The sequence below is a fragment of the Hyla sarda genome, chromosome 6 (genome assembly GCF_029499605.1).
Source record: "Hyla sarda isolate aHylSar1 chromosome 6, aHylSar1.hap1, whole genome shotgun sequence".
In the NCBI taxonomy this organism is placed as follows: Eukaryota; Metazoa; Chordata; class Amphibia; order Anura; family Hylidae; genus Hyla; species Hyla sarda.
In genome coordinates this window covers 256093858-256217703 of record NC_079194.1, presented here as the reverse complement: position 1 = coordinate 256217703, position 123846 = coordinate 256093858, and the positions used below count along the sequence as shown (strand labels likewise).

General features: G+C 43.6%; 2 protein-coding genes across 6 annotated transcripts; one reads left to right on the top strand and one right to left on the bottom strand.

Annotated features, from left to right (window-relative positions):
- Positions 1 to 21460: 21460 nt before the first annotated feature.
- On the bottom strand, positions 21461 to 111683 carry LOC130276956 (pre-mRNA-processing factor 39-like). Of its 5 annotated transcripts, none has more exons than XM_056527034.1 (14): positions 111247 to 111683; positions 68573 to 68775; positions 67414 to 67539; positions 57794 to 57912; positions 51732 to 51899; positions 51437 to 51587; positions 43930 to 44034; positions 38612 to 38776; positions 37168 to 37294; positions 36794 to 37059; positions 33770 to 33945; positions 28868 to 28942; positions 22010 to 22463; positions 21461 to 21918 (listed from the first exon to the last, which is right to left on the bottom strand). In XM_056527034.1, the coding sequence occupies exons 2-14, from the start codon at positions 68768 to 68770 to the stop codon at positions 21856 to 21858; spliced, it is 2193 nt and encodes a 730-aa protein (XP_056383009.1). In that variant the 5' UTR covers positions 68771 to 68775; positions 111247 to 111683; the 3' UTR covers positions 21461 to 21855. The 5 variants fall into 5 exon arrangements, with proteins under 5 accessions (XP_056383009.1, XP_056383005.1, XP_056383008.1 ...); XM_056527030.1 differs by lacking the exon at positions 111247 to 111683 and adding an exon at positions 73941 to 74077; XM_056527033.1 differs by lacking the exon at positions 111247 to 111683 and adding an exon at positions 73875 to 73964.
- Positions 73994 to 99834, top strand: LOC130276955 (uncharacterized). Its single transcript, XM_056527029.1, has 2 exons — positions 73994 to 74079; positions 95805 to 99834. The coding sequence occupies exon 2, from the start codon at positions 95815 to 95817 to the stop codon at positions 99502 to 99504; it is 3690 nt and encodes a 1229-aa protein (XP_056383004.1). The 5' UTR covers positions 73994 to 74079; positions 95805 to 95814; the 3' UTR covers positions 99505 to 99834.
- Positions 111684 to 123846: the final 12163 nt, after the last annotated feature.

Here is a 123846-nt window from a genome sequence, read left to right as displayed (position 1 = left end):
GGCGCGTCCTCTTCAGGATCCCCTGCATCGTTGGCGCTCTCCATCGACGTCATCACGTCGCTGTGCACGCCGTCCCGTCATCCAATAGGAGCGGCGTGCGTAGTGACGTGATGGCGGCGATGGAGAGCGAGGATGCCGGGGAAGCAGAGGCCTTGCCGGAGCATCGGGGACACCCCGGGGACGCGGCAACAGCGATGGAGGGAGACATCCAGGGCAGCGGTGACGGTCCGGAGCGGCGGGGACAGGTGAGTACAACTTCCTCTACCAGTGGTCTTCAACCTGCGGACCTCCAGATGTTGCAAAACTACAACTCTCAGCATGCCCGGACAGCCGTTGGCTGTCCGGGCATGCTGGGTGTTGTAGTTTTGCAACATCTGGAGGTCCGCAGGTTGTAGACCACTGTCCTATACTTTACATTGCACGGATCCCTCAACATGCGATAGGTTTCAACAAACGATGGTCCCTTTGGAATAGATTACCATCGTATGTTGAGGGACCACTGTATTTGGTATTGCCGCATGCATAAAAGCCTGAACTATTAAAACATATGGTTAATTATCCTGTACGGTGAGCGGCATAAACGTAAAAAAAAAATTTAAAGTTCAAAATTGCTGCTTTGTCGTCACATTTTATTCCCCAAACTTTTTTTTATAAATTTATAAAAGTAAAACCTAGGCAAAAGTGGTACTGATAAAAACTACAGATCATGACGCAAAAAATTAGCCCTCATACAACCCCCCCCCCCCCCCAAATTTACGGAAAAAAGAGAAAGTTATAGTTCAAACATGCAAATTTTGTTACAATGGTTTAAGTTTCTTTAAGCGGTACAATTATAGAAAAGCATATAACATGGGTATCATTTTAATCGTATTGACCCACAGAATAAAGAAAACGTGTCATTTTTACCGTAAAGTGTACAGCGTGAAAACAAAGACCTTCCTTTTCAATTTTCCCACATAAATGATATTTGTTTAGTTGCGCCGTACATTTTATGGTAAAATAAGTGATGTCCTTACAAAGTACAATTGGTGACGCAAAAAACAAGTCCTCATATGGGTCTGTGGATGGAAATATAAATATGAATTCGAGTAGAATACAGACATAGCGCACATCTACAATCTTGTAAAATGATCTGATTGCTTCTCAGCACAATATCAAAAACTAACAGGTTGTTAGTATACATTTTTTATCAAAAAGTACAAGCCCACTCGCCACGTCAAGGCCACCTATTCAGAGTGGGTCCCTAACGTCCCTAGCATAAAATGGCGTAGCACCGGGCGGCGACCACCACCGCCGCGACACAGGTGCCCACGGGAGGGGGGAAAGCGACCCACTGGCAGAGCGGCCCCAATGCCTCTCAAACCAGTCTATAGGCCGCACCCACCCGCAGACACAGCGCCACGGCAGCAACAGATGCCGCCCCGCACCACACCAGTGTGAACAAGGTGTAATGGCTCACTTACCTTGCTCTCCCAGTCAGACTGGGAGGCAGCTAGGAGTGAAATGGCCCTAGTGTGGCTAATTACCACCTATATAGGTTTGGGCTGAGGGGGTGGGGAAGAGTGCAGCACATGTTCAAAGAAAAAAAAAAAAAAAATGGGGGAAGATAGAAATCACAATATGAATTCGAGTAGAATACAGACATAGCGCACATCTACAATCTTGTAAAATGATCTGATTGCTTCTCAGCACAATATCAAAAACTAACAGGTTGTTAGTATGCATTTTTGATCAAAAAGTACAAGCCCACTCGCCACGTCAAGGCCACCTATTTAGAGTGGGTCCCTAACGTCCCTAGCATAAAATGGCGCAGCACAGGGCGGCGACCACCACCGCCGCGACACCAATGCCCACAGGGGGGAACGACCCACCGGCAGAGCGGCCCCAATGCCACTCAAACCAGTCTATGGGCTTTAATGCCCAAGGACGTTAGAGAACGTCCTGTTGTATTTCCGGTCTCTGCCGCGCGCCGGGCAGAGATCCGAACGGCATGTCTGCTGAAATCTTTCAGCAGGCAAGCCGTGCAAATGCATAGGGGGGGTCCCGGGACCCCCGCATGTCGGCGATCGCCGGAGATCGCTTGCGAAATCACGCAAGCGATCTTCAGCGATTCAGGTCATTCGGGTCACTTGTGACCCGATGACCTGGAAATAAATGGTGATCGGCGGTGTACAATTCACCGCCAATCACCTACCGTTGCTGGTGAGCGGTGACAATACTGTCACCGCCCCAGCAATACTGCTATTGGCTGGCGATCGTCCAACCAATAGCAGAGCGGCAGAGGAGGGGTTAACGGCTCCTTCCCGCTGCTGGACCCGCTGTTTTGGTTCAATCAGCGGGTGCAGCAGCAGGAAGAGGACCGTTGATCCCCCCTCAGAGCTCCGGAGCCCCGTCAGGAGCCTTAGAATAGGGTGAGATCATTTTAGGGACAGGTAGGGGTATAAATAGTTAAATAAAAGTAACAAAAAAAAGTCAAAAAAAAAAGTTCCCCCCTAATAGGTCCCCCAGGGTCCTATTAGGGTCTGATCCCTGACCCCGGGTCCTATTAGGGGTTCAGGGAGCTGCGTGTGCCACCCCTTTTTTTTTTTGGCCGCAGCTTTTTTTTATAAAAAAAAAATCCCCCCCTGACCCCCTAATAGGTCCCCCAGGGTCCTATTAGGGTCTGATCCGTTACCCAGGGTCCTATTAGGGGTTCAGGGAGCTGCGTTTGCCACCCCTTTTTTTGGGGGGGACGCAGCTTTTTTTTTTCTTTCTATTACTGTTCTACACTTTGTACACCAAGCACTACATACTTCCCCTCCCCCCCACCCGTAAAAAAAGGAGATGGCACGCCGGGCATTTTCGGCAGTGGAGGCTTACGCTTCTTTAGCCTCCGACTCCGAATCTGCCAGTGAGGACGATGAAGATCCAACATTTTTGTGTTCTTCATCGCCCTCCTCATCATCTAGTAGTGATGATGAGTCCCCTGTACGGCGGCGGAGACGCTGCCAGGCGAGGCAATGCACCCCCCATGAGAGTGACCCAGTGGCCGACACTAGTACGGGTGGCAATGCCGCTCGTAATAAGAGTCCGGCCCCCCAGACAAGTGCACCGGAGCCCCCTTCCGATGACCCTGTCTGGAGCCCCCCAGAGGATTATCAGCCACGGATTCCTGAGTTTGTTGGCGACTCAGGAATCTGGATTGACACTGCTGGGTTCACTGATCTGGACTTTTTAAAGTTTTTTTTCAGTGACAGCCTGGTCAATCTAATGGTGGAGCAAACGAACTTGTACGCCCAGCAGTTCATTGCCCACCACCCCAATTCGTTTTTGGCCAGGCCCAATGATTGGCGCACCATTGATGCAGCGGAAATGAGGACATTTTGGGGCCTCACTCTGCATATGGGCCTGGTCAAAAAACCAAGTGCTCGTGCCCTGACCCATGATAACCTGTTGTTGGTGAAGTATAAGGATAAGAGGGATGTCCTTATACTCACCACTATTCATGGGAATGGCAGCACCCCTGTCCCTGTGCGAGGTACCGCGGGACCGGTCCTCAAGCCGAATCGTATTCTGGACTACAATCGGTATATGGGGGGAGTTGATCTCTCAGATCAAGTCCTCAAGCCATATAACGCCATGCGGAAAACACGGGCATGGTACAAAAAAGTTGCGGTCTACATGGTACAGGTTGCCATGTACAACGCTTTTGTAATATCCCAAGGTTCCTGATCTTTGCTGACCGGGAAAGAGCAGGCCGGACTTCCCAAGGGTCTGGAGTTGTAGGCGCCAGGATCGTCCCAGGCCAACACTTTCCAGGTGAGGTTCCCCCCCCCCCACCCCCCAGTGGAAAGAAGGGACGATCCCAGAAAAAATGCAGAGTGTGTTACAGGAAGGGGAGACGGAGGGACACCACCATTCAGTGTAACACTTGCCCAGATAATCCGGGCCTCTGCATAGGCTGCTTCAGGGAGTATCACACTTCCATGGAGCCCTAAATTTTCCCTTTTCAGTTTAATTTTCCATAATTTGACCAATGTACCAAGTCCAGAGTACATTCCAAAATTTTACCCCCATAAATCACTAAATTGCCCAAAAAAACCTGAAAAAAAAAAAACCCTGATATTCTACTTTAACATAGTGGTCAAATTTTATGGTAACTTGCATCCTTTCTTGGTGAAAAATCCCCAAATTTGACGAAAAAATTGAAAATTTAGCATTTTTCTAACTTTGAAGCTCTCTGCTTGTAAGGAAAATGGTTATTCAAAATACATTTTTTTTATTCACATAAACAATATGTCTACTTTATGCTTGCATCATAAAATTGGCGTGTTTTTACTTTTGGAAGACACCAGAGGGCTTCAAAGTTCAGCAGCAATTTTCCAAATTTTCACAAAATTTTCAAACTCAATATTTTTCAGGGACCAGTTCAGGTTTGAAGTGGATTTGAAGGGTCTTCATATAAGAAATACCCCATAAATGACCCCATTATAAAAACTACACCCCCAAAGTATTCAAAATGACATTCAGTAAGTGTGTTAACCCTTTAGGTGTTTCACAGGAATAGCAGCAAAGTGAAGGAGAAAATTCAAAATCTTCATTTTTTACACTCGCATGTTCTTGTAGACCCAATTTTTTATGTTTGCAAGGGGTAAAAGGAGAAAATTTTTACTTGTGTTTGTAGCCCAATTTCTCTCGAGTAAGCACATACCTCATATGTCTATGTAAAGTGTTCGGCGGGCGCAGTAGAGGGCTCAGAAGCGACAAGGGGATTTTAGAGAGTACGTTTTTCTGAAATGGTTTTTGGGGGGCATGTTGCATTTAGGAAGCCCCTATGGTGCCAGAACAGCTAAAACCGCCCACATGCCATACCATTTTGGAAACTAGACCCCTTGAGGAACGTAACAAGGAATTAAGTGAGCCTTAATACCCCACAGGGGTTTCACAACTTTTGCAAATGTAAAAAAAAAAAATATTTATCTAAAATGCTTGGTTTCCCAAAAATTTTACATTTTTACAAAGGGTTAAAGCAGAAAATACCCCCCAAAATTTGAAGCCCAATTTCTCCCGATTCAGAAAACACCCCATATGGGGGTGAAAAGTGCTCTGCTGGCGCACTACAGGTCCCAGAAGAGAAGGAGTCACATTTGGCTTTTTTGAAGCAAATTTTGCTCTGGGGGCATGCCGCATTTAGGAAACCCCTATGGTGCCAGGACAGCAAAAAAAAAAACACATGGCATACCATTTTGGAAATTTGACCCATTGGGGAACGTAACAAGGGGTAATGTGAACCTTAATACTCCACAGGGGTTTCACGACTTTGGCATATGCAAAAAAAAAAAAAAGAATAAATTTTACCTAAAATGCTTGGTTTCTCAAAAATTTTACATTTTTACAAAGGGTTAAAGCAGAAAATCCCCCCCCAAAATTTGAAGCCCAATTTCTCCCGATTCAGAAAACACCCCATATGGGGGTGAAAAGTGCTCTGCTGGCGCACTACAGGTCTTAGAAGAGAAGGAGTTACAAATTTTGCTCTGGGGGCATGCCGCATTTAGGAAGCCCCTATGGTGCCAGGACAGTAAAAAAAAAAACACATGGCATACATTTTGGAAACTAGACCCCTTGTGGAACGTAACAGTGTTACAGTGAGTACTGACACCTCACAGGTTTTTTGAACAGTGGGCCGTAAAAGTGAAACATTTGATTTTTTGCACTATATTGATAGTGTTACCCCAAATGTTTCATTTTCACATTGGGTAATAGGGCAAAAGGACCCCACAATTTGTAGAACAATTTTGTCTGAGAAAAAAAAATTCCCCATATGTGGATGTAAATTGCTCTGTGGACGCACTGCACTGCAATGCTCAGAATAGAAGGAGTGAAAATTTTGTTGTAATTGAAGTCGGGGGTCATGTGCATTTATAAAGCCCCCATTGTGCAATAACAGCCAAAAAAAACACATGTGACACCATTTTAGAAACTACACCCCTCAATGAACGTAACAAGGGGTACAGTGGGAAATAACACCTCACAGGTTTTTTGAAAAGTGGGCCATAAATTGAAAAATGTGATTTTTTTTACAGTAAAATGCTGGGGTTACCCAATTATTAACATTTTCACAAGGAGTAATATGAGAAATTGGGTTACAAATTTTTGAGGGCTTTTCCCCCTGACTATAAAAATACATCCACATATGGGGTAACGTGCTGGACGGGCGCACAACAAGGCTCAGAAGTCATAGAGGTCACTTTGTAAAAATGAAACACCCACATGTGACACCATTACAGAAAGTACCCACCCTGAGGAATGGGTATAGGGGTAAAGAGGACATATTGAACTCACAGGTGTTTCCTAAATTTATTTTCCAGGAATGGATGAAGGGTAGCTTTTGAAAATTGCAATTTTCAACCTATACTCTGCTTCATTTTTCTGGGAACAACTAACATGTGACTCCAAATTGTCGCCTGGAAATACGACAGAGCTCAGCGAGAACTCTTCGCATTTGAGGCAGATGTTTGTTACGGACCTAACAGTTACATACATTCAGAGGAACATACAAGAAAGGAACACCCACATGTGAGAATACTACAAACAGTACACCCCCTAGGGAAGGTGTATAGGGTGAAGTGGAGATTTGGAACAGACGGGTGTTCCCTTCATTTATTTTCCAGGAATGGATGAAGAGTACTATGGGGGGGAAGAAAATTGCAATTTTAGAACTGATATGCCAATTATTTTCCCAGAATGATGACCCAGAGTACAGCCAAAAGTAAAAATGATGCCCGCCCCAAACCCTATACTCTGAATCATCATTCTGGGAAGGGGATGTGTGGGGCCGTCCCTATTCTGTTACCTCAAATGCGCAACCCGCTCAGGTGGGGAGAGAGAGCGTTGCGCATTTGAGGTAACTGCAAACCTCCAATGCTGTTGACTCTGTGTCCCATGACCCATTTTTGGGGGACAAAGATATTATGAGGGGCATTGGGAAAGAGGTTTTGGGTTTGATTTTTTGGGGGTAGGGTATTTTGGTATAAAATTTGGAAGATAATGTACCCTGGACTGGTACATTGGAGCCGAATTCTGGGGAATGAAATTTAGGGCAAAGGATGGAAAATGTAGTACTCCATGGAAGTGTGATACTCCCTGAAGCAGCCTATGCAGAGGCCCGGATGATCGGGGCAAGTGTAACACTGAATGGTGGTGTCCCTCCGTCTCCCCTTCCTGTGACACACTCTGCATCTTTTCTGGGTTCGTCCCGACCTTCCAGTGTTGGGGATCACACCTGGAAAGTGTTGGCCGGGGACGATCCGGGGACCTAAAGTTCCAGAGGTGCTCTGACCCGCTCTTTGGCGGTCACCAAAGATGAGGGCCTTTAGAACTACCTCTTGGAACTCCAGGTATGTCCCTGTGTTGCCAGCGTTCTGGTACAGTATGAAAGAGTTGTACATGGCAACCTGTACCATGTAGACCGCAACCTTTTTATACCATACGCGTGTTTTCCGCATGGCGTTATATGGCTTGAGGACTTGATCAGAAAGATCAACTCCCCCCATATACCGATTGTAGTCCAGAATACAATCGGGCTTGAGGACCGGTTCCGCGGTACCTCGCACAGGGACAGGGGTGCTGCCATTCCCATGAATTGTGGTGAGCATAAGGACATTCCTCTTGTCCTTATACCGGACCAACAACAGGTTCTCATGGGAAAAGGCACGGGACTCACCCCGGGGGATAGGAGCATGTAGGGAATGATGGGGCGGAAGGCCTCTTTTATTCTTCCGGACTGTCCCACAAGGGACCGTGGATCTGGCGGCGAGGGATGAAAAGAGAGGGATACTAGTATAAAAATTATCCACGTAAAGGTGGTAACCTTTATCTAGCAATGGGTGCAAAAGGCCCCAAACGATTTTCCCGCTAACACCCAGAGTGGGGAGACATTCTGGGGGTTCAAAACGGGAATCTCGTCCCTCATACACTATAAACTTGCAAGTGTACCCGGAGGTACTCTCGCAAAGTTTATACATCTTCACGCCATACCGCGCTCGCTTGGTCGGGATGTATTGCCGGAAGCTGAGTCTCCCCTTGAAGCTGATGAGCGACTCATCAATAGAGACCTCCCGCCCCGGGACATAGGCCTCCCAAAATCTGGCCCCGAAGTGATTGATGACCGGCCTGATTTTATACAGGCGGTCATACGCGGGATCAGTTCAGGGGGACATGCCGCATTATCAGCATAATGCAAACATCTCCGAATGGCCTCGAACCGGGAACGTGTCATGGCCATACTGTAGAGGGGTGTCTGGTAAAAGACGTCCCCACTCCAATATTGCCTGACACTGGGTTTTTTAACTATACCCATATGCAGCGCGAGGCCCCAAAAGGTCCTCATTTCGGCTGCATCGACTGGAGTCCAGCCGCCGGGTCTAGCTAAAAGTGAGCCCGGGTTAGCGGCGACGAACTGTTGGGCGTACAGATTCGTCTGTGTAACCATCAAATTAACAAAGTCGTCACTGAAAAAATGACCGATAAAGTCCTTTTCAGTGAACCCGGTGATGTTAATTTTGATTCCTGAGTCGCCAACAAACTCAGGAATCACGGGCTCGTGGTCCGCTGGCTCAGCCCAGTCAAGTTCTCCGGTACGAGGTACCAGTGACCTTGGCAGGGGGGCTTCACTAGTATGAGCGCCAGGGGGACTCATACTAGCATGGGGCACAGGGTCAAGGACAGAGGAGGTTTGCGGCACCGCATGGCGGCGAGTTCGCCGCCTTGGTGGCTCATCATCTGAACTAGATGATGAGGAGGACGATGAAATAAGGAAGGTGGGGTCTTCATCGTCCTCTGAGATGCTTTCAGAGTCTGAGGCAATTAGGTCATATGCCTCCTCCGCCGAAAACACTCTGCGGGCCATTTCCCTACTCTAATGGGGATACGGGTATGTGTGTGTGTGTGTGTGGGGGGAAACTTTATTGGTGTGTGTGCTGCGTGTGGTGTGGTGCGATACTACCTCCCTAACCCGCCCTAGCCTAACCTAACTAAACTAACCCGCCCTAACAGAAAAAAATAAAATAAAAAGGGGACTTTTAAAAAAAAGGGGGACTTCTAGCGCAAAAAAAAACCCTGCGCCAAAAAAATAAGCGTTTATCTAATCAGTGGTGTGCGCACTGATTAGCGCTTGTGGCGGCAGGGGGCGCAGAAGGGGGTCCGGCCACTCAGCCCAGGACAGTGGCTGGTGGCTTGTTCACAGACCCCCACACAAAAAACCCGAAAAATAAAATAAAAAAACGCTCTACCCCGAAAAAAATGCACCCGCCTGAACAAAAAAAAAAAAACGCTGATCAGTGATAAATCACTGACAGCGGTAGGACAGGCTGCACACACAGGTACGGTCCGTCCACACAGTAAACGCCTGCTACTGGTGGCACGGACCGCCTAAGAGGGTCCGCACACACGCTTAGTGAAAAAAAAAAAAAAAAAAAAAAAAAAAAGATCTGCGGCAAAAAAAAGGCTGGCGTCAGACCGCAGCGACCCGGCAGTGCCGGGGTCACGCAGCTAAAGGTGCTACGGACCCACGGTCCGTCCTGCACACCAGATCTCTGTGAAATGGCGGGCAGAACGGAGCAACATGCTCCTAGCCCACCAGATCCCCTCCCATTACATTGGCCACCCAATCACAACTGTACTGAGGGGGGTGGCCACAATGCCAGCCCCCAGTACAGCATGGATGGTGATTGGTGGTGTATACTACACCACCAGTCACCATCTATATCCGGGTCACAGGGTCACACGTGACCCTGATGACCCGGAACCGCTGAAGAACACCGGTTAGTAGTTACCGGCGTCCTGCAGCGATCGCCGGTATAGGAGGTCCTCCGGACCTCCTCCGGCACACTGCCGGGATGTCTGCTGATAGAAATCAGCAGACATCCGGCTCCGATCCCCGCCCGGTGGGGAACGGAATCGCAGCGCATCGCTCGTCTGAATTGACGAGCGATGCGCTGCGATTGCCGACATGGGGGGGGTCATCATGACCCCCCTGGGCGATATGCCCCGATGCCTGCTGATCGATTTCAGCAGGCATCGGGCGCCGGCTCCGCTCCAAATGGTTGCGGGGGGCCGGTAAAGCACATGACGTTCTCATACGTCATGTGTCCTTAAGGACTCGGACATGGAGACGTATCAGAACGTCATGTGTCCTTAAGGGGTTAAGGTTCACTTTACCCCTTGTTACGTTCCCCAAGGGGTCTAGTTTCCAAAATATAATGCCATGTGTTTTTTTTTTTTTTTTTGCTGTCCTGGCACCCTAGGGGCTTCCTAAAGGTGACATGCCCCCCAAAAACCATTTCAGAAAAATGTTCTCTCCAAAATCCCCTTGTCGCTCCTTCCCTTCTGAGCCCTCTACTGCGCCCGCCGAACACTTTACATAGACATATGAGGTATGTGCTTACTCGAGAGAAATTGGGCTACAAATACCAGTAAAAATGTTCTCCTTTTACCCCTTGCAAAAATTCAAAAATTGGGTCTGCAAGAAAATGCGAGTGTAAAAAATGAAGATTTTAAATTTTTTCTTTCACTTTACTGCTATTCCTGTGAAACACCTAAAGGGTTAAAACACTTACTGAATGTCATTTTGAATACTTTGGGGGGGGGGGGTGTAGTTTTTATAATGGGGTCATTTGTGGGGTATTTCTAATATGAAGACCCTTCAAATCCACTTCAAAACTGAACTGGTCACTGAAAAAAAGTGAGTTTGAAAATTTTGTGAAAACTTTGAAAATTGCTGCTGAACTTTGAAGCCCTCTGGTGTCTTCCAAAAGTAAAAACTCATCAATTTTATGATGCAAACATAAAGTAGACATATTGTATATGTGATCCCAAATTTTTTTTATTTTGAATATCCATTTTACTTACAAGCAGAGAGCTTCAAAGTTAGAAAAATGCCAAATTTTCATTTTTTTCATCAAATTTGGGGATTTTTCACCATGAAAGGATGCAAGTTACCGTAAAATTTTACCACTAATTAAAGTAGAATATGTCACGAAAAAACAATCTTGGAATCAGAATGATAACTAAAAGCATCCCAGAGTTATTAATGTTTAAATTGACAGTGGTCAGAATTGCAAAAAATTGCTGTGGTCCTAAGGTGTAAAATGGCCCGGTCCTTAAGGGGTTAAGGGGTACTTCAGTGGAAAACATTGAAACTTTTTTTTTTTTTATCAACTGGTGCCAGGAAGTTAAACAAGTTTGTAAATTACTTCTATTAAAAAATCTTAATCCTTCCAGTTCTTATTAGCTGCTGTATGCTCCAGAGGATGTTAAAGAGGCACTGTCATTGTTTAAAACTTTTCATATATTGCAGGACTCCTAATATGACATTTCACAATATACACCTGTTAAAAAAAAAAATTACATTTTCACCTGAAATTCAAGCTCAAAATAGCCACCACTAGGGGTCGCCTGTCTTTTAGCCAGACAGACTAGTCTAGATTTTACAGCATACTGGATACCGGCCGTAAAGCATACTGGTATCCAGTATGGAACATGTATTCATAAAAATACTAAGAAAATTAAGGAGATCGGATCCAGCTCAATGCAGGTAAAATCAGGTTTAATCCATAGGACAAGGAAGGAACAAGTAACGCGTTTCAAGCGCTGTAAGCACTCTTAGTCATACCTTGTATGATCTTGTATGACTAAGAGCGCTTACAGCGCTTGAAACGCGTTACTTGTTCCTTCCTTGTCCTATGGATTAAACCTGATTTTACCTGCATTGAGCTGGATCCAATCTCCTTCATTTTCTTGCTATTGGCAGGTGCCGTCCAGCACCTGGATCCGTGCTCTACTGTCCGGGGCGGGGTGAGCTGGCCCTCACCTTGTTTGCTTTCTCATAAAAATACTGTACTTTTATCAAAAAAATCCTTGCACTAATTTTATAAAGATCTATTCTTATATTTATGCATTTTATCCTGTTATGAATTCACCATAATGTCTTCTGATTACTGCAGGCAAGCTCCAAGCATCTTCCTCTGACACATGACACAGCATAAAACCAGAGAGGAAAGGGTTACAGAGTAGAGAGTACTGATTGGCTGAATGCACAGGCTTGCTCCTGTGAGGGAGACAGACTGACACGCCCCCTCCAGCCGACACAATGAAAAAGTAACTCACCGGCAGATAAATGCTTATATCTCTGGATATATAGGTGCACATGATCAGGATTGGTTCCTGAGTAACATATCACTTTTTTTGCACTATGACAGGTAAGCTTTAAGTTGTTCTTTTCAGTCTGACCACAGTGCTCTCTGCTGACAACTCTGTCCATGTCAGAAACTGTCCAGAGCAGGATCAGATCCCCATAGCAAACCTCTCCTGCTCTGGACAGTTCCCGATATGGACAGAGGTATCAGAGAGCACTGTGGTCAGACAGAAAAGAACAACTCCACTTCCTGTAGTAGTATACAGCAGCTGATAAATACTGGATAATTAAGATTTTTAAATAGAAGTAATTTACAAATCTGTACATTTTTCTGGCACCAGTTGATTTAAAAAAAAATAAAAAATTCCACCGGAGTACCCCTTTAACATACCTAGCTCTTCTCTCCTCACACATCTGCTCAGTAGGCCTTTATACACATTAGATGGTAACCTAGTCCTGCTTGTTTTGTTGTCAGCAATATTGCCCAACTGCTCAATACACATATCCAAGCCTGCTCTTTTAATGGAGGAGAAAGGTAAGCCACTGCCAGACTCCTTTGGCTTATCTCTCAGAGAACAAAAGTATTAAGCAACTGAAATACCCAATGGCAGATGCTGAGCGAGAGTCAGGAGGCCACCATACACATTAGATGACTGGCCATTGTGCTATAATAGACAGAATCATTTGACATGTATCTAGTGTAACAATTTGTTTACCTGATGGGCACATTTCAGTTGAAGCTGAAATGGTAAACTAAAAATGATATTTGTGGCTCCACTGTCTGTGAAAGAACTATAGTTCTAATAGAAAGCATTAATACAAAGAGAGTACAAAGAAAAATTCAAAGAAATAAGCCCTTTATCTAGACCAAATTTTCTTAGAAATTTCTGTTGTACCATTTACACTAGATACTGGCCATTACCCTGGAAAGTAACACCCCTCTCAAAGACCATTTTAAATAAAATTTTGGACAGTTGTCAGTTTTTGAAAATGGTATAAGATTACCCCTAGATATAAAATCTAATTCATATAGTGTAATCAGAAATTTTGCTGACTTCAGCATGTTTTTGTGTGATTCATTCCTGCAAGGAAGTTGTGTAGTTCTTTCATTTTCAGTGTGCTATTGTCTCCAGCTCCTCCCTCTCTCCAATGCTACGCTTGGCTGAATCTTGTCTCTGAGCTCAAGCCCTGCCCCCTTAATGATGTCACCAACTCTGACCAGCCCTTCAGCCTACATCACATCTTCCATCATATACAGTCATGGCCGTAAATGTTGGCACCTCTGAAATGAAGAATTTCTCCCAGAAAAGGATTGCAGTAACACGTTTTGCTATACACGTTTATTCCCTTTGTGTGTATTGGTACTAAACCAAAAAAGGGAGAAAAAAAGCAAATTGGACATAATGTCACACCAAAAATGGTCTGGGCAAAATTATTGGCACCCTTTCAAAATTGTGGATAATATTGTTTCACGCATGTGATGTTCCTTTAAACTCACCTGGGGCAAAGTAACAGGTGTGGACAATATAAAAATCCCACCTGAAAGCAGATAAAAAGGAAAGAAGTTCACTTAGTCTTTGCATTGTGTGTCTGTGTGTGCGCAACACTAAGCATGGACAACAGAAAGAGGAGAAGAGAACTGTCTGAGGACTTGAGAACCAAAATTGGAAAAATATCAACAATCTCAAGGTTACAAGTCCATCTAGATCTAGATTTGCCTTTTGTCCACAGTGCGCAACATTATCAAGAAGTTTGCAACCCATGGCACTGTAGCTAATCTCCCTGGGCGTGGACAGAAGAGAAAAATTGATGAAAGGTGTCAACACAGGATAAGGAGATTTTTTTTTATACTTACTGTAAAATCCATTGGGGGACACAGACCTTTGGTATATGCTGCTGTCTCTAGGAGGCTTGACACTATGGTAACCAATAAGTCGGCTCCTCCCAGCAGGATATACCCGCCTCCAGGCCACTGAGCAATTCCCAGAGCAATAGGAGGAGAACGACAGGTCAAAGGAAAAAAAACACGCCGTCCAAGAACCAGAAGAAAAATTAACTGAACACTCCCTCAGACAGATAACCGAATAGGAACCCCAGAAAAGGGCGGGAGCTGTCCCCCCCAATGGATCCTTCGAGAAAGAGATTTTACGGTAAGTATAAAAAAATCTCCTTTTCTCTATCGGCTCCATTGGAGGACACAGACCTTGGGACGTACCAAAGCCGTCCCTTGGGTGGGCAGAGAAAAAAAGTCAGGCAGTTGGCTGTACCACCGCCGCCTGCAACACTATACGGCCCAGACTAGCATCAGCCGATGCGAAAGTATGAACCTGGTAGAATCTCGAAAAAGTGTGCAAAGACGACCAGGTGGCCGATTTACAGATCTGCAAGGCCAAGGCCTTGTTTCAGAGAGCCCAGGATGCTCTCACAGAGCGGGTGGAATGAGCCAAAACCCTGAAGGGTGGCATCTTCCCCTTGCAGCGGTAAGCTTTTGAAATAGCACATCGGATCCACCGAGAAATGGTGGCCTTGGAAGCAGGCTGTCCCTTCCGACGACCTTCCGTAAGGACGAAAAAAGAATCGCACTGATGAAAGGAAGAGGTGACAGAAAGATAAGTCCGAACAGCCCGTACCACATCCAATTTGTGGAGCAGGCGCTCCCTGGGATGAGAAGGAGCAGGACAAAAGGATGGAAGAACAATGTCCTCGTTGAGATGAAAAGCCGAAACGACCTTAGGTAAGAAGGACAGATCTGGCCGGAAAACAAACTTGTCCTGATGAACTATCAGGAAAGGAGAACGGCAGGAGAGAACTGCCAGTTCAGATACCCTCCTAATGGAAGTAATAGCTATAAGAAAAGCCACCTTCCAGGATAGGAGGCGAAGGGAAACCTCCCTAAGAGGCTCAAAAGGTGCTTCCTGGAGAGCGCCTAGAATTAAGTTCAAGTCTCAAGGGGGAGAAGGGGACCGGTAAGTGGGGAAAGCGTGTGCCACGCCCTGAAGGAAGGTCCGGACATGTGAATTGGAAGCCAGAGGACATTGAAAGAGAATGGAAAGGGCTGAAACCTGACCCTTAAGGGAGCCGAGAGCCAGCCCTTGTTCCAACCCTGACTGCAAAAAGGAGAGGAGACGGGGAAGGTGGAGAAAGGGTCTGAGTTTCGCACCAACGAAAGTAAGCCCGCCAGGTACGGTGATACATTTTAGCAGAGGAGGGCTTGCGAGCCCTGAGCATGGTGCGAATTACCTGGGAAGAGAAGCCGCTGGCCCTTAGAACCGTGGTCTCAACAGCCACGCCGTCAAATGCAGTGACTGTAAATTGTGGTGGCAAAGGGGACCCTGTGACAGTAGGTCTGGAAGTGGAAGACGGAACGGAACGTCGTCCAGAAGCCAGACCACGTCGGCGTACCATGCCCTTCGAGGCCAGTCTGGAGTCACCAGAATGGCGGGGACTCCTTCCGCCTTGAGCTTCTTCAGAAGGAGGGAACAGGTAGGGCAGGACAAAGCCCGACCACTGAATTACTAGGGCATCCTAGTCCCTGGACTTTGACACAAACATCAGAATTTTCCGGTTGTGTCGAGACGCGAAGAGATCCACGTCTGGGGTCCCCCAGAGGTCGCAGATCTGTGCGAACACCTCCGGAAGAAGGGACCACTCTCCGGGGTCCGCTGAGGACCGACTGAGGAAATCCGCTTCCCAGTTGAGCACTCCCGGAATGTGAATCGCCGAAATGGCTGGAACTACTTGTTCCGCCCAGAGGAGGATCTTTGTCACCTCGGACATGGCTGCTGAGCTGCGAGTGCCACCCTGCCGATTGATGTACGCCACAGCCGTGGCGTTGTCTAACTGGACACGGACAGGGTGGCCCTGAAGCAGGGACTCCCAATGCTTCAGACAAAGAAAAAAATCGCCCTCAGTTCCAGGATGTTTATGGAAAGAAGGGCTTCTTGGGGAGGCCAGAGGCCTTGAACCGTCTGATCCCTGAAAACACCCCCCCCCCCCAGCCCGACAGACTGGCATCTGTCGTGACCACCTGCCAGTGGAGGAGAAGGAACGAATGCCCCTGAAGAAGAAGGGGGAGCGGAGCCACCAGCGCAGAGACCGACGGGTCCGGAGAGGGAGAATAATCTTGCGATTGAGAGAGAGAGAGAGAGGAGACCTGTCCCACCGGGCAAGAATCGCCAGCTGAAGAGGACGGTAATGAAACTGGGCAAAGGGTACGGCCTCCATGGCTGCCACCATCCGACCCAGGACTTCCATGCAAGTACGGATGGTGACCAGGGACGGTATCCGGAGGGCCAGACGTTTGTCCGGCAGGAGGTGAATCGGAGCCGAGGCCGAGTCGAACTGAAGCCCCAAGAACACCAGAGACTGGGTGGGGGAGAGAACTGACTTGTCTCGGTTGACCATCCACCCGAAGCGACATAAGGTCTGAAGAGTGAGGCTCACATTCTCCAGAGCCTGGGCTCTTGTGGAGGCCTTGATGAGGAGGTCGTCCAAGTAGGGTATCACTGATACCCCTCTTGACCGTAACAGAGCTATCACAGGCGCCAGAATCTTGGTAAAGACTCGTGGTGCTGTGGCCAGACCAAAGGAGAGAGCCACAAATTGATAATGACCTTCCGGAACCGCAAAGCAGAGGTACCGCTGGTGTCCGGGAAAAATTGGAACGTGGAGGTAGGCATCCTTGATGTCAACCTAGGAAAGAAACTCCCCTTGATCCATAGACGCCACGACCGAACGGAGAGATTCCATTCGGAAATGGCGGATAAGATGATGTTGGTGTAGACGTTTGAGATCCAGGATTGGCCGCACAGAACCGTTTTTCTTGGGAACCACAAAAAGATTGGAATAGAAACCCCGAAAGCGTTCCCTTGAAGGAACCGGGACAATGACACACTGGATGAGAAGGGACTGAAGAGCCTCCTGAAATTCCCTCGCAAGGAGATCGGGGAGCACGGGACTGAAAAAAACGATCCTTCGGCTTCGGAAGGGAAGCAAATTCTATCCGGTATCCGTTGGACACCACGTCCCTGACCCAGGAGTCCTGAATGTGCGTGGTCCAAACGTCTGGAAAGAGCGAGAGGCGACCTCCCACCCGAGAAAAAGCTGCGGGTGGGGGCGTCCCCTCATGCAGAAGTGGGTTTGCGGTTGCCCGATTTGGCCGCAAAACGGTCGGAACGGTTGGTGTCTGACTTCCAAGAGGGAAGCGCCTTGAAAAAGGGGACCTTCTTGTCACGTGGAGGCGCCTGGCTGGACCCTTTAGAGGGGCCAGACGTCCGAAAGGAAGAAGACTTTCTGCGGAAAGAAGTGCTAGATTTGTTTTGAGGTAATAAAGAGCTCGTGCCACCTGTCGCCTCAGAGATAATCTCATCCAGGCGCTTGCCGTAAAGTCGGGACCGGTAAAAGGAATCTTGGTGAGATGCAGCATCCGCGCTCCATGTTTTAAGCCAAATGGAACGACGGAGGGCCACTAGATTACCGGTGGCAAAGGCAGCGCAGCAAGTCGAGTGCAAGGAAGCAAAACACAGAAAGTCTCCAGCTTTGGAACATTGGAGGGCCAGAGCAGACAGTTCTTCCGGGGGAGACCCCGAAAGAATGCCCTGACAGAGTTGGGAATGTCAAACCGAAAGGGCTTTAGACACCCAGGTGGAGGCGAAGGCAGGAAGCAGGGAGGAACCCACTGCTTCAAAGGCATACTTCGCTAAAGACTCAACCTTTTTGTCTGCTAGATCCTTGAAGGCAGCTGCATCCGCCAGGGGCAAAGTAGTAGCTTTAGAAAGGCGGGAAATCGGAGGATCCACCGACGGAGAGGAAGTCAATTTGGAGACAAGGTCCTTGGCGAAAGGATATCTCGCTTGAACTTTCTTCAGTCCCTGAAACTTCTTCTCAGGGTGCTTCCAGGCAGATTCAAGAATGGCATCAAATTCAGCGTGAGAGGGGCTGGAGGGGCGGCCGAACCCACCGGGTCTGAAGGAGCACCTGGGTTAGAAATAGCAGGGGGTCTGGGGGAGCAGTGGAGCAGGCAGAACAAGTGGGTTCAGCAGAACCTGGCATTTTTGCAGAACAGTTTTTACAAGCGTAATGGGTAACTAATATTCCCGATATCTGCTTTGAGGGAGGAACAGTTCTGGGCACGGACATAGCAAAAATTAACAGTCTCACCCAAGTCTGTGTCCCAAGGCAGCTGCTGTGAGGAGAACTCTGCATCGTGGCTGTGAGGAGAGAGAAGAGACGCCAGCCAATAGGAGAAAGAGGCCGGGTCAGAGGCAAGGGCGCTGTGATTGGCCCCTGCACGGCCCCAAACGCGCGCACATCGCCGATTTGCGGCTCATTTCGCGCTGCTGAAGCGCTTATGCGGCCTGATGGGCGGAGCCAACGTCCGCCGGGCCGCCGAAGAATACAGCGGGACTTAGTAATGGCGCCCGCTCCGAACCCCGAGCGCACATGCTGCCTGTAGTGAGCTCCTATGTGCCCGGGAAACGGAGCGGGCAAGGTGCCATCGGCAGCTGCCGAAAGTGAAAGTAGAAGACGCAGCCTGCGGTGCGTACAAATAACACACATTGCCCAATAAAGTGCCCCTTACTGTGAACACTGCCCCTTAGCACAACTGCTCTTCCAATAATAAAAAACAATCCCCCTGCAGGGAAGAATAAAGTATCCCACGGCCAGCCCCTGCTTCAGTAAGGATAGGTCCAAAAACAGGGGTCTCCAGCTGTTGCAAGACCTAGAGAGAGAAAAATACTCACCTATGCTGAAGAACTTCCCTAAAGAAGTCTTCAGAATGTAGTCTTCAGTCAGCATTGTCACCTGCAGCAAGCCAAGCTCATAGCGAGGCGAACAGGGAGGTAGGGGGACCCAGACCCATGAGGTACAACCCCAAGCGCTGACCGTTGGCGAGAGGGGGTTAACAGTACATCCAAGATGCATGCCACCTCTCGCAATGGGGAAACAGTGAACCGCAGTTCCTGAGTCCCCACCTGAAAACAGAAAGAAAAAGGAATAACACACATTCCCTAAACCTAAAAAATATGAGACCTGGTCTGGAGAACACCAGACCAGTGTCCACCTCCTTAAGACACTAAGCAAAAACTGAATTGCTCAGTGACCTGGAGGCGGATATATCCTGCTGGGAGGAGCCGATTTTTTGGTTACCATAGTGTCAAGCCTCCTAGAGACAGCAGCAAATACCCAAGGTCTGTGTCCCCCAATGGAGCCGATAGAGAAAGTCCGGATGGTGGATAAGCAGCCCTAAACAAGTTCCAAAGATGTTCAAGCTTTCCTACAGGCTCAGGGAGCATCAGTGTCAGTGCGAACTATCCGTTGAAATTTAAATTAAATTAAACGCTATGGCAGGAGACCCAGGACGACCCCCACTGCTGACACAATGCCAAAATGAACTTGAGTAAGGCTGGGTTCACACTACGTTTTTCCCCATACGGGAGCGCATACGGCAGGGGGGAGCTAAAACCTCGCGCTCCCGTATGTCATTCATTTCAATGAGCCGGCCGGAGTGAAACGTTCGGTCCGGTCGGCTCATTTTTGCGCCGTATGCGCTTTTACAACCGGACCTCAAACCGTGGTTGACCACAGTTTTAGGTCCGGTTGTAAAAGCGCATACGGCGCAAAAATGAGCCGACCGGACCGAACGTTTCACTCCGGACGGCTCATTGAAATGAATGACATACGGAAGCGCATACGAAGGCATACAGGAGAGCGAGGTTTTAGCTCCCCCCTGCCGTATGCGCTCCCGTATGGGAGAAAACGTAGTGTGAACCCACCCTAAGCCAAAATCCTTCTGGGAAAACGTCTTGTGGACAGATGAGAACAAGATAGAGCTTTTTTGTAGAGCAAATCTACTGTTTACCGAAAAAGGAATGAGACCTACAAAGAAAATAACACAGTACCTACAGTGAAATATGGTGGAGGTTCAATGATGTTTTGCTGGCACTGGGAGCCTGGAATGTGTGCAAGGCATCATGAAATCTCAGGATTACCAATGGATTTTTGGGTCGCACTGTACAGCCCAGTGTCAGAAAGATGGGTTTGCATCCGAGATCTTGGGTCTTCCAGCAGGACAATGACCCCAAACATACGTCAAAAAGCCCCCAGAAATGGATAGCAACAAAGCGCTGGAGAGTTCTGAAGTGGCCAGCAATGAGTCCAGATCTAAATCCCATTGAACACCTGTGGAGAGATCTTAAAATTGCTGTTGGCAAAAGGCGTTCTTCCAATAAGAGAGACCTGAAGCAGTTTGCACAGGAAGAGTGGTCCAACATTCCAGCAGAGAGGTGTAAGAAGCTTATTGATGGTTATAGGAAGAGAATGATTTCAGTTATTTTTTCCAAAGGGTGTGCAACCAAATATTGAGTTATGGCTGCCAATAATTTTGTCCAGCCCATTTTTACAGTTTGGTGTGACAGCGGGCGCTCCTCTACTTCCTGATAACCCTTGCGAGGACAATGCTTGTAGTGGGGGGTTATCAGGAAGCAGATAAGCGCCCGTGGATCACATATGACTAGTTCCCTGATGTGGGGATATCGCTGCGGCTGAAAATTTATTCATTCCCTGATGTGGGGACTGCCATGAGGGGAATCATGATAGCGTTGCGGCTGACATGTTACAAATTTTCCCGCCATGGGGATCGTGCGCCTGTGGGGGGAATTATGATAGCAGATTCCCCCCCCCGCGGGCGCACGGTCCCAATGGCGGGGAAGGGGTTACATGTCAGCCACAGCGCTGATACAGGATATTGAAGCCGGGCGCAGGGCAGGTTGACAGCGGGAGGAGACATCCACCTCCCTCAACATTTCAATGAATATTCATTACCGGGATGTGAAAAAGGGGGAAACCATTGCAGAAGGAAAAAAAAACAACAACGCCTGCAGCACTGACATCTTGTCCACAACAGTAAACAAACATGGCCGCAGGTGTGGACAACAGTCAAAAGCAACCAGAAAAACTACTGAACTTCCTTCACAGAAAAGAGGTCAGTAAAAAACATATATGCTGTGGACAGATGTATAACGTGATTTACAAAAGTGCTAAACTAACTACAAGCACGCTAGATAACCATAAAACTGTGGTACCGGAGTACCCCTTTAAGCCTGAACCTAAACAGATTCAAGCAGGGGAAAGAATAATAATCTGTTTACATTTTTTGCATATAAACCTGTATGGATAGTAGGAATAAAAGTATCTAAACAAGCGGTTTTACCCCCTACCCATTCACACATTCATCAACTTTATTTTAGGAAACCACCTCTAACTTTTACTATTACTCATTCAGACTTTGTTACTTCTGTGTTTAACTTTATTTGCAGAAATACAAAAAAAACAAAAAAGAACAACTATATAAATGCAAATATATGTGACATTTCATTCTTATATTACACATAGAGCTAAACTCTAAAGGAAATCAAACAGAAACCAATACATTACGGCTGTGGCTTGGTTGGCATGTCTCTTTGGGATCCATTCCTGCTGTTCCCTAGAAAAAAGTTTATCAACCACGCTGTATAAACCAGCCTTATCATGAGCTGGGGGTGGACGTCCATGATAATTATTAGCAAAGTCTGTACTAACTTTCTGGTCAAGTCCTAAAAATAGGGGAGAAATAAACATATCCCCTTTAAACGTTTTGGCGTTTAACAGTTGGCAATGATTTGCTAAATTTCAATATTGGGAGATCAAAATGGAGGGTAGTATCTGTTGTAATTCCAAGGCTGTGGGTTGTTGAACCCTCCAAAGTTCTAAGAAAAAACAAAAAAACATTCAATAATGAAAACTGATGCACAACATAAAATCAACACTAGTATTATATTACTTTTTCTTTCTCCTTACCTGGAACCATGGTCCATAATTGTAAGGAGGAGGAGGATTATGAGGCCCTCCCATATGGTGTGGAGGCATAGGTGGAGGAGGCCCTCCCATATGGTGTGGAGGCATAGGTGGAGGAGGCCCTCCCATATGGTGTGGAGGCATAGGTGGTGCCATTCTTTGTAGGGGCGCAAAACCTCTTGACATGTGAGACAGAAAAGGATGGACATAGGGTCGTACTGCAGGTCTTGGTACAAAAACCTGACTTCTCTGGGTTTGTTGATGATAGAAAGATTTAGTCGGTACATTTACATTAGTAGGTGGTGTAGATGATCCAGTTGTATTTTCTGCTGAAACACTTTTCTCTGATGTTGCAGATGGAATTACAGGTTCCGAAACTCCTGGGATGGGAACATCTTCTATTACAGAAGAGTTATCGGACTTAGATTTTACTTTTTTATCATTTTTATCTTCATCCCTGCATAGGAAGAAAACATATAAAATGACTGTTTAGCATAGACTGCTTCTGCACAGGAATTAGTGTGGACAGGTAAATCAATAGCAGGGTGGGTAGAAGGTCTATAGGGGAGATTTATCAAAACCTGTGCAAAGGGAAAGTTACCCAGTTGCTCATAGCAACCAATCAGAACACTTCTTTCATTTTGCAGAGACCTTGTTAAAAATGAAAGAAGCAAGCTGATTGGTTGCTATGGGCAACTGGGCAACTTTTCTTCTGGATAAGTTTTGATAAATCTCCCCCTATGTGAATATGTCTTTAACCCCTTAACGACGCAGGACGTAAATGTACGTCCTGGTGAGCTGGTACATTTACGTCCTATGTATAACCGCGAGCATCGGAGCGATGCTCGTGTCATGCGCGGCAGGTCCCAGCTGTTGATAACAGCCAGGGACCCGCCCGTAATGGGGGACATCCGCGATCGCCATTAACCCCTCAGATGCCGTGATCAATACAGATCACAGCATCTGCAGCATCGTGGTATTTTAAATGGATGATCGGATCGCCCGCAGCACTGCTGCGGCGATCCGATCATCCAGCATGGCGGCCGGAGGTCCCCTCACCTTGCTCCGGCAATCTCCCGGGGTCTTCTTCTCTGGTCTGCGATCAAGCAGACCAGAGCAGAAGATGACCAATAATGATGTGCAGTGCTGTGTCCTATACATAGCACTGAACAGCATTAGCAATCAAATGATTTCTATTAATAGTCCCCTATGGGGACTATTAAAGTGTAAAAGTAAAAAAGTAAAAAATAAAAGTAAAAAAAATGTGAAAAACCCTCTCCCCCAATAAAAACGTAAATTGTCCCAATTTCCCTATTTCGCCCCCAAAAAGTATAAACATTTTTTGATATACATATTTGGTATCGCCGCGTGCATAAATATCCCACCTATTAAAATAAAATGTTAATGATACCATACGGTGAACGGCGTGAACGTAAAAAAAAAAGTCCAAAATAGCAGCTTTTTTTATAACATTTTATTCCAAAAAATTTTTATAAAAAAAGGATTAAAAGTTTTATATAAGCAAATATGGTATCAATAAAAAGTACAGATCACAGCGCAAAAAATTAGCCCTCATACCGCCGTTTATACAGAAAAATGAAAAAGTTATAGGTCTTCAAAATAGGGGGATTTTAAATGTACTTATTTGGTTAAACAGTTTGCGATTTTTTTTAAGTGCAACAGTAATAGAAAAGTACGGTCTATTATAATTAGTTTCATTTTAATCGTATTGACCCAAAGAATAAAGAACACGTCATTTTTACCGTAAATTGTACGGCGTGAAAACGAAACCTTACAAAATTTGCAAAATAGCGGTTTTCTTTTTAAAGGGGTAGTCCAGTGGTGAAAAACTTATCCCCTATCCTAAGGATAGGGGATAAGTTTGAGATCGCGGGGGGTCCGACCGCTGGGGCCCCGGCTCTCGGCCCAGATAGCGGGTGTCGACCCCCGCACGAAGCGGCGGCCGACACGCCCCCTCAATACATCTCTATGGCAGAGCCGGAGATTGCCGAAGGCAGCGCTTCGGCTCTGCCATAGAGTTGTATTGAGGGGCCTGTCGGCCGCCGCCTCGTGCGGAGGTCGACACGCCCCCTTCCCGCGGGCTGTCGGGGCTCCGTACAGGAGATCGCAGGGGGCCCCAGCGGTCGGACCCCCCGCGATCTGCAACTTATCCCCTATCCTTAGGATAGGGGATAAGTTGCTCACCACTGAGTCACCACTTGACTACTCCTTTAATTTCCCCACACAAATAGTAATTTTTTGGTTGCGCCATACATTTAATGGTAAAGTGAGTGATGGAATTACAACGCACAACTGGTGGCGCAAAAAACAAGCCCTCATACTAGTCTGTGGATGAAAATATAAAAGAGTTATGATTTTTTGTAGGCGAGGAGGAAAAAAGGAAAACGTAAAAATAAAATTGTCTGAGTCCTTAACCCCTTAAGGAACAGGCCATTTTACACCTTAAGGACCAGAGCGTTTTTTTGCAAATCTGACCACTGTCACTTTAAACATTAATAACTTTGGAATGCTTTTAGTTATCATTCTGATTGCGAGATTGTTTTTTAGTGACATATTCTACTTTAACTTAGTGGTAAAATTTTATGGTAACTTGCATCCTTACTTGGTGAAAAATCCCCAAATTTGATGAAAAAAATGAAAATTTTGCATTTTTCTAACTTTGAAGCTCTCTGCTTGTAAGGAAAATGGATATTCAAAATATATTTTTTTTGGGTTCACATATACAATATGTCTACTTTATGTTTGCATCATAAAATTTATGAGTTTTTACTTTTGGAAGACACCAGAGGGCTTCAAAGTTCACCAGCAATTTTGAAATTTTTCACAAAATTTTCAAACTCACTATTTTTCAGGGACCAGTTCAGTTTTGAAGTGGATTTGAAGGGTCTTCATATTAGAAATACCCCATAAATGACCCCATTATAAAAACTACACCCCCCAAAGTATTCAAAATGACATTCAGTAAGTGTATTAACCCTTTAGGTGTTTCACAGGAATAGCAGCAAAGTGAAGGAGAAAATTCTAAATCTTCACTTTTTACACTCGCATGTTCTTGTAGACCCAATTTTTGAATTTTTGCAAGGGATAAAAAGGAGAAAATTTTTACTTGTATTTGAAACCCAATTTCTCTCGATTAAGCACATACCTCATATGTCTATGTTAATTGTTCAGCGGGCGCAGTAGAGGGCTCAGAAGGGAAGGAGCGACAAATGATTTTTGGGGGGCATGTCACCTTTAGGAAGCCCCTATGGTGCCAGGACAGCAAAAAAAAAAAAACACATGGCACACCATTTTGGAAACTAGACCCCTCAGGAAACGTAACAAGGGGTAAAGTGAACCTTAATACCCCACAGGTGATTCACGACTTTTGCATATGTAACAAAAATATATATATATATTTTTTACCTTAAATGCTTGGTTTCCCAAAAATTTTACATTTTTAAAAAGGGTAATAGCAGAAAATACCCCCCAAAATTTGAAGCCCAGTTTCTCCCGATTCAGAAAACACCCCATATGGGGGTGAAAAGTGCTCTGCTGGCGCACTACAGGTCTCAGAAGAGAAGGAGTCACATTTGGCTTTTTGAAAGCAAATTTTGCTCTGGGGGCATGCCGCATTTAGGAAGCCCCTATGGTGCCAGGACAGCACAAAAAAAACCACATGGCATACCATTTTGGAAACTAGACCCTTCGGGGAACGTAACAAGGGGTAATTTGAACCTTAATACCCTACAGGTGTTTCACGACTTTTGCATATGTAAAAAAATATATATATATTTTTTTACCTAAAATGCTTATTTTCCCAAAAATTTTACATTTTTAAAAAGGGTAATAGCAGAAAATACCCCCCAAAATTTGTAACACAATTTCTCCCGAGTACGGCGATACCCCATATGTGACCCTAAACTGTTGCCTTGAAATACGACAGGGCTCCAAAGTGAGAGCGCCATGCGCATTTGAGGCCTAAATTAGGGACTTGCATAGGGGTGGACATAGGGGTATTCTACGCCAGTGATTCCTAAACAGGGTGCCTCCAGCTGTTGTAAAACTCCCAGCATGCCTAGACAGTCAACGGCTATCTGGCAATACTGGGAGTAGTTGTTTTGCAACAGCTGGAGGCTCCGTTTTGGAAACAGTGGCGTACCAGACGTTTTTCATTTTTATTGGGGAGGGGGGTTGTATAGGGGTATTTGTATATGTAGTGTTTTTTTACTTTTTATTTTGTGTTAGTGTAGTGTAGCGTTTTTAGGGTACAGTCGCACGGGCGGGGGTTCACAGTAGTTTCTCGCTGGCAGATTGAGCTGCAGCTCAAACTTGCAGCCGGATACTTACTGTAATCCTCCGCCCATGTGGGTGTACCCTGTACATTCACATTTGGGGGGGGGGGGGGGGGGGGGGGGGGAACGTCCCCGACCAGCCAATAATTCCGGGTCACTGGAGACCCGATTGACCCGGAATCCGCCGCAGATCGCTGGACTGAATTGTCCAGCGATCTGCGGCCATCGCCGACATGGGGGGTCATCATGACCCCCCTGGGCGATATGCCCCGATGCCTGCAGAACGATTTCAGCAGGCATCGGGCGCCGACTCCGCTCCAGATGGTTGCGGGGGGCCGGTAAAACACATGACGTTCTCATACGTCATGTGTCCTTAAGGACTCGGAAATGGAGACGTATGAGAACGTCATGTGTCCTTAAGGGGTTAAAGATGGTACATAGTTGAAATTAAATAAGTCAGGTTTATAGGTTATATTAAAAGGGGTTTTCCAGCTTGAAGTGATTGATGGCTATTGAAGTAAACGGAAGCTGAGCTGCAGTAACCCATCACCACCACTACACAATGAACAGTGCACAGCTATCTGTATAGCACAGGCGCCACGGCTCTCCCAACCAGCTGATCGGCAGGGATGCCAAGTGTTAGTACCATGCTGATAACCAATTTATGGCATACACTAAAGCTAGGCCATCTATCATTTTGCCCACAATAAAGGAGTTGTTCTGCAGGTGGTGACCACAGACCACTTCTCAGTTCCTATGCTTCCTGGCTGATGTTTTGGTCACTTTTGAATGCTGGCGGTGCTTTCACTCTAGTGGTAGCATGAGACTGAGTCTATAACCCACACAAGTGCCTCAGGTAGTGCAGCTCATCCAGGACGGCACATCAATGCGAGCTGTGGCAAGAAGGTTTGCTGTGTCTGTCATCGTAGTGTCCAGAGCATGGAGGCGCTACCAGGAGATAGGCCAGTACATCAAGAGATGTGAAGGAGGCTGTAGGAGGGCAGCAGGACCGCTACCTCTGCCCTTGTTCAAGGAGAAGCACTGCCAGAGCCCTGCAAATTGACCTCCAGCATGCCACAAATGTGCATGTGTTCACTCAAATGGTCAGAAACAGACTCCATGAGGTTGGTATGAGAGCCTGAAATCCACAAGTGGGTGTAGTGCTTACAGCCCAACACCGTGCAGGACGTTTGGCATTTGCCAGAGAACACTAAGATTGGCAAATTTGCCACTGGCGCCCTGTGCTCTTCACAGATGAAAGCAGGTTCACACTGAGCACATATGACAGAGTCTGGAGACGCCGTGGAGAACGTTCTGCTGCCTACAGCATCCACAAGCATGACCGGTTTGACGTTGGGTCAGTAATGGTGTGGGGTGGCATTTCTTTAGGGGGGCCGAACAGCCCTCCATGTGCTTGCCAAAGGTAGCCTGACTTCATTAGGTACCGATGAGATCCTCAGACCCCTTGTGAGACCATATGCTGGTGCAGTTGGCCGTGGGTTCCTCCTAATGCAAGACAATGCTAGACCTCATTTGGCTGGAGTATGTCAGCAGTTCCTGCAAGAGGAAGGCATTGATGCTATGGACTGGCCCGCCCGTTCCCCAGACCTGAATCCGATTGAGCACATCTGGGACATCATGTCTCGCTCCATCCACCAACACCACGTTGCACCACAAACCGCCATCTCATCAGGAGCATGTCTAGGTGTTGTAAGGAGGTCATACAGGCACGTGGAGGCCACACACACTACTGAGCCTCATTATGACTTGTTTTAAGGACATTACATCAAAGTTGGATCAGCCTGTAGTGTGGTTTTCCACTTTGATTTTGACTCCATATCCAGACCTCTATGTGTTGATAAATTTGATTTCCATTGATCATTTTTGTGTGATTTTGTTGTCAGCACATTCAACTATGTAAAGATGAAAGTATTTCATACGATTAGTTCATTCATTTAGATCTAGGAAGTGCTATCTTAGTGTTCCCTTTTTTTTGAGCAGTGTACACACAGAAAAAGAAATTCTGACTGCAGAGCTCTAAATGTTGGGACCAGCGCTACTACTATTTATTAATGTTTTAGATCTGCCATACTACAAAATGTGGACACTCAATTTGGATAGGATGCTGTGAAAGTATGCCCAAAGCCTGAAATTGTCAGGTTCCGCTGAGTTTTGTCAAATGTGTAAAGGGACCTTTAGTCACTATCCTGTTGTCACATTGAAGCAAGATTGTTATTGAGAAATGCATGTTTGGAGGTTCTATCAGCTCTGTCACTTACTACAAGACTGGGGTTGTGCTTCCCTCATAAATACAAGGGACCATTAACTATGCATCTTCTGTACACTTTCACCACTCCTAATAATCTAACAGCCCTTAAGAGTACCTGTAGATGTATTATATAGGGCAGCATATTCGGCTGACAGATTGGCTTCGGCTGGCATTCCAGGGAAATAGGTGTATCTGTTCTATAGACTGCTGCCATGTTTTATTCCTTCATTAATGGGGTCTGAGATTTAGCTGCAATAAGCAATCATGATAATCTTTGGTAAATGATAATACTCTTACTTGTCATTTGCTTTTCGCTTCAGTTCTTCCTGTTTCTCTAATAGGATTTGATGCTCCTCATAGGCATTAAATAAACTGCAGACGTAAATAAAATTGGGACATTTACATTAAACATATAGTACATTATTTGTATTTAGTTATCCATTTTTTACTTTAGCCCCTTAGGGACTCAGCCCATTTTCACCTTGTTTTTTCGTGTCATATTCTACTTTAACATAGTGGTAAATTTTCATCGTTGCTTTCATCCTTTCTTGGTGAAAACTCGCAAAATTTCATGAAAATTTAGCATTTTTCTAACTTTGAAACTTTCTGCTTGTAAGGAAAATGGACATACTAAATAAATTATATATTGATTCACAAATACAATATGTCTAATTTATGTTGGCATCATAAAGTTGACATGTTTTTACTTTTTGAAGACATGAGAGGGCTTCAAAGTATAGCAGCATTTTCAAAATTTTCATGAAAAATACAAAATCTGAATTTTTCAGGAACCAGTTAAGTTTTAAGTGGATTTGAGGGGCCTTTCTGTGAGAAATACCCCATTATAGAAACTGCACTCCTCAAAGTATTCAAAATGACATTCAGAGACTTTGCTCACCCTTTAGGTGTTTCACTGGAATAGCAGCAAAGTGAAGGAGAAAATTCAAAATCTTCATTTTTTACACTCACATGTTATTGTAGAACCATTTTTGGAATTTTTACAAGGAGTAAAAGGAGAAAAATCCTCCCAAAATGTGTTACCCAATTTCTCTTGAGTAAGGAAGTACCTCATATGTGGATGTAAAGTGTCCTGCGGGTGCAGTAAAGGGCTCAGAAGGGAAGGAGCAACATGTTGCATTTAGAAAGCCCCTGTGGTGGCAGGACAGCGAAAAAAAAACCACATGGCATACTATTTTGGAAACTACACTCCTCAAGGAATGTAACAAGGGATACAGTGAGCCTTAACACCCCACAGGTGTTTGACGACAATTCAGATGTGTAAATAAAATTAATTTTTTCCACTAAAATGCAGTTTTTCCCCCCAAATAATTTTTTTTTACAAGGGGTAATAGGAGAAAATTACCCCCAAAATTTGTAACCCCATCTCTTCTGAGTATGGTAATACCCAATATGTGAATGTAAAGTGCACTGCTGGCGAACTACAATGCTCAGAAGAGAAGGAGCGCCATTGAGCTTTTGGAGAGAGAATTTGTTTGGAATGGAAGTCGGGGGCCATGTGTGTTTACAAAGCCCCATTGGTGCCAGAATAGCGGACCCCCCCCCCCCACATGTGACTCCATTTTGCAAACTACACCCCTCACATAATTTAATAAGGGGTGCAGTGAGCATTTACACCCCACTGGCGTTTGACAGATCTTTGGAACAGTGGGCTGTGCAAATGAAAAATTTAATTTTTCATTTTCACAGACAACTGGTCCAAAAATCTGTTAGACCCCTGTGGGGTGTAAATGCTCACTGTACCCATTATTACATTACATGAGGGGTGTAGTTTACAAAATGGGGTCACATGTGGGGGGGGTACATTGTTCTGGCACTATGGGGGCTTTGTAAACACACGTGGCCTTCAATTCCGGACAAATTTTCTCTTCAAAATCCCAATGGCGCTCCTTCTCTTCTGAGCATTATAGTGCGCCCGCAGAACACTTTACATCCACATATGGGGTATGTTCTTATATTACAAATTTTGGGGGGCTTTTTTCCCCTATTTTCCCTTGTTAAAATAAAAAATGTAGGGTGACACCAGCATTTTTGTGATTTTTTTTTTTTCATTTTCCCATCCAACTTCAACGAAGGGGGGGGGGGGGGGGGGGGGGACACAGTGTACGTGTGTGTATATGTAGTTTTTACCCTTTATTTTGTGTAGTGTAGTGTTTTTAGGGTACATTCACATGGGCGGGAGTTTACTGTGAGTTTCCCGCTAGGAATTTGAGCTGCAGCGGAAAAGTTACCGCAGCTCAAACTTGAAGCAGGAAACTCACTGTAAACCCCCGCCTTGTGATTGTACCCTGTACATTCACATTGGGGGCAAACCTCCAGCTGTTGCTATACTACAATTCCCACCATGCACTGACAGACCAAGCATGCTGTTGAGTTGTAGTTTTGCAACAGCTGGAGGCACACAGTGATCTCCAAACTGTACCCCTCTAAATTTTGCAAAACTACAAATCCAAGCATGCCCAAACAGCAAACGGCTGCTGGGAGTTGTAGTTTTGCAACATCTGGAGGGCTACAGTTTAGAGACCACTGTAAACTGTGGCCCTCCAGATGTTGCTAGGCAACAACTCACCTGGCATTAGCAGGATCGCCGCCGCCACAGCAGCCGCACACAGAGGACTGTACTATTTATTTACATGTTATTTACATGTTGATGACATATTGCCCTATGAGGAGCTCTGCTTCTTTTTTCCTGTATAGACACATCTCAATCACAGCTGTCCTCCAGTAGGTCAAGCAAAGCATCTGTGCTCCACCTGATCCTCATGAAAATGTTTGTCAGAACATGGGAGGAGGGGTTTACTCTGAAATTACACCACCTATCCAGAAAAGCTGATAAGTGTCTGATCACTGGGAGCCCCACCGATGGGACAACAATCAATCAGAAGAAGGGAGTTTAGAATCCCCTGTTTGAAAAGGGAAGCAGTCAGACATAAAAGTTGCCTCCCAATACAAAAATCTATGGCACTGATGAAGAAGGCCAAGTACAATGCTAGGCTACCGATGTCCGTTCCACAGAACTGTTGAATAGTACGCCACTCAGCATACACCTGACCACTGCCCCATTTAAATAAATAGAGGGGGTGGGGGGGGGCGGCGGATGGGAAACCTCTATTCTCATGACAAGAGGGAGTGCCAGCGGTAGGGCACTAGGGCTGCAACTAACAATTATTTGTAAAATTGATTAGTTGGCTGATTATTGAATCAATTAGTTGGATTTAAAAAAAATGGGATAATAGGATCGGGGAAGGGTTGATGGGAGGAAGAAACTAAACAGGATGGAGAACAGAGCTTCTGGCTGGACAGGAGGGGCTCCCGCGATGTGAGGACCGTATGCTTCTAGTCACCGGAGGTGCAGAGGACAAGGAGGCCTCTGGGATGGTGCTAGGCCAGCAGTATCTTCAAAAAGGAGCCCAGAGACACCAGAGGGTAAGGGGAGACGGAGGGAGACACTTAAAGGAAGGTTGAGGGGCTAAAAGTCAGGGATAGTCGTAAAAATGGTAGGAATACTATGTAACTAGGCCACGCCCCTAACAACTGATGAATCAACAACGATTTCCATTATTGATTTTTATAGATATTTTCAATTAATTGCAGCCCAATGGGGCACCCAGTGATGGTGGGGTTCCATCTAAACTATTAACCCCTTAAGGACTCAGCCCATTTTGGCCTTAAGGACTCAGACAATTTAATTTTTACGTTTTCATTTTTTCCTCCTCGCCTTCTAAAAATCATAACTCTTTTATATTTCCATCCACAGACTAGTATGAGGGCTTGTTTTTTGCGCGACCAGTTGTCCTTTGTAATGACATCACTCATTATATCATAAAATGTATGGCGCAACCAAAAAACACTATTTTTGTGGGGAAATTAAAACGAAAAACGCAATTTTGCTAATTTTGGATGGTTTTGTTTTCACGCCGTACAATTTCTGGTAAAAATGACATGTGTTCTTTATTCTGAGGGTAAATACGATTAAAATGATACCCATTATTATATACTTTTATATTATTGTTGCGCTTAAAAAAAATCACAAACTTTTTAACCAAATTAGTACGTTTATAATCCCTTTATTTTGATGACCTATAACTTTTTTATTTTTCCGTATAAGCGGCGGTATGGGGGCTCATTTTTTGCGCCATGATCTGTACTTTTTTTTTATACCACATTTGCATATAAAAAACTTTTAATACATTTTTTATAATTTTTTTTTTAATAAAATGTATTAAAAAAGTAGGAATTTTGGACTTTTTAAATTTTTTTTCGTTCACGCCGTTCACCGTACGGGATCATTAACATTTTATTTTAATAGTTCGGACATTTACGCACGCGGCGATACCAAATATGTCTATAAAAAATGTTTTTTACGCTTTTTGGGGGTAAAATAGGAAAAAACGGACGTTTTACTTTTTTATTGGGGGAGGGGATTTTTCACTTTTTTTTTACTTTTACTTTTACATTTTTTTACATTTTTTTTTACACTTGAATAGTCCCCATAGGGGACTATTCATAGCAATACCATGATTGCTAATACTGATCTGTTCTATGTATAGGACATAGAACAGATCAGTATTATCGGTCATCTTCTGCTCTGTCTGTTCGATCACAGACCAGAGCAGGAGACGCCGGGAGCCGCACGGAGGAAGGAGAGGGGACCTCCGTGCGGCGTTATGAATGATCGGATCCCCGCAGCAGCGCTGCGGGCGATCCGATCGTTCATTTTAATCGCGAACTGCCGCAGATGCCGGGATCTGTATTGATCCCGGCACCTGAGGGGTTAATGGCGGACGCGATCAGCAGCCGGGATCAGCCGCGCATGACACGGGCATCGCTCCGATGCCCGCGGTTATGCTTAGGACGTAAATGTACGTCCTGGTGCGTTAAGTACCACCTCACCAGGACGTACATTTACGTCCTGCGTCCTTAAGGGGTTAATCTAAAACATGGGACAAAGTTAGTGTCCAACGCTATGAAACAAAACAGGACTCTGTTTTGATTTCCGTTACCATTATCAATTTTTAGTGATAATATCGATTAATTGTTGCAGCCCTATGGGGCCCCCAGTGATCAAACACTATGGATAGGTGATAGGTGGGGTTCCTGGGAAAATCTATTTAAACTATTAATCCAAAACATGAAACAAAATTAACGTCCATTGCTATGAAACAAGACAAGACTCCACACCTGTTCATACTGTTGCCACAGTCTTCTAAGAACTCAAGACGTCTCTGGGACAAGATTCCCTTTATAGCATCATGGATGTTGCTGTTCAGTGCTCTTTCCACGCAAAGCATCACGTCATCTCCAGCATCTCTGGAGATCTCCATTTCCAGCAGACACTCATGCAGGAAAGGACTATTCTGGAAGAAAATGTCAAAAAGATTCAAAAATATATACTTTTTTCTTATCAGAGACTAAAGATAAAACTAGGAATATTTGCAAAACTATAATCGCAAAGTGAAATTGAGAATAACTTTCTGGATGAACATATCAAAAATATAATCTCACAAATATTGGCAGTGATGCCTGTAAGAATCACTAAGATTCCAGCTCTCATTTGAACATGTGTGGGGTCCCCGATGTTCCTCTTCCCTGACACAATGCTCTTACAACATTTCGGGAGGGCCACACCTGCCTGTTCCCTGAATGTGCTTCACTATGTGTATTGCCCAGCTGGATTGTAGGGTCCCATACACTGACTGAAATGCACTAGATGTAGTTGTTTTGTCTTCTTAGACTTTTCTTTGATTTGGTCCTCTTGTTGTCGGCATGTATATGCTTATTTGTCATGTCTATGAGTCTAACAGATGTATGTTGTACACAGCTGATTTTTGGACTCCTCCTTTATTGAAGATTTGTTTTGTACTAATATTTGTCTTGTATGCATATACAGTGGTCCCTCAACATATGATGGTAATCCGTTCCAAACGGACCATAGTTTGTTGAAACCATCGCATGTTGAGGGATCCGTGCAATGTAAAGTATAGGACAGTGGTCTACAACCTGCGGACCTCCAGATGTTGCAAAACTACAACACCCAGCATGCCCGGACAGCCGTTGGCTGTCCGGGCATGCTGGGTGTTGTAGTTTTGCAACATCTGGAGGTCCGCAGGTTGTAGACCACTGTTAGAGGAAGTTGTACTCACCTGTCCCCGCCACTCCGGACCGTCACCGCTCGTCACCGCTGCCAGGGATGTCTCCGTCCATCGATGTCACCGCGTCCCCGAGGTGTCCCCAACGCTCCGGTAAGGCCTCTGCTTCCCCGGCATCCGCGTGCTCCGTCGCCGCCATCACGATGGATGACCGGACGGCATGCGCAGCGACGTGATGACGACGATTGAGAGCGCCGGCGATGCAGGAGATCCGGAAGAAGACGGTCCGGAGCCCCGAGGACAGGAAGAGACATCACCAGAGCTCACGGGGCACCTTAAACGGCTATCCGGTGGCAGCTGAAGCAGTCTGCGCTGCCGGATAGCAGTTTATGCGATGGCCCCGACATCAGAGGCCATCGCATGTTGAAATTATCGTATGTCGGGGCCACTGTACTGCCAATGTTTTTTTTTAAATCTTTTTAATAAAACAAATGATTATTGCTGTAGGAAACCACTTTACATGATCTTTACTCTTATTAAAATAATTTTAGATAAAGCTGCCGCGGCGATCTGATCATCCTGCACGGCAGACGGAGGTCCCCTCACCTGGCTCCGCTGCCTTCTGGGAGTCTTCTGCTCTGATCTGCCTTCCCGCAGACCAGAGCAGAAGATCACCGATAACCCTGATCAGTGCTGTGTCCTATACATAGCACTGAACAGGATTAGCAATCGAATGATTGCTATAAATAGTCCCCTATGGGGTCTATTAAAGTGAAAAAATAAAAGAAGAAAAAAAGTAAAAAAATCTAAAAAGTTAAAAAAAATTGAAAACCCCCCTCCCCCAATAAAAACGTAAATTGTTCCATTTTCCCTATTTTCCCCCCAAAAAGTGTAAAAAAATTATTTTATATACATATTTGGTATCGCCGCGTGAAATATCCGAACTATTAAAATAAAATGTAAATGATCCCGTACGGTGAACGGCGTGAACGTAAAAAAAAAAAGTCCAAAATAGCTGCTTTTTTTTATAACATTTTATTCCAAAATTTTTTATAAAACTTTTGTATAAGCAAATATGATCTTAATAAAAAGTACAGATCACGGCGCAAAAAATTAGCCCTCATACCACCGCTTATACGGAAAAATGAAAAAGATATAGGTCTTCAAAATAGCGGGATTTTAAACGTACTTATTTGGTTTAAAAAGTTAGCGATTTTTTTTTAAGCGCAACAGTAATAGAAAAGTGGATAATAATGGGTATCATTTTAATCGTATTGACCCACAGAATAAAAAACACACGTCATTTTTACCATAAATTGTAAGGCGTGAAAACAAAACCTTCCAAAATTTGCAAAATTGCGTTTTTTTAAATTTCCCCACACAAATAGTATTTTTTTGGTTGCGCCATACATTTTATGATAGAGTGAGTGATGGCATTACAACGGACAACTGGTCACGCAAAAAACAAGCCCTCATACTAGTCTGTGGATGAAAATATAAAAGAGTTATGATTTTTTGAAGGGGAGGAGGAAAAAACGAAAACTTAAAAATAAAATTGTCTTAGTCCTTAATGGCAAAATGGGCTGAGTCCTTAAGGGGTTAAAGCTGTTAATTTTTCCTGCTGTGACCAGTTCCTGAGGTAGACTGTTCCATAAGTTCACAGTTCTTAGGGTAAAGAAGGCGTGTCTCCCCTTGAGACTAAACCTTTTAAGGAGGTTGGCTCTTTTTCCTTGTACAAGCTCACTGCATTAAAAACCTCCTTGGCCCTTCCTCTATGTTGTGACTGACAGCTCTAACATCCAATCAGGAGACTGGTAGAGGTGTCAATTATAGCTGAGGGGGAGGGCTTGGAAAGCTCTCAATGCACAGATCATCAGTGTTATTTCATGACAAGCTACCTACAGAGGTGTTATACATAACAGGAAAAATACCTACAGTGGGAAACTTACCTATTCCTGCCCACCTGACCTACCCATCCCCACCAACCCACTTACCTTCCCACTTTACTGTGTGTGATGGTAAACGGCAGAATTATTACTGTTTGGGACCCTATAGGTAGGTAAAAGGGGAGGATGATGCTGGAAAAGTGCAGACTTTATCATTGGTGCTTTCTCACCGGTTCTTTCTTGAGGCCTCCTATAAGCACGTCTCGGGCCTTTTCTGGATCACTTTTCAGCTTTAGCAGCAGTCTAGCAAGCTTGACAGTGTAAAATGCCATTTCTGAGCCAGAGCTGTTCTGTGCAGCTTCTCTGAGCAACCGTTCTGCCTCTTGAAGATTTCCATTACGTCGCTCAAAGTTCACACGCCTTAGACGCACCATGACAACTCCAGGTAAAATAATCTCCAGATTGGACAAAATTTCACGAGAAGAGTTCAGTTGTCCTAGAGGCAGAAGATCATTGGGACAAAAAATATACATAAGACACCGTTATTAGCTTATCTATGGGTATGCAGAGGGAAATTGCCTACTAGCCATAGGATGACACATACCATGTTTTTCTTCAAATAAAGCCCAATGAAGATGTAGTGTAAATTTCAGTGGCAAATGGATCCGACAGGCTCTCTCAAAAATGGAACGGGCAGCTTCCACAGAATGTTTTTCCATATAGCAAGCATACTGTAAAGCACATCATCAGAAATTCCAGGTTACATAATACCATTCTCCTGTGGAAAATATTTTATCTATTTGCTGCAGTTTGGAGCAAATTTCTTTTACTTTTTTTTTGCTGTGCTCACTAAAAGCTAAAAAGTGTGTGTTATGTACTAGGAGAGCGATAGCCCCAAACTTTTCAACAGATTTATTAATACTAAAGCCAGAACATTGTGAACATTCTGAAAATAAACAGAACAACTAGGGCTTTACACCCATGCCAATAATCTGCACAAATGGGTATTTTTAAATGTACATTTACCATTGTGTAAGCTGAGCATGATCATTAGGGAAAACATAACGACCATTTCTTATAACGATTGAAAGCAATTCAGGGAAACAGCCATAATGTAAACAGCTGCTTTACTGAGGTTGTCAGCAGAGTGACAATGTATTCTGTGGATGAAGACTTGGGGTTACTTAGTTTAGAAAAAAGAAGGCTTAGGGGAGACCTAATAACTATGTATAAATATATCAGGGGGCAGTACAGAGATCTCTCCCATGATCTATTTATACCCAGGACTGTATCTATAACAAGAGGGCATCCTCTACGTCTAGAGGAAAGAAGGTTTCTACACCAGCACAGACGGGGGTTCTTTACTGTAAGAGCAGAGACTGTGGAATTCTCTGCCTGAGGAGGTGGTCATGGGGAACTCTGTAAAAGAGATCAAAAGGGGTCTGGATGCATTTTTTGGGGACTAATAACATTACTGGTTATGTATATTAGATTTATAGGGACAGAACCTTGAGCCATGGATTTATTCTGATGCCATATTTGGAGTCGGGAAGGAATTTTTAACTCTAGTATGAGGGTTTTTTGCCTTCCTCTGGATCAACTCAGTAGGGACTCATTAGGGTTATAGGTTGAACTTGATGGACTCTGGTCTTTTTTCAACCTTATGAACTATGTTACTGCAAGTTTTCTGTGGCATTGAAACAGCCTCTGTCCTCTCTATTCACAAAATACATGCTGCCGTACACAAAGCCTGGATTCTACAACTGGGGTTAGGGATTTGATTTCTCTACATTTAGTCTCTTCTTCTTTAAGATTTGCCTTACACTGCCCTACTCTGTTACTCAAACCTCAAAGACAGATAAATAGATATTAGATAGATAAATAGATAGAGCAATGGGAAGAGCAGCACATCAAGTTCCGAGTGCTGCAGCCTCCTTTGATTTTAGATAGATCTCATGAGTGTTATGTTTCTATAAAACATCCTTATATGGTTACTACTGACTTATAGACCTAGCACAAGCATATTTAACAATATCAACAATTCTCACCAACAGCCAGAATTCTTCATACTTTACACATGGCATTAAACAGCGCTCAAACAGTACAACTACTCGTTCATGATGTCCCTGAGATATCTCAAAATTCAGATATTTCCTCCAGTTTTGCAGCTGCTTAACACTTAGTGGAGTGGCAAAGAAATACAATCGTTTAATCTAGAAAAAGAAAACAGAAAGTACACGGAAGTTATATAAAATTTTAAGTTTTGCATTGTTAACTGGGTCTTATTTATCTACTCATTGGTCCCCAAACTGTGGCCCTCCAGATGTTGTAGTTTTGCAACATCTGGAGGGCCACAGTTTGGGGACCACTGATCTAACTTGTTCAATCTCTTGTTTTTCCATTACAGTGATCCCTCAACTTACAATGGCCTCAACATACAATAGTTACAACATAAAATGGTCTTTTCTGGAGCATTGTAACTTGAAGCCAGACTCAACATACAATGCTACGGACAGTCCAGATCTGTGAAACCTGTCAATGGCCGGAAGGACCGACCAATCAGAATGGGCATTCACTGGTAAAACACCTGTATTACTGAAGCGTATGCACTGACTGATGTCTGGTAGTGCCCCCTACAGTACAGGGAGGTACTACATGTTCTTTACTACTCTTTACCAGTGCCAGGGATAGCTGCTCCTTTGGAGACAGGTAAGGGCGGCTCCATGTTACTTTTTTAGGACATTGGAGGAGATTTATCAAAACCTGTGCAAAGGAAAAGTTGCTGGTTGCCCATGGCAACCAATCAAATCGCTTCTTTCATTTTGCAGAGGCCTTGTTAAAAATTAAAGAAGTGATCTGATTGGTTGCTATAGGCAACTTTTCCTCTGGACAGGTTTTGATAAATCTCCCCCATTGTGTGTACTGTACAAGACCCTGAAGAAGCTCCTGTCCTCTACATAGACCGTGATTACAGCTCCCAGCAGATCTTTCTTACTTTTATATGTAAGGATTTGCTTTATCTCTATTAGTTATCTACTTATTTTTTGGGCTGGGCTTACAGTAAGGGCATGCTGGGAGTTGTAGTTGTGCAGCAGAGGGCAGGTGACAAGCTTGTCACCGGCCCCCCCCGCACAAATACAAATTCCAGCATGCCCTTACTGTATGAACATGCTGGGAGTTGTGGTTCTGCAATCTAGGGAAGTGGGCAGTAATGCGCTCAACTCCCTGGCCGGCGGTGATCAGAAAATCATTGCAATTTGAAATTACAGTAAACTCTGCGGCGCTGTAGCAAAGGGCTGGGCTGACATAACACTGAAGCCGCCCGGGACTCCCACAGCTGGGCTGGGAGATGTGCAGGAGCCGTCCCTGCCATACCTTAGTGTGTACCGCAGCCCTTAGGGATGACAGGGACGGCTCCTGCACATCTCCCAGCCCGTCTGCAGAGTGATGCCAGCCCGGACTCCCGCAGACAGAGCTGGGGAGTTTCTATATCTACTGTAATATCAAATTTCCAGCCGGGTCCCGTGATTGGCTGCTTGGTCCCGGCCAATCACGGAACCCAGTCGGAAATTTGAAATTAAATTTGGATTGAGATACTCGCCGGGGCCATTGTGGAGCCCGGGCCGGCATCACTCTGCAGCCGCCCGGGCTCCATCTGATGCTACCACAGCTTTACATCCCCCCTTGTCTCCCACCCACCTGCGCATCTCCCGCCCACTACAAGACTACAACTCCCAGCATGCCCTCACTGTAAGGGCATTCTGGAAGTTGTAGTCTTTTAGCAGGCGGGAGATGTGCGGTGCAGGCGGGTGCGAGACAAGGGGGGGGGGGGATGTGTGTGTATGTAAAGCAGTGTCCCCGTCCCCTAAGTTAGGGTAGCGGGGATAGCATCAGATGGAGCCTGGGCAGCTGCAGAGTGATGCCAGCCCAGGCTCCTTTTAACATATAACGGAGCCACAGAGTTTCTATATCCCATACTGTAATATCAGATTTCTCGCCAGGTCCCGTGATTGGCTGCTCGGTCCCGGCCCATCACGGGACCCAGCGGGAAATGTGAAATTATGGTAGAGACTAGAAAAACTGTGCGGCGCCGAGGTATGCTAAAAGGAGCCTGGGCTGGCATCACTCTACAGCCGCCCTGGCTCCATCTGATGCTATCCCCGCTACCCTAATTTAATGACGAGGACACTGCTTTAAATCCCCCTTTGTCTACCACCCACCCGCCCGAACCGCACATCTTACGCATGCTACCTACTTCAAAACTACAACTCCCAGCATGCCCTCACGGTAAGGGCATGCTGGGAGTTGTAGTCTTGCAACATTAAGCAGACAGATGGGAGATGTGTATCGTGGGCTAGTGGGAGACAAGTGGGGGGATGTAAATCAGTGTGTGTAAGTTAGGGTTAGGGTAGCAGGGAGAAAATATGAGGGAGCCCTAGCGGCTGCAAAGAGATGCCAGCCTGGGCTCCTTTGCACAGTTGTTAAATCATATTTCCCGCTGGAGCTGTGATCACGGCTGCCAGCGGGAAATATAAAAATTTGCTCTCAAAAGCCGTTTTGTAAGCCAGATCGGAGCTGGCTTACATTTACGGAGTTTTTGAGGTGTTGCGAATTTCGCACTTTATAAATCCCTGACCACTGTAAAGTGAAAAATAAAATTTACTTTCGTAGGCTCTTTAGTAACTTTTTGCTTACAGCCAAAAGTTGCAAAAAATTAGCTTAGGTGCACATGCGACTTTTTGTGCGGCTTTTGTTCTCTAAATCCCATGATGAATCTCCCCCATAATGTCTATGTTTCTACCCATAGTGCCATATAAGGAATTGATTTTTGTGCGACTACTTGTACTTTGTAATGTCACCTTTCATTTTTCCATAAAATGAACAGCAAAACAAAATTATTACAGTATTTGTGGGGGGAAATTGGGAAAAAAACTGCAACTTTGAAAACTGGGGGAGGAAGCTCGTTTTTTCGCAGTGCATGATATCTTTATTCTGTGGGTCAATATGATTAAAACAATACCTATGGTTACAAACTTTTTATATTATTATATTAGGTTTAAAAAAGTCAAACTTTCTATGCTTAAAATCTCCCTATTCTAATCCCTATAACTTTTTATTTTTCTGTCTATAGGGTTCATTTTGTGCACCATGATTTGTAGCTTTAACCAAAAAGCTGTTATTTGGGATCTAATCCAAAACCTGTCACTGTAGACTGAGGACTTGTTCTGTCTGCTATCAAAAGACAGTGGACTGTCATCAAGGGGTTAAGAGAAAATGTCAAAACCAATCACAAAGTTTTTTTTTTTTTGTTTTGTTTTACCTGAGCAGGTAAGAAATTGAAAGCTGCTTGGTTGTTATAGGCAATAATGACAGTTTTCCTTTTACACAATTCTGATAAATCTGCCTCAAAAACTTTCCCCCAGGAGAATCAGCAGTAGTGGCAAATTGGACATTAAAGGGTTATTGTTATCTGAACAGTTATGGCATATTTTGTGCAGGTGTCAGCTTTGAGACCTGTACCTATCTTGAGATCTAGGCCCCAGCTGAGGCAGCTGTTTTATGCAGTTTGTGTAACTCACAAACATTGTTCCACTGGGAACTTCCCTTTCCTAGAAGTCCCAAGTTACAGATGCCACATTGCTGGCAGTGCTACACTGTGTATGTAACTCCTATTAACCTTTACGCGAGTTACACAATCTGCGTAAAACAGCACATTCAGTTGTTTTCGGTTTCCTGACCATAACAGGCAGACTGGAGGGGACTGGTGGACCTTAGATCTAAAGATGTGTGTCCCAGAGTTGGGACTTAAATTTATCACACACTAGCTGAGTACCCGGCGTTGCCCGGTTTTTCCTTCCTAATCCTTGTTGGGGAGGAAAATAAACAAAGGAGGAAGCTTTTGACTTCATATCCCGTCCTCATATATTGTTGTCATATCCCAACCCCATATCCTGTCCTCATATCCTGTCCTCATATCCTGACCTCCTATCCCATCCTCTCATCTCGTCCTCCTATCCCGACCTCCTATCCCGTCCTCCTATCCCGTTCTCCTATCCCGTCCTCCTATCTCCACCTCATATCCGGTCCTCATATCCCGACCTCCTAACTCGACCTCCTATCCCCACCATCCCGTCCTCCTATCTTGACCTCCTATCTCGACTTCCCATCCTGTCCTCATATCCCGACCTGTAATATGTGTACCAAGTAATGAAATATCTCCAGCCGTACGGAAGTTATGTGGGAACATACATTTCCCATTGATTTACATGGGACTTTAAACAAAACCCCGACCCTCACAAATGGGGGTAGTTAAGGGTTAAATTAACTATCCTATATTTTAAGTGGACATAAGTAACATGTGACCAAGTATTATCGAAATATCTCCAGCCGTTTGGAAGTTATGCAGTAACATATATTTCCCATTGACTTGTATAGGACTTTAAACATAAGCCCCACCCCTGGCAAATGGGGGTGAATAATGGTTAAATCATCTATTCTATGTTTGTTGCTGACATATAAGTAACATGTGTGCCAAGTTTCATGATAAAGGAGTACTCCGGTGCACAATTTTTTCATTTTATCCCATCTGGGCTGCAAAATAAAAGAAAACACACTCTCTCTTACCTGCCAACGAGCCCCCGGAGCTCCGGTACAGGTGTTCGGTCCCCGGGCTGTATTCTTCTTACTTCCTGTTAGCCCGGCACGTCACACGGTGCTTCAGCCTATCACTGGCCGCAGCGATGTCCCGCCTCGGCCAGTGATAGGCTGAAGCTCCGTGTGACGTGCCGGGCTAACAGGAAGTAAGAAGCAAACAGCCCGGGGACCGAACACCTGTACCGGAGCTCCGGGGGCTCGTTGGCAGGTAAGAGAAAGTGTGTTTTCTTTTATTTTCAGCCCGGACGGGATAAAATGAAAAAAAAAGTGTGCACCGGAGTACTGCTTTAATATCTTTAGCCGTTTGGAAGTTTTTGTGGAACATACACATACACACACACACACACACACATTGAGTTTTATATATATATATAGATTGCATATCATGTGAATATACCACAGAAATCCACATGGGAATAATCCAGACCCTGACCGATCAAAACTTTTGACATGTCAAAAGCTTTTTTGAAACAATAGTAACAATTCAAATCTATAAAATGTGATGCTCTTATGACACAGCCAGTTAACCTTAAAACAAAAGCCATAATGCTATGCAGTGTCAGCCATAGAGCTCCACTAGAACGTATCTGTTTGGGTTCCATTAAGATTTCTCTTAAATGGCAAGAACAACGCTGCCAGCTATCAAAAGTGACAGAAGCCCAAATGGATGAACCAAACCCAGATGTGACAATAGTTCGGTTATGACACTTACCCCTTCTTCAAACGCACATCGTTTTTTAACTTGTTCTTTATTCAAGAGATACATCTGATTTCCTGTATCTAGAACATACTGTCGGATCTCCTGCAGGTTCGACTCCTTAAAAAAATAAAAAATTATAATTATCAGAAACCCTCCTCATATTTTGTAGTAGGACCCAATAAGAAACTCATAGTATAAAGCTTAAAAAAGAAAATCCCTGAAAGGGAAGTATTACCTTCTTTTCTTACCCCTATACCTCTACCACCACCATCCTCCATACCATTCAGGTTTTAACCCATAAAATATGCAGTCCACTTTAGGTTTTAAAGGGGTACTCTGGTAAAAAAAAAACACATATATACGGTATATATTTTTTAATCAACTGGCTCCAGAAAGTTAAACAGATTTGTAAATAAGAAAAAATTGGGGTATGTGCAGCTCACAAAATAAATTAGTCGAGGCTATATGGAAAGTATTTACACCAAAAAAAATACCAAATATAAAATAATGTATAAAAGGAGAAAAGGGGTACCAAATGCCTCTAGACTAATACCATAAATGGTACATGATGATATAAATTACAGAAAAAAAAAATAATAATAATAATTGAAAAAATTACAGAAAAATACCATACTTTATAATTTTTCTGTAATTTATATCATCATGTACCATTTATGGTATTAGTCTAGAGGCATTTGGTACCCTTTTTCTCCTTTTATACATTATTTTAGATTTGTAAATAACTTATATTTAAAAATCTTAATCCTTCCAGTACTTATCAGCTGCTGTATATTACAGTGGAAGTTGTATATTTCTTTTCTGTCTGACCACAGTGCTCTCTGCTGACACCTCTGTCCATGTCAGGTACTGTCCAGAGTAGGAGCAAATCCCCATAGCAAACCTCTCCTGCTCTGGACAGTTCCTGACATGGACAGAGGTGTCTGCAGAGAGCACTGTGGTCAGATTGGAAAGAACTGCACAACTTTCTCTGTACTATACAGCAGCTGATAAGTGCTGGAAGGATTAAGATTTTTAAATAGAAGTAATTTACAAATCTGCACAATAGACGAAAAGGCCAGCACATTAAAATCCGGAGTTTATTGATATCTTGTTAAAAGTTACATAGAAGGCAGGTAGGGGAGTACATCAGGTAATATCACATACATTAGACAGCTTGGAAAATGGGTCTCTTCATGCCAACGCGTTTTGGTTGAAGGTCCCTTAGTCATGGCATTTTCCAAGCTGTCTACTGTATGTGATAGTACCTGATGTACTCCCCTACCTGCCTTCTACTGAACTTTTAACAAGTTATCAATAAACTCCGGATTTTGATGGCCTTTTAGTCTATTGTGCTGCTTGTCCTGAGGATTGCCGCGCACTGGAGGCTCAGGTGAGCTGATCAACTTTTTCCAACTTAATTTACAAATCTGTTTAACTTTCTGACACCAGTTGATTAAAAAAAAATGTTTTCCACCGGAGTACCCCTTTAAGCCTGCACAACATTTTTTGGGTTTTTCATAACCACACTGCAAAAGCCATAATTTTTTTTCATCCTTCGATGGAGCTGTATGAGGATGTAGTTTCCATTGCCACCATAGAACTCACTGAATAAGGTGTTGTCCCAAAAAGAGAACTCATTCACGAAAAGAAAAAAGCTGAAGCAGCAATTAGCTTGTTGTCACAGTCCAAAAGGGGTTTCTAACCCTATGAACCAGTACAAAAACCTGTGTAAAATAACAAAATGCTCACTTTTACTGTACTGATCCTGTGCCATATCATTCCAGATCCCATATTGTTCTGTTATTTTTTGCTCCAGTAATGACATAGTGTCGCTGCTGCAGTCAACTGTTGGGGCAAGAAGAGCAGTGACTGACTGACACGCCAAGGAAGCGCTGACTGACTGACACACCAAGGAAGCGCTCACTGACTGACACACCAAGGAAGCGCTCACTGACTGACACACCAAGGAAGCGCTCACTGACTGACACACCAAGGAAGCGCTGACTGACTGACACACCAAGGAAGCGCTGACTGACTGACACACCAAGGAAGCGCTGACTGACTGACACACCAAGGAAGCGCTGACTGACTGACACACCAAGGAAGCGCTGACTGACTGACACACCAAGGAAGCGCTGACTGACTGACACACCAAGGAAGCGCTGACTGACTGACACACCAAGGAAGCGCTGACTGACTGACACACCAAGGAAGCGCTGACTGACTGACACACCAAGGAAGCGCTGACTGACTGACACACCAAGGAAGCGCTGACTGACTGACACACCAAGGAAGCGCTGACTGACTGACACACCAAGGAAGCGCTAACTGACTGACACACCAAGGAAGCGCTGAGTGACTGACACACCAAGGAAGCGCTGAGTGACTGACACACCAAGGAAGCGCTGAGTGACTGACACACCAAGGAAGCGCTGACTGACTGACACACCAAGGAAGCGCTGGCAGGGATGTGGTACTGTGTGTATTACTCTTTGTTATTTTAGAATATCTTTATATATTTTATAAGCAATTTTTAAAACATTTCATGGGGTTGAAAAACTCTTTAAAGGGGTACTCCGTCCCTAGACATCTTATCCCTTATCCAAAGGATAGGGTATAAGATGTCTGATCGCGGGGGTCCTACCACTGGGGATCTCTCCTGCTGCACCCCCGTACATCAGCAGCCTGGAGCTAGGTTTGCTCCGTAGCTGATGACGGACGATACAGGGGACGGGGTATCGTGACATCATGGCCCCACCCCCTCAATGCAAGTCTATGGGAGGAGGGGGGGTAGTGGCGGGACCCCGGCGATTAGACATTTTATGCCCTATCCTTTGGATAGGGGATAAGATGTCTAGGGGCGGAGTACCCCTTTAACCCATGACAGTATAAGTTATTCTTGGGGTGTCTTTTACAAAGGATAAGGCTACTGCAGATTTTTTTTTGTACAGACTTTTTTCAATATGGTAATTGTAGATTTTATGTACATATAATTCTGTTGGTGCACCATTTCCACACTGTGTATTGATCTCCTAGGTATCCGTACCTAGCACAAGACCCAGAGAAGTGCAATGTAATGGCTCATGTAATGGCTCATGGTCTCACGCTGGGTACAGTTTCACAGGAGAGCAGCGCAAGGCAATAAGGTTTGGAGGCGCATCACATGCGCTCAGCCCATCTCCGAAACCTACTGCACACACAGGGCTGCAGCACAGAAGGCCCTGTGTGTCTGCTCATTACACATACATACCGTATTTCTCACTGCCTGTCAGATTTGTTGCAGCATGAAATATGCTGTGTATGCGTTGTGTGTCACCCTTCCCTTAAAGGGGTACTCCGGGGAAGGTAAGAAAAATTAAAAATGCACCAAATCCACCACAATACCTGTTATGTGTCCCCTGTAGTTATCCATGTGGTTTTGGCAGTTCCTTTGGCCCCTGATGTCTCCTAAATATTATTTTTCCTTGCTTGCAGCACAGACTACAACTAACAGAAGTCAGTGCAGCACTGTGTAATGGCTGCCAGTCAACTGCTTTCACTATCTGTGTGCATGCTCTGTAGTTGTATACACACTGTACAGGTCTTTTCTTTCAGACTATCCTTCCACCCAGCAATAAAGCATGCTATGCTCTGAATGCAACAGTCAGTGATAAGATCTACAGCAGTAAAAGGGCAGTGTTATGTACTGAGGAGACAGACTCTTCACTGAGCTTCTCTGCACACAGGGAAGGGAGGGGAGCTGTGGCTGTGAAGCCAGAGCTCTAGACATGACAGAAATCATGTGGTGTTTGTCTTCCAGGATGGTGGGGGCTAGGTCTCACTGAGGGGTTTACACCAAGACAAGCAGGATCAAATTATGATGTCTTTCTCTCACTCCCTGCATGTAGATGACAGCTGAAAGAGGGAAACTGCTGTATATAGCTAATTAATGATATTTAGAAAAATACATAGGTTGGTGAGAGGGAAAGGATGGGCTATGGGTTCAGTTCCGGGGAGTAACCCTTTAAAGGGTTACTCCGATGAAAAACAATTTATTTTAAATCAACTGGTGCTAGAAAGTTAAACAGATTTGTGAATTACTTCTATTAAAAAATCTTAACCCTTCCAGTACTTATCAGCTGTTGCTACTACAGAAAAAGTTATTTTCTTTTTGAATTTCTTTTATGTCTGTCCACAGTGCTCTCTACTGACACCTCTGTCCATGTCAAATCCCCATAGCAAACCTCTCCTGCTCTAGACAGTTCCTAAAATGGACAGAGGTGTCAGCAGAGAGCACTGTGGACAGACAGAAAAGAAATAAAAAAAAAGAAAATAACTTTCTCTGTAGTAAACAGCCGCTGATAAGTACTTGAAGGATTAAGATTTTTTCTAACAGAAGTCATTTACTAATCTGTTTAACTTTCTGGCACTAGTTGATGTACAATAAATTGTTTTCTAGCGGAGTACCCCCTTTTTTTTTTTTGCTGGAGTGAATTTAACCCCTTAAAGAGTACTTGTCATCAACTAAACTTTCCCTGATCCCCCTCCCCATCTGTCCCTTACTCTAACTATGCCTATCCCTGTGTTTATTGAGGTTTAAAATGCTGTGGAAATACCTTTTTTTATCCCTCTTCATTAGCTCAGGAGCACTGTCTTTCTGAGGGGTGGAAGGAGGCGGGTCCCGGCAGGCATGTCACATGAAGCCTGGCTGGGGCTCTGCTTCTGCCAGTCTTCCTGTATGCTGCTCTCCCTCTGCAGCAGTGTTTCCCAACCAGGATACCTCCAGCTGTTGCAAAACTACAACTCCCAGCATGCCCAGACAGCCAACAGCTGTCCCGGCCAGGCTTCATGTGACATCATGACTGCATGATTGTAAAAAATGCAATGGTATTTGCATTTTAATGCACTGCATATTCTGTTTTTTACATTGTAATATACAGTACATTTGAAAACTTTCACTTTTTTAACATTTTGTTCAGGGGTCTCCCTTTTCTTTTGATTATCTCAGATGTTTTTACAATTTGGTTGGAGTCATTTGTGGTAAATTCAGTAAGAACTACCTGTAGCGCTCAGAGACATGAGCAAAGCCGATTCTACTGCACTGAGCAACTGATAATGCATATCAAAGCACAAACCAAACAATGAGAAGGAAAGAACTGCATGTAGAGCACAGATACAGGATTGTGTCAAGGCACTAATATGGAAAAGGTAGCAAAACAGATTACAGTAGAATCTCCCAATAGCAGACACTCGCAGGGAATCAAAAAAAGTGAGAGATGTTGCTTATTGGGGAAAAAAAGGCTCAAAAATCTTTCTAAATGACCGAATACTGTCCTGTACTCACTCCAGAGTGTAATTACCTATAAAACATGATAAAAAGCGATACAGTGAAATCTCCCTTAGTGGACACCTCCCAAAAGGGGACACAATTCCCCAGCAGAGTCCCATAGCACTTAATGTATTTGCACCCTCCGAATAGGGGACATTCCCAATAGCGGTCACGGACACACCCAATAGGGGACAAAACACTGCCAAAAGGGAACAAAACACTCCATAGGGGACAACCAAGCTTATGTGCCGGCCCTACCTTGTACACCGGACCACTGTTGGGGGGTGTACAACCAATACCGCAGTAAGAGGCCCAGGCCCCCGCTGCACCCCCCCCCCCTGCAGAAGCCCCAGCACAGAAGCAGAAGACCGATGCTTAAACAGTGGTCTCCTGCTTCTGTCCATCCGCCAGGCACCTCATTCGCCCCCTCCTTCCCTTATCCCCCCGTGCGACTTTACTCCCGTGCCAAATCATCCCCCCCCCCCTTTATTACCCCCTGTACCACATAATTTCCTCTTGATCCCCCGTGCTATTTAATTCCCCTCTTATAGCCCTCTTTGCAAATTCATCACCCCCTTTTTAACCCCCCCCCCCCCCGTGCCATTTTATTCCCCCTTTATCCCCCTGTGCCACTTCATAAAGGGGGGGTGATGAATTTACACAGGGTAATGAAGGGGAAATTAAATGGCATTAATTTATAGGTAATTACCCTCTGGAGTGAGTATTGGAAAGTATTCCGACTTAGGAAGAATTTTGAGCCTTTTTCCCAATAAGGGACATCTCTCAATAGCGGACACTTTTTTTATTTCCTGTGAGTGTCCGCTATTGGGAGATTCTACTATATTACAGAATAATCTCCCAGTACCGTTTAATCTTCCCTTATCCCCCCTGTATCATTTCATTCCCCCTTTTATACCCTGTGCCACATTATTCCCCCTGTGCCTTGTGCCAAATTATCCCCCCCTTCCCCCTGTGCCACATCATTTCCCCCTTCATCCCCCTGTGCTATTTTATTCTCCCTTCATTACCCTCTGAGTAAATGTATCACCCCCCTCTTTATGAAGTGGCACAGGGGGATAAAGAGGAATTAAATGGCACAGGGGGTGGTAAAGAGGTGGGAGGTGACGAATTTGCACAGAGGGTAATTAAAGGGGAATGAAATAGCACAGGGGGGGAAATCAAGAGGAAATGATGTGGCACAGGGGGTAATAAAGAGGGGGGGGGGGGGGGTGATGTGGCCAGCAGACGTACAGAAGCAGGAGACCACCATTTAAACAGCAGTCTTCTGCTTCTTTGCTGGGGCTGCTGCAGGGGGGTGCACCGGTGGCCTGGGAGCCTGGGGTATTGGCTGCACCCCGACGGTGGCCCAGTGTACAAGGAAAGGGCCGGCACATAAACCTGGTTGTCCCCTATTGGGAGTGTTTTGTCCCCTATTGGGAGTGTCCCCTATTCAGAGGGTGCAAATACACTAAGCCTTATGAGACTCTGCCGGGGAATTAAAAACTGTCCGCTATTGGGAGGTGTCAGCTAAAGGAGATTTTACTGTATACTGCACGGAGCACAGTGGCTTCCATAGTTTGAAACATCCAGGACTCTTCCTTGAACTGGCCGCCCAACCAAACTAAATAATTGGGTTAGAAGGGCCTTGGTAAGAGAGGTGACCAAGCACCCAATGGTAACTCTGGCTCAACTATAAAAATCCTGTGTGCAAATGGGAGGAACTTAGAAGGTCAAGCATCACTGCAGCACTTCACAAGTTGGGCCAGAAGTGGCCAGAAAGAAGAATGAAAGCCACCTGAAGTTTGCTAAATGCATCTAAACGAATCGAAGACTGTGAGAAATAAGATTTTCTGGTTTGGTTAAATAAACCAAAATGACACTTTCTGGCCTCAAATCATCTGCCCGTTACCAGTGAAGCATGGTGGTGGTGGTGGCAGCACCTGAAAATGGCTTCAACTGACAGTCTCCATCCAACCTGACAGAGGTAGAGAAGATCTGCAGAGAGGAATTACAGAAAATTCCTAAATCCAGGTGTGCAAACCTTGTGACATTATATAACCAAGACAACTAGAGGCTGTAATCACTGTAAAAGGGTCTGAAGACTTTCAGAATGCACTGAATATTACAATCCCCAAAAAAGTCAGCATATGTACTGTACTTACTACTAAAAACACAGGTAAGAAAGTAGTGGAGATAACAATTAGTACACACTGTTAGTGAGTCTGCAATGTCCCCTGACGGTACATCTTCTGAAGAAACCTGATCATTATCATTGTCAACTTGTAATTTCGCGTGTATCGTATTGAGCTCCTCCGTGGTCAAGAATTCAACAGGAGAGTGAGTAGCTATAAATATCTTAAACCTGTACAGAACAGACAGAAAAGAAAATAATTTAGGAAGCAAAATTAAGAAATGGCATCACAGCAATATTTGTATTTCTACACATTGTCAGGAAAGCAGTATTATTGGAACAACTGAGAAACAAAGTCCTTATTTTCTGCCTCACCTCTCAAAATGCAATTGATACTGCTGAGTGGGGATATTCAGTAGTCGGATATATAGCGCCATGGCGTTTTTAATACGGCCACCTTTTATTTCATAATCTATGTAAAGGCTCCAGAGCTCATCTGAGCGGTATTCCAGGCCACAGGCATCAATAGCTTGGCCGAACACCCTGAAAGTATAAATGAAAGAATCCGATCTTATGTGAAGTTATGCAGTTGAATGCTCAGTGCTTGTATTCTCACTACCTCTATTTAGAGCAGGAGATCAGATTTTAAGTAACAGAAATCTGTAAATTGTATAGAGGCCTCTAAGTACTTTATTAGAGGTTGGACTTGATGGACGTATGTCTTTTTTCAACCATACTAACTATGTAACTATACTAAATCTTACTGGCTGACAAAACCCACTGACTTTACCAATGGGATCTTCTTCATTACATTGTAAAATAATATTTAGACTTCATTTCTCCGATATTTAATGACATTTAAAAACATATTGGATCGTGAAATTGGAATGTGATAACAGAAGGCATTTTGTTCATTTCTGATGTCCTTTAGAAGTTTAAGGGGTTATCCAGGAAAAAACTTTTTTTTATATATCAACTGGCTCCAGAAAGTTAAACAGATTTGTAAATTACTTCTATTAAAAAAAATCTTAATCCTTCCAGTACTTATGAGCTTCTGAAGTTAAGGTTGTTCTTTTCTGTCTAAGTCCTCTCTGATGACACATTTCTCGGGAACCGCCCAGTTTAGAAGCAAATACCCATAGCAAACCTCTTCTAAACTGGGCGGTTCCCGAGACAGGTGTCATCAGAGAGCACTTAGACAGAAAAGAACAACCTTAACTTCAGAAGCTCATACGTACTGAAAGGATTAAGATTTTTTTAATAGAAGTAATTTACAAATCAGTTTAACTTTCTGGAGCCAGTTGATATATATATATATATATCTATCTATCTCTAAGTTTTTTCCTGGATAACCCCTTTAAGAGTAGAGATGAGTGAATTTACAGTAGACGTCACCATATGCTAATCGAATGCATTGGTCATCAATTTTTTTACTCCTAAAAAAGCTGCTTACTAAGTGTTCCAGATATATAAATGATATAGATTAAAGGGGCTATTCCAATTCTAGTTTTTGACTAATCTACTTACCATTTAGAGATGGGCTTCAGGATTTTGATGGTTTAAGAGACCGCAAAATTAACTTCTCATTCGTAGACAATACACTACACATTATATACTCCACCCCCAATCCTACACCTAATAATCCAGTAGATAACCTTGCCTCATATTTTGCCAAATACACAATGAAAGCCCTTAAATAGTCAAGGAAGTAAAAGCCATTGATACAAACACATTTATAGATAGAATTACTACAAAATGTATTTGGAAGACAGAGATGATCAGTGGAAGATTTCCAAGTAGGTAACAGCAATCAAAGTTACAATGTAATGTAGGTAGTTAAAATAGCTTAATATAAATAGAATAGAATAACAAATATGGTAAATTTAGTACATTATCATCACAATGGCCCTCATTTACTAAGAAAATCGCGTTGTAAGTCTATGTTGCTTTCTTACCCGACTGCTTTTTTCCCCTGGTATTTATTATTATGTCGCATCCTGTTTGTCGCACGTGGGTTTTGTAGGTTTTGGTTTCCAACTCCTCTGAGCTGTCGGGAAAAAATCCACAACAATTCAACAAATTCGGGTTGGAAACCTTAATAAATACGTGGGAAAGCTCAGAAATGTCGGGTTATGCCCCTTTTTCGGGTTTGGGAGAATCCACATCGGGTCCGTCGGGAAAAAATGTCGCATAGTGTCGCAGACTGGCGCACGATGTCTGCGACATGGCGCAGACAAAGATGCGACAAAAAAACCCGACAAAAGAGGTCGGGTTTAGAATAGTAAATGAGGGCCATTATGTTTATGCTTTGTTCACAATAGCATTATGGCTTTCATTCACAACGAAGTAATGACACCTACGACGGATGTTTTCATATGGAGCACCGTTCTGCAGATCCATAATACAGCACCAACTAAAGGCATACTGCTTTTTCCTCGTGGCTCCAGGGAGAATCCAAAAGACAAATCATGAAGTGCCATAAGAACATGTTATTTATGGAGGCCTCATACAAAGTCCCTACATGACCATAATCCGACTCATAGGGACTGTGTATGCTGCTGAACAGGCAATGTTGTGTGCATGGGCCCTAAGGTTCCTAAATACAGTGAACCCTCTCCAGAAGACCACTTCTTGATCCAGACCATACATTATGCATAGGGCCATTTTCTTTGTAAAGATTACCCCATAGAAGACAACTTTTTGATACAATTTTTGGTGGTCTTCTTAAAGTGTTTCACTGTACCTTAATGAGCTTTGTGAAAAAAAATGCTTGTGTGTAAAGGGGGAAGTTCACAGCAAAACAAAAATACAATCACACCAATTTGTTCAGCACATATCTACACACACATACAAAAATAAAGATATACATGCATGTGCGCACACACACACACACACACAAATAAAGATATACATGCATGTGCACACACACACACTGCTGCACTCATATGCACATATTTATATATTGATATGAAGCACTTGCAAATATAGACACACACAAGATACTGTGTCTTACATATACAAGCACACAAACATATATGTACACCTATAGACACACACAAGGAGACATATGCACACATTTATATTAATATACTATTAAAATAAAACACACATGTACAGATATTGCTTCCATAAGATGCATACAAGTGTGTGTGTATATATGTGTATATATACACACACACACACCCACCCCTATATACGCTCAGACATATGCACACAAACATACAAGCAGATGCAAACATGTGCACATACAAATATACATAAATCCAAACATACACACAAACAAAAGCGCAAATACTTGCAGATTATAGGGTACAAGGCAATATGTTGTATTGTAGATTTGGTGTGAAAAGGGAAAACAAAAATAAATGTAAAACTATCACCCCTTATAGAGCTGGAATTCAAAGAAATAAAACAAAGTGCAGTTTCTAAATAGAAAAGCATGAGAAAAAAAATGCACATTTTTTTCTAAAAAACAAAAAACATGACTGGTTCGTAACAGATTATTTTTTATGGAGTTTATTAATTTTACTCAAATCACATTGAATTTTGTGTTTCTGATCATGCAGATGTACACATTTTGTCTTTTTTTTTAAGTGGTTGTGTGATGGAAGAAAAAATAACTGACAATAAATTGAAAATCAATAAGTTAAGATTCGCAGCAAAGCAATCTAGGCAGCCTTTCACATAGGTAAACATAGATAAACATTTTTTTACCCACTATGGCCCCATTCACACTGCTGTCGGGCTCTGTTACGTGGAACTGCTGACAGAGCTCCACCGACGGCTGTTCCACCTAACGATGGAATTTCTTTCTCCCTTTAACTCCTGGAAAATTACCGGATCACCAACAGACCCCATGCAAGTGAATGGGGTCCGTCGGGACCCAGCAGCAGCCATTTGCATCAGACCTATCTCGGCTCAAGGGGAAAAATAAAAAAAGACCCTTAACGGGTAAGATGCAAATGGCAATGTGAACCTAGTCTACACTGAAATGTGTGAAGAAGAAATGCCACAGTGTTTGTAGTAATAAAAAGATGCAACAAGCCCTAGAAGATTGTGTGTGTTTTGTGTCACACCAATTCTCTGAGCATAAAATAAAAAAAGGCACCAGCAGCTATAAAGCAACGCTACGCCCTTTTCAGACATTTTCAAATGACAAAAAAAATCAGCGCTTAACATAAAAAAAAAAGCAAACTCTAAAGAGAATTTATTAGGAGTAATACATAGATATCAAACAGAATCTTGGATTTACAACAGTAAATGGACATTGAAAACAAATCTGGATGCAGCGCATAGATAACATCTCCAGTGAAAAAGTGTCTTCATTGTTTCTTTAAATGCACTAAAAAGGTCATTGCCAGGCTGCTAAAAGAGAATCGAGTAGAATTTAACAAATGGGCCTCAAGTCCTTCAGTACTTCTTATAATCACAACCATGGTAAGGAGAAGAAGACTGCAGGGCACAGCATACAAACATGAACGTTCCTGCACAATATTAACTCTATATGATTCATGGAAACATTTAAAGGCTATGGACACATTTGAAAAAAATTTTTATTGTTCCTTTGTACTTAATATAGAAAAACAACACTATCTTCATGTGTCTTTAATAAACATTGAGCTTAACTTCTCTTCTACAGCATCTGAAGTCTTCTATGTGTGATCTGCTTTCTCTCTCTATACTTGTACACAGCCTATACAATTCTCCCCTGCACTCTGCTTTGTATCTGCTCTCCTCTCTATCTACAGCCTATGTGAGCTGTTTTCCAAGGTTCCAATACCCCTGTATACTCTTTGAGCTGGTGTGTAACCCACTACCTCTCCCTGCAGCTTTCTCTAACACTGAGTAGGGCAGATAGTCAGTCTGTAGGATTTATCTTATCTTTCTCTGTGTGGCGGCTAAATGTTAGGTCATTTTAATGAAGACTATTTAGAAATCTGAATTTGGGAAACAAATGTGCCATAAACAAAATTCAATGCAAAGGTGTCCATAGCCTTTAAGTGTAGGTCTTGGGTGTTTCTCTACTTCCCATGGAGACTGGAGATCTTTACAAACACTTCATCAACATAGAGCTGGAGAGGAGGAACTCAATAAGGCCCCCCAGTAATTTAACATTTATCAGCCATCCAGTGTATAGCCGCAAAATGTTTATTGTGGGGAAAAAACACCTAAATGTGTATACCATAAAACCTATGGTAGCGTGATCAAGCAGTTTCACTTCAAAACGATTTGTTGCACTAGGCCAGCTCCACGGAGCTGATGTCTGCTTCCCTCCCTTCCCTCCAACCTGCTTTGACTGTATAGCACTTCGTATTTACGAATAAACCCGCATTTGAAAACCTCCATGCTGTGTCTTCTATGTGCAACCTTAATTTTTCTATTACCTGCATAAAACCTTTAGTGTTCAAGTACAGATTATTTGTGTGAAGTCTGCAATGACTACCACAGAATAAAAGACCTATCATTACCTGGTGGGGAAAGCTGGACCCAAACCACATTTAAAAGTGAAGGGGGTGCAGATATTTTTTTTTCATATTTGAGTGTAGGCCCTTTAAAAAGGTACAAAAGAAGTCATATTTAACCAACCTCGGTAGCCCCAGCTGCTGTTCTGCCATCTCCTGGTCCTCACTAGTCACCACTTCTCCCTGGTTTGTGTAACTCATAAACCCCACAGGAGCTTTCCCCACTGCCAGTGTCTGAGGTGAGACACCAATATTGCCAGTGAACGGCTTAGTGAGCAGTTCTTTTTTGGGGTTGACAGGTCATAAGAACCAAGAACCAGTGGTAAGTGGTGGTGGACCAGCAGGCGGCCGAACAGCACCTTCAAGGGAACGGGGCTGGCGAGTATGATAACCTTATTATGTTTAACGCTTTCATGATTTATGTTGTCCCCAAACACAACAAACAACTTTAAGCATATACTCCACATTAATTACTTTTATGTGTATCCAGTGATCAAAAGTATGTTTCAAATAAATTGTATATTAGGCAAGTTTATACAGAGAAATGTAATCTTCATTCAAATATTTAGATATTTTGTCATCAAGACCTTAATTTACATTCTGCATTTAGATGAGAAAATATATAGAAGATTAAGACTCCATTTAGAAAAGTCTAAAGCTTTGTTCACATAGGTTGTATTTTACACAGATTTTGCCTTATCACAGATGATCTGAGTCCGAAGCAAGCAAAGAGGGTCTCCACAACTCGTTCACATGCATTGCAAAAGAGTAGCCCCTTTGATGACAATGTGGTTAATCCTGTGGCCGATCTGCTGCAGTACAAACTGCACACCCACAGCAGAAATCCAAGGTCGTGAACATACTCGTAGGGGTTGGTTTGGGATAGACGCAGTAAAGACTGCGGCTGAATGTCACCTGCTTGCATGCACATAACATACACGTATATTGAATACCGCAGAATCATTTTAATCTTACCCTTGTAACTGCTCAGCAGGCTTTGGCAGCTTCTTCTTCTCTTTCTTTAACAAAAAAGAGATGTAGCTTGTCCATAAGGTCACATTTAGTGGGTTTGACTTCAAAGCACGAATAAAGATCTGCATAGATCAGAAACATTAGTAATACTGCATTGGAACGGTCTTATACAGAAAATCCGATCTTTAACTGCAATCACAAAGAGTAATAAAATGCTAAAAAAAAAACATGTTACATGCCATAATGAAATTTCAAAAAAGAAAAAAAGTTTTTAGCTCACAATTTTTTTTAATACTAAAATTTAAGTTGATGTATTCAGAATGCTTATATATAATACCTAAGAGCCCAACACTACCCAAAGCTAAAAATTCAGGCTGAAGTTAAAGGGGAACTCTGGTGGAAACAAGTAGAAAACAAATGTTTTCAAATCAACTGGTGCCTGAAAGTTAAACAGATTTGTAAATTACTTCTATAAAAACAATCTTGATCCTTCCAGTACTTATTAGCTGATGTATAAAACAGAGAAATGTGTTAATTTGTTTTCTTTCTGACCACAGTGCTCTCTGCTGACACCTCTGTCCGTGTCAGGAACTGTCCAGATTAGAATCATATCCCCAGAGAAAACCTCTCCTGCTCTGGACAGTTCCTGACACGTACAGAGGTGTCAGCAGAGAGCACTGTGGTCAGGCTGGAAAGAACGTCACAAATTTTCATCAAATCAAATTTCTCTGTAGTATATCTGTAGTATACAGCAGCTGATAAGTACTGGAAGGATTAAGATTTTTACATAGAAGTAATTTACAAATCATTCAATGCAAAAAGGCCAAGAAAGGAGAGGGCACACTTAAGCATTACTGCACCTGAATCGGGAATACAGCATAACATCAGTGGCCCGTGATGAGTCTCCTGCGGGGTGCACACACGGAAAGCACAATTCAGCATGGGGGTCTGGTCCACGGAAAGGCTGGATCACAGCATCGGTGCAGGTAAGTGGGCGCTGTTTCACACGTGTAAGCGTGCTTCTTCCGGCCTCCTTGGAGTGCGTGCACGTGCCTTTGTTGTTAATTTACAAATCTTTTTAACTTTCTTGCACCGGTTGATTTGAAAACATTTTTTTTTCCCACCCGAGTTCCACTTTAACCCAAACTTTTACTCTCGCCAAAACATAGAGGACAAATGACAAACGGATCTACTGGTGGGGTAAAAAATAATGTATTTTAGACTCATCTCTTTAGTCTGAATACTCTGTACCTCATCTCCAAACCATCCAAGTATTACATGGGGAAGAGAGATTGGATGAAAGTTAGTGACACCTAAATCCTCTAATTTTAAGTGGTCTTAGAACTTATATTTTAAACTAAGAAATATTGTAAAAACTTGCCTTTCTCACCTCCAGTGGTTGCAGTGCTTTAGAACTGCCATCTTCATGACTAAGCATCCAGGCTGGCAGCATCTTTGCCGTGTTTGCTTAGTTTGTGAACAAACTGATGGTGAAGTAAATACGCTCTCCAGTAAGATGAACGTATGATGCCGCCCCCCCCCCCCCCTCCAGTGCACAACATTCACTAGACAAATAATATTAGTAAAGCCGTTCATCTACAAAATGGGCTGAGCGGTATAAATTCCCCCTGCCCATCTAGTCTACAGTAGTCTCTATCTGTAGATGATTCACTGGAAATACAGCATTTTTACACAGTGCCAGATCATCAAGATAATGTATTGTACAACCATCATCAATTTACAGACAAGGAAACAAAGAACATTGAATCATGAACAAATAAAGAGACGTCATAATAGAATGCAATTACTGTCCTATAACAGTAATCGACAAAACTATCAACATAGTCCCAATAAAAGGCATTAATGGGTTAAAGGATGAGGGGCGTCAAAGGACTTATGACACCCTGTATTGCTCACTCAAGTGCGGCACTCAACTCCACCTCACAGCACACTCAGCCAGGGCTGGGACAATTCTACATGTACACACATATACACCTCACTCACATAACCATACTCATGCTCCGGGTTTCCTCTATATATTTATTTTTATCCAGACATAGTTTTTGACTTAACAGTGGAGAAAAAAAACAAAACTGATTTTCATAGAGTTGATCCTGGTTTCCATTAGATACAACTGGAGAGATTATATACTGCAAATAGTCATATAAACCATGCCCTGTGTAGATACAAATATCACAACATATGCACACAGACACATATATGTATTTGTGCAGCTCATAACATTTAGAGATGGAAAAGCGCCAATGCCCAAATGCCAGCTCTTCTGTTCTCCATGATTGGACCTGGTGTACTGGAAAGCATTGTACCCTATAAAGCAGCCTTCGCAGAGGCCTGAGTTTCATAAGTCAGTTTATTCCAAATAGAAAGAGACAGAAAAGAAGGAAAATTTCAAAGTAAATAAAAAATCTGAACATTCTAAATAAATGTCAAACAGATAATATATGTAATCTCTAGGTGATATGGAAGCAAGCTTGTTGTGGTGAACATCATTTTGTTTTTGAATTATAGTAAAGGGGTCTTCCCAACTTGCCTTTTCTCCTCCATGCAGTGCTCAGTCCCACTCGGACTTCTTGGTTTGGGAGGACAGGACATTTAAACTCGATCAGCAGTTCAAGCCAGCGGAGCTCTGACATCACTGCTGCCGACCTAAACATGCGTGCTCCCAATGCTGCTATCAAAACCCCTCATAGCAGTATTGTGTCATTCCTGCACTGGCTAGAGCCCAAATCTGTGGCACTCTCAAATTAGCTACTGTGCATGCGCAAATGTGCGCACTCCTGGGAAGTGATATATCCCAAGCACTAACAAAAGGGTAGTAGAAAGCAATTACAAAAATAGCTACTACGGCAAGGGGAATCTTTCAGGATGCCTTAGTTGAGATGGGAAAACCCCTTTAAACCTGCATGAATTTATATGGGTTGTGAAAAGTGCATTACTAATAGGAATGATGTGAAATGTGACAAGGCAGAGGTTGGTTATACAGGAAGCAAGTGAACAAGAATAATCTGAAACAATGATGGCCTTCCATGTGAGCATCTTCTTGGTGCAGCTCAAAGCAAAAGTTCTACATAAGGAAAGTGAATTACAGCAAATGCATTATAATTATCCCTCTCTCTACCTCTAGGTTAAGGAAGATTTCCCTAGAAATCAAAGCAATTCTTAAGAAAGAGAAAGGAAATGAAGAGAACATAAATTCCCCATTTTAGGTTTTTGGAGAGAGTGACAGATTACAAACAATATGTACAGAGACTGTTTTAAGCTGATAGCACAGAGGATAACATTCACAGCGAATTTGATTTCCAGCTTTTACCTTTCTAGCTACGTGTCTCCAGATTGTAAAAGAAGTAACTTGGTTCACAGGTAAAGACCATTAAAATGCTGTTAAAGACTATTAGACTGCAACAAAGCTCAACCTTTGCTTTTCAATTTTTATTCTTGTTCTAAAATTCTTGTTTGAACATGTTGTCATCTTCTTTCTTTTGGCTGCAGAGCTGTGTGAGAAAGGCCATAGTTATCTTGAGGAAAACGGCTGAGAGGCATCTTGGCTGTGAAGATAAATTCTTGGTTTTCCAGCTGTTATTTCTCTTCCTTGGACTCCATCTCCAGTGCACTTACTTTCACAAGTGTGAACATTCAGATATCCTTAAAATACCAGTATTTTTACACAAGAAAAAAAGCTTGCTATAAGAAAACTGCATCTTAAAGTCTCCATTTGGGAAAGGGGAGCCTGCAGCACAAAGCATTCTGCCTTACCATTGAGATAAATGTGCAGCTGGTTGTACTTGCGCAGCTCTCCCCCCTACCCAGCATTGACCAGTAAAATCAGCGCAGGGAGGCAAGAAAATGTGAACTCCCTGTCTGCAAGTTTAATGGTGTGCAAATCCCACAAATGTTTTACTTTTCCGTGTTTTTTAGGCCACGCTCCGAACTTTTATCATGAAGTGGACAAGGCTTAGAAGGATGGGGCATTGCCTTCCACACTCCAACATGTTAATTATAATTTATGGCACAATGACCCAAGAATAACATCTTCTATAATCCAAATCACTTCCTTCTATCGCCAAGACTAATGCACTATCCCAGACAATCAAGTTCCCAACATCTCAGTTTCTTCTGCATATACAGTACAGGGAAGCCTTTCATATTCCTACATTGTACTCTTCAACAATTTCATTCACACTTTATGATCCCACTGCACTCCATACTTATTTCTACCCTGATACTGTCTCATGTAGCATTATGTGGCTTGCCCTATTATATACACAATCAATACCTTTTGTATCACCCCTAGTTCTGTAATGTCTGATTATTCTCTGTACATGTACCCTCCAAACTGTGAAGTGGTGCAGAATGTGTGGTTATCACAAAAGACTGAAGACATTGCAATTATTATTATTTATTAGTAATGAGCCCATGGTTTCAGGGCACGGTACATATTTTTTCTACTAGCTATCTACTAATACACACACGCATACAGTGTTGCAGATCATTGATTTAAAGTGGGCGCTTTAAATCAATGAACTGCAGCGGCTTTTGCGGTGCCAGAGACCGCCGCCGCCACCCGCTTCTCTCCCGCTGCCTGTCCTGGGGTCTTCCTGAGTCCTACCACCGCCGCTGCCCCCCCCCCCCAACCTATCCTCTGCCCAGAGACCGCCGCCGCCCGCTTCTCTCCCCCTGCCGATCCTTAGACCAACCACCGCCGCTGCCCCATTGCCTCCCCCATTCCCGATTTTATAATTACCTGTTCCCGGGGTACGCGCTACTTCTGGCTCCGGCGGCGTCCTGAGCTGTCACTGTGAGCACTGACGGTGACGTCACTCGTCATTGCGCAGCGCACAGCATAAAACAGGATACCGCAGGAGCCAGAAGTAGTGCGGACCTTGCAACAGGTAATTATACCGGGGATGGGGGAGGCCATGGGGCAGCGGCGGCAGCAGTCTCTGGCCGGGGCGTGCGGTGGTGGTGGGGTGCGGCATTATCGGATTATCGGCAAGGTAATTGCCGATATCGATAATGTCCAAAATCGTGAATATCGGCCAAACCGATAATCGGTCGATCCCTAGAAAAAAGTATTCAGTCAGCCATCGATTGTGCAAGTTCTCTCACTTTAAAAGATGAGTGAGGTCTGTAATTTCCACCACAGGTATACCTCAACTATGAGAGACATAATGGGTGACAGAATACAGGAAATCACATTGTAGGATTTCTAATGAATTAATTGGTAAATTCCTCAGTAAAATAAGTATTTGGTCACCTACAAACGAGCAAGATTTCTGACTCTCACTGACCTTTAACTTCTTCTTTAAGAGTCTCCTCTGTCTTCCACTTGTTACCTGTATTAATGGCACCTGTTTGAACTTGTTATCAGTATAAAAGGCACCTGTCCACAACCTCAAACAGTCACACTCCAAACTCCACTAGGGCCCAGACCAAAGAGCTGTCGAAGGACACCAGAAACTAAATTGTAGACCTGCCCCAGGCTGGGAAGACTGAATCTGCAATAGGCAAGCAGCTTGGTGTGAAGAAATCAACTGTGGGAGCAATTATTAGAAAATGGAAGACATACAAGACCACTCATAATCTCCCTCGATCTGGGGCTCCACGCAAGATCTCACCCCGTGGTGTCAAAATGATCACAAGAACAGTGAGCAAAAATCCCAGAACCACACAGGGGGACCTAGTGAATGACTTGCAGAGAGCTGGGACCAAAGTAACAAAGTCTACCATAAGTAACGCACTACGCCGCCAGGGACTCAAATCATGTAGTGCCAGACATGTCCCCCTGCTTAAGCCAGTACGTGTCCAGGCCTGTCTGAAGTTTGCTAGAGAGCATTTGGATGATCCAGAAGAGGATTGGGAGAATGTCATATGGTCAGATGAAACCAAAGTAGAACTTTTAGGTAAAAACTCAACTTGTTGTGTTTGGAGGAGAAAGAATGCCGAGTTGCATTCAAAGTACACCATACCTACTGTGAAGCATGGTGGAAAGTGAAAACATCATAATTTGGGGCTGTTTTTCAGCAAAGGGACCAGGACGACTGATCCGTGTAAAAGAAAGAATGAATGGGGCCATGTGTCATGAGATCGAATGAAAACCTCCTTTCATAAGCAAGGGCATTGAAGATGAAACGTGGCTGGGTCTTTCAGCATGACAATGATCCCAAACACACAGCCCGGGCAAGGAAGGAGTGGCTTCGTAAGAAGCATTTCAAGGTCCTGGAGCGGCCCAGCCAGTCTCCAGATCTCAACCCCATAGAAAACCTTTAGAGGGAGTTGAAAGTAAGTGTTGCCCATTGACAGCCCCAAAACATCACTGCTCTAGAGGAGATCTGCATGGAGGAATGTGCCAAAATACCAGCAACAGTGTGTGAAAACCTTGTGAAGACTTACAAAAAAGGTTTGACCTCTGTCATTGCCAACAAAGGGTATATAACAAAGTATTGAGATGAACTTTTGTTATTGACCAAATACTTATTTTCCATCATAATCTGCAAATAAATTCTTTAACAATCAGACAATGTGATTTTATGGATTTTTTTTCTTATTATGTCTCTCATAGTTGAGGTATACCTATGATAAAAATTACAGGCATCTCTCATCTTTTTAAGTGGAAGAACTTGCACAATCGGTGGCTGACGAAATACTTTTTTCCCCACTGTATGCATATAATTGGGAGCACGCACATTTATATATTTGGTGCCAAGGTACTTACATTCAAAAACAGAAAATGTATGCTTTTGTATTATCTCATGTATTAGGGAGTAAAAGGACAAGTCTTGAGGAACTGGTGAGGAAAAATCCTTGTCAAATCCTCATCATTCTCTCCTCAAATCCTTTTCAATTCTTCATCCAAAATCCTCACCCAAAATCCTTCAAATTTGGAGCAGACGTGTAAGAGCATAATTCCACATGGGATCCTTGACATCAATTCTTGAAGCATAAATTAAATAATCAGATTTCCCAATGGGGCATGAATCCCAGGTGGATTTTCAGGCGGAATCCATGTGGAAATGTATGTGAAATCTGCCTTAAATTACTCTGTGGCTCATGTAGCAGATATGAAATAAAGGCCTTTGCAATGCACAAAAGCTAGCAGAATGCATTCACTGGATATTCATGGTTCTACCAAACAATTGTGGTTTCTGGTTGATGCCAACAGGGGTTGTTGGTCAATTTCTACCTTCGTGCTAGGAACCCAATTCAAACCATGATTTGATGCTAAAGTGGTGTTAAAGGGGTACTCAGCCCTAAAGGATAGGGGATAAGATGTTTGATCGCTGGGATCCCACTGCTGGGAACCCCCCCGATCTTTCCTGCAGCACCCCGTGTCATCTGCTGCATGGAGCAAACTACGCTTCGTGCATGATGATGGGCGATAAAGGGGCTGGAGTATCGTAATGTCACGGTCCTCACGCCCACTCCCATAGACTTGTATTGAGGGGGGCGGGGCAAAGTTAGCTACGTGCAGCAGATGACACGGGGTACTGCAGGAGAGATCGCGGGGGGTCCTAGCGGCAGAGACATCTAGGGGCGGAGTACCTCTTTAAGTGTAACAAACCCTTGGGAGAAATGCAAAGTGCAAACTCGTGAAGCTCATAACAGCTCATAGCAGCTTCCATTTTACAGAGCATTCAAGGGTCATAAAACATTTTATGCAGGATGTAGTCTTTTCTTTTGGAAATCATATGGGGGATATTTAAAACCAGTATTTTGCAAGCCAACATTAAGGCAGAATGTGCTTCGAGAGGCCATGCCCCGCGTATTGTAAATTGACCCCCCCCACAGCCTTTCTTCCATCCTGCTGCGACACCTTTGAAATGTTGACAACCTGATGGTTCAGAAACCCAACTGGTGTCTTTAAATTGTCCTCTCCACCTGTAACCACAATCCTGAAGTAAGGAAAGCCAGGACTTTCAGAAAGTCCTGTATTTTGGCTGTAAATTCTCTGCTCGGCTTCTCCCATATATGATTAAATGAGGAGTGTGACCATTGACTTCACATTGCTTCCTCACCTCTCTACTTGTCAGTAGGGGTGTAAGAGAAAATCGATTCACTCGATTATCACGATTTTTCATTTGGTGATACTGTATCGATTCAAAATATTTTTGAATTGATCCTTTTAGGGATGTGGAATTCGTATCTCCAGATGCTCGGGAAATGCAGTTCCGGGCGCCGGTCAGGTGAATTTCTCTGGCTTGTGCAAGCAGGGCCGGACCTGACAAGCGTGGCAGTGCTCTGGGTGTATGGAGAAAGCTCCCGACTAGTGCCCACTCCATACTCTGCGGCCCCCAGCTGATTTCAGTAGCCGGGTGCCACCGCTAATAGCCAGCAAGGGGCGCTCAGCAATCTGTATGGAGCGGGCTCCGGACTCCTGCCCGCTCCATACTCTGCCGCCAGCGGCTGTTCTCAGTAGCGTCTGGCTATTAACCCTTTAGATCGCCACTGTGTAAGCTGACAGCGGCGTCTAAAGGGACCTGTGAATGCTCCCTGGTGGGCTAGTGGGATGGATCGCTCCCCCGCAGCGCGATCGCGGGCGCGCGATCCACTGTGGAGGTAGCCGGATGACTTACCTCTGCTTCCTGCTGTCCCGGCTCTGTCATTGATAGATCCTGACTGGACTAGGCTCTATCAATGGATCACAGAGCAATGGAGTTCAATAGAACTCTATTCATCTGTCTAAGGAATCTAATGATTCCTCCTAAAAGTCTAATAAAGTGTATAAAAAAAATTAAAAATGTTTTAATAAAAGTGTAAAAGACACACATTAACCCCTTCCATATTAAAAGTTGAAATCACACCCTATTCCTATATAAAAACATGTAAACATAATAAAAATAAACATATTTGGTATCACTGCATGCGCAAAAATCGGTATATATTGTTTTTGAGACAGAATCGGGATATATCGCGATATATCGTCTCGTAAACAGAATCGGGATATATCGTATCGTCATATGTGTATCACGATACATATCGTATCACCAAATTCTTGCCGTTCACACCCCTACTTGTCAGTCTTAGGCCAGGTTCACACTACAGAATTTCTGGCTGGGATTGAGAGTTTGGCCAGTGCTAGGACCACGACTACATTGCATGCCCATGCCAGCACTGGAATTCCGCTGCAATGGAATTTCTGTAGTGTGAACCTAGCCTTACACCCAGGTCATTTTACTTACTTTTAATTTAAAATTTTACAAAAGAAAAAAAAAAAGAAAAAACAATCCCCAGATATCTGCACCTTGCATATAAAATGGCCAAAAGTATGGGTTATCCGTGGTTCCATCCAGCCTTGTGTCAATAATTCATATTAAATTAATTCAAGGAAAATCAAAGAACTGGAGATTCATAGAATAAATCTATATCTTACTATTTGAATATGGAACATTCTGCTGAATCCGCATATGGAACATTCTGCTTAAGACAAGTGATAGAAGAATACTTCCTAGTTCTAGATTGATGTACCTTATAAAGTTACCATTGAGTACAGTTTTGTGAAAATATTGAACTGTTCAACAACTCCCATTTTAAACCGGATTTACAAAATGTTATATGTATTTGTACTGTATGAATACAAACAGCTCTCCAGTTTGGGATGCACATACCTTTTCAGTCTCTTCTATGCTGCCAAGATGCTGCTCTATGTCTGCATACTTTTTCCAGTAGATTTGAGCGAGAGGGAAACATGTTAGTAAAGCATCAAAAGCCTTCCTACAGGCTGCAAGGTCCTTCTGTGGAAGTTAAAAACAATGTTATGTTAAGCAAAGTTTTAAAGTTAAAATTTCTCTACAGAATAATCTAGAAAAACACCTTAAGGGTACGTTCACACGGACAGATCTGCAGCGTATATTACGTTGCAGATCCGACGACGATGGCCCACTACATTGTGCCTCCATCTGTGCCTGCTCATAGCGGCAATCCGCCGCTACAAGCAGACACACTCGATGTGCGAGCCACCACGCTCATGTGCAGTGTACTCGCATACATCGCGGCCGCTCCCCTTGCACCCTGAGCTAGGTAGAGAGCAGCCGCAATGTGTGTGAGTATACTGCGCATGAGCACGGCAACTCGCACATCGCAGTGTGTCTGCTCGTAGCAGCGGATTGCCGCTATGAGCAGGCACAGATGGAGGCGCAATGTAGGGGTTCCATCGTCTGCATTTTACGCTGCGGATCCGTCCGTGTGAATGTATCAGAAGGGTGTGTTCACACATGCAATGAGCAGCAAAAATATGCCTGTGTGCACGTACCCTTAAGGGTACATTCAGGCGTACAGGATCTGCGGCATATGTTTGCTGCATATTTTGTACAGCTGATTTTGCTACCCATTAACTTCAATGGGTAGCAAAATCAGCTGCAGAAAATATGCCGCAAAAATATGCAGCAGATCCTATACGTGTGAATGTACCCTTAATTTGTGAGTTTGTAATGTCTACATGCGCCAAATTTATTAAATGGTCGTCAGGCATGTTATAACCATGGTGCTATAACACATATTTATTTAAATGACACCAATACACTACTTTTTATTCTTTCTTCTCTGCAATGTTTTCTGGGAATCTTAGCCCATTGAGTAAACATGTTCGACCATGTACAAATGCTGTCAAAAGCCAGTTTTGTCTGCCAAGTCTGGGCTGACAAAAACATAAAGATATGGAAAAAGCTCCCAAATAAGCACTTCTGCCCCATTCTTTCAGCAATCAGCGGGGGTTTCAGTCATCCTTTAAAGAAAAGAAAATGATGAAGGGTTAAGTTAAAGTCTTACCATTCTCTCTGCATATGCTACAACCTTACTCCACAAAGTAAAATCCTGTGGAGTCTTTACAGCTGCTTTCCAGCAATTTCTGAATTCTGGAGGTATTTCAGCCATATCTGACTGTTTGGAATCATCATCATCACTACCTGAGCAGTCCTCAGTGGTTAGGACATCGCAATTCTCAGAAGACTGAGCAGAGATAGACATGGATCCTGTAAATGGAAAAAGAGAACATATGTCAAACTGCAGCTGACGTGACAAGCAGATAGATGAATGACAGGAGTAACTGAATTGTTCCACATATTTATCTCCAATACATGATGCAGATTCTAATCCTACAAGATCCTCTTTAAAAATAATTCCTCATTCTTTGTGCCAGGATCAGTTCCTGCTTTTTATTAAAGGAGCACATACAGGAAAGCGGATCTCTTGGCGTAAACGCAGCTTTTCCAATTTATTCTGCTAACAAGAGAAATGTGACAATATTGGTGTTTGTAATCTTAGTATTATGATCATTTAGATGTGAAATCATCATATGATATATAACAACATAAATAAAACAAAACTAAAGTTAAAGCCAATAACAATCCGGGATGTCACAGTGCAGTCAATGCTAGACAGTCTAAGTTCACACTAGCCTAATATGGCTGTATTTTTATGGCCTTATTACAACCGCAAGTTCTGACAGGTGTCAGTTCAGGCCATCAGACCTGCAGTCAGGCCAAGACTTACAATAGTGATCTGGATGTAAAACACAGCTATATTGGGCTAGTGTGCACCTGAGCGTAGAATTAGGCACATGTATATGTTATGCACAGATTGTCTAGTTTCAGTTTTTAGACTTGAGGTTGGCTTAAAAATGTACACCTAAATTTTGGCACTAGATGGTACATTAAACCAATAGGAAGACATAATACCTCATACTCATACTGCGCCAAACCGTTGGGACCCCCCGCGATCTCCTGTACAGGTCCGTGGAAGTCTGCAGGAAGCGACGGGCCATCCCCAGAAGAAAGCCGCAGCAGACACATCCCTTCCATGTATGGAGGGGGCGCGTCGGCCGCCGTGTAATGCAGGGATGGAACGTCCCCTTCCTGCAGACTGCCACGACCCCATTCAGGAGATCGCAGAGGGTTCCCAGCGGTCGGACCCTCCGCGATCTATAACTTATTCCCTATCCTTCGGATAGGGGATAGGTTATATTCCACTACAGTATTCCATTAACCCAATCCCGCAATGTTCAGAAAATGTAAATTAAAACAAAACGTTTACAGATCACAGAAATTGTACCAAAAAATATCAAACTCTTTATTAAGATGAAAAAAAAACTAAGTAAATAACATGCAACTATGTAATAAAATACAGCACCCCACCAACCCACAAAAAGAGCACGCAAACAACCAGGAGAAGGTAATAAGCACAAGATGGACGTATGTCATCACCAAGGCTCAAAACATGAACAATGCCTGATCCGGCAAGAAATAACATAAGTGCATAAACCAGGTCAAATACATGTATAAAGCTGACCAGAGAAAAGGCAGGAATTCCCACAAGGATAAAAAAAAGCCTTAATATCTGCCATACATAGTTCCTTACCGAAGGTGCGTGTACCCCAATGTACGTTTTGCTCCTGCTGAGCTTCGTCAGGGGGTGTGGGTTGAAAAAAAATTACTTTGAAACTATCTCCCATTGTATGCCAATGCCCCATAACAAGTCATTGAGGCAGGTAAGTCCTAAGAACTAGTCGCGTTCTCACAGCTGTAATCGTGCCAGGGAGCGTCCTATGTGATCCACTGCCTTTCAGCATGTGCAGAGAATGACATCTGGCTTGTCAGTCACGTCTCTGTACGTGAGACTGTGACTAGTTCTCTGTAGCTGACGACTACTAAGTATGTTCACACTGAGGAATTGACGTGGAATTTACCCGCTTCATTCCGCTGTGAATAAAAGTTCAATTGAGTCAAATGGGCTTTTACACTGAGGAATTTCTGTGGACGAAATCCCGATGAGGAACTGTATTCCGCCAGACGAATTCCCCGAGTAAAGGTCCATTGTTGTCACTGGGACTTTTTATTTCCTGACAAAATAAGTATGGAGCGGAAGTGACACTAAATTTTCACGCTGAATTTTTAAAAGGAAAATGGAGAGCAAACCCATTGGGGGTTGTAGTACTGATCCACCTGCAGATTTCCTCTTCAAAATTCTGCCTCAAATTCCCCACCAATTCTGCTCCATCCAGAAGAAGGTTTGCCGACTCTTCAGACCAAAATGATTCCTCATCATTTTCTTAGTGTGTATAAACCCTTATAAATACAGCTTCAAAGCCAACTTTCTGATCATTGCGGGATCAGGCTATGCTCTTCAGGACACGGTTGGGTGCAGTATTATAAGGCTATGTTCACACTGCGGAAGCCTGCACAGAGAATCGCCGTGCGGACATTCCGCAAACTGTAGGTGCAGGTCTCATAGACACCTATGCATTCCGTGCAGCGACTGGGGACACAAAAATCGGACATTCCGTGCCAGAAACACCTGGCACAGAAATTCTGCCGTGTGCACAGACCAGCAGAATCCCGACGAATTCCAATTTTAATTCCAATGTGGAATTCATCACGAAAATTCCAACTTGTGAACATGTCCTTAAGGGTCCGTTCCCACCTGGCGTATACGCAGCGTATTTCATGCTGCGCAAAATTTACGGCAGCAGCGGGAAATATGCTGCGTATTCCTCGCTCACTATACACATAGGGCTTTCCAGCGGCAGCCTTATGTGTGCAGTGAGTTTTGGAGGCGGAGCCACGCTTCACAGTCACGCCTGCACACGGCCCCGCCTCCAAAACTGACTACACGCATAGAGCTGCCGTCGTAAAAAGCCCTGTGTGTATAGTGAGCGAGGAATACGCAGCATATTTCCTGCTGCTGCCATAAATTTTGCGCAGTGTGAAATACGCCACGTATACGCCGTCCTTTAGCCGGACTCCCTTGATAAAGTCAGCGTGAGCTGACGAAACGTTGGGGGACGGATGGCTAGCAGCTAAAGCCAGCATCTAAATCAATACATATGTGAGTCCATAGCTAAAAGCTATCCCAAAATAGTGGAAGTCTGATACATCAGGGGACTCACAGATACTACTAGCTGAGCAGCGGTCATGTTTTTAAAAGTGCACCAAACACTTATTTTGTTTTCTATTTTCATTTTAAGAGATATAATAAAACATTGTTTCAGGGTTAACCCCTTTGGGGGAGCACCCCTAAAAGTTGTTGTTTGTACTTTTTGCCCTGGAATCTCCAGGGGACCCTAAAGCTATTACATCTTCCTGTTGCTTTATTAACATTTTGTCTAGAGGCAGGTTCCTATAACTCATGCTCCCTAGATGTGCCCAACCCACAAAGACAGATTTCATGAAGAGGCTTAGAATGTAAATGTATACAGGTTTTGATAAATCTCCCCCCCCCCCCCCCCAGCCCCCGAAATGTTGGAGCAATTGATTCCGTAGTAAAGAAACTTCATGGGTGAGATTTAGCAAAACCTGCGCAAAGGAAAAGTTGCCCAGTTCCCCATAGCAACCAATCAGATCACTTCTTTCATTTTGCAGAGGTCCTGTTAAAAATGGAAGAAGCGCTCTTATTGGTTGCTACGGGCAACATGATCTCCCCCGATAATTCTGCTCTAATAAGATGAAATGCTTTCCTAGGAACACATAAAAAGTTGCTTCATAATGCGTATTAAGCAAAGCCACATATATGTAAATAAAAACATACTCCTAAAATTCCTGGCACTACATGTGCTGATCTCACTTTACATGACTGCTGCAAAGACGAGATGTACGGACATACCACTGCCATGACTAAGAGCTAAGTCTCCGAAACGCGTCAGAGTTCTTTCGCAATTTTAATGTGACATGTCACATATTTTTGTCTTTTTTTGCCTTCATTTTTAATGGACATAGTAAAGGCTAAGTTTTAACCACTATTTTCACCTGGACTACACCTTACTTCCTTTCCATTACGGATACACCGCTACTAAACTCGAGTTTCACTGGAAAAGGAAGAGCGCACACCGCCAATAATTATATGATCATGAATACAGATGTTGCATTTGTATTTATGATCATATAATTTTTGGCGGTGTGCGCTCTTCCTTTTCCAGTGAAACTCGAGTTTAGTAGTGGTTCTGCAATCTTTCGCGGGAGTGCACCCCCTGTTTTGTATAATTATATGTAGTGAGCCCCCCTTTTCTTTACTACTATTGGACATGTACGGACATGTGATCCGTGCAACCAATCGCTGGGCCCCGCGGGGATATGTACGCTTTTTTTTTAGTATGAGACCACTACAGTAGGTGCGATATGACGCATCATCGCTGTGATGTCAGAGATCGGTGGGTGGGGGGAGTAAATGATGTTCTGACTGCAGTGTTTTCCAGTGTCTCCAGCTGTTGCAAAACTACAACTCCCAGCATGAACGGACAGCCAAAGGCTGTCCGGGCATGCTGGCAGTTGTAGTTTTGCAACAGCTGGAGACACATTGTTTGGAAAACACTGTCCTACTGGTTATAATAAGCAGCTGCTAGGAGATTGCTGTAAAGCTGTAATCCTGACCCCGCAGCATCATCTATATATATATATATATATATATATATATATATACACAGCATAAATGGAGTCTTCTCTCCTCTCTTCTCTTACCCGTGCAAGTGTGAACAGTGCCATGCATTACGGATATTTAATAACAATTATTACTTGTGTGTGCAAAAGGTTTCCATCTCTGTTAGAGATGAGCGAATTTACAGTAAATTCGATTCGTCACGAACTTCTCGGCTCGGCAGTTGATGGCTTTTCCTGCGTAAATTAGTTCAGCCTTCAGGTGCTCCGGTGGGCTGAAAAAGGTGGATACAGTCCTACGAAAGAGTCTCCTAGGACTGTATCCACCTTTTCCAGCCCACGGGAGCAGCGGAAAGCTGAACTAATTTATGCAGGATAAGTCATCAACTGCCGAGCCGAGAAGTTCGTGACGAATCGAATTTACTGTAAGTTCGCTCAGTCATCAGAGACTGGTGGGGGGAGTAAATGATGTTCTGACTGCAGTGTTTCCCAACCAGGGTGCCTCCAGCTGTTGCAAAACTACAACTCCGGGCATGCTGGGAGTTGTAGTTTTGCAACAGCTGGAGACACATTGTTTGGAAAACACTGTCTTACTGGTTATATTAATAAGCAGCTGCTAGGAGATTGCTGTAAAGCTGTAATCCTGACCCCGCAGCATCATCTATATATACATTATGAATGGAGTCTTCTCTCTCCTCATACACGACCTCCATTACACTTCTTCCCCGGCCGGGGGGTTATGGTGGAGAACTGCCCTCATGGCCTCCAATCACCTGCAGAAAACCCGGACCGGAGCCTCCACTTCTCCGCCATCTTGGCTGCGTGACGTCACTCAGGCGGCGCCGTCGGCGGTTGATGACGTCAGAGAAGCTGAAGTGGTTATGAGAAGTGTAGGCGGCGCAGTGTGCTGAGGTAACTGGCGGGATGATGGTGTGATGTGTTCTTATGTATGGCCGAGCAATCTGTCCTCTTCCCTGTGTATATAGAGGAGGATGGATGTCATGTGTTACTGGGGGTGGGGAAGGGATAGGGCGCAGTGCACACTGCTAGGAGCAAGTGATGCGTTATTGGCACGACATCTTATTATACATACATGGATTGTGCTCAAACTAGTTATGAGGCAAAAATATGAAAAAAAACTTTCATCATTATACGTGTCCTTTAACCCCTAATTTTATTTTAGCATTTTCGTTTTTTCCTCCTCTCCTTCTGAAACCCATTACTCTTTTATATTTCCATCCACAGACCCGTATGAGAGCTTGTTTTTTGCGCGACCAAATTGTAATGACATCACACCTTTTACCATATAGTGTATGGCAAAACCAAAATATATATATATATTATTTATGATGGGAAATTGCAAAGAAAACCACAATTTTACAAATTTTGGAAGGTTTCGTTTTCACACTGTTCACTTTACAGCAAAAATAACATGTTCTCTTTATTCTGTGCGTCAATATGATTAAATGGGCACTGTCACCAACCTTTTTTTTTTTTTTTATATGTTGTACTTATGTACTACAAGATATCTCTAATATACTTTGATTTATTATAATTTTTTATTTTTTTGATTAAAATTGTTTATTTTATATTTGAAAACCGGCCACTAGGGGTCTCCCTCCTAGTAGCCGGCTGCAGCCTGCCGTGACGTCACAACTGAATTAGGACTGATGCCGGCCGGGCAATTGGTCCTAATTCAGTCAGCCAATCAGCCTGCGCTCACTCCCTGCCTATCAATCAGACAGGTGGTAGAGAGCACAGAGGATGCGGCTCCCTGGCCTCGCACGCTGGCCCCGCCTCCCGGCCTCAGGACTGCCCTACACTTCGGTAAGTGATTTTCAGGGTGGGGGGTAGAGCGGGTTGTGGCCGTAACAAAGATATATTGTTTTCAACACAGGGTGCCTCCGATTGTTTCACCACTACAACTCCCAGCATGCCCTGACAGCCAATGGATGTCAGGGCAAGCTGGGAGTTGTAGTGGTGAAACAGCTGGAGGCACCCTGTATAGATGAACTAAGGGCGGAAGTCGGCCCCCCCAGCAAGCACGACGTCACTGATGCAAAGAAGTCTGCCTGGTAAGTGAGCATACTACCAGGCAGACAAAAAGCCATTTTTAATATAGTAAAAAAAAAATTAAAGGCAGGGAGGGGGTTAGGAATAGATGGGCAATAGGCAGGGACAGAAAAAAAAAAAAAAAAAAAAGGATGGTGGGAGCTACCCTTTACAGGGGTACTCCACCCCTAGACATCTTATCCCCTATCCAAAGGATAGGGGATAAGATGTCAGTTCGCTCTGCACGTAATGACGGGGGCCGGAGCATCGTTACGTCACGGCTCAGCCTCCTCAATACAAGTCTATGGGAGGGGGCGTAGACTTGCATTAAGGGGGCGGGCCTGATGTCATGAGGGGCAGAGCCATGACGTCACGCTACTCCGTGCCCTGTATCGCCCGTCATTACTGTACAGTAATGATAGCGCGGTGCCGCAGCGGCGATCCCGGGGGTCCCCAGCAGCGGGACCCCGGCGATCTGACATCTTATCCCATTTTATCCCCTATCCAAAGATGTCTAGGGGCGGAGTACCCCTTTAACACCCATGTTTATATACTTTTCTATTGTACTGCTTTTAAAAAAAAACATGAATAATTTTTTTTTTTTGACAAAATAGGTATTTGACCACCTATTACTTTCTTTTTTTTCATATATATATATATATATATATAATATACAGAGCTGTATGAGGGCTTATTCTGCGCCATGCTCTGTAGTTTTTATCAGTACTTATCAGTATTTATGTGACTTTAAAAAAATGTAATTGCTTTTTATTAAAGGGGTACTCCACTGCCCCAACGTTTGGAACATTTAGTTCGGAACGCTGGGTGCGGGGGTCATGACGTCACACCACACCCCCTCATTGTAAGACTAAGGGAGGTCGCGTGTCATCGCGAGGGTGTGGCCGTGACGTCATGACCCCCGCACCTAGTGTTCTGAACTAAATTTTCCAAATGCTGGGGCAGTGGATTACCCCTTTTAAATATTTTTGGAATGTGATGTGACAAAAAAGCAGCACTTTTAGACTTTTTTCTTTATGTTTACGCCATTCACCGTACAGGATAATTGACATATTGCGATAGTTTGAACATTTACGCAGGCGCTGACACCAAATATGTTTATATGTATTATTTTTAACGCTGTTTGGAGTAAAATGGTGGGAAAAGGGGCGATTTCAATATTTATTGGGGGAGGGGCTTTTTCACTTTTTTTTTTTTTTACCCCACTTTGTATGTTCCCATCGGGGATTATTTATAGCAGTCATTGCAAATACTGTTCACTGCTTTACATATGCATAGCCCTGATCTGTTATCGACGATCCTCAGAGGAAAAGACCCCGGGAGTGTGGCGGAGGCAGGTGAGGGACCCTCCTTCCACTATCTTAGCTGATTAGATCCCCGCATTCCATCTGATCAGCCATTAGAAGCATCCCATTGACGCAGATACTGTGATCAGTAATGATCAAGGCACCTGAGGGGTTAATGGCGAACATTAGCATGATCGCTGATGTCCTCCATTACCGGCGAGTCCCTGGCTGCCAATTGCAACTGGGACCTGCTATGCATGAAGTGAGCGCAGCTCCTGTGCTTGCTTTATGTATAGGACATAAATGTGCGTTCTGGTGCGTTAAAGGGGTATTCTGGTGGAGACCAAATGTTTTCAAAACAACTGGTTCCAGAAAGTTAAACAGACTTGTCAATTACTTCTATTTAAAAATCTTAATCCTTCCAGCACTTATCAGGTGCATTATGCTCCAGAGGAAGTGCTTTTATTTTTGAATTTCTTTTGTCTGACCACAGTGCTCTCTGCTAACACTTCTGTCCATGTCAGGAACTGTCCAGAGTAGGAGCAAATCCCAATAGCAAACCTCTCCTGCTCTGGGCAGTTCCTGACATGGACAGAGGTGTCAGCAGAGAGCAATGTGGTCAGACTGGAAAGAAATATACAGCTTCCTCTGGAGCATACAGCAGCTGATAAGTACTGGAAGGATTAAAATTTTTAAATAGAAGTAACTTACAAATCTTCCAATATGAAGGAAAAGACAGTGGAGCACTCACCAGGTAATCTTCAGTCAGAGGCCTTTATTGTAGAAGATCTTACAGGTACATGCAGGGAAAGAAGATGGTGAGGACGTGGGGGTACACTGAACCGCGACGGACCGTTTGCGCACCGAAGCGCTTCGTCAGACCGGTGTATGATGACGTAAAGGGAAGGGGAGTGTTATATAACAAGTGAGGGATACACAGGTAAACTTAACCCTCTATTAACCAAAGTGACTGTGCAAAACAATACATCAATGTATAACACTTAACTAACCTTTTCGTCCAGCAAGTGATCTCTTATATATTTCAAGGAAAAGGAAGCTCTTTGTTACCGGATCAATTCGATCCCTTAGAGTAGCGCTACTAATACTGATAATATTACTTACGACAAAGCGCTAGCTTCAAACTTATCATTTAGGCCAAGTGGGCCTGTGGCTTCGGTACGAAGAATCCAAAGAGCTTCCTTTTTCAATAAATCTTGTTCTTTAGTATAACCTCTTTCAGGGATTTCAACTATATGGGAGACAAGGCGCGGAGCTCCTATCCCCATCTTTAGGGATCTCATATGCTCTCTAACCCTATGAAATAGGGGCCGTATTGTCTTCCCTATGTAGAAAAAAAACTAGGGATGTCCCGATACCATTTTTTTAAGACCGAGTATGAGTACCGATACTTTAATTCTAGTACTCGCCGATACCAATTACGAGTACTTTTATTTTAACCCCTTAAGGACCCAGCCATTTTTTGCACATCTGACCACTGTCACTTTAAACATTAATAACTCTGGAATGCTTTTAGTTATCATTCTGATTCCGAGATTGTTTTTTTGTGACATATTCTACTTTAACATAGTGGTAAAATTTTGTGGTAACTTGCATCCTTTCTTGGTGAAAAATTCCAAAATTTGATGAAAAATTTGAAAATTTTGCATTTTTCTAACTTTGAAGCTCTCTGCTTGTAAGGAAAATAAATATTCCAAATAATTTTTTTTATTCACATATACAATATGTCCACTTTATGTTTGCATCATAAAATTTACGTGTTTTTACTTTTGGAAGACATCAGAGGGCTTCAAAGTTCAGCAGCAATTTTCTAATTTTTCACAAAATTTCCAAACTCACAATTTTTCAGGGACCAGTTCAGGTTTGAAGTGGATTTGAAGGGTCTTCATATTAGAAATACCCCACAAATTACCCCATTATAAAAACTGCACCCCCCAAAGTTTTCAAAATGACATTCATTCAGCGTTTTAACCCTTTAGGTGTTTCACAGGAATAGCAGCAAAGTGAAGGAGAAAATTCACAATCTCCATTTTTTACACTTGCATGTTCTTGTAGACTCAATTTTTGAATTTTTACAAGGGGTAAAAGGAGAAAATGTATACTTATATTTGTAGCCGAATTTCTCTCGAGTAAGCACATACCTTATATGTCTATGTAAAGTGTTCGGCGGGCGCAGTAGAGGGCTCAGAAGGGAAGGAGCGACAAGGGGATTTTGGAGAGTGCGTTTTTTTTTAAATGGTTTTTGGGGGGCATGTTGCATTTAGGAAGCCCCTATGGTGCCAGAACAGCAAAAAAAAAAACCACATGGCATACCATTTTGGAAACTAGACCCCTTGAGGTACATAACAAGGAATAAAATGAGCCTTAATACCCCACAGGGGTTTCATGACTTTTGCATATGTAAAAAAATTAAAATAAAATTTCACAAAAAATGTTTCCCCCCAAATTTCACATTTTTGCAAGGGTTAATAGCAGAAAATACCCCCAAAAAATTGTAACCCCATCTCTTCTGAGTATGGAGGTACCCCATAAGTTGACCTGAAGTGCACTGCGGGCGAACTACAATGCTCAGAAGAGGAGTCATATTTGGCTTTTTGAGAGCAAATTTTGCTCGGGGGCATGTCGCATTTAGGAAGCCCCTATGATGCCAGGACAGAAAAAAAAAAAACACATGGCATACTATTTTGGAAACTACACCCCTTGAGGAACATAACAAGGCATAAAGTGAGCTTTTACCCCCCACTGGTGTCTGTCAGATCTTTGGAACAGTGGGCTGTACAAAATGTTTAATTTGCACAGCCCACTGTTCCAAAGATCTGTCAGACACCTGTGTGGTGTAAATTCTCACTGCACCCCTCATTACATTCCGTGAGGGGTGTAGTTTCCGAAATGGGGTCACATGTTTTTTTTTTTTTTTTTTGCGTTTGTCAAAACCGCTGTAACAATCAGCCACCCCTGTGCAAATCACCTCAAATGTACATGGTGCACTCTCGCTTCTGGGCCTTGTTGTGCGCCCCCAGAGCCCTTTGCGCCCACATATGGGGTATCTCCGTAGTCGGGAGAAATTGCATTACAAATTTTGGGGGGCTTTTTTCCCCTTTACCTCTTGTCAAAATGAAAAGAATAGGGCAACACCAGCATGTTAGTGTAAAAATTTTATTTTTTTACACTAACATGCTGGTGTAGACCCCAACGTCACCTTTTCATAAGGGGTGAAAGGAGAAAAAGACCCCCAAAATTTGTTAGGCAATTTCTCCCAAGTACGGCGATACCCCATATGTAGCCCTAAACTGTTGCCTTGAAATACGACAGGGCTCCGAAGTGAGAGCGCCATGTGCATTTGAGGCCTGAATTAGGGATTTGCATAGGGGTGGACATAGGGATATTCTACGCCAGTGATTCCCAAACAGGGTGCCTCCAGCTGTTGAAAAACTCCCAGCATGCTTGGACAGTCAACGGCTGTCCGGCAATACTGGGAGTTGTTATTTTGCAACAGCTGGAGGCTCCATTTTGGAAAGAGTGGCGTACCAGACGTTTTTCATTTTTATTGGGGAGGGGGGCTGTGTAGGGGTATGTGTATATGTAGTGTTTTTTACTTTTTATTTTATTTTGTGTTAGTGTAGTGTAGTGTTTTTAGGGTACAGTCACACGGGTGGGGGATTACAGCGAGTTTCCCGCTGCGAGTTTGAGCTGCCGCGCAAAATTTGCTGCATTGCAAACTTGCATCCTGATACTCACTGTAAGCCCCTGCCCATGTGAATGTACCCTGTACATTCACAGGGGGGGCCTCCAGCTGTTGCAAAACTACAACTCCCAGCATGCACAGTCTATCAGTGCATGCTGGTAGTTATATTTTTGCAACAGCTGGAGGCACACGGGTTGGGAAACACTGAGTTAGGAAACAGACAATGTTTCCCAACCAGTGTGCCTCCAGCTGTTGCAAAACCACAACTCCCAAACATTCTCAGGCATGCTGGGAGTAGTAGTTCGGCAACATCTTTAGAGCCAGATGTTGCCGAACTACAACTCCCAGCATGCTTGGAGTTGTAGTTTTGCAACATCTGGAGGACTACAGTTTGCAGGACACTAATACAGTAGTTCCCAATCTGTGCCCTTCCAGATGTTGCAAAACTACAACTCCCAGTATGCCAAAACTGTCCAGGCATGCTTGGAGTTGTAGTTCTGCAACATCTGAAGGGCCAGATGTTACAGAACTACAACTCCCAGCATGCCTGGACAGTAAGGGCATGCTGAGGATGTGTAGTTTTGCAACATCTGAAAGGGCACAGTGGTCCCAAAACTGTGGACCTTCAGAAGTTGCAAAACTGCAAGTCCCAGCATGCCCAGACGCCAAGGGCTGTCTGGGCATGCTGGGAGTTGTAGTATACAGGGTCCCAATACAGCAATGCATGTCGCTTTACGGCGACGTGCATTGCTGTAAAGGGCCCGACCGCGGCTGAAGATCCACTCACCTGTCGCCGCCGCCGCCGTCTTCATCGCCGGGATCCGGGTCTTCAGGGACGAGATAAGTACCGGGGCCGGGCCCCAGCACTCCCCCGTCCCCCGCCGCGTCCTCCGGTCTAGCTCCCGTCCTCTCCGGACTTCAAGGGGCCGGGCAGGGCGAGAGGAAGTAACCGCTCCCCCCCGAGATTGTTCGGTTAGTTAACCGACGGATCGTAGGGAGTAGGAGGAGGTGGCAAGCTTGCCACCTCGCTCCTATTCTTTAGCATGGTCCTGGCTGTCTGTGACAGCCGGGATCATGCAAAATTACCGGGCGGTCGGGTCCCAGAGACCCGATCAGCCCGGTATGGCCGCAGATCGCTACATGGCCCCCCTCGGCGTTTGCCCTGGATGCCTGCTGAAGCATTTCAGCAGGCATCCGGTTCCGATCTCTACCCGGCGCGCGGCAGGGACCGGAAAACGCCAGGACGTACGGGGACGTCCTGGGTCCTTAAAGCCCAGGGTGCGGGGACATCCCCGTACGTCCTGGGTACTTAAGAGGTTAAAGGGAATCTGACACCAGCGTGACGCGTTTCTGGCGCTGGTTACCATGCTGACATGTGAGTCCTTGTTGTGTGCAATGGAGGCGGCTGCTGTAATATGAACCAAGATTTCTCTCTTCTCCATTGGACAGAACAGGGAATTTGCATTGACGGTGAGACCGATGACCACATGATGAGCAGCGGCAGAAACCGGGTCACCTGCACTATCTACCTATAGATTCAAGTTAGTGCAGGTGACTCTGCTGTAAGATTGTCTTTAATAGTAGGTAGTATCCCCTTGCAGACATTAGCAGCAGCCCCCCTTGTAGACAGCAGCCCCCCCCCCTTATAGACTGCAGGCCCCCCTGTAGACAGCAGCCCGCCCCCCGTTTAGACAGCAGCAGGGCTCCCCTTTAGACAGCAGCAGCAGGGCCCCCATTTAGACAGCAGCAGCAGGGCCCCCCTTTAGACAGCAAGCCCCACTGTAGACATTAGCAGCAGCACACAGCTCACCTGCGGCTGTCCTCCGTCGGGTGCTACCGCTCCACTGCCCCGTTTTTCCGTCCTCCCATCCGCATCATGGCGTCCTATGGAGGAGCATGTGACATATACGTCACTCCGCTTCCTCCGTAGCGTTACGCTGGGCGCGGGGGAGGAGGCGGAGTGACGTGTGTGTCACATGCTCCTCCATGGAACACTATGAAGCGGACGGGAGGACCGGAGAATGGGGCAGCAGAGCGGCACCAGGTATCGGACATGGTATCGGGGACATTAAACGAGTCCCCGATACCATATAAATGGCTAGTATCGGCCCCGATACCGATACCACGGTGACCCCGTGTCATATCAGGTCGGTCTCGGCATGTAACTCATGCCGGGACCCGGGGGCTAATAATGCCGCGTCTAAAACGAAAGTAAAAGCTTCCTGGCTGCTCAGTGGGGCTGATCGGGACCACTGCAGTGAAAATGCGGTGTCCCAATCAGCTAGGACGCTAGCAGAGATCCTCTTACCTTCCTCCAGCGTGTCCGTTCGGCGATTGATTGCTTCAAGCCTGAGGCTTGAGCAATCGACCGACGATAACACTGATCAGTGCAAAGCTATGGCTTTGCAGCGTATAAGATCAGTGTGTGCAGTGTTATAGCCCCCTTTGGGAGCTATAACACTGCAAAAAAAAAAAAAAATTAATAAATGTGATTTAACCCTTTCCATAATAAAAGTCCAAATCACCCCCTTTTCCCATAAAAAACAACATGTAATTAAAAATAAATATAAACATGTTTGGTATCGGCATGTGCGTAAATGTCCGGACTATAAAAATATATCATTAATTAAACCGCACGGTCAATGGCGTGTGCGCAAAAAAATTCCAAAGTCCAAAATAACATATTTTTGGTCACTTTTTATATAATGAAAAAATGAATAAAAATCGATCAAAAAGTCCGATCAACACAAAAATGGTACCGCTAAAAACCTCAGATCACGGCGCAAAAAATTAGCCCTCATACTGCCCCATACGCGGTAAAATAAAAGTTATAGGGGTCAGAAGATGACTATTTTAAACGTATTAATTTTCCTGCATGTAGTTATGACTTTTTCCAGAAGTACGACAAAATCAAACCTATATAAGTAGGGTGTCATGTTAATTGTATGGACCTACAGAATAGAGATAAAGTGCCATTTTTACTGAAAATGTACTGCGTAGAAACGGAAGCCCCCAAAAGTTACAAAATGACGTTATTTCGTCGCACAGTAATTTTTTTTTTTTGTTTCGCCGTAGATTGTTGGGTAAAATGACTGATGTCATTACAAAGTAGAATTAGTGGTGCAAAAAATAAGCCATCATATGGATTTTTAGGTGCAAAATTGAAAGGGTTATGATTTTTAAAAGGTGAGGAGGAAAAAACGAAAATGCAAAAACAGAAAAACCTGCGGTCCTTAACCCCTTAAGGACCCAGCCCATTTATACCTTAACCCCTTAACGACCCGGCCAATTTTCACTGTAGGACCCGACCATTTTTTGCAATTCTGACCACTGTCACTTTAAGCATTAATAACTCTGGGATTCTTTTACCTTTCATTCTGATTCTGAGATAGTTTTTTCGTGACATATTCTACTTTATGTTAGTGGTAAAATTTTGTCGATACTTGCATCATTTCTTGGTGAAAAATTCAAAAATTTGATGAAAAATTGAAAATGTTGCATTTTTTTTTTACTTTGAAGCTCTCTGCTTATAAGGAAAATGAATATTCCAAATACATTTTATATATTGATTCACATATTCAATATGTCTACTTTATGTTTCCATCATAAAGTTGACATGTTTTTACTTTTGGAAGACATCAGACGGCTTCAAAGTATAGCAGCAATTTTCCAATTTTTCACAACATTTTCAAAATCGAAATCTTTCAGGGACCAGTTCTGTTTTGAAGTGGATTTGAAGGGCCTTCATATTAGAAAATATTCAAAATGACATTGAAAAGGTTTAACCCTTAACCCCACATGGCATACTATTTTGGAAACTACACCCCTCAAGGCACGTAACAAGGGGTCCAGTGAGCCTTAACACCCCAGGGATAATAGGACAAAATGACCCCCAAAATTTGTAACCCCATCTCTTCTGAGTATGGAAATACCCCATGTTAGGATGTAAAATGCTCTGCTGGTGCACTACAATGCTCAGAAGAGAAGGAGTCACATTTAGCTTTTGGAAAAGCAAAATTTGCTGAAATGGTTTTTGGGGGGCATGTCCCATTTAGGAAGCCACTATGGTTCCAGGACAGCAAAAAAAAAAAAACACATGGCATACTATTTTGGAAACTACACCCCCTTAAGGCACGTAACAAGGGGTCCAGTGAGCCTTAACACTCCACAGGTGTTTGACGACTTTTCTTTAAAGTTGGATGTGTAAATTTTTTTTTTCCACTAAAATGCTAGTTTTCCCTCAAATTTAAAGTAAATGTAATTTTTTTTACAAGGGGTAATAGGACAAAATGCCCCCTAAAATTTGAAACCCCATCTCTTCTGAGTATGGAAATATGTGTGGATGTCAAGTGCTCTGCTGGCGCACTACAATGCTCAGAAGAGAAGGAACGCCATTGAGCTTTTGGGAAAAAAATTTTGGGAATGGAAGTCAGGGACCATGTGCATTTACAAAGCCCCCCGTGGTGCCAGAACAGTGGACACCCCCCCCCCCCCCCCACACACACATGTGACCCTATTTTGAAAAGTACACCCCTCACAGAATTTAATAAGGGGTGCAGTGAGTATTTACACCCCACTGGCGTTTGAAAGATCTTTGGAATAGTGGGCTGTGCAAATTAAAAATTACATTTTTCATTTTCACGGACCACTGTTCCAAAAATCTGTCAGACACCTGTGGGGTGTTAAGGATCACTATACCCCTTGTTACGTTCCTAATGCAGAGGAATAAAAAACACAAGAGGTGCGCCCCTAGTGAGGACTGTTTGGGGAGATAAATCAGGGTGAATCAAAAGATGGGTCCTTACCCTTGGGTGTTGCGCTCAGAGCACAACACCTGCAGTGAATGAGAAGCAGGACAGCTGCCACGAGGAACTTCCCAGGGTGACGTCAGTCTCACCAGTAGCAAGTTATATGGAGAAATGAATGGAAAAAGAGTTCCTCTCAATGACAGCGCTGGTCCAGGATAGAATGAAATTGTTTTATTGTATACAGTGCAACGCGTTTCGATCCCGAACAGGGATCTTCATCAGGCATAGTGTACATACTGGAAAATACTTGCTTTTATAAGACAACAACTGAAAAAAAATAAAAAGAAGGGCGATGACAACTTCCGGAGTGCCGTAGAAGCCGTGTGCAAAAAACATACACATTAATAAAACTAAAATAGCATAAAACAATTGAATAAATAAGTAAAATAATTGTAATGAAAGGCCTGATATATTGTCTAAATAAAAAACAATATAATACATTTATTTAATTAAATAAAGTGCTGAGTGCTATGATATAAATCCACCAGTAGATGGCAGTGTGTAACAGCTGAAGTAGAGACGTTTACCATGTTTATGTACATTATCAGGCTAGTACAGGGGAGAGCGAGCGGGGATATAACGATCGCTTTAGAACAAGCGCATATCCCGGGATGTATTCAAGAAATAAGGTAAGGAAAATAGGTAAACTGTCAGGGGCATTAAATGAAGCATATAAGTATGAATATATTTGGATTAGTTGAAAGTGTATTTATTGTGTTTGTTTCCAAGGAATGAATGGGATAATTTTACAGTATCACTTCTGAGAGTTCATTAAGTCCATCCGGAACTAAAGTACCCATTCGATATATCCAATAAATGTATTTTATTTTCAACTGTTCAAAACGATTTGAGATATGTGTTGGAATTGCTTCTATGGGTGTGATGGTTATAGGATGCTGGACATCAGGATGAGATTGTGCGCAATGCCTGGAGACTCCATGTAATAAAAATGTATTACGGATATTATAACGATGTTTAATAGATTATGGAGGGGCTGCGTGGTGCGTCCTACATATTGTAGCGAACAGATACATTGTATAACATAGATAACATGGTCTGATTGGCAGGTTAATCTAGTTTTAATGTTAAATGTATCTCCCGTTTTTTTAGAGGTAACTGTTGTAAGGCCATGGGTAATTTCTTTGCAACAAAGACAATTCCTTTTATTGCACTTGATGTTTTGACGGTGCTGCCGCAGTTGGCTGGGTGCCAGAAGGCTCTTTAAGTTTGGTGCTCTTCGGAAGGTAATTTTCGGTTCTTTTGTCAGGGAGTTTTTCAGGTAGGCATCTTGATTTAATACTTGCCAATGTGATTGAAAAAAATTTCTGATAGCTGTAGCATTATTATTAGTATTATTATTAAAAGTGGTGATAAAATTCCCAGCAAATTCCTTGGTTTGCTGTGCCTCACTTATTGTCTTTTTTGGTAATAGGCATTTCTTCTGGTTCAAGACTTTAGCTTTATCGAATGCATCATTGGTAATCTTTGATGGATATTTTTTAATTTTACAGCGGTTCTTCAGTATGCGAGATTGGGCAAAGAAATCCTTATCTTTGGTACAGTTTTTTCTGATCCGCCGATACTGGTTAAATGGAGTGTTATGGATCCATTTTTTGTAATGATTGCTAGTAAAATCGAGGTAACTGTTTGCATCTACTGCTTTAAAATTAGTGTAAGTAAAAAATGAGCATTCATCATGAGAAATACATAGATCTAAAAAAGTGATGGTGTTGGTATTTGATTCCATGGTAAAAGAATTGCCCCAGTCATTACTGAGAGTCTCAATGAGCAATGTATCATCAATGTACCATTGTTTCTTGCACTCATTCTGCTACCAGTAATATGGTCCATTACGTTGATCTGTACCTTCAAGAGTATGTAGTTAAACTCCCAAGTCATCTCCGTGACTCCACACATCTCATTGAATCTCTTTTGGACATGACTTGGAAACCCGGATGGTTATTAATTACCTGCGATGTCACTGCACTTTATAGTAATATTCAACATATTAAAGGGTTTGCGTGCGTACAGGAGTTTTTGGATTCAGATCCCACTTTGTCCCTTTCACACAAACAGTTTTTAATCAATGCTCTTAAATTCATTTTAGAGAATAATTTTTTTACCTATAATAATACAGTACACCACCAGGACGTCAGCACGGCGATGGGTCCTTCAGCACGACGACCTGCTTTTGCTAATCTTTTTATGGGAGCTTTTGAAAATCATTTTATCTGGGATAATCCCATTTTAAGTCCTCACATTATTTTTTATCGTCGTTTTATAGATGACCTGTTCTTTATCTGGGATGGTCCCGTTGGCTCTGATACATTGCTCATTGAGACTCTCAATAATAACCACTGGGGCAATTCTTTTACCATGGAATCAAATACCAACACCATTACTTTTTTAGATCTATGTATTTCTCATGATGAATGCTCATTTTTTACTTACACCCATTTTAAAGCAGTAGATGCAAACAGTTACCTCGATTTTACTAGCAATCATTACAAAAAATGGATCTATAACATTCCATTTAGCCAGTATCGGCGGATCAGAAAAAACTGTACCAAACATAAGGATTTCTTCGCCCAATCTCGAATACTGAAGAACCGCTTTAAAATTAAAAAATATCCATCAAAGATTATCAATGATGCATTCGATAAAGCTAAAGTCTTGAACCAGAAGAAATGCCTATTACCAAAAAAGACAATAAGTGAGGCACAGCAAACCAAGGAATTTGCTGGGAATTTTATCACCACTTTTAATAATAATACTAATAATAATGCTACAGCTATCAGAAATTTTTTTCAATCACATTGGCACGTATTAAATCAAGATGCCTACCTGAAAAACTCCCTGACAAAAGAACCGAAAATTACCTTCCGAAGAGCACCAAACTTAAAGAGCCTTCTGGCACCCAGCCAACTGCGGCAGCACCGTCAAAACATCAAGTGCAATTAAAGGAATTGTCTTTGTTGCAAAGAAATTACCCATGGCCTTACAACAGTTACCTCTAAAAAAACGGGAGATACATTTAACATTAAAACTAGATTAACCTGCCAATCAGACCATGTTATCTATGTTATACATATATAGTTACATAGTTAGTACGGTCGAAAAAAGACATACGTCCATCAAGTTCAACCAGGGAATTAAGGGGTAGGGGTGTGACGCGATATTGGGGAAGGGTTGGGATTTTATATTTCTTCATGAGCATTAATGTTATTTTGTTCCAGGAATGTATCTAATCCTGTTTTAAAGCTGTTAATTTTTCCTGCTGTGACCAGTTCCTGAGGTAGACTGTTCCATAAGTTCACAGTTCATATGGTAAAGAAGGCGTGTCGTCCCTTGAGACTAAACTTTTTCTTCTCCAGACTGAGGGAGTGCCCCCTCATCCTTTGGGGGGGGGGGGTTTAACCTGGAACAGTTTTTCTCCATATTTTTTGTATGGGCCATTTATATACTTATATACATTTATCATATCCCCCCTTAAACATCTCTTCTCAAGACTAAACAATTGTAACTCCTTTAATCGCTCCTCATAGCTAAGATGTTCCATGCCCCATATTAGTTTAGTCGCGCATCTCTGCACCCTTTCCAACTCCACAGTGTCCCTTTTATGAACAGGCGACCAAAACTGAACAGCATATTCCAGGTGAGGCCGTACCAATGCTTTATAAAGGGGGAGTATTATGTCCCTGTCCCTTGAGTCCATGCCTCTTTTGATACATGACAATATCCTGCTGGCTTTGGAAGCAGCAGCCTGACATTGCATGCTATTCTGTAGTCTGTGATCTACAAGTACACCCAGATCCTTCTCTACCAGTGACTCTGCCAGTTTAATCCCCCCTAAGACATACGACGCATGCATGTTATTAGTACCCAGATGCATAACTTTACATTTATCCACATTGAACCTCATTTGCCAAGTGGATGCCCAGACACTTAGTCTATCCAAGTCATCTTGTAACTTATGCACATCCTCTATAGACTGTACCGTGCTACAAAGCTTGGTGTCATCTGCAAAGATAGAAACAGAGCTGTTAATGCCATCCTCTATATCATTGATAAATAAATTAAACAACAGCGGTCCCAGTACTGAACCTTGGGGTACACCACTAATAACCGGGGACCAATCAGAGTACGAATCATTGACCACCACTCTCTGGGTACGATCCATGAGCCAGTGTTCAATCCAGTTACAAACTAAAATTTCCAAACCCAAAGAACTTAACTTACCTGTCAGACCCTCTATGAAGGGCAGTATCAAATGCTTTGGCAAAATCCAGAAACACTATATCCACAGCCATTCCTCTGTCAAGGCTTCTACTCACCTCTTCATAAAAGCAAATTAGATTGGTTTGACAACTTCTATCCTTAGTAAACCCATGCTGGCTATCACTTATAATACTATTATCCCCTATGTATTCCTGTATGTAATCCCTTATAAGTCCTTCAAACAATTTACTCACAATGCACGTTAGACTTACCGGTCTATAACTGCCTGGCGAAGACCTAGAGCCCTTCTTGAAGATTGGCACCACATTCGCCTTGCGCCAGTCCCTTGGCACAATACCAGACACCAGAGAATCTCTAAATATCATGAACAGGGGTACAGATATTACTGAACTTACCTCTCTAAGAACTCTTGGATGTAGTCCATCTGGCCCTGGAGATTTGCTTACATTTATATTACTTAACTTACCTTGTACCATCTCTACATTAAGCCAGTTCAGTACATTACATGATGTGTTACCAGCACTGACCTGGCCAATGTCAGCTCCTTCTTCCTTAGTATATACAGAACTAAAGAACCCATTCAGTAGCTCCGCCTTCTCTTGATCGCCTGTGACAACCTCCCCATTATCATTATTAAGGGGTCCTACATGCTCTGTCCTTGGTTTTTTTTGCATTTATATATCTAAAAAAAATATTTAGGATTAGTTTTGCTTTCTTTGGCCGCCTGTCTCTCATTTAGAATTTTTGCTGTTTTTATTACATTTTTACAGATTTTATTAAGCTCTTTGTACTGTTTAAATGTTATAGCTGACCCATCAGATTTGTATTTTTTGAAGGCTATTTTTTGTTGTTTATTGCTCTTTTATCATTTGTCAGCCATGTAGGATTTAGTTTTAATCGTTTATATTTGTTCCCCTTTGGTATATATTTAGCTGTATAGTTATTTAGAGTTGATTTAAAGATGTCCCATTTACCTTCTGTATCAGTATTTGAGAACACCTCCCCCCAGTCTATGTCCTGTAGTGCAGCCCTCAGCCCAGGGAAATTTGCCTTTTTTAAAGTTATATGTTTTTGCCTTCCCCGCCTGTCTTAGTTTTCTACATTTTAAATCAAAAGTAACTATATTGTGGTCGCTATTACCAAGGTTTTCCCGCACAGTTACATTACCAACCAGCTCTGCGTTGTTGGAAATGATCAGATCCAACAAGGCATCACTTCTTGTTGGGTCCTCCACAAACTGGCCCATAAAATTATCCTGCAATAAATTTAGGAATTGTCGCCCCTTTGAAGTTTTAGCCAACCCCGGACCCCAATCTATATCTGGATAGTTAAAATCTCCCATTATTACCACTGTACCTGCCCGGGCGGCCCTCTCTATTTGTTTATAAAGCCGAACTTCTATCTCTTCAGTGATATTAGGGGGTCTGTAGATTACACCAAGTATTATTTTTTCAGTATTTCCCTCCTTTTGTAATTCTACCCACAGTGACTCCACCTCCTCAGAATCATCACACACTATGGCATCGTTCACACTGACTTTCATACCACTTCTTACATACAGACAGACTCCACCACCTTTTCTGTTCATTCTATCCTTGCGAAACAATTTAAACCCCTGCAGATTGACAGCCCAGTCATGCGAGGAGTCCAGCCATGTCTCAGTGACCCCAACTATATCAATATGTTCCTCCAGTATCAAGGCCTCAAGCTCCCCCATTTTATTTGCTAGGCTTCTGGCATTTGTGAACATACACTTTACATTTCCATCCTTTATGTTATTGGGGTTAATGGAATTCAAGGGTGTAAGTTTTATTTTCTTATGAAGCTTATTCCTATTAACTATTCTAACCCCTCCCTCCGCTCCAGTACAGATACAATGTATCTGTTCACTACAATATGTAGGACGCACAACGCAGCCCCTCCATAATCGATTAAATAAACATCGTTATAATATCCGTAATACATTTTTATTACATGGAGTCTCCAGGCATTGCGCACAATCTCCAGGCATTGCGCACAAGGACTTAATGAACTCTCAGAAGTGATACTGTAAAATTATCCCATTCATTCCTTGGAAACAAACACAATAAATACACTTTCAACTAATCCAAATATATTCATACTTATGCTTCATTTAATGCCCCTCGCAGCCATTTATCTCTTTTAACTGACAGTTTACCTATTTTCCTTACCTTATTTCTTGAATACATCCCGGGATATGCGCTTGTTCTAAAGCGATCGTTATATCCCCGCTCGCTCTCCCCTGTACTAGCCTGATAATGTACATAAACATGGTAAACGTCTCTACTTCGGCTGTTACACACTGCCATCTACTGGTGGATTTTCATCATAGCACTCAGCACTTTTTTATTTAATTAAATAAATGTATTATATTGGTTTTTATTTAGACAATATATCAGGCCTTTCATTACAATTATTTTACTTATTTATTCAATTGTTTTATGCTATTTTAGTTTTATTAATGTGTATGTTTTTTTGCACACGGCTTCTACGGCACTCCGGAAGTTGTCATCGCCCCTTTTTTTATTTTTTTCAATTGTTGTCTTATAAAAGCAAGTATTTTCCAGTATGTACACTATGCCTGATGAAGATCCCTGTTCGGGATCGAAACGCGTTGCACTGTATACAATAACACAATTTCATTCTATCCTGCACCAGCGCCGTCATTGAGAGGAACTCTTTTTCCATTCATTTCTCCGTATACCTTGTTACGTTCCGTGAGGGGTATAGTTTCCAAAATGGGGTCACATGTGGGTATTTATTTTTTTGCGTTTATGTCAGAACCGCTGTAAAATCAGCCACCCCTGTGCAAATCACCAATTTAGGCCTCAAATGTACATAGTGCGCTCTCACTCCTGAGCCTTGTTGTGCGCCCGCAGAGCATTTTACGCCCACATATGGGGTATTTCTGTACTAAGGAGAAGTTGTGTTACAAATTTTGGGGGTCTTTTTTTCCTTTTAACGCTTGTGAAAATAAAAAGTATGGGGCAACACCAGCATGTTAGTGTAAATTTTTTTCTTTTTTTACACTAACAAGCTGGTGTAGACCCCAACTTTTCCTTTTCATAAGGGGTAAAAGGAGAAAAAGCCCCCCAAAATTTGTAGTGCAATTTCTCCCGAGTACAGAAATACCCCATATGTGGCCCTAAAATGTTTCCTTGAAATACGACAGGGCTCCGAAGTGAGAGAGCTCCATGCGCATTTGAGGACTAAATTAGGGATTGCATAGGGGTGGACATAGGGGTATTCTACACCAGTGATTCCCAAACAGGGTGCCTCCAGCTATTGCTAAATTCCCAGCATGCCTGGACAGTCAGTGGCTGTCTGGAATTGCTTGGAGTTGTTGTCTTGCAACAGCTGAAGGCTACATTTTGGAAACAGTGGCGTACAATATGTTTTTTTGGTTTTTTTTTTTATTGGGGGGGGGGGGGCGGTACAGTGTAAAGGGGTGTATATGTAGTGTTTTCCCCTAATTTTGTGCGGCGGAAAATTTGTCGCAACTCAGACTTGAAACAGGAGACTCATTGTAACACCCCCCCTCCCCGGTGTGAATGTACCCTGTACATTTACATGGGGGAACACCTCCAGCTCTTGCAAAACTACAACTCCTAACATGCGTTGACAGACCGTGCATGCTGGGAGTTGTACTTTTGCAACAGCTGGAGGCACACTGGTTGAAAAACCTTCAGTTAGGTCCTGTTACCTAACCTCAGTATTTTCCAACCAGTGTGCCTCCAGCTGTTGTAAAACTAAAACTCCCAGCATGTACTGATTGCTGAAGGGCATGCTGGGAGGTGTAGTTTCGTACCTCCAGCTGTTGCATAACTACAACTCCCTGTCTGGGCATGCTGGGATTTGTAGTTTTGCAACATCTGGAGGGCTACAGTTTAGAGACCACTGTATAGTGGTCTCAAACTGTAGCCCTCCAGATGTTGATAGTCAACTACTCACCGGCTTCCGTAGGCTCCATGAAGCCTGCCGCACGTCATCGCCGCCGGGGGTAAGTGACCTCCGGTGCCGGTCACCATCGGTTCCCCGGCTCTGCCCGGACTACAGTGGGTGGGGAGCCGAACGTTAACCCCCCCGATCTGCTCAATAGCAGGGAGTGCCACCTCACTCCTATCCCTTCAGGGGGATCGTGGGTGTCTTGGACAACCCCTATCCCCCTTATTTTCCGGGTCACCGGAGATCCGTATGACCCGGAATTGCCGCAAATCGCCTGTGTGAATATGCTGGCGATTGCCGACATGGGAGGTCCCTGGGCATTGGCACGGGATGCCTGCTCATAGATATCAGCAGGTATCCCGGTACGATCCACACCAGGCGTACAGGTACACCCTTGGTCCTTAAGGGGTTAAGCGAACACGAATTCCAGTATAATGGGGATGCTGACTGAGCTGGAGAGCTAGAGTCTCAATGGCCAAAATATCAAGTGCACAGTATGCAAATAGGTAACATTTAAAGTGCAAATGTGCATATATAGGTAATCAGAAATTCAGATGCTACTGCAATACTAGGCTGACTGTTAACCAATACTAGGCTGACTGTTAACCAATACTAGGCTGACTGTTAACAATAATTACAAGTGAACAATATTGGTTAGCAGAAGTTGATACCAACTTCATCATTCCCGGACAAAGCGGAGCAAAACGCGTTGTAGTGTGAGGTGGGGGAACATTGGATAAGGCTACACTATTTCTTGTGGTTGGTACCAACTTCTGCTGAACTATATTGTTTACTTGTAATTATTGTTAACAGTCAGGCCTAGTATTGGTTATATTGCAATAGCATCTGAATTTCTGATTACCTATATATGCAAATTTGAACTTTAGTTGTTACCTATTTGCATACTGTGCACTTGATATTTTGGTATAATCAGCATGTGTATATCCACTTCAGTGCTACCACCACGGTTACTATTATTTATTATAGGAGATAGCCTATTCGTATCCCGTATGAATTAGCTGTGTCATATTCATATTGTTAAATATATCTACTTTGTGTTCCCCCACCACATGTTTTTATCATGTCTATGTGTATATATGTTTTTTAGGGGTGGGATTCTTTTTGTTGTTGTAATATTTTTTTGTATACTCAATAAAAAAAAAAAATTTGTATATTATTTGTGTTTACCTCATTACATATATGGGGTAAGGTTTTGTAGGTTTATTATGCTTTAGGTTTCTTTGCCTCTTTATATTAATATGAGTATTGGTGGTCTGACTTATGTAGGTGTTGTCATTCATAAAAGTACCTAGGGGGAATACCTTGCCTGAGTTCAAAGTTTTAGAGGATATCCAATCTAGCTTAGGATCAAGAACATTATTAAAGTCCCCATAAAAGTATATTTCATAATTATCCTTATTTTTAAGATCTGTTAAAGGACAACTGCAGCGGCATTACACTTATCCCCTATCCACAGGATAGGGGATAAGTGTTTGATCGCGGGGGGTCCGACCGCTGGGACCCCCCCCGATCTCCCTAATGGGGCGCCGCCATAAGCGCTCATGGTCAGCACTAAGGTGCGTAGCGTCGATCTAGGGGTCGACGATGATGCCCCGTCTCCTCCGTCCCAATACAGTTCCATGGGGGATGCGGGGAGGCACGAATGCTGCCTCCCCACCTCTCCCATAGAGATGTATGGAGGAGACGTGACGGCCGCAACTTTATGCTGCGGCTGGCACGCCCCCTGCACGGGAGAGCCGCGGCCCCATACAGGAGATCGCCGGGGGCCCCAGCGTTCGGACCCCCCGCGATCAAACACTTATCCCCTATCTTGAGGATAGGGGATAAGTGTTTGTAACGCTGCAGATGTCCTTTAAGGAGTCAAAAACTTTGGTCGTGAAGGGGGGGGGGACGGCATAATAAAAAGCAAGAATAACTTTTTGGGAATTCCAGAATAAAATCTACCCCTTCCATCAATAACTTTAGGGAGAAAAACAAAATCTTGTATTCATCTTGAAATTGCAGTCCTTAGTAAAATGGGACTCCAAAATGCAAACAGTGGCAGGGAGATGCCTGGCAATACAGACAAACACATAGCATCTTTTGTTTTTCTCTCTCATTCCTCTTTCATTCAAGGTTGTTATTCTAAACACCATAAAGAATTTTCAAAAAGTGGGAAGAAGGGGGGGAAAAAAGCCCCCCCATCCTGTGGAGGATTTCCTCCTATCCCCTCCCCCTCTGCTTGTCTCATGGGCCACAGACCACAAAATTCTAATCTTTGTTGCTATCCAAACACCACCCCCCCCCCAGCCCCCAAACCAGACATCCCTCCCTCCCGCCCCTGCCAAAAACCCAGCCTCTATTCATATTACCAAATCAAGAGCTCTCCTCCACCTTCTTGCTAATTCTAATACCCCTTATTCTTCAACCAGACACTTATTGGGGAGATCTAAATAAGAACACTTGATTAAAAATAATCCTTAGTTAGCCAGAAATAACAATGACAATTTTATCCCTGCTGCAGACAGTTGTTTCTTTACCTCTCTTTTTTTGTTTTTAATATAGGCAAATCATCATGTCAAGGTGTGTTGTAAAGCATTGTTCTTCCTCAACGAGGAAGCGTTGTCCTAATGTAATTCTTCATACTTTTCCAAGAGAGCCTGAAAAGATCAAGCTTTGGCTATACCTAACAGGACAATATGGTGCTGACCTGGATGACATGGTTATAAAGGTATACCTTGGAAAAGTAAATGACTCGTATAGGATGTGTTCCTTACACTTCACACATGACAGTTACAACTATGATGGTTATCGGAGGACTTTAAAAAGGGATTCCATTCCTACTGTTTTTAATATAATAACACCATCTACAGATACATCTTCAGTATCCTCAACTATTCCAGTAGTGTCTAAACCATCAAGCTCTTCAGGTGAACAACAAATCCCCTCTGCTCCATCTGCCGACAGCCAGAAGTCTTCTTCCTCTGGCACAGTTTGCACATATCAGGTTCAGTTTAATCCAAATGCATCCTCACAACCCACCATTCAGCAAATGACTTTAGTTCCTGTGGTTCCTCAAAAGGTTTTTCTTCAAGCATGCGGAATTAGTCAACAACCTAATTCAGTAGTTAGTGTCACATCACCATCAGTAACTATTCAACCAATTGAAACCACTATGTGTAAGGCCACACAAATGCATTCTGCCTTGTCTGGGGTAAGTCAGCAATCACCGGCATCAAGTCCTTCTACCTTGGCTCCAATGACGATACCATTATGCATTACACAGAGTAAATCCGCCGTCTCATCCTATGATGGTCAACTGGAACAACTAACACCTGCTAACTTGCAGCAAATATCTTCAGCCACTGTCACATTTCTGCAAAAACCTTCTTCTGTTGCTCCAAATTCCAACTTGCCTTTGGATACCAAGCTCAGAATAGAAGCTACATCTTCAAGCACTAAAACTGTATTCTCCACCTTAACTTCCTGTCCAAAAATATCCTTATCCCCAGCACTAAGTCCTGTAATCTCTACAGCTGCATTTAACAAAACTCAAAATGCTCAACCAATCAATATTCCTTTGACTGTTAGAGAAACAAAGCCATGCTCCATGACAGTTCTTCCAATTTCCAAAGCTCCATCTTCTACCACATCCTCCTGTCCAATAATATCCTTATTCCAAGCACCAAATCATGTAATCTCCACCTCGGGAGTTGATAAGTCTTCCTATAAGAATATGACAACTCCACCAAACAGTATTGCTTTAGCAATCGTTCATGAAACAAAGCCATGCTCCAGGACTGTTCTTCCAGTTTCTGAAAATATGTCTTCTGTAACACAACAGCCACCAACAACTACTGTTTTGGCCCAGAAATCACATCCTATATCTGTTGTCCATTTTCCAGATAAAGCACCAACCTCACAAACTGTAATTCCCGATTTTCTGCCACCATCAAAGAAAAGAAAATTGGAAACCAGTGCTGCATCCTCTGGTAAAATCCATGTGCCTAACCCTTGCATAAGCCAACCATCTGTTAATGCAGGTAATCATTATTTTGTTTCAAACAATTCAAGGGTTCAAACAAATTGTGTGACTGAGAAGCCTTTAATGGTCGATAAAGGTGTCAACACTGATTTCCTAACAAATAGAAAAAGTTGCTGTGTTGGCACTTACCCAATGCATAGGAGAAGAAATGCAGGCACACAAACTAAAATCTATACAAAACATCGTAAAATTATGTGCACCTTATTAGTTCCAAATGAGGAAACTGATGACTCATCAGTAACTAAAGACAACCCAGAAGACACAGAATTTAATGAGCCGAGTCCTTCCAACTTGAGTAATGGTCACCATGATCTAAGTGAAGATTTGGAAACCGTTAATTTAAATCTTGTTAAAGTTGAAATTGTATCAAATTCTGAGGTGGATGCATATGTACCTACTGCTTCAGATATAGAGCAAGAATTCCATATTAAAGAAGAAATTGGTACTTGTGCAGTACAAACTCATTTTAAAAGTAACTCTACAATACCAGATTTTGGCATCAATACACTGAAAAAAGAACCCAATATAAAAACAGAAGACGAACAATTTCCAATTTCTATGTTTTCACAAGACACCACCCACTTTGTATCACAAAATCCCAAAATTGAAAGGATTTCACCTATTCCATGTGATTCACTGACTGCAATTTACAGAAATCCAACATCATGGGAAACATCTGCTATACAGACTGATGATGAACTAGGGGATCCAAATGACTCCTCATTCCATATCAATGAATTAAGTGAGGATGAGGATGAATCATTTTTAGTTCCAAGTGATGCAGAAGATGAAGATGACATAAAACATGTCTTCCAGGACTTGGATTCCCCAGTGGAGAATCTTGTTGAAGAAGAAAAGTATATTGTGTTTGAATCCTGTCTTAAGAAACTGATAATGATGATACCGTGTAGATCCGAAACAAAATGTATGTCACCACTCACTCAATACAAAAAGGAAACTGTTGGATCATATTTGTCAGTAGAAGCTCGTTGCAGTTCTGGTCATACAAGTTTACTGTGGGAAAGCCAGCCAAGACATGGATATGAACCCTTGGGAAATGTTCTGTTATCTGCCGCAGTGCTATTTAGTGGTTCCAGTTTTGTAAAATCCCAACATATGTTTAAATTGCTCAATTTAAAATCAATAGACAAAACTACCTATTCTAGAAATCAGTCTATGTACCTGTTTCCAGCCATCAGTCATCACTGGAAGGAGGAACAAAAAGCAGTCATTCAAAGTGTCCAGGAAATGCCACTTTGTTTGTCAGGAGATCAACAACTAGACAGTCCTGGATTTTCTGCCAATTATTCTACATACTCTTTGATGGACGTGGCCAGCAAAAAAATTTGTTCCCTCTCTGTGGAGGCGGTGACTCCACAAATGACATTGGAAGGCCTTGAAAAAATAGGATTACAAAAGACTATGGAGGAACTCCAAACTATGAATGCTGATGTGAAGATGATTGTTACAGACAGAAGTATTGCTGTTCAAGAAATTCTAAAGGACAGTTACCCAGATATTGTACATAAAATAGATCTATGGCACCTATCCAGATCAATTGGCAATGAAGTGTTAATGGCTGCAAAACATAAAGACTGTGAAATCTTATATCAATGGGTGGAGGCCATCAGAAACCATCTTTGGTGGAGCTTGTGCACTTGTTGTAAAAATCCTGATTTGTTAATCCAAAAGTGGAAATCAGTTATTCATCATGTTACCAATGTTCATGAATGGGATGGTGATGGTGATTGTAGAGGATGTCATCATCCACCTCTCCCAGAAGAAGTGGTGAACAATACAAACTGGTTGGAGAAAGATTCAGCCGCCCATAAGCAACTTAAAAAAATTGTAGAAAATACCAGTCTCTTAAAGGACTTAAAACAGCTGTCCTTCAATTGTCACACAGGAGAGTTAGAGATATACCATAAAACATGCCTTAAATATCATCCAAAGAAGGTACATTTTTTCATGGACTCTATGGAAGCACGTACACAACTTGCAGCCCTTGACCATAACAGAAACGTCCATATTGTTAAGGAAATGGTTAGAAAGGCTTCAAGTGGAGAAGCACATAGTAGATTGATGCAGAGACTGGAGGGCTCCAGAGGTCAAAAGTTATGGATTGTAAAGGCATTGTATAAGCCAGCTTGCCAAAATTTTCTTTTTGACATTCTGAATGATGTCATAGCATTTGTCAAAGAAGATAAAACATTTTGGTGACCCTACAGTTAAGGGTTAACAAGCAAGAGGTAGTTTTGAAGCATCAGTTATTTATCTGGGTGTTGATTTATAGACAAATAATGTATTCTTAAAATAAAAAAAAAAATGTGACTGTTTTAACTTCCAAATTTTGAAATATCTGTTTTACAGTTGTTGCTGTAACTATTTGCAGTTCTTGTACCAAAATATTTCTAACGTAATTATTAGTGGTACTTTTTTTTTAATGTAAATTTCTTTATTGTTAAGATAACAAAATAGTCTTGCCACTGTTTTCATTGGGGACTACTGAATTTCTGTGTTTTAACTTTACATTATGGCTAAAAGAAAATGTGGAAATCCTTTTCTCTTTGTATCCTTGTAAGTCCATATCTAGTGGTATAGTCAGTAATGTTGGGGAAAGACACCACAAATAGCTGGTTTCCTAGCCCAAAATTTTTTTTCCAATAAAATGTAACGTATATACTCGAGTGTAAGCCGAGTTTTTCAGTACTGAAAACGCCCCCCTCGGCTTATACTCGAGTGAACTCTCCGTCTGTCAATCCCTTCTCAGTGGTCTTCAACCTGCGGACCTCCAGATGTTGCAAAACTACACTCACTCCCAGAATGCACGGACAGCCATGGCTGTCCGGGCATGCTGGGAGTTGTAGTTTCGCAACATATGGAGGTTCGCAGGTTGGAGACCACTGATGAAGGGATTGACAGGCGGTGATGATGAAGGGGGGGGGGAATGATGACGGGGGTCTGGATGATTACAGGGGTGGATGATGACATGGGGGGATGATGTATTTCCCACCCTAGGCTTATTGTCGAGTCAATAACTTTTCCTGTTTTTTTGGGGTGAAATTAGGTGCCTCGGCTTATATTCGGGTCGGCTTATACTCGAGTATATACAGTACATTTAATAACTCATTGGAATCACCAACTCCTGGATGGAGATTGTTGGCCATGAAGAAGAGTGTATTCCAGCATGTGTTAGGATACAGTTTTAGACTGGCTGCAGACAGTTATATTCTTCAGGAATATGACAAACGGAACAGTTTTCACTTTACCCCTTGCTATGGCACTCTGTACCCCATGCCCTTTGCCCAGTTTTCAGTACATTCCCCACATACCTCCCTTATACCTATCTCTCTCTTATATGAAGGATAGCCTTATACCTACCCATATCTCATATGAAGGACAGCCCTTTTTCACTTTAAGGACTGAGCCCTTTTTTTGCAATTCTGACCACTGTCACTTTATGCATTAATAACTCTGGGATGCTTTTACCAATTATTCTGATTCCGAGATTGTTTTTTCGTGACATATTCTACTTTAACACAGTGGTAAATTTTCGTCGTTATTTGCATCCTTTCTTGGTGAAAAATCCCCAAATTTCATGAAAATGTTGAAAATTTAGCATTTTTGTAACTTTGAAACTCTCTGCTTGTAAGGAAAATGGATATTCCAAATAAATTATATATTGATTCAGATATACAATGGGGGAGATTTATCAAAAGCTTTGCAGAGGAAAACTTGCCAAGTTGCCCATAGCAACCAATCAGCTTGCTACTTTCATTTTTAGGAAGGCCTTTGAAAAATGAAAGAAGCGATCTGATTGGTTGCTATGGGCAACTGGACAACTTCCCCTCTGCACAGGTTTTGATAAATCTCCCCCAATAGGTCTACTTTATATTTGCATCATAAAGTTGACATGTTTTTACTTTTGGAAGACATCAGAGGGTTTCAAAGTTCAACCATTTTTCACATTTTCAAAATCGGAATTTTTCAGGGACCAGTTCAGTTTTGAAGTGGATTTGAGGGGTCTTCATATTAGAAATACCCCTTAAACTACCCCATTATAAAAACTGCACCCCCAAGTATTCAAAGTGACATTCAGAAAGTGTGTTAACACTTTAGGTGTTTCACAGGAATAGCAGTAAGGTAAAGGAGAAAATTCAAAATCTTCATTTTTTTTACTAGCATGTTCTTGTAGACACAGTTTTTGAAATTTTACAAGGGGTAAATAGAGAAAAAGCCCCCCAAAATTTGTAACCCAATTTCTCTCGAGTAAGGAAATACCTCATGTGTATGTCAAGTGCTCTGTGGGTGCACTAGAGGCCTCAGAAGGGAAGGAGCGACAATGGGATTTTGGAGAGCAAATTTTGCTGAAATGGTTTTTGGGGGGCATGTCTCATTTAGGAAGCTCCCATGTTGCCAGAACAGCAAAAAAAAAAAAAAAAACATGGCATACCATTTTGGAAACTACACCCCTCAAGGAACGTAATAAGGGGTCCGCTGAACCTTAACACCCCACAGGTGTTTGACGACTTTTCGTTAAAGTTGGATGTGTAAATGAATTTTTTCACTAAAATGCTGGTTTTCCCCCAAATTTTAAATTTTTACAAGGGATTATAGGAGAAAATGCCCCCCAAAATTTGTAACCCCATCTCTTCTGTGTATGGAAATACCCTATGTGTGGACGTCAAATGCACTGCAGGCACACTACAATGCTCAGAAGAGAAGTCACATTTGGCTTTTGGAAAACAAATTTTGCTGAAATGGTTTTTGGGGGGCATGTCACATTTAGGAAGCCCCTATGGTGCCAGAACAGCAAAAAAAAAAAAAAAAAAAAAACACATGGCATACTATTTTGGAAACTACACCCCTCAAGGAACATAACAAGGGGTACAGTGAACCTTAACACCCCACAGGTTCTTGACAAATTTCCGCTAAATTTCGACGTGAAAATGAAAAATTTGATTTTTTTTTCACTAAAATGCTGGGTTTACCCCACATTTTTCATTTTCACAAGGGGTAATTGGAGAAAAAGCCTCCCAAAATTTGTAACCCCATTTCTTCTGAGTATGGAAATACCCCATATATGGATGTAAAGTGTTCTGCGGGCGAACTACAATGCTCAGAAGAGAAGGAGCGCCATTGAGCTTATGGCGAGAGAATTTATTTGGAATGGAAGTCAGGGGCCATGTGCGTTTACCAATCCCCCCGTGCCCCCCCCCCCCCCACATGTGACCCTATTTTGGAAACTACACCCCTCACAGAATTTAATAAGGGGTGCAGTGAACATTTACACCCCACTGGCGTTTGACAGATCTTTAGAACAGTGAGCTGTGCAAATGAAAAATTTTTTTCATTTTCACGGACCACTGTTCCAAAAATCTGTCAGACACCTGTGGAGTGTAAATGCGCACTGTACTCCTTATTACATTACGTGAGGGTTTTAGTTTCCAAAATGGGGTCATATGTGGGGGGGGTCCACTGTTCTGGCACTATGGGGGCTTTGTAAACACACATGGCCTTCAATTTCAGACACATTCTCTCTCCAGAAGACCAATTACATAGTTTCTGAGCATTGTAGTTCGCCCGCAGAGCACTTTACATCCACATATGGGGTATGTTCTTAGAGGAAATGGGGCTACACATTTTGGGGGGCTTATTTCCTATTCTCCCTTGTGAAAATGAAAAATGTAGGGTAACACCAGCATTTTAGTGAAAAATTTTTTTTCATTTTCACATCCAACTTTAACGGAAATTTGTCAAACACCTGTGGGGTGTTAAGGCTCACTTTACCCCTTGTTACATTCCGTGAGGGGTGTAGTTTCCAAAATGGGGTCACATCTGAGTATTTATTGTTTTGCGTTTGTCAGAACCGTTGTAAAATCAGCCACTCCTGTGCAAATCACCAATGTAGACCTCAAATGTACATGGCACGCTCTCACTTCTGAGCCATGTTGTGCGCCCGGAGAGCACTTTACGCCCACATATGGGGTATTTCTGCGTTACAAATTTTGGGGGTCTTTTTTTCCTTTTACCGCTTGTGAAAATTATAAGTATGGGGCAACACCAGCATGTTAGTGTAAAAATATATATTTTTTTATACTAACATGCTGATGCAGACCCCAACTTTACCTTTTCATAAGGGGTAAAAGGAGAAAAATACCCCCAAAATTTGTAACGCTATTTCTCCCGAGTACGAAGATACCCCATATGTGGCCTTAAACTGAAATATGACAGGGCTCCGAAGTGAGAGAGCACCATACGCATTTGAGGACTAATTTGGGGATTTGAATCCGCCACAAAAATACCCTACGGCAGTGTTTCCCAAACAGGGTGTCTCCAGCTGTTGCAAAACTCCCGGGATGCCTTGACAGACAGTGGCTGTCCGGCAATACTGTGAGTTGTTTGTTTTTCAACAGCTGGAGGCTCCGTTTTGGAAACACTGCCTTACAATGTTTTTTTTTGTTTTTTTATTGGAGGGGGGGACTGTGTATGGGTATGTGTATATGTAGTGTTTTAGCCTTTATTATGTGTTAGTGTGCTGTAGTGTTTTTAGGGTACATTCACACGGGCGGAGGTTTACAAAGAGTTTCTCGCTGGGAGTTGGAGCTGCTGCGGAAAATGTGCCGCATCTCAAACTTGCAGCAGAACTCGCTGTAAACCCGCCCGTGTGAATGTACCCTGTATATTCACATGGGGGGGAGGGAAAACCTTCAGCTGTTGCAAAACAACTCCCAGCATGCACTGACAGACCATACATGCTGGGAGTTGTAGTTTTGCAACAGCTGGAAGCATACTGCTACAACTCCCAGCATGCCCTTTGGTAGTCTTTGCATGCTGGGAGTTGTAGTTATGCAACAGCTGGCTGAACACTTTTTCCAGCTGTTGCATAACTACAACCCCCAGCATGCACAGACTACCTTTGGCTGTGCATGCTGCAAGATGCTGCTAAGCAACAGCAGGAGGTGAACAGGCCTCACCTCCTGCTGTATCCTGCCGCTGGGTCCGCCGCTGCTGCTGCCGCCGATCCTGCTGTTCATGTCGCCGCCACCTTTCCCAAGGGGACCCCCTCCGGACCAGGGCAAGGTAGGAAGCCGGCGCCGATGTCCGCCATCTTCGCCGTCCCGATCGCCGCCCAGCAGGGTCGTGATTGGTCGGTCGTTCCAACCGATCAATCACGTGATCGTGAGGCGGCACCCGTGCCACCTCACTCCTGCTGGGTAAGGGTGAATGGGGCTGTCTCGGACAGCCCCGTTCACCCTTTTTTCCGGGTCACCAGAGACCCGATTGACCCGGAAAAACCGCAAATCATTGGTCTGAATTGACAACATGGGGGGTCTCAGCAGTCACCCCGATCCCCGCCCGGTGACCGGCGGGGACCGGAATTCTCACGGGCGTATCTGTCACGATGCCGGCTGGCAGGTAGTGGATCCTCTGTGCCAGAGAGGGATTGGCGTGGACCGTGCTAGTGGATCGGTTCTAAGTCACTACTGGTTTTCACCAGAGCCCGCCGCAAAGCGGGATGGTCTTGCTGCGGCGGTAGTGACCAGGTCGTATCCACTAGCAACGGCTCAACCTCTCTGACTGCTGAAGATAGGCGCGGTACAAGGGAGTAGACAGAAGCAAGGTCGGACGTAGCAGAAGGTCGGGGCAGGCAGCAAAGATCGTAGTCGGGGGCAACGGCAGGAGGTCTGGAACACAGGCTAGGAACACACAAGGAAACGCTTTCACTGGCACAATGGCAACAAGATCCGGCGAGGGAGTGAAGGGGAAGTGAGGTATAAATAGGGAGTGCACAGGTGAACACACTAATTGGAACCACTGCGCCAATCAGCGGCGCAGTGGCCCTTTAAATCGCAGAGACCCGGCGCGCGCTTGCCCTAGGGAGCGGGGCCGCGCGCGCCGGGACAGGACAGACGGAGAGCGAGTCAGGTACGGGAGCCGGGATGCGCATCGCGAGCGGGCGCTACCCGCATCGCGAATCGCATCCCGGCTGGAGACGGTATCGCAGCGCACCGGGTCAGTGGAGCTGCCCGGAGCGCTGCGGTAGCGAGAGAGAAGCGAGCGCTCCGGGGAGGAGCGGGGACCCGGAGCGCTCGGCGTAACAGTATCCATACGCCCTCAGTCCTTAAGGAATTTAAAACCCTATAGCTCTGCAATCTGCACATACCACCCCCCATGTGTATAGCAGTGTGTATATGTACATTTCTATACAGGTGGGGGTATGTGCAGAGCATTGCCCCCCTTGTCAGACTAGGGTGGACTGCTCTGCACATACCCCACCTGTATAGGAATGTACATACACACACTGCTATACACATGGAGGGGTATGTGCATTCTGCAGAGCATTGCACCCTAGGGTATTCTACAGACGATGGTGCAATGTTCTGCAGTCTGCACATACCCTATGGGAGCTACAGTAAAAAGTGTATAAAATAAATAATTAACCCCTTCCCATTAACACCTTCCCTAAATAAATAATTGAACCCCCTCCGCATTTCCCAAAAAAATGTATGCACAAATGCACTACAGACAAGGGTGCAATGCTCTGCACATACCCCCACCTGTGTAGTAGTGTACATACGCACACTGCTATACACATGGGGGGGGGGGTATGTGCTGACTACAGAGCATTGCACCCTAGGGTCTTCTACAGACACTGTGGTGCAATGCTCTGCAGTATGCACATACCCCTCCATGTGTATAGCAGTGTGTGTATGAACATTCCTATACAGGTGGGGGTATGCGCAGAGCATTCCACCCTTGTCTGTAGTACAGACTAGTGTGCAATGCTCTGCACATACCACCCCATGTGTATAGCAGTGTGTGTATGAACATTCCTATACAGGTGGGGGGGGGGTATGTGCAGAACATTGCATCCTAGGGCCTTCTACAGACACTGGGGTGCAATGCTCTGCACATACCCTCACCTGTATCGGAATGTTCATATACACACACTGCTATACACATGGAGGGGTATTTGCATACTGCAGAGCATTGCACCCCAGTGTCTGTAGAAGACCCTAGGGTACAATGGTCTGTAGTCAGCACATATCCCTCCCATGTGTATAGCAGTGTGTGTATGTACACTCCTATACAGGTGGGGGGTATGTGCAGAGCATTGCAACCTAGTCTGTACTACATGTACAAACAAGAAAGTTGCAACAGCACTCTAGGTCAAAAAATGGAGGCTCTCTGCTCCCACGCAAATGGAAGTCAGTCCTGCCCCCGACCATAGCTGACTGGATAGGTGAGGTGCAATTTATCTACGGGATGGAGGAGTGCATGGCGGACATGGCGTCCAAACCTGAGTGTTTTCTGCAGCGCTGGACTCTGTGGACCGACTTCCTGTCATCCCCTGAGTATCGAGCCATGTCTCTGTCGTCCCCCCATTTAGTTTCGCTGCCATCCACCACTGATACGGCCCTTCCTCTTCTGTGAGGGTCTCCCCCCCCCCCCTTTTTTTTTTTTTTTTTTTTTTTTTTTCTCTAGTCTCCCCTCCTCTGCTTTGGGCTCCTTCCTTCCCTCTCCTCTCTTCCCCCCCCCCCGGACTATTCTCTTTGGGTCTTTGTGGCAACCTTTACCCCCACTCCCCCTCTCCCTCTCAACTCTATTCCGACTGCTTCTGCTCGGTTCCTTCCCCCTCCATTCTCCCCTTTTGTGTCTTGTCTATGTGTGGTTCTTTTCCTTTTCTTTTTTCTTTTTTGGTTTACATTGGTAGTGTATTAGGCCTCCCAACCAGCCTGACCCATTTAGACTTAGGCTGTAATATGCTAGTTTGAGTGGCTGGGGCCTGGTTTGGATGGCATTGGTTCCAGCGATTGCCTACTCTAGACCCTTAAATGGACACTCGAACGAGACATCGCTCCCCACTACGTTGGCTAGATGTCCTTGATTGTTTGTTTATTTCTTTCACATTGTCAAAGGTTCCCCCGACCTTGCTAGTTATACGTTATCCCCGCTGTCTCTCTCTGTCTGGCCTTCACCTATGGCATCATGGCCTACGTCAGTGTACTGCATTGACTGGGTCTCACTAGCCTGCCTATTTAGTACTATCCAGCACATGATGTTGTTTGTTTATACTTCAGTACTGATTGCATGGACTCCTGATACCAGCTATCTGTATTCGATTGCCCGCTTCTACCGCCCTGGGGCGGATGTTGTATATGTTATCAATGTTTAATAAATTTTTTGAACCGTAAAAAAAAAAAAAAAAAAAAAAAAAAAAAAAAATGGAGGCTCTCAGCGCACTTTTTGATCAAAATGTGTCCGTACTGTACTACATATATACCCTATGGGAGCTATAACAAAAAGTAAAAAGTGTAACAAAAAAAATGAACCCCTTCCGGAAATAAAAAAAAATGCGACCCTCCCCCATCCGACATTCCCATTTTTTAAATAAAATAATGTAAAAAATAAAGCGGGAGCCAGGGCCAGATTAAGGCTGCCTGGAAGACGGAGCACTTCATTATGATGCCCCCCCTCTGACAGTTCCCCCCACATTAGGTTGGCAGTACAGTTCCCGCACATTAGGTTGGCAGTACAGTTCCCGCACATTAGGTTGGCAGTACAGTTCCCCCACATTAGGTTGGCAGTACAGTTCCCCCACATTAGGTGCACTATAGTTCCCCCCCATTAGGTGCACTATAGTTCTCCACATTATGTGCAGTAAAGTTCCCCCCACATTAGGAGCAGTATAGTTCCCCCACATTAGGTGCAGTATAGTTCTCCACATTATGTGCAATATAGTTCCCCCCCACATTAGGTGCAGTATAGTTCCCCCCCACATTAGGTGCAGTATAGTTCCCCCCACATTAGGTGCAGTATAAGTCCCCGCACATTAGGTTGGCAGTATGCTGGGAGTTATAGTTTTTCAACAGCTGGGGATAAGTTTGTAAAACTCTGTTTTAGAGCTGTGTATTCTCCAGCTATGTGCCTCCCAGCTCTTGAAAACTACAGATAAAGGATGTGTGGGCATGCTGGGAGTTGTAGTTTTACAACAGCTGGAGGCTACACTACTCTAACACAATTATTTACAAACACTGCAGCTTCAGTTGTTACTAAACTACAACTCCCAGCATGCTGAAATAGTCCAAGCTTTCTCGGACTCCTGAATGACAAAGAAGTTGATCAGACATTCAGGAGTCTGTGAAAGATGAATGACACACATAGTGACAGCTATGCTGATTACCATACAGCTTTACTAGGAGAAGATAAAACCGATAGAAAATGTATTCATAAAAATACTGTACTTTTATCTATAAAATCCTTGCACTAATTTTATAAAGATCTATTCTTATATTTATACATTTATCCTGTTATGAACTCGCCATAATGTTTTAGGAATAGTGCAGGCAAGCTCCAAGCATCTTCCTCTGTGTAACATGTACAGCATGAAACCAGAGAGGAAAGGGTTACAGAGTAGAGTTGGCTGACTGCTCCTCTGGAGAATCAGAGCAGATGAGTCATCTCTGTGAGGGAGACAGAAAGACACGCCCCCTCCAGCCTGCACAATGGAAAAGTTACTCGCCGGCATATAAATGCTTATATCTCTGGATATATAGGTCCGAGACACATAGTTACATAGTTATATGCACATGATCAGGATTGGGTCCTGAGTAACATATCACTTTTTTTTTCTTATTTTGCACTATGACAGGTAGTCGTTTTTTTGCAAATCTGACCACTGTCACTTTAAGCATTAACCCCTTAAGGACCCAGCCAATTTTCACTGTAGGACCCGGCCATTTTTTGAACATCTGACCACTTTCACTTTAAGCATTAATAACTCTGGGATGCTTTTACCTTTCATTCTGATTCCGAGATTGTTTTTTCGTGACATATTCTACTGTGTGGGGTTTTTTTTTGTGAAAAAGTGAGTTTATTCCTTCAAAAAAGTGTAACAAAAGAGCAGCGACGTTTCGATCCTTTTCAGGATCTTTCTCAAGCAACAAATGACTAGACTAAGGTGCTTTTTTTTACATACCAGCAAAAATAGTGATAAAGCAATCAATAATAAAGTGCAAACAGTGCAATTAAGGTACAGTATAATATTGTACAACAAGGTGCATGATCCAAAATCACATTCATATTCCTTCGGTCTCAAATACAATGTGCATACATAGTGCCATATATAATATATGTAATATAAAAACACTGTGGAATTTAAAAACAATAATAACCAGAGGAATAGATTAAAAAACAATCATTATTACATTACTTGTAAACATTAGATATGTTTCATCCATGCGGTCCGGCGTCCCGGAAGCCAAGTCCGTGGAGGCCACACCCTCAATATTAGTAATGCACCTATCGGAGCAACCAGAGAGACCAGTCACATGGTGTAAGGAGCTTCTTGGATTTTCGCGCATGCGCTAACAGGTGGGGAGCGCTAACTCTGACATGATTCCGAAGGGCAGTAGGCTCAAAGCGCTATCCCCACATGTGCGCATGCGTCATACACAGCTTTATTCACACAGACATGCACAAAGCAAGTGCATGTTAACAGGTGAAAACTCAAAAGATGTCACTAGATGGCGCTATCATACCATACTCAACCCATAAGTATGGGTATCTCTGGCATCAGATATTGGAGTCAATGCATACTAGGCCACACTTAAATCATAAATTAATATAAAAATGTGAAAAAAATATTAATGAAAAAATATGTGAAAAATAATAAAATAAAAAGAATAAAAATAAAGTAAATAAAAAAAAATACAAAATAAATGAATAATACAAAATAATAATAAATGAAATAAGCAAAATACTGAAAAATTATAAACTAATCATAAGATGAGGGAATATTTAGGTCCGTCACATACAGACATTGCTCATATGCATGGCTAGAACGTGTCACTTGACCAGAGGTGGGGTTTAATCGGACACTGTCAAGGTTGCCTAAGCAATACCTTGTCGTGTACCTACCGTATGCCTATCCTATCCCAAGCACTTGAGGTAGTTGATAATATATATTATGTACCATATATAGCCATGTTAATGATATGTCCCACTGAGCGCTGCCTATCTTATACTGTTTTAATACTTTTAATTCACTGTATGTGAAACGGGAGTCCATACTTTCAGGTATAGCAGCACATTGGGCACTAGTATACAGCCCTTTATCCATTTCTCTAGCGCTATTGGTAAATTTATAGATTATACATCATTAGTCATCCCCAACCAGTCACCATTAGTCATCCCCCACCAGTCACCATTAGTCATCCCCCACCAGTCACCATTAGTCATCCCCCACCAGTCACCATTAGACATCCCCCACCAGTCATCATTAGACATCCCCCACCAGTCAGCATTAGTCAACCACCTACAACCATCACCAGTCACCATTAGTCAACAACCTACAACCATCACCAGTAAGCACCAGCCTAGGACCTGTCAGCAGCAGTCAACCACCTACAACTATCACCAGTAACCATTAGTCAACCACCTAAATCCATCACCAGTAAGCACCAAACTAGGACCTGTCAACAGCAGTCAATCAGCCGAGAACCTTTTCACTGTCCCAGTACACTAATCACTTAGGTTGCCCAGTGTCAAAATACTCATGTATATCACTGGACTGGTGAGCGTGTCCTCAGTCAGCACTAGTCACCAGAGAATTGTCAGCTGTCACCTTGTCTAGTAACTGCATGAGATAATAAAGAAATCCAGATAAGGAGAATGGCGCTGTTTACATGGATCAGTGCCAGGATTCTACGAGGAGGTAAATCTACTGAAATACTAAACAATAAGAATCAGCAATAAATGTTCAACAATCAGACAGTAAAATGGCGGCATCTGTACAACAGTCAGACGGGTGGATGATTCTGCTACTACGACCTTACAATAAAGCCGCCATGTAGTGAGGTGAACATGTCTGATCTTATTCCTCCTGTGTGTGCGGTATCTATGGGGTGTGAATGTGTAAAGGCCGTGAGGGGTAGGTGGTGTTCAGCCATTCGTCACCTGCACAGCCTCAGTCTCCATTGTCTTCTTTAGGATCTGAATATCCTCAGCGGTCGGGGTGTCTGTCTCCATGGAGCAGATCAGGCTGAGAGCAGGAGAATTATACATAGTGTACTGTGGGTTCAACCGTGCCATTTCCTCAATGCGATTCCACATCTCTGCTCGCTCTCTGCCTCTGATCTTCCCCCTCTGCTTCTCAGCCTTGTACTGTTGGATGCAGTCATCAAAGAGCTTCCGATTCATCTCCAAGAAGAGCTTCAGGGCATTGTATATGAGTCCATGTATAGTCTTATTCCAATGGTTCTTGGAATTTCTGAACAGAGATGGGAACATAATTGGGAGAATCTGCACAGCGTTATCACTCATCAGGCTCAGGATATACTCATTATTCCAGTAGTAAAGTGCTCGCTCCGCCACCTGGAAGTGGGGGCTGGACACACACTTTATGTTAGTGGTAAAATGTTGTCAATACTTGCATCGTTTCTTGGTGAAAAATTCCTAAATTTGATGAAAAAATTGAAATTTAGCATTTTTTTTTACTTTGAAGCTCTCTGCTTATAAGGAAAATTAATATTCCAAATAAATTATATATTGATTCACACATACAACATGTCTACTTTGTGATTGCATCATAAAGTTGACATTTTTTTACTTTTGGAAGACATCAGAGGGCTTCAAAGTTCAGCAGCAATTTTCCAATTTTTCACAAAATGTTCAAAATCAAAATTTTTTAGGGACCAGTTGTTTTGAAGTGGATTTGAAGGGCCTTCTTATTAGAAATACCCCACAAACGACCCCATTATAAAAACTGCACCCCTCAAAGTATTCAAAATGACATTCAAAAGGTTTGTTAACCCTTTAGGTGTTTCACAGGAATAGCAGCAAATTGATGGAGAAAATTCAAAATCATTTTTTTCACTGGCATGTTCTTGCAGACCCAGTTTTTGAATTTTTACAAGGGGTAAAAGGAGGGAAATCTTCATAAAATGTGTAAACCAATTTCTCTCGAGTAAGGAAATACCTCATATGTGTATGTCAAGTGTTCGGCGGGTGCACTAGGGGGCTCAGAAGGGAAGGAGCGACAGTGGGATTTTGGAGAGTGAGTTTTTCTGAAATGGTTTTTGTGGGGCATGTCGCATTTAGGAAGCCCCTATGGTGCCAGAACAGCAAAAAAACAAAAACACATGGCATACTATTTTGGAAACTGCACCCCTCAAGGCACGTAACAAGGGGTCCAGTGAGCCTTAACACCCCACAGGTGTTTCATGACTTTTTGTTAAAATTGGATGTGTAAATGATTTAAATTTTTTCACCTAAAATGCTAGTTTTCCCCCAAATTGCAAGGGATAATAGGACAAAATGCCCCACAAAATTTGTAACACCATCTCTTCGGAGTATGGAAATACCCCATGTGTGGACGTCAAGTGCTCTGCTGGTGCACTACAATGCTCAGAAGAGGAGTCACATTTGGCTTTTGAAAAGCAAATTTTGCTGAAATGGTTTTTGGAGGGCATGTCCCATTTAGGAAGCCCCTATGCTGCCAGAACAGCAAAAAAAAAAAAAAACACCACATGGCATACTATTTTGGAAACTACACCCCTCAAGGAATGCAACAAGGGATACAGTGAGCCTTAACACCTCACAGGTGTTTGACGACTTTTTGTTAACCCCTTAAGGACTGAGCCCTTTTTCACCTTAAGGACCCATTTTTTGCAATTCTGACCACTGTCACTTTAAACATTAATAACTCTGGAATGCTTTTACTTATAAATTTGATTCCGAGATTGTTTTTTCGTGACATATTCTACTTTAACATAGTGGTAAAATTTTGTAGTAACTTGCATCCTTTCTTGGTGAAAAATCCCAAAATTTGATGAAAAATTTGAAAATTTAGCATTTTTCAAATTTTGAAGCTCTCTGCTTGTAAGGAAAATGGATATTCCAAAAAAAAAAAAATTTATTCACATATACAATATGTATACTTTATGTTTGCATCATAAAATTGACATGTTTTTACTTTTGGAAGACACCAGAGGGCTTCAAAGTTCAGCAGCAATTTTCCAATTTTTCACAAAATTTTGAAACTCTCTTTTTTTCAGGGACCAGTTCAGGTTTGAAGTGGATTTGAAGGGTCTTCATATTAGAAATACCCCATAAATTACCCCATTATAAAAACTGCACCCCCCCCCCCCAAAGTATTCAAAATGACATACAGTCAGCGTTTTTACCCTTTAGGTGTTTCACAGGAATAGCAGCAAAGTGAAGGAGAAAATTCACAATCTTCATTTTTTACACTCGCATGTTCTTGTAGACCCAATTTTTGAATTTTTGCAAGTGGTAAAAAGGAGAAAATTTTTACTTGTATTTGAAACCCAATTTTTCATACCTCATATGTCTATGTTAATTGTTCGGCGGGCGCAGTAGAGGGCTCAGAAGGGAAGGAGCGACAAATGGTTTTTGGGGGGCATGTCACTTTTAGGAAGACCCTATGGTGCCAAAACAGCAAAAAAAAAAACACATGGTATACCGTTTTGGAAACTAGACCCCTCGGGGAACATAACAAGGGGTAAAGTAAACCTTAATGCCCCACAGGTGATTCACGACTTTTGCATATGTAAAAAAAAAAAAAATGTTCCCTAAAATGCTTGGTTTCCCAAAAATTTTACATTTTTACGAAGGGTTAAAGCAGAAAATACCCCACAAAATTTGAAGCCCAATTTCTCCCGATTCAGAATACACCCCATATGGGGGTGAAAAGTACTCTGCTGGCGCACTACAGGTCTCAGAAGAGAAGGAGTCACATTTGGCTTTTTGAAAGCAAATTTTGCTCTGGGGGCATGCCGCATTTAGGAAGCCCCTATGGTGCCAGAACAGCAAAAAAAAAAAAAAACACACATGGCATACTATTTTGGAAACTAGACCCCTCGAGGAACGTAACAAGGGGTTAAGTGAACCTTAATACCCACAGGTGTTTCACGACTTTTGCATATGTAAAAAAAAAAAAAAATTTACCTAAAATGCTTCTTTTCCCAAAAAATTTACATTTTTAAAAAGGGTAAAAGCAGAAAATACCCCCCAAAATTTGTAACACAATTTCTCCCGAGTACGGCGATACCCCATATGTGACCCTAAACTGTTGCCTTGAAATACGACAGGGCTCCAAAGTGAGAGCGCCATGCGCATTTGAGGCCTAAATTAGGGATTGCATTGGGGTGGACATAGGGGTATTCTACGCCAGTGATTCCGAAACAGGAGGCCTCCAGCTGTTGTAAAACTCCCAGCATGCCTGGACAGTCAGTGGCTGTCTGGTAATACTGGGAGTAGTTGTTTTGCAACAGCTGGAGGCTCCGTTTTGGAAACCGTGGTGTACCAGACGTTTTTCATTTTTATTGGGGAGGGGGGCTGTGTATGTGTATATTAGGGATCGACCGATATCGTTTTTTTAGGGCCGATACCGATAATCGGTGGAGGTTAGGGCCGATAGCCGATAAATTATACCGATATTCCGGTATATGTTATCGGCTATTTAACCCCCTACGACACCGCTGCAGATCATTGATTTAAAGCGGGCGCTTTAAATCAATGATCTGCAGTGGCTTTTGCGGGGCCATAGGCCGCCGCCGCCACTCGCTTCTCTCCCCCTACCTGTCAGGGTGGTCCGGGCCATCCATCCTTCATTCCTGTAGTGTCCGGGGGCGTTCCGGGTGAACCGCTCCGGGCTGTCCTTCTTCTCCGGCGGTCATCTTCTCCACTCCGGGCAGGCTCCAGCCTAGTAGCTGCATAGACGCCCGTGCGCAGCGACGCACCTGACGTCACGACGTAGCGGCGTCTATGCAGCGTACTAGGCCGGAGCCTGCCCGGAGTGGAGAAGATGACCGCCGGAGAAGAAGGACAGCCCGGACCGGTTCACTCTTCACCCGGAACGCCCCCGGACACTACAGGAAGGATGGATGGCCCAGACCACCCCCATTACGGGTAAGTTTAATTTTTTTATTGACTCTGAGGGTGGGGGAGGGGCCCGACCGGTATAGTGGTATGGGCAAAAATCCATACCGGTATACCGCCCAGCATCACGGTATCGGCAAGGTAATTGCCGATACCGATAATGCCCAAAATCGTGATTATCGGCCGATAATATCGGCCATACCGATAATCGGTCGATCCCTAGTGTACATGTAGTGTTTTTTACTTTTTATTTTATTGTGTGTTAGTGTAGTGTTTTTAGGGTACAGTCGCACGGGCGGGGGTTCACATTAGTTTCTCGCTGGCAGTATGAGCTGCGGCAGAAAATTTGCCGCAGCTCAAACTTGCAGCCGGATACTTACTGTAAACCTCCGCCCATGTGAGTGTACCCTGTACATCCAGCTGTTGCAAAACTACAACTCCCAGCATGTACGGTCTATCAGTGCATGCTGGGTGTTGTAGTTTTGCAACAGCTGGAGGCACACTGGTTGTGAAACACAGAGTTTGGTAACAAAAGCTACAACCCCCAGCATGTACGGACAGCGGAAGGGCATGCTGGGTCTTGTAGTTATGCAACAGCTGGAGACACACTGGTTTGCTACTTAACTCAGTGTGCCTTCAGCTGTTGCAAAACTACAACTCTCAGCAGTCACCGACAGCCAACGGGCATGCTGGGAGTTGTAGTTATGCAACCAGCAGATGCACCACTACAACTCCCAGCATGCACTTTAGCTGTTTGTGCAAGCTGGGAGTTGTAGTTATACAACAGCTGAAGGTACACTTTTCCATAGGAAAAATGTGCCTCCAGCTGTTGCAAAACTATAAGTCCCAGCATGCCCATAAGGGCATGCTGGGAGTTGTGGTGGTCTGCCTCCTGCTGTTGCATAACTACAGCTCCCAGCATGCCCTTTTCGAATGCTGGGAGCTGTTGCTAAGCAACAGCAGGAGGCTGTCACTCACCACCAACGATCCACGCTGCATCAGGTTAGTCCCTCGTCGTCGTCGCCGCCGCTCCTGGGGCCCCGATCCCAACATTGACGCCGGGGATCGGGGTCCCCACCTCGTCCCGCTCACGTCCTCCGGAAGAGGAGCGGAGCGGGTTGCGAGAGTGACACCCGCAGTAGGCGCCCTGATTGGTCGGCAGGGAAACCGGCCGACGAATCAGGGCGATCGTGAGGTGGCACCAGTTTTGCAACAGCTGGAGGCACATTTTTCCTATGGAAAAGTGTACCTTCAGCTGTTGTATGACTACAACTCCCAGCTTGCACAAAAAGCTAAAGTGCATGCTGGGAGTTGTAGTGTTGCATCTGCTGGTTGCATAACTACAACTCCCAGCATGCCCGTTGGTTGTCGGTGACTGCTGAGAGTTGTAGTTTTGTAACAGCTGAATGCACACTGAGTTAAGTAGCAAACCAGTGTGTCTCCAGCTGTTGCATAACTACAATCCCCAGCCAAAGTAGTATGCCTCCAGCTGTTGCATAACTACAAGACCCAGCATGCCCTTCCGCTGTCCGTACATGCTGGGGGTTGTAGCTTTTGCAACAGCTGAAGGCACACTGGTTGCAAAACACTGAGTTTGTTACCAAACTCTGTGTTTCACAACCAGTGTGCCTCCAGCTGTTGCAAAACTACAACTCCCAGCATGCACTGATAGACAGTACATGCTGGGAGTTGTAGTTTTGCAACAGCTGGATGTTCCCCCCCCCCCCCAATGTGAATGTATAGGGTACACTCACATGGGAGAAGGTTTACAGTAAGTATCCAGCTGCAAGTTTGAGCTGCGGCAAATTTTCTGCCGCAGCTCAAACTGCCAGCGAGAAACTACTGTGAACCCCCGCCCGTGCGACTGTACCCTAAAAACACTACACTAACACTGCTGGCTATGGCTGTTCGGGGCCGTCAGAGACGGCCCCGGACAGCCTGTAATTCCAGGTCACCGGGTCACTGGAGACTCGATTGACCCAGAAGAATGAATGAATTTTCCAGCGATCTGCGGCCATCGCCGACATGGGGGGCCGGGATTTGACAGGACGTACTCAAACGTCCTCAGTCCTTAAGGACTCGGAAAAGGGGCCGTTTGAGTATGTCCTGCGTCCTTAAGGGGTTAAAGTCGGATGTGTAAATGAAAAAAATAAATTTTCACTAAAATGCTGGTTTTCCCCAAAAATTTACATTTTTACAAGGGTTAATAAGAGAAAATGACCCCCAAAATTTGTAACCCCATTTCTTCTGAGTATGGAAATACCCAATGTGTGGATGTCAAGTGCTCTGCTGGCGCACTACACTGCTCAGAAGAGGAGGAGCGCCATTGAGCTTTTGGAGACAGAATTTGGTTGGAATAGAAGTCGCGCCCATGTGCGTTTACAAAGCCCCCCGTGGTGCCAGAACAGTGGAACCCCCCACATGTGACCCTATTTTGGAAACCACCCCACGCATTGTAGTGCGCCAGCAGAGCACTTTACATCCACAAATGGGGTATGTTCTTACTCAGAAGAAATGGGATTACAAATTTTGGGGGGCTTTTTTCCTATTTTTCCTTGTGAAAATGAAAAATTTTGGGTAACAACAGCATTGTAGTGAAAAAAAATTACTTTTTTCATTTTTCCATCCAACTTTGAAGAATTTTCATTAAACACCTGTGGGGTGTTAAGGCTCACTATACCCCTTGTTACTTTCTGTGAGGGGTGTAGTTCCCAAAATGGGGTCACATGTGGGTATTTCTTTTTTTGTGTTTATGTCAGAACCGCTGTAAAATCAGCCACCCCTGTGCAAATCACCAATTTAGGCCTCAAATGTACATGGTGCGCTCTCACTCCTGAGCCTTGTTGTGCGCCCGCAGAGCATTTTACGCCCACATCTGGGGTATTTCCGAACTCAGGAGAAATTGCGTTACAAATTTTGGGGGTCTTTTTTTCCTTTTAACGCTTGTGAAAATAAAAAGTATGGGGCAACACCAGCATGTTAGTGTAAACTTTTTTATTTTTTTACACTAACAAGCTGGTGTAGCCCCCAACTTTTCCTTTTCATAACGGGTAAAAGGAGAAAAAGCCCCCCAAAATTTGTAGTACAATTTCTCCCGAGTACGGAGATATCCCAATATGTGGCCCTAAACTCTTTCCTTGAAGTACGACAGGGCTCCGAAGTGAGAGAGCGCCATGTGCATCTGAGGACTAAATTAGGGATTGCATAGGGGTATTCTACACCAGTGATTCCCAAACAGGGTTCCTTCAACTGTTGCTAAACTCCCAGCATGCCTGGACAGTCAGTGGCTGTCCGGAAATGCTGGGAGTTGTTGTTTTGCAACAGCTGGAGGCTCCATTTTGGAAACGCTGCCGTACAATAAGTTTTTCATTTTTATTGGGGGGGGGACAGTGTAAGGGGGTGTATATGTAGTGTTTTACCCTTTATTATGTGCTAGTGTAGTGTAGTGTTTTTAGGGTACGTTCGCACTGGCAGAGGTTTACAGTGAGCGTCCCGCAAAAAATTTGCGCTGCGGCGAAAAATTTGCCGTAGCTCATACTTGAAGCAGGAAACTTACTGTAAACCTGCCCGTGTGAATGTACCCTGTACTTTCACATGGGGGGCAAACCTCCAGCTGTTTCAAAACTACAACTCCCAGCATTACTGACAGACCGTGCATGCTGGGAGTTGTAGTTTTGCCCTCCAGATGTTGCAAAATTGCAAATCCCAGCATGCCCAAACAGCTGTCTCGGTATGCTGGGAGTTGTAGTTACGTAGCTCCAGCTGTTGCATAACTACATCTCCCAGCATCAGTACATGCTGGGAGTTGTAGTTTTGCAACAGCTGGAGGAACACTGGTTGGAAAACCTTCAGTTAGGTTCTGTTACCTAACTCAGTATTTTCCAACCAGTCTGCCTCCAGCTGTTGCAAAACTACAACTCCCAGCATGTACTGATGCTGGGAGATGTAGTTATGCAACAGCTGGAGCTACGTAACTACAACTCCCAGCATACCGAGACAGCTGTTTGGGCATGCTGGGATTTGCAATTTTGCAACATCTGGAGGGCTACAGTTAGAGACCACTGCACTGTGATCTCCAAACTGTGGACCTCCAGATGTTGCAAAACTACAAATCCCAGCATGCACAGACAGCAAACTGCTGTGTGGGCATGCTAGGAGTTTTAGTTTTTCAAGATCTAGAGGGCAGTATAGAGATCACTGTGCAGTGGTCTCTAAACTGTAGACCTCCAGCTGTTGCAAAACTGCAAATCCCAGCATGCCCAAACAGCTGTCTGGGCATGCTGGAAGTTGTAGTTTTGCAACATCTGGAGGGCTACAGTCTCAGACTGTAGCCCTCTAGATGTTGCTAGGCAACTTACCGGCTTTCGTCGGATCCAGGGAGCCGTCCTCTTCTGCCGCACGACATGCCGCCAGCACAGATCACCACAGCCGATCGCGTCCCGCAGTCTCCACCGATGTGTAAGTGGATCTTCAGCGCCCGGTCCCCGTCGTTTCCCCGTTCTGCCCCGCCTATTGTGGGTGGGCAGAATGGGGAAAACGAAACTTAACGTCGTCGCTTCTGACAACCAATAGCAGGGATAGGAGGGGTGGCTCACTCCTATCCCTTCAGGGGGATCGTAGGTGTCATGGACATCCGCGATTCCCCTTATATTCCGGGTCACCGTAGACCCGTATGACCCGGAATCGGCGCAAATTGCAAGTGTAAATTCACTTGCGATTTGCGCCGGTCGCCGACATGGGGGGGTCTGATGACCCCCCCCTGGGCATTTGTGCCGGGTGCCTGCTGATCGATACAGGTACACCCTGGGTCCTTAAGACCCAGGTACTGAAGGTGTATCCATACGCCCTGGGTACTGTACGGGTTAATAACTCTGGGATGCTTTAACTTATGAATTTGAATCTGAGAGTTTTTTCGTGACATATTCTACTTTATGTAAGTGGAAAATTTTTATCGATACTTGCATCATTTCTTGGTGAAAAAATCAAAAATTTCAGGAAAAATTTGAAAATGTAGCATTTTTCGAACTTTGAAGCTCTCTGCTTGTAAGGAAATTGATATACAAACAAGGAGAGCGCTCCTAGTGTGATAACGTAATGTGAAGAGGAGATGGAAAAACAAGTAAAATTGCTCACCAAGTATAGTTGTACTGCGACCAAGTACAACTATGGTGAAAGCGTGGAATAACCCGGTCTCCACCTCGGGTGGGGAAAACCAGTCCTTTGACTGGGATTCCTTCAAAGGATACATCATTTTAAACCTTTTTGAGATCACTGGAGCTTTCTCAGGTTTTTTCCACTTTGCCTGCATAAGGGCAGAGTTGGAGACATTTATTTTGAAAGCCCTTGGCCCTCTACTATCTAAGGTAGCTTCTCCCTGATCTCCAGGCTGACCCTCGGTCTGCACCAATTTTAGTAATTTCTGTGTCTTTTCAGCAGGAAAAAACACCTTCCCTTGGTTAAAGAATTCTTCTTCAGAGTCCTCTGATGAAGCATTTCTATCTTCTACCAGGAAAACGTCCTCATCTAATATAGGGGATGAACCCCTCTGGGGAGAGGAAGGACCATATCTAGATCTTTTTCTTGGAGTAGAAAAAACTTCTTTAAAAGGGGTATTCACCTTTTTTTATATATTAACTGGCTCCGGAAAGTTAAACAGATTTGGAAGGATTAAAAAATCTTAATCCTTCCAAAAAATCTTAATCCTTCCTGTCTAACTGCTTTCTGATGACTCACATCCCGGGAGCTGTGCAGTTCCTATGGGGATATTCTCCCATCATGCACAGCTCCCGGGACGTGACATCATCATTGAGCAGTTAGAAAACTTCAGAAGCTAATAACTATTGGAAGGATTAAGATTTTTTAATAGAAGTAATCTACAAATCTGTTTAATTTTCCGGAGCCAGTTGATATATATAAAAAAAAGTTTTGGCCTGGAATACCCCTTTAAGTTCTTTAATAGAATCTTCTACAAAGTCCTTAACCCACACCACCACATCCTGTATTGTGGGTTCCTGATTTTCAGGAAGACTAGGACAACAAGACTGGCATAAAGTATGATCATATCTCTGCCTGAATCTTTAGAAGACATCTCTTTAAGAAGGAAATAGTTTCTAAAGAAACACTCTCTGCACTAGCACCAATTGATTGAAGCAGGCTAAAAAAGACCTGCTGACTGACATTGTGCAGTTTAAATACACAGACTGGCGCCAACATAAGGAAAGCCACGCCCCCCCTTCTCATTGCTAAGAAGAGGCCCCTAAAAATAAACAAATCCCTCTCCACTCATGCTGCCTTACCTACAGCAAGCAGTAGATAAGGTAAACAAACCGAGGGAGAGAAGAAAAGAAGATTCCGTCCAGATTAACCACGCCCACCTCTGACCTCAGCGGCAACATGCACGCATAGATCTCACTGTAAGGCTAGGTTCAGACTACGGAATTTCCACCAGCAATTTCGCTCTGAAATTGCAGGCGGAAATTCCGCTTGCTAAAATGTATAGTGTAGTGAATGGTTTTCCGTTAACAAATTCACACTTCGGAATTTGTGAACGTAAAATCCGCTTGGAAATTTCAGCCTGAAGAAAGGCGTTGCTCTTTCTTCAGGCGGAAATCCGCGCAGAGCACATTGCAGTCTATTGGAGACTGCAGTGTCCGCGCGGTCCTAGCACCGACTGATTCAGTCAGCGCTGGCCGCACTCGGAATCTCCGGGCGGAAATTTTCTGCCCGGAGATTCCGTAGTCTGAACCTAGCCTAATAAAACCAGGAAGTGTCAGCGTGCGCGCTCCTAAGGAGAAGGTGCATGTTAGCCGGCAGATATACAGCTCCCGGTACAGGAGCTAAACAGCAGCAGGGATCCTGCAGTCAAGGAGGTACACAGGACGGCCGGGAAGCTAAGGAGGAAGGTATCTCAGTGAGGGACGGGGGGAAGGTCCATTTATACTACAGGGTGGTGTGTTGTAATTATTAAAAATTTCACAGGTCCTGCAAGCTCACAGGGGGGATTGTTAACCCATTGCTGTGCTGCTGCAGACATTAGGGAAAGGTCATTTAACCCCTTCCCTAATAAAAGTTTGAATCACCCCCCCTTTTCCCATAAAAAAAAAGTGTAAATAAAAAAAAACATAAATGGTATCGGAAATGTCCGAATTATAAAAATATATCGTTAATAAAACAGCACGGTCAATGGCGTACGCGCAAAGAAATTCCGAAGTCCAAAATAGCGTATTTTTGGTCACTTTTTAGATCATGAAAAAATTAATAAAAAGCGATCCAAAAAATGGTACCGATAAAAACTTCGGATCATGGCGCAAAAAGTTAGCCCTCATACCGCCCTTTACATGGAAAAATAAAAGTAATAGGGGTCAGAAGATGAGAATTTTTAACGTATACATTTTCCTGCATGTATTTGTGATTTTTTTCAGAAGTACGACAAAATCCAACCTATAAGTAGGGTATCATTTTAACCATATGGACCTACAGAATAAAGATAAGGAGTCATTTTTACCAAAAAATGCACTTAGTAGAAACGGAAGCCTCCAAAAGTTACAAAATGGCATTTTTTCTTCAATTTTGTCGCACATTTTTTTTTCCGTTTCACTGTGGAATTTTTGGTAAAATGACTAATGTCACTGCAAAGTAGAATTGTTGGCGCAAAAAATAAACCATCATATGGAATTTTTATGTGCAAAATTGAAAGCGTTATGATTTTTAGAAGGTGATGAGGAAAAAATGAAAATACAAAAATGGAAAAAACGCTGAGTCCTTAAAGGGTTAACTTAATATTTGGTTGCACACACTTTGGAAAAAATAACTGAAATCAGTCACTTCCTATAACCATAAATAAGCTTCTTACACCTCTCAGCCGGAATGTTGGACCACTCTTCCTTTGCAAACTGCTCCAGGTCTCTCTTATTGGAAGGCGCCTTTACCCAACAGTCATTTTAAGATCTCTCCACAGGTGTTCAATGGGATTTAGATCTGGACTCATTGCTGCCACTTAGGAACTCTACAGTGCTTTGTTGCCATCCATTTCTGGGTGCTTTTTGACATATGTTTGGGGTAATTGCCCTGCTGGAAGACCCAAGATCTCGGACGAAAGCCAGCTTTCTGACACTGGGCTGTACAGTGCGACCCAAAATCCGTTGGTAATCCTCAGATTTCACGATGCCTTGCACACATTCACATTCACAGAGGCAGCAAAACAACTTCAAAACATCATTGAACCTCCACCATATTTCACTGTAGGTACTGTTTTTTTTTTTTTGTATTTTTTTTTCCATTTTCGGTAAACAGTAGAATGATGTGCTTTACCAAAAAGCTCTATCTTGGTCTTATCTGTCCACAAGATGTTTTCCCAGAAGGATTTTGGCTTACTCAAGTTCATTTTGGCAAAATGTAGTCTTGCTTTTTTATGTCTGTGTCAGCAGTGGGGTCCTCCTGGGTCTCCTGCCATAGCGTTTCATTTCATTTAAATGTCGAAGGATAGTTTGTGCTGACACTGATGCTCCCTGAGCCTGCAGGACAGCTTGAATATCTTTGGAACTTGTTTGGGGCTGCTTATCCACCACCCGGACTATCCTGTGTTGACACCTTTCATAAATTTTTCTCTTCCGTCCACACCCAGGGAGATTAGCTACAGTGCCATGGGTTGCAAAC

Coding starts and splice junctions, on each gene's coding strand:
- LOC130276956 (XM_056527030.1), bottom strand. CDS start 73,980: ATGGCGGAGAAGTGGAGGCTCCGGTCCGGGTTTTCTGCAG. Junction 67,540..68,572: donor TAGCATATGCAGAGAGAATG/GTAAGACTTTAA, acceptor TAACTTCCACAG/AAGGACCTTGCAGCCTGTAG. Junction 57,913..67,413: donor GCATAGAAGAGACTGAAAAG/GTATGTGCATCC, acceptor TGATCTATGCAG/ATCTTTATTCGTGCTTTGAA.
- LOC130276955 (XM_056527029.1), top strand. CDS start 95,815: ATGTCAAGGTGTGTTGTAAAGCATTGTTCTTCCTCAACGAGGAAGCGT.